At 44.9% G+C, this 141654-nt stretch overlaps 8 protein-coding genes across 15 annotated transcripts in view; 3 read left to right on the plus strand and 5 right to left on the minus strand.

Moving 5' to 3' along the window:
• Positions 1 to 21561, minus strand: part of GSE1 (Gse1 coiled-coil protein) — a 429515-nt gene extending 407954 nt beyond the window's left edge. The window contains exon 1 of the mRNA XM_081870144.1: positions 21444 to 21561. The gene's annotated coding sequence lies outside the window, so the exon portion shown is untranslated. The remainder of the gene's footprint in view (positions 1 to 21443) is intronic.
• CIBAR2 (CBY1 interacting BAR domain containing 2) lies at positions 7307 to 24749 on the plus strand. Its single transcript, XM_081871533.1, has 9 exons — positions 7307 to 7450; positions 10151 to 10385; positions 10821 to 10889; positions 11583 to 11684; positions 13537 to 13806; positions 18977 to 19081; positions 21588 to 21701; positions 22848 to 22949; positions 23583 to 24749. Exons 1-9 carry the CDS (start codon positions 7431 to 7433, stop codon positions 23709 to 23711), a joined length of 1146 nt encoding a protein of 381 aa, XP_081727659.1. The 5' UTR covers positions 7307 to 7430; the 3' UTR covers positions 23712 to 24749.
• Positions 24750 to 26880: 2131 nt separating this feature from the next.
• LOC309346435 (meckelin-like) lies at positions 26881 to 59464 on the minus strand. The gene is made up of 24 exons (XM_081870195.1): positions 59034 to 59464; positions 58748 to 58821; positions 58580 to 58645; positions 57194 to 57294; positions 56533 to 56611; positions 55846 to 55923; positions 55196 to 55261; positions 53883 to 54027; positions 51833 to 51938; positions 50774 to 50867; positions 48609 to 48665; positions 48119 to 48217; positions 47777 to 47875; positions 46622 to 46720; positions 38922 to 39024; positions 37130 to 37260; positions 35205 to 35345; positions 34330 to 34410; positions 33147 to 33263; positions 32209 to 32325; positions 31620 to 31715; positions 30502 to 30604; positions 29066 to 29208; positions 26881 to 27889 (listed from the first exon to the last, which is right to left on the minus strand). Exons 1-24 carry the CDS (start codon positions 59386 to 59388, stop codon positions 27809 to 27811), a joined length of 2631 nt encoding a protein of 876 aa, XP_081726321.1. The 5' UTR covers positions 59389 to 59464; the 3' UTR covers positions 26881 to 27808.
• Positions 59465 to 63116: 3652 nt separating this feature from the next.
• KIAA0513 lies at positions 63117 to 111983 on the minus strand. 4 transcript variants are annotated; one of them, XM_081870275.1, is made up of 13 exons: positions 111857 to 111983; positions 79760 to 80276; positions 77223 to 77322; positions 76515 to 76588; positions 75766 to 75836; positions 74654 to 74861; positions 74092 to 74132; positions 73802 to 73886; positions 73069 to 73146; positions 72465 to 72494; positions 68342 to 68422; positions 67366 to 67460; positions 63117 to 66762 (listed from the first exon to the last, which is right to left on the minus strand). In XM_081870275.1, the coding sequence occupies exons 2-13, from the start codon at positions 80110 to 80112 to the stop codon at positions 66713 to 66715; spliced, it is 1266 nt and encodes a 421-aa protein (XP_081726401.1). In that variant the 5' UTR covers positions 80113 to 80276; positions 111857 to 111983; the 3' UTR covers positions 63117 to 66712. The 4 variants fall into 4 exon arrangements, with proteins under 4 accessions (XP_081726401.1, XP_081726402.1, XP_081726403.1 ...); XM_081870276.1 differs by having other exon boundaries at positions 111846 to 111953; XM_081870277.1 differs by lacking the exon at positions 111857 to 111983 and adding an exon at positions 85116 to 85139.
• Positions 111984 to 115776: 3793 nt separating this feature from the next.
• On the plus strand, positions 115777 to 120849 carry SPATA2L (spermatogenesis associated 2 like). Of its 2 annotated transcripts, none has more exons than XM_081872263.1 (3): positions 115777 to 115865; positions 117404 to 117713; positions 118797 to 120849. In XM_081872263.1, exons 2-3 carry the CDS (start codon positions 117405 to 117407, stop codon positions 119868 to 119870), a joined length of 1383 nt encoding a protein of 460 aa, XP_081728389.1. In that variant the 5' UTR covers positions 115777 to 115865; position 117404; the 3' UTR covers positions 119871 to 120849. The 2 variants fall into 2 exon arrangements, with proteins under 2 accessions (XP_081728389.1, XP_081728388.1); XM_081872262.1 differs by lacking the exon at positions 115777 to 115865 and adding an exon at positions 115904 to 116085.
• A 1434-nt stretch (positions 120850 to 122283) lies between these two features.
• On the minus strand, positions 122284 to 130801 carry CDK10 (cyclin dependent kinase 10). The gene is made up of 14 exons (XM_081872264.1): positions 130646 to 130801; positions 129720 to 129792; positions 129176 to 129247; positions 128962 to 129064; positions 128087 to 128168; positions 127556 to 127623; positions 127326 to 127378; positions 127135 to 127204; positions 125972 to 126031; positions 125657 to 125780; positions 124851 to 124990; positions 124087 to 124139; positions 123896 to 124008; positions 122284 to 122590 (listed from the first exon to the last, which is right to left on the minus strand). The coding sequence occupies exons 1-13, from the start codon at positions 130748 to 130750 to the stop codon at positions 123914 to 123916; spliced, it is 1098 nt and encodes a 365-aa protein (XP_081728390.1). The 5' UTR covers positions 130751 to 130801; the 3' UTR covers positions 122284 to 122590; positions 123896 to 123913.
• A 2234-nt stretch (positions 130802 to 133035) lies between these two features.
• Positions 133036 to 137020, minus strand: SPATA33 (spermatogenesis associated 33). 4 transcript variants are annotated; one of them, XM_081870544.1, is made up of 3 exons: positions 136863 to 137020; positions 134742 to 134891; positions 133036 to 133343 (listed from the first exon to the last, which is right to left on the minus strand). In XM_081870544.1, the coding sequence occupies exons 1-3, from the start codon at positions 136882 to 136884 to the stop codon at positions 133141 to 133143; spliced, it is 375 nt and encodes a 124-aa protein (XP_081726670.1). In that variant the 5' UTR covers positions 136885 to 137020; the 3' UTR covers positions 133036 to 133140. The 4 variants fall into 4 exon arrangements, with proteins under 4 accessions (XP_081726670.1, XP_081726668.1, XP_081726667.1 ...); XM_081870542.1 differs by having other exon boundaries at positions 136852 to 136986; XM_081870541.1 differs by having other exon boundaries at positions 134742 to 134894; positions 136852 to 136982.
• A 355-nt stretch (positions 137021 to 137375) lies between these two features.
• CHMP1A (charged multivesicular body protein 1A) overlaps positions 137376 to 141654 on the plus strand; it is an 11718-nt gene continuing 7439 nt past the window's right edge. The window contains exons 1-3 of the mRNA XM_081870540.1: positions 137376 to 137497; positions 138807 to 139080; positions 141031 to 141050. Coding sequence (XP_081726666.1) covers positions 139074 to 139080; positions 141031 to 141050 — 27 coding nt within the window. The 5' untranslated portion in view covers positions 137376 to 137497; positions 138807 to 139073. The remainder of the gene's footprint in view (positions 137498 to 138806; positions 139081 to 141030; positions 141051 to 141654) is intronic.

Here is a 141654-nt window from a genome sequence, read left to right on the forward strand (position 1 = left end):
AAGCATAAAATAAGCAAAGGAATGACTATCAAGATAACAAGAGACATGGTCACCTGCATATCTCAAAATTTCAGCCACTTATCAATTTGAGAGACTTTTTGCCCCTCCCCCCACTCCGAAATACTGGGAGAGAAAAAAATATCCCCCCAAAATTCAATTCAATCCATGTATGTGGAGTTGGTTGGTTGAATTCTTTTATCTGTCAGATGCTGTGTGGTGGTTGCTCGTGAGTAACCAGGCAGGACTCCGAACTGTCTTTTACAGGTTTTATTGTGCAAAGTATTTACAGTGCAGATACACAAAGTTCATGTCTGTCTTAGTCACTTGCAGAATCCGGGAGTGGCCCCTTCCGGCTTTCCCCCCAACATAAGAACTTAGACACCCCAAGCCTCCACCTTCTTGCATTTCACTCCTCTGCGCAAGCTGGGCAACGAAAGTGGTGTGCGTCCCTCCTGGCCAGCCCAGCTAGGTGAGGTCCTGGGGCTCTCAGCAGCATCCTCGAGCCCTATCCCACCTTGGCTGGCCCCTTCCCTCTCTTCTCCATTGGACGTGTGGCTTTTCCCCTCGCTGGAAGAGGAACTGCTCCTCAGAAGCCTCGGAGGCTCTCTGTATCCCAAACGTCCCCCTGCCTCCCTCCCCTGTTCTGATGGCAGTCCCCTGACACTATCCAATGTAAAAGTGATCCAGTGAAGCTAATTGAAGTGCCCACAGAAAGCTTTGTTTCTGAAAATTAAAAAAAAAAAAAAAATCCCAAGAAATTCCCCATTGATTCCTGTATGGTGGTTCTTTTTTACCTTTTTTACCTTTCCAGTGGAAAGTACCCAAGTCCTAAATTCAGTAGGAGTTTTCAAACAAAAACCGATCCAGGAAAAGGTTTCCCTTTCTACTATCATATGGATAGCTGTGGTATATTTTACTTATCCCAAGATACACTGAAATTAGACTTGTAATAAAATGGCTTTTCAAAAAGGGCTGCAGGAAGGTCCATGTGAGTAGAGGTGTTGCCTAATTTGGAAGTATGGCAAACCACCTGAAAAAGCCACAGTATGGCACACCAACTGAAGTTGTGCAAAAACTGTCCTGGCCATAGCCTCTTCCTGTTTATTTAGTGGTAGGGCCAAATCATGGATCCTTTCCAAATTACAAGCTTGCTTCTAAGGAGGAGTGTGCACACTTCCAGAAGAGGCTGAATGCCTGTTTCTAGGTTGGCCATCTATCCAAGCAATGTTAACACCCAATATTGTCTGGATTAAGCTGCAGACGCCCAATGATCACAAATATTGCTGGTCATGAATCCATAAATCACCCTAAGGAAAGCCTTTTTCAGCCTTTCCAGGTTGGCCAGCTATCCAAGCAATGTTAGCACCCAATACTATCTGGATTAAGCTGCAGACCCCCAGTGATCACAAATATTGCTGGTCATGAATCCATAAATCACCACTAAGGAAAGCCTTTTTCAGCCTTCATCCTCACGTTATTGCAAAACTATATTTCCCATTGCAAACACATATAATAGATGCTGATTATATTTTATTACTGTAATATAACTGAAGAGCAATCATTTTGTAAACTCTAAAAGTTTTTTCTTTTACTACTGTTGAGTATTGTGACATGCATGTATGCACTCTTGTATAATACGGGGGGGGGGGGTAGCTCTAAACTGCAGAAGTGCAACTCAGCATATAACAAACAGGTGGCTCATTGTTTAGGCAGATAGTCAATACCTAATCTGAGGTTTGCCCTTTAGGCAGTTTCTCATTCATTTGGGAACATGGGTTTGATAAAGAGAAGAGCGAGGAAGATTGTGTTTGCTCCCTTTCCTATTACCCAGCAATTTGGAGAGATGCTGGCTGTAGAGAGAGACAGCCAGACAGCCACTGGGACCCTCTGAACAGGTCAATGGCAATAACAAGATCTCAGTCAAGCAACACAGCCCTAAAGCTGATAAGCTTCCAAGAGGCCAGGTTGTGTCCCTTAATATTAGTTCTTACAGAAGAAATGCTTGCAGCAACTTAGGCTACTGAGTTACTGGTCAAGAGGATAAAATGTTGAACTAATGAGGATTTGACCCAAAGGTTATGTGGGTCAAAGGCATCTCAGGACAGTGGCTTTTCTATGCCAGTTTATGTCCGAATGCAGATAATTGCACTATATGGAAGCTAACAGGTGAGTTGCAAACCACCAATACTTTCATTCAAATTTTGCCTCAACAGTGAACTCATTATGGGTCTTGGCTTAGGCAATGTAGCTGTTCTCTCAATCTTCTGCAATATGAGAACTGGTGAAAGGGCTGCTGTGCAGTGGTAGAACATATGCTTTGCATGTGGAAATTCCCAGGTGCAATCCCTGGCCTCTCCAGGCAGGACTGGGAATATTCCCTATCTGAAATCATGGAGAGCCTCTGCCAGTCAGACAACACTGAGCTAGGTGACTTATGAGCCTGATTCCAAATAAGGCAGCTTCCTTTCTTTCTAGTAAATGGGATCTACAACAAAATGTAGTAGTATAGTCTCCTCAACATAAGCAGGATTCCTGTTGGCCACGTCCTCCTCCATGAGTCTCTAAGTAGCTAGAGGCTCAAGCAGGGCATTCCACTCCCCATTTCAATTTTCAATTTTCTTTTCCCATTCAACAGTCAACATTCTGTGTTTACTGAACATGCCAAGTTTCTTAGATCTGAAAGCTTTTTTCATACTCCTGTAAATCTCAGGGTTCCTCACACTTGCTGATACCTGTGGTCTGTTTTGCTTCCACTAAACTGCCCTGTGATCATTGGATGAAGATCAGTATATAAATTTAATAAATAACACTAATCATCAGCCCAGTTCACTGTAAGAGGGAATGACAATATTGGCCTAGTCGCTTACAAGGTATATAAGAAATAAGAAGATAATGCACACAAAGCCCCTTGAATACCCAAAACATGCCACCTAATTGGCAAACATTATGACTGACAAAGCCTCAGGTTAAGTACTTAATTCGTTCCGGAGGTCCGTACTTAACCTGAAACTGTTCTTAACCTGAAGCAACACTTTAGCTAATGGGGCCTCCTGCTGCTGCCGTGCCGCCGGAGCACAATTTCTGTTATATAATAGTATAATAATTTATTATTTATACCCCGCCCATCTGGCTGAGTTTCCCCAGCCACTCTGGGCGGCTCCCAATCAAGTGTTAAAAACATTCTCATCCTGAAGCAAAGTTCTTAACCTGAAGCACTATTTCTGGGTTAGCGGAGTCTGTAACCTGAAGCATATGTAACCTGAAGCGTATGTAACCCGAGGTACCACTGTATTGAATGTGGGATCACATATAACAGTCCCAACACCATCCTGACAACAAATAATCATGAAGCACAAAAAGAAATCCGGAATGCAGAACATTATACCTCAAGAGTGTCTCTCATTGCCCCTCCTCATAGCTTCAGTAAGCTTGCGTCCAAAGCAGCAGTCAGTCATGGCCTCGGGTGTCTTGGTGCAGCCTTCACCAGCCAGTAGCTAAGAAAGTTCTGACCTCCTGCCCCTCATGGAGTTCTAGCCTTTGTCCTCCTCCTTCCCAGTACACCTCTCTCCAAAAACCCAAGCCTCCTATAAAACAACACCCACATTCACTTTGGCAATCCCTGTTTTGCACAGATCTGAAAACCTTCTCTGATGTCTGGCCATCATTTCATAATGATTTGCGTTCAAGGCAAGGTTGGGACCCAGGGATTCCTTGATTGGAACAATTCTATAGTTTGCATTTTCCCTTCCTATCCCCAAATATTAGCTAGATTCTGACATTCATCAATTTCTTGAGTTTATAGGGGGTCTCCTCCAAAAACTTGATCAATATTCTAAGTCAGTCATCCCCAACCTTGTGCTTTCCAGATGTTGTATGACTACACCTCCTATCATTCCTGATCATTAGTTGTGCTGGCTGGGGCTGAAGGGATCTGTAGTCCAAAACATCTGCACAGTACCAGGTTTGGAAGGCTGTGTTAAAATCCTGTTTTTACATAAGATACTTCCCTTTTATAGGAGCAGAAATAGACATCTGTAAATAGTCTCACTGTAGTAGAGAGTTTAGAAGACAATCTGAATCCACACTGTAGCTTCTAAGTTTTGTAGCTGCACTAGAGCTTAATTTAAAGCACAACCAATTCAAGGCTCACATATGCAAACACCCTTAGTAATAAAAATCAAAATGCTTGCAGAGAATTTTACCATTCTCAGTTACAGTGCCTCCCTGGAATTGCTGTTATTCAACAAGTCCAGAGCACAGGGCTGGAAAGATTATCCTGAATATAAAGCTTTTGGCTGCCCTCTTCTGGCTGCACAACTAAACGCATAGAAAGGACAAAATTTTGATTTCTCCACATTTTCTTAGAGTGCATACACCTGGCACACTATCCCACATTCAGACCTTTCTTGATGCAGAACCACAAAGGCAGGAAGGATCCTATTAAAGGCTAATTCACACTTTCACAACCACCATTCAATGAGTGCAATATTAAGAACTAACTTTTATGTATGAAACCATCCTCATAGATCAAGCACCACAAATGAAGTTTTTATACACCCTTGGAGCCTGCATGCAGTTGGGCCATCTGTAATAGGCTGCTTGGTTTGAGGTTTTGATGGAGTGTTGTAAAAATGTTTATCATTTGCTATCAACTGCCAGGCTTTATGAGCCTAGAAAGAGATTCCCCAGCTCTTTGCTTGGCACAAGAGAACAGTGTGACTCGAAACTATGTTCTCAGCTTGCTGGCCTCTGGGGCATGCAGAAACTCCTTTGGGAATTGTGCACTGGCTATGAGCTTGCAGTTGCATCCCTATCTTCGCAATCTATAAATAGCGTTTCCAAAAGACACAATAGATTTCGAGCACTAAGGAGGGATTTTGCAGGCGGGATTCAAACATACATCACAACTTTAGGATTGCAGAATTGAAGTGAATTAAAACATTCTGTCACCCTAGCACAACAAATCCCCTTTTTTAAAAAAATGACTTTTTAGGGTTGTGACAGGAAACTATGGTACATTGAAAAGTGGGGTGAACAAATGATTAACCGGAAGATATGTAAACAGCCTGCAAAGAAATAAGCGTGGATACAGAATGAATGCTCATTGTCATACAATCACCCCATTAACAATAAAAAGGCCAGACATAATCTAACCACTGCTTAAGTGCTGTACAAGCAAATCAGGATAAATGCTCAATAAACAGGTTGTCTGGAGGAGCCCATTGTCTTCCGCAAACAGCCATGCACAGACTAGCTTACCCACTTTAGAAAACCTGTCTCTATGTGTAAAAACAGCATATACGTGTGCATATATATAGGTCTTCCATTCAGTCTCCCTTCTTATCTTGCTACAGAATATATTGAATTTCGATTACACTTAATCCTCAGACATCCACTGAGCCTGGGGCACATCAACAGGCATTGCCTGCCCAGCTGCAACACAATGAAAACAAGACTTCCTGCTGACCTATCACATCTGGACAGATAGAAGAGATTCTTTATCCTCTTAACAGCTTTCTCCATGCCCTCAGGGAGCACCCTCTAACTCCAGACTATGAGAAGGCTGGAAGAAAAGAAAGCAATATCTAAAAGCAAGGAAAGCAAGTCATGGTAGTCTGAAAGGAAAGCAAGTCATGGTAGTCAGAGCAAGCGCTAATGCAGACCCAATACATTTCAACAATGCAGACCCAATACATTTTTGGCCCCTCCACTCATCTTTATCTTGGGCATTCGTGATTATTTTACTCATGATGGTATCAGGGTGGTTATTGTTGCATCAGGGTGCTTTCAGATGACTTGTTTATTGACTAAACAAAACAAATTCCTTCCAGTAGCACCTTAAAGACCAACTAAGTCAGTTCTTGGTATGAGCTTTCGTGTGAGAAGTGTGCATGCACACGAAAGCTCATACCAAGAACTGACTTAGTTGGTCTTTAAGGTGCTACTGGAAGGAATTTGTTTTGTTTTGACTATGGCAGACCAACACGGCTACCTATCTGTAACTTGTTTATTGACTTCTTCAGATACTGAAGAAGTGTGCATGCACACGAAAGCTCATACCAAGAACTGACTTAGTTGGTCTTTAAGGTGCTACTGGAAGGAATTTGTTTTGTTTTGACTATGGCAGACCAACACGGCTACCTATCTGTAACTTGTTTATTGACTTCTTCAGATACTGAAGAAGTGTGCATGCACACAAAAGCTCATACCAAGAACTGACTTAGTTGGTCTTTAAGGTGCTACTGGAAGGAATTTGTTTTGTTTTGACTATGGCAGACCAACACGGCTACCTATCTGTAACTTGTTTATTGACTATTCATCCTGATTTGTTTGCAGGGAGATTAGAGGAGGCTGGCTATTTAATGAGCATTCACCCTGATTTGTTTGTGAGAAGGTTAGATGATGTTGTGTCAAAGCAATTGTCACCCCACAGTTTCCACTGCACTTTCCCCGCCATCTTCTTTATCACAAAACATCCAATCTGCTGGGAAGCGGGTATGTTGCACAAGACCTCCCAGTCAGTCAATTGGTCTGAAAAGTTAAAGGACTTCAGCAGGAAGGTGCAAGACATGCACTGAATAGAAACAAAGCAGTATGTCTGTCCCAATAATTTTCCAGGTACAAGCTGTATTGAAAGTGGAATTACATATAAGCACCCTGGTACCATCATGAGCACAAATCGTTGTGAAAGCACAATAAAAAGGATGCTTGGAAGGGCCCGCCAACAGGCAGGGCCTTTTCAGTTGTAGCTCCAATTGTAGGGAATGCCTTCTCCATGGAAGCCTGCCTGGCAAAAGCACATTGCTTTTCAAGAAACCCTTTCTGAAAATCACAGGTACTGAATGCCAGTTAATGTTTTTCTGCTATTCTGCTGTTTTGGGTTTCTCTGAAGAAAAGCAGGGTATAGATTTAAAAACACAAACAAATACATTTTAGTGGGTTTATGCAACAAATCCAACTGAATTATAGAACTAATCCAACCATGCTCTTGGAGATGCATGGAAATCTGGTCCAAACCATTCATTTCCCTGATAATCTCATTATTTGGAAAAAGTCTCATCTGAACTGCTAAGTACACTGAATCAGAACCAAACCAGAACAGTATTTGCCATAATTAATAAAACAAATGACAATAATGGAACCAAAACAAACAAGTAATTTGATTCCCTAGGCAGTGTTACGTTGAGTACGTTAGTCTAAACAAATACTCAGCTGGGCTGGGCTCCAGAAATAACCCTACTCCAAGAAACAGTTACCCTTGGAGACCATCACCCATCCTGTTCCCCTGGGCAATGCCTCTGTTGGTGGGGTTACTATACCAACTAGGCCTGGAGTGCCACCTGAGCAGAGCCTGGTACAGCTGCTCCTTCAATTCCACCAGAGCCTGTTATTGCTGTAAATATTCTGAAGACCAGCTGATTCCTGCAAACATGAATATCATCCTCTCTCGGTAAGAAAGACTAGCTTGCTCTTTTTAGAAATGTTCCCATTTGCAGACTGATTTTAAACCTGCTCTTTGAGGTGCAGAACGTTCAGGAAATGATGAGTCAGGGTGGCATGGGTGGCACTGACTGGAGTTTTTGTGATTAACACAGCAGCAACTATAGCACATACCGTATGACACAATACAGAAAAACATAAATCAGAAAGACAAGCCTTGCCCCCAAGAAGATTACAAGCTAATTTTTGACAAAGAGGGAGGCAAAAGAAAAAGGGATGAATAGGACAAGTGACAGTTGCAAGGTATGAATGTAAGCCAATGCTGCTGTTGTGCTTTGGCTTAATTTCACAGGAGGGGAAATAATCATGCTCAGGGTATAAGAAGAAAAGCAAGAGTGTAGAAAAATATTTGAGGCTGATTAAGAATAAAGGTAGAGGGCCTAGAACAGGCATAGGCAAACTCCGAACCTCCAGATGTTTGGGACTACAATTCCCATCATCCCTAGCTAATAGGACCAGTGGTCAGGGATGATGGGAATTGTAGTCCCAAACATCTGGAGGTTCGGAGTTTGCCTATGCCTGACCTAGGAAAAATGCAAAGCACTCCCCTCCACCAGCAAGACATGCACAGGGGATGCATAGATTGTTAAGTATAAGGGATATAAGAAGATAAACATGGGATAACGTACAAGGCTTAGGTAAATATGTATGGGAGAGATAAGCTTCTATGGGGGGAGGATAAGCTACGTAGGCACAGTGACCCAAGACAATATGTACACAAGCATATGAAATATGCATGAGAGGTATAGCTAAGTATGCACTGGGGTAGGAAGATATACATCAGAGAGGTACCTATAGGTTCATGGATGGTAGTAACTAAACACAGAAGGCATGGGAAAATATGTACGGTACCAGAGGAAGTAGCCAGGCGTGCTTGGAAGAGGGCAGGTAGCTAAGAAAACATGGAGTAGCTAAGCATAGAAGGCACAGGAAGATACACATTAGAAGAGGTAGCTATGAATGTACAGGAGAGGTCAGCTTGTACAGGGGAAGACAAGGAGCTGCCATTTACCCTGATGACAAAGCTCCACCAATGGTAGACTGAATTGATGCTTTACAGAAGTTCTTCAATTAAAGCCAATCAGCCTTCCTGAGAACTTTGGAAGAATGATAGCGGAGTGGGGAAGTGGGGGAGAGAAAGAATGTCTAGGGGAGAAGTATTTAAGAATAAAAAGTCAGAGCAGAAGGAACTTAATTCTAATCTATCTCAAAACACCCCTGCTTTTGCAGCTCTAACTGCAGCCCAAAATCCAGCAGGTGAAGCTCTTTCTTGCATGCAGCTGTGGTGCTGAGGAAAACCTCACCTGCTTAGATTTTTGTGCCATGTTAGAAGAGGGATAGAAGATGACAAACCTAGAACTAGGGATTCAACAGAAGGAAAGAAATTTTTTTAAAAAGAGGCCTGGGGATTTTTTTAAAAAAAATGTTGCTGTGTGAAAAAGATGTAGGTGTCAGTGCCAAACAAGCCTCTCCCTTAGGAAAGAAGTCCATAGATATGATACCACAATACAAAAAGGGCTTTGCCTGACCTGGCTGCTACTCAACTCACCTGAGAGTGGAGAGCACCTGAAGGCCTGCTGCAAATAATAATCTCTGCACATAGGTAGGTAAATGTGAGAGGGGGTAGTCTTTGACATCTCCAGAAGAAGAAAAAATGAGGGAAGAAGAGAAACACAATGTCTACAGCTTACAGCACAACAAACTCATTTTCCCACACTGCACTTTAAGTCTCATTTGCACTTGCTGTGCACACCAGAGAGGGGGTGGTGATATTTTCACCCGATGCACATTACCTAATTTGTTTTTTCGGGCCTGCAACTTCCTAACCCCAAAACATTTAATGAAGCTGTCATCTTTGCAAGGGCTGTTATGGCTTGAGTCCAGGTTCTTGAAGGACTATATCTTCTTGCCCAAGTGCCAGGGGTGCCAACTTGAATAGAATATTGGGGGGAGGCAGGTGAACCCCACACTACATATATGATCACATGACATGGCACACACGCACCCATCAACTTTGGGGGCCCCTATGCTGGGTGCTAATATCCTCAGGGGAGTGAGTACCTTCTTTTGGTCCAATTAACATCAGAGGCAGAGCTGGTGGTGACATAAGAGACAGCCTTTTCTGCAGCTGCTCCTGTACTGTAGAATTGCCTCCCAAGAGAGGTTAGACTGGTTCCCTCTTTGTTATCATTCCACAGACAGGCTAATACTGCCCTGTTCAGACGATGTTGACAACTGGACCATTATCAGGACGATTGGTATTTTAATGTTGGTTATAAATGAGTTTTATTGTATTTTAACTATTTTTTTAACTGGTAGGTTTTTTTAGTTTGTATTTTAAAATGATTTTAGAAGGTCATAAGCTCCCTTGAACCCCAACTTGGGAGAAATGCAGGATATAAATATATTAAATAAAATGAATCTGCACATGTACAACAGCTGTCTCTCAAATGTACACATGCCAACTTAACTGTAGCTTACATTTTCAAACTGGATGGAAGCTGCAGGATATATGTGGATTATAACTAACATCATGTTTACTCAGCTTCAAATACCAGCAGTGGGAGCACACTGAAGATGAAGTAAACAGGGTAATTGTGTGCATAGCCTTAAATAAATAAAAAAGCAGGAACTTGTTTCCCTTTTCCAGAGACACCCAAGTGAAGATAATGGAGAATATAGTCACCAATGCAGAGAAATATTTTGGGAAATTCTGCATTCTGATGGCTGCTTACACACGCAAGACTGCAAAGCTTCGAGACAAGTCAGACCTGCTAGTCAAGCAGCTCATTGACTATGGAAACACAGAGAATCCTGAGCTGCGGACCACTGTGAAAAACTTTGCTGAGGAACTGGCAAAGGTGCAGGATTACAGGCAGGCAGAGGTGAAAAGCTGACCTTGACAACCTAAATCCAGAGCAGTGGGTGTGCACGGAGTAAGAGCAAGGGAATATCCATTCTGTATTAAGATCAGAGAAAAGATTCTTGTAGGACCCTGAAGACTCTTTGCTACAACAGACAAACAAGACATCCTCTCAAACTAATATTCTGGATGACTTGTTTTATTTTACCTTATGTGACAAAAGAACTGTGTTTTCATCAACTGCATAACTGTCAGGGATCAAAGAGGTGCAACCTGTTTATTATTGTTGTTATTATTATTACTTTATATACCACCCTTCATGTGAATAACACAAGGTAATATACAGCATAACAAAAACAAAAACAAATGAAAAAACCCCTAAAGGTGCACTATGGTTGTCAATGCAGCAATTCTTAAAATGCGTGTTTCCTTATGCTTGTCTTGCTTTCTCCATTAGGTGGAGAGACTGGAGGTTAAGGTTATTGCACCTCTGAAGATGTATGGGATGCTCATCAAGCAAACTAGGGTAAGCAAATAATTTATTTTAAAAGACAAGCCCACACCAAGTTCACTGTGGAATTGCAATGACTTTCTAAACTGGGACACAAGCTCATGCAGAAGCAGGTGTAGGAACATAGGAAGCTGCTTCTATTAGCTTTGACTGGTAAATGCTGCTGTGAGGTTGCTGCCTGGAGCTAACAGTCATTAACATGTTACACCTTTGTTGAAGCATCTGCACTGGCTGCCATAAGCTACCAAGCCAGGTTCAAGGTGTCTACTTGTTTACAAAGCTGTAAACAAATTGAGAGATAGCTACTTTAGACAATATCTCACCCCTTACACCCCATGGCACAGAACCACCCCTGGTGGTACCAAGGACTCCTATATTTGCCTTCTGTCCAGCAATAGTAGGGTTTCCAGAGTTGTGGCCTATTTAACATGAAATACATTATCACATGAGATGAGACAAGCTCCCACAATCAGTTCTTTCGGATGCCTACTTAAGACCTTATATTTCCCTAAGCTTTAGCTTAATGAAATTTTTAATTATGGTCAACTGAGCATTCTCTGGTGTTGAACTGTTAACTGTATTATTTTTGTTGTATATTTTATACTTAGTTTTGCTTTTTTGAACAATACTCTGATATTTTATAATGTGAGGGCTTTTTAAAATTTAAAATATACTAATAAAATTGTTGTATTTTGCTACATTAAACAGGCTGAGATTAAGAAATTCAACAAGGCCCGAAACAATGAAATAAAGCAGCTAGAGAAGTTGGAGAAGATCCGACAGAAGTCACCATCCGACCGACAGATGATTGTATCCTTGTTAGCATGTTGCCGCTTCAATCTCTTCCCTACTCCGGCAAAAACAGTCCTGGCTCCCCAGTACCGCAGAGTTCCGGCTTTCTTAATGCAGCTAGATCAGGAAGGCAAAGTTACAAGCCCTTGCTATGGGTGGCTATTATTACAGTGAGGTTTCCTTCTGAGCGTTCCACAAAGCAGTGGAATTCAATGAAACCTATTGGAAACAGACATACACACGGAAAACCATCTCCTTGAATAAGGAAAAGCAAAATAGATTGTTGCAGGCTCACAACTGGCTCTCTGGAGAGGGAACTGGGGCCCCGATGAGATGAAAATAATATGAATAATGCTCAGATAACAAGCATAGGTTTTGAAAGCACACACACCCTGCACTGCCCGCTTACTTCCTTGTCACAGAGCTGCAAACATGAAATTGGAGATAAAAACACATGACCCCTGGACATACATTTTAGTAAGGGCATGCAAAAATTTGTGCCTCGAGTCTGTTGCTATGCTAGGCTGCACCCTGGAATTTATTTACTTCACAAAGGTGAGAAAGCCCCCGCACATGTGCAGAGGGCCTGTCACCACTGAGTAATCTTAGAGCACCACTGAGTAATCTTAGAGCATCAAGCTTAGAGCATCAACTTCTTAGATTCTCCCCAAGCACCTTTTGATTTAGGCTATGTACACATCATACTTTTAAAGCACATTACTTCCCCCAGAGGATCCTGGGAACTGTCATTTGTTACCTTGCTTTGTTGTTGGCATCCATCTGTCTCAAGAGACCATGCAGTGAGGATCTGGGGGTCAAACTGCTGTGCTAGAAGCACTGAAGTGACCACTCTGATGCAAGCCTGGGCACTGTGTATGGAGGTCTTTGGCTGCCCAGACTACAAGACCCCCCTTGGCCTCACTGATGTAGTCCAAAGGAAAGCAGAGCAATATATCTGACACCAGCTTGGCTTGCCAGAGTTGCAGGAAGGAGACATACAAGGCACCATCCAACCATCTTAGAGACTCCGTTCTGGATTTGTGTAAGATTTACTCCTTAGCCTTTTCTTCTTCAGAAAAAATCCCACAAGGAAGCAGAGATTTAGGATCAGAGTTTTCCTTCTTCTAGAAGAGCTACTTTCCCAGTTTAACAAGCCCCTTCTTCCCCTCACTTCCATCTACAGCTTGTGCAGAAACTGCCCTCTTGACCACTGGACCCACCATTGGTCTCGTCCACTCAATCAGCTGGAGCCTGTCTTTGCATGCAGGAAGAAGTCTGCATGCTCACAGAGGGTTTGAGACCCATTGGCTACCCTCACCAGGTTTAGAAGGCCAGTTAAAGCTGTTTCCTTGGATGTGGCCACTGTCACATGCTGACAGCTTCCAGGAGCCACAGGAGAAAGCTTAGTGCAGGGTGGGAACCAAAGGTGGACAGAAAACCCTAGAAGGAGCATGACGTGTCTCCCACTAGAGGTACAACCCCTCCCCCATCACCGCACACACCCATAATTTGTTAAAAAATCTTAGAATTGTAGCTCTATGAGGAACAAACAAGAGTTCCCAGGTTTCTTTGGGAAAAGCCATGTACTTTAAATGTGTTTTAAATGTATGGTGTGTATGCAGCCTTAGATCTTGAGTGCAGGCACGCTGCAGCAAACCTAATTCACTAGACTTCATTATTCCCAGGGGCCCAGATTTGCCACCTAATTCCTTAAGGGTCTGATATTCTAATCTAAATATCCAAATAGCTTCCTAGCATCAGTATGTTTAAAATATCAGAGAGAAATGTGAGTCCTCTTATTTCATGAAACATTCACCCAAAGGGGAAATAAGTCCTGTGTTGGTGAAAGAAGCAAAACACCATAATCCAGGCAGCTCAAAAAAAGATTTCCCTCCTTTTTTTCCTCCTTCCCTTGGCAAAAGATATTTTAATCAGGAACTTCTTCAAAAACTATCCCTTTTCTTCCAAAGGGAGAAGCTCTCAGCAGCAAAATCCTCAGGAAGATTCTCAAGGGGAGGAGAGGAGGCTTGACATTCTCTTAATCCCTGCTGTGCTAAACTCAACTGCTGAGAGAGCAGCCATAAAACAAGGGAAAGACAGAAAGATGCCGGAGGCAGCTGTGGAGCAATCTTCCAGGGAGGTAGAAGAGCTTTCTCTTTTTTTTCTCTCTCTCTCTCTCTCTCTCCCTCCCTCCCTCCAAGAGGCACACAGAAGATTGTGTGGGGCAAAATGCTGTTTCTTCTAGGAGACAATCATGCACATTTGAACTGAAAAGATTAAACTGCATCCTCCTTCCCACCCTATTACCAAATTCTCAAACTTATGGACTCAAGGCCCACAGCCATTTAGAAGAGTCCAGCAGCTTATTGAACATTTGGCAGAATATTTTTATTTATTTGAAGCATTTTATCCCATTATTCGACTTAAAAGGGTCCCATCTCTTCCACTGATAGAGCTTGATAGAATGCAGAGCTGCCAGGCGACAGTTGAGGGTAGAGCCAAATGATGCTGGTGTCTCAGAAGAGCTGATGGAATAGCCCTGTTTCCCATCTCTCTAATAAGTGCTTGATGGAATGGCTGACACCAGAAGAAGGGAAGACCAAAAGGAGCTTGCATGTCCCCCCACCCCTTACTTGACTCATCTTTGCAGTGGTACCAATTAGCTGCCATATGTTGAGCTCCGTACCTAGACTAATTTCACCTATTCTGCCCCTCAGGGAGCTCTTTAGAAGGTTATATAGAAACTCACCAACTAGGTGTCTCTTGTCAGCAGAGATCTTCTAGAAAATGGGTGTGAACAACTATAATGCCTGATCCCCTGGGTCATGCCAAGAGTGTCACATGTGCAATATAGAGGCAGCATAGTCTGTGCACATCAGAGAGGAAGCAGGAGTATCTTCACTTGATGCACGTTACCTGATTTGTTTCCTCATGATTGTAACCCTGCCAAACTCTTATTCAGTAAAGCTGTCATCTGTGCATGCACTATAAACTGTGCATGCTCAATGGCTGTCTCTCAAACGTACACACTCAGCTTACCTCTAGCTAGCATATGTTTTGAAACTGGATGGAAGCTGGATTGAGGGGGGGGAAACACCAAACAGCAATATTCTCAAGAAACTACAGGATGCATACGGATTGTGGCTAATGCTACATATGTTCAGCTTCAAACACTGGAGCCAGAGTAAATTTTAATACATGCACAGTAGGTGATATTGATGTCTCACTCCCCACACCCTTTCCTTCCCCTCCTCAATGCCACAGTTTCTGTGATCTACTAATGGATTTGACTGCCCTCTGGTGCTGAAACTGAACATGGGCCTCTCTCACTACAAACCACTACCAAAATCTGTCTGTACAAAAACAAAGAGTCTTGTGGCACATTAAAGACTAAAAACTTAAACTGGAAGTCTTTAAGGTGCCATAAGACACTGCTGCTTTTGCTGCAACAGGCTAACAGGACTACCACTCCAGAAACCACTTTTATAACAAATATTATGATGGCTTAAAGAGGGACCAGAGGGTATCCAGGCAAGTCAAGGGCATCCAGCTTATAAAGACTGACACATGACCACACACATGCTCATCACCCCAGACCCAGAAGTGGCCCAAACATAGGGGCAGGGCGGGGGCCATGTGGGCTTATGCACGCTCCACTAACACATGGGGGTGGGGCAGGAACGCAAACCCCACGAAAATGGAGAGTTGCCTGTATGTGAAATTTATCCTCTTCAATAGCCTCTAGCTTGAGATCCTGCTCAGGATCCTGCTTCCTGTTTCCCATATGTCACAAAGTCTTGTCCTTTCTGTCACAAAATGCCTATCTGATGAACAGTCTGGGAATAACTGTTGCTAAAAACAGTCTGGTTTGTTTTTTTGAAGACTGAAGAAAGTGTCTGCTTGCAGGCTTCCCAATGGGGTATCTGGTTGGTCACTGTGAGAACAAAGTGCTGAACTAGATGAGCCTCTGGCCTGATCCAACAGCCTGACTCATCTTGTGCTCTTTCAGCAGTGCCTCAGTCAAGAAGGCACCAACAACTCAAACTGGTATTTCTTTGCTCCCCTTTTGATTTTTCCCCCTTGACTCTTATACTCAGTCACAGGTAAGGGATTAGATCACCACTGTGTGTAAGTTAACATGCAAGTATGAACACTGGCATCCACAGCTACCATTCCCCATTTGCTCTAGAAAAGTTGGCTACAAGTGCAACAGTAAGAGCATTCACACCATCAGTTTAAGCACTGGCATTCTGCTGGCACTACTTCTGGGTAAGTTCTTATACTATAGCATTTGCGCTTGACTTCAGTCTGTTCGAGAAGCACACTGGAGCAGAGTTTTACATTTCAGACTTCACATGTATTTGTAAAAAGTTCCATTGATTTCAGAGGGATTAGGGACTGACTTACAGACAAGATATATATTGTGACTCTCAGCACAATTACTGCAGCAGCACCAGCAAAAAGCATGGATCATGATCCAGCTTCATTTGCTCACAACTTATCGTGCACAGCAACAAATTGCAGAAGACAGAGAAATGAATCTCCATCCATATCAAGAAATGCACCCAGCCAGTTCAAAGGACTCAGGCCTAGCCCATACATGAAGCAGAATTACATTGACCAGAAATAACAGAGTGCACGGGACAACTTCAGACTTCACAATGGTAAATCACACTTTTAATCCTCTCCAATAAACAAAAAGCATTGTTGGGTTCTTCCCTGAAAAACTAGCTTTTCCCTGCCCCATACATGTGTGTATGTACATTTCCCCAGTAATCTTTACAAAAGCCTAATAAAGTAGGCACTATATTGTAGATAGGGTGGTAAACATGCTTAAGGGCCCCTAGTGAATTCATGGCTGCTGGAGTAATTTTGAAGGGACATCCTATTTTACATTTTACAGTGGTATCTATGATGTTGTACTAATTCTCATAGGCCAGGACTCGGAAATATTTATGCCACTGCAATCTTAAAATATTGGTGGAGCAGATTTCAGTTGTACTCCAACAGTAAATGAAATGCATTTGAGATGACATGCACAGATTCTCATGACCCGTGCAACCATAGCTGTCAACTTACAGATTTGAAAATAAGGGACCAGCAGCCAAAATAAGGGACCTGCAGCCTCACCTGTTCCAGGCACTCCAGTCTTCCTGTCCTCCTGCAGTCTAGTCAAACTCATGGCTCCCCGGCCTGGCTTTGCACTGCAAAGTTTGCAGCAGCACGTGCAACAAAATGGTGTCCAGCATTCAAAAAACCCCTCAGCTTGCATTAACTAGCCACACACAAGGCATGCAAGCTCCACCCCCCAGTTGTTCTTAGACTTCTTACTGGGTGAGCAACAGAGTCAAGCAACACAGTTGGAGCCTCCCTCTTCCCTGGCCGGCAGGGAGGGAGGGAGAGGAGCTGCTTCCTTTGAAATTTAAGGGACATCATTTAAGGGACATCTATCAATAAGGGACAGCAGTGGGACATGGCGCTGGAATAAGGGACTGTCCCTTCAAATAAGGGACACTTGACAGCTATGCGTGCAACACAAATTATTTCCCTATATTTATATTATGCTGCAATCAGTGAGACAGGGCCCTAAAATTATGCTCCGCCAAATCAGGCAAAACTCCAAAGCATTCACAGTAGAATATTTTATACACAAAGGTCAAGCTTCTATTCTCCCATAATCAGAGGAGGGAGGTTGCTTAAAAAGAGAGTGAATAACAATTACTTAAGCCCTTGCAAAACTTTGGCAGAATTACCACCTTGCAAATAAATGTACATAAGTGTCCATGGAGAGTGATACATTTATCCTGTCAGGCGTCGCTCATCTGAGTGAATGCCTTCCTGATAAGCAAGAGTGACTCACTGTGCTCTGCTGGTCCAGAAGTCACACACCACTTGTTTACAACTGTATCTTAAATAGCACTTCTTGTCGAAATCTACTTTGCTTAGTTGCATCCAACACTCATCAGGGTTCTAACAGCTCACAGCAAGGCAGTGCTGAGTGGAAGCTGATTTAGCTCATCAGCAACCTACAGCGTCTATTCTACACAAATACTTTGGGAAAGAGGAGTTGGTGCTACCAAAATCTGTTAGGACTGATCTTACCATGAAGCAACTTGAAGCAGATGCTTCCAGAAACAGATTTCACAGGAGGTGTATGTTCCTCAGGATAAGGCCGAAGGCTTGTTTTCCTACACTGGGAACAGTTCAGCATTAATCCTTTTTTCTTTCTTTTGGCCTACAAATCAACCTCTCCCTGCAATGCAAAGCTAAGCTCCTTATCTGTTCACTGCCTTCCAGTGTTACCTGCTAGAGGGATCTTTCACAGTGCAATCACACACATTCACACAACTTGCTGCAGCAATGTAAGTTTTGGATTTCCTAAAGCATAACCCAATGAGCATATAAATGAAGAATTAATTTACGCCCTTACTAAGTGAATGCCACCCAGGGCTCATCTGGGAGGAAGGCTAGGGTATAAATTTAAATAATAATGTGCTTCAAAGTTATTAACAGTGATGGCCATAAGGTTTGCAGAAAGCAACTTCTCCTTGGCAATTCCCACAATAGAACACATGGCCATGATTCCCCGTTTCACTAGCAGGGAGGGCAGATCACACAATACATATTAAGTATATCCAATGCACATTTAAAGCATTGGCTAAACTGATGGAAGCTGTCAAGACCAACTACAACAAAAGATACAATGAAATTCAGCATCACTGGGGCAGCAACATCCTGAGGCCAAAGAATCTGAGGAACCGTAGTTTGTTAAGAGTGCTGGGAATTGTAGCTTGGGGAAAACTATAGTTCACAGGATTGAGGGAAGTCATGTTTGTTGGGTATGCATGAAATGTATGATGTGCATCTGCCTAAAGATCCTCTGTCAGTGAGACAGGTAAAGGTAAAGGGACCCCTGACAGTTAGGTCCAGTTGTGGACGACTCTGGGGTTGCGGCGCTCATCTCGCTTTATTGGCCGAGGGAGCCGGCGTTTGTTGGCAGGCAGGTCTTCCGGGTCATGTGGCCAGCATGACTATGCCGCTTCTGTCAAAACCAGAGCAGCGCACGTAAACACTGTTTACCTTCCTGCTGGAGCAGTACCTATTTATCTACTTGTACTTCGACGTGCTTTCAAACTGCTACGTTGGCAGGAGCTGCGACCGAGCAATGGAAGCTCACCCTGTCGCAGGGATTCGAACCGCTGACCTTCCAATTGGCAATCCCTAGGCTCAATGAGATACTCAGGATTAAAAGGTAGGATACTTAAACCACAGCCTCAAAGCTTAACATTACGCCCCTGTCTTTGCCTTAGGCCGAGTCTCAAGTACATAAAGCCTCTGTCGATGCGAACCGAACTACACAACAGCTTGAAGAGACCATGGATGAGTTTCAGAAGCAAAAGCTAAAAGATATTCAGGTAATAAGGACTTCTTAGTGGGTAATCATAACATGAGGCTTAAGGTTGCAATCCTATGTCCATGTACTTGGGAGGAAGCCCAGCGAGATGGGCAGGGTATAAATAATAAATAAATTATTATTATTATCATCAAACTTAGTGGAAAATTTGCATGTCAGACATGAACTTTAACGTGTGGGTACCGCAGTTGTTGAGAGCAATAAAGATGATTATTTTGGGGGAAATGGGTTTTCTTTCAGAAAAGCCCTCCTAATTTTTCAAATTCTTTTCTCAAAAGCCCATAGGATTGTGACCACCACCTTTATCACCCAGGCTGGGAAGAACTATTTACTTCTACTCTGCTAATCAATCAAATTATGGAATTAAAAAGAATGAAACATAATATAGTGATGTGGAATGCAAATTACTCTGGTGTCACAGAAAAGGAGGGAAATCTATGATAACACATATTAAATGGAAAGTTTAAAACAGGAATAGAAAACCCGTGGACTCCCAACTCCTAGTCAGCATGGTAAATGATTATTATGGGAATTGTTCTCCTGCACCATTTGGAGGGCCAAAGGTTTGTCATTCTGGTTTAAAGGTAATGACAATGTTTTGAGTATGATTAAATTTTTGATCTGGCAAAATAAGCTTTGAAAACATAGAAGTGTGGCATAGTCTCTTTCACTCCCATTTTATAATCATCCCCAGGGGTTGCCAATAGCAAACCAGAGGTTTGCCCTGGTACCCACAAAATCCCTGAGCTGAACACAGACACACCCATTGCCTCCTTTGACGTAAGGTGACAAGTATGGTTACCCCTTTCCCTCCTTGAACAGTATATAGAGCTGAAGGAAAAAGTTGAAAGAGTGACAGCTCTATGAACTTTTCAAGGCTCAGCACCTGAGCAGATGACTAGAAAGCAGAGCAACTAAGAGAGGGTTGGAAGGAAAGGTAAGTGATCTGGGGGATAGGTGGAGGGAGGAGGAAAAATAAGCAGCCAGAGGGGAGAAAGTGGGGTGCCACAAAAATCAGGAAAGAGTGTCAGAGACAGACAGACAGACAGACAGACAGGGAGAGAGAGGGAGAGAGAGAGAGAGAGAGAGAGAGAGAGAAATGGTGCACACATGCATACACAAACATGCATGTTAGTTCCAGTAAAATGGATTCACTTGAAACGGCATACTTTTTTCACACACTTCCCATCAACCAACAAATCACATCTGTCTCCATTGACTAAACCATAAAAATCACAGAAGTTATGTTTTCCAGCATTGCTGTGGCACAAAAACATGGATCCTCATAATTATTTAAGGGATCCCTTCAAAACCACAATTAAATAACAAGGGTCTTTGCTGTCTATATATGTATTTTGTGATTTGTTAGTGGTTTTGCTGTGTCATCCTACGTAAAAAATCATGAAGATCTATAAGGATCTGTGCCTTAGATAAATGTTTCCATACTGCCAGTAAACACCCTGTCTGAGAGTTTTACTGTCCACCCTACCATTTTATGTTTAACTTTGATAGTGGGGTGGGGGAGGGATCCAGGTAAAATCATGCAAATTCAAGAGGATCCATTTTAAGTCTGCTTGATCCAACTTTTACCCAAACTCCATGGAAGATCAAATAAACTTTTCCAAGGAGTCTCAGTAATAATCAGATCCAGTAGAATCAATGCATGTGCACACATACACTTTCTCACTTCCTGTCTCCCTGGGAGTGAGAGGGTAAACCTGGCACTAGGAGAAAATAAGCAACTGGAGTGGGTCGTGCCCACAACAAACTCTCAAATTTCCAAATGTGCCCATGGGGTCCAAAAACCTTGGCAACCAAAATCAAGTCTCAGTTATTTTCACAGACAAAAAATTAGTGGGCTGCCAATTACCTTTCCCCTTTGCCAGAAATGAAGTTTTAAATCTTGCCAATGTTCAAGTTACACAAATTGAAAATGAATTGAAAAGCTAAACTGAAAATGGAATATGCATTACTCTCTCCAGAGAGTATTAGATCTATTAGATTGTTCCAGTAAGCTTGCAAATAAATGCATGAAATGGACAGAAGCAGTGCTTCTTTTTTTAAGGTGCTGGTACTCACCATGGGGTTGTTACAGTAAATGCCACACTTTTAACATTTGGAGGAAAAACAGTGCCGGTACTGCGTACCCTTGAGTACCCCCATTAAAAAAAAGAGCATCGGATAGAAGCTCTTACATCTTTTGCCATTCTGAAGTGGTTGTATCAACTCAAAGAATATGACTGCTTCAAGCAAGAATTAGTGTGTATTCCATTGTGATTTTTTTTTTACTTCCAATTTTCTGTTAAACAACGAGACTCAAACACCTTAAGAGGAGGGGAAAGTGCATTTATAAAATGGCTTACCCCAGCCTGTTCAAATGAAGAGAAAATCGGCACTTTCTGTGGTTGAGGTCTCAAGATTCCTCACCCAGCAAGGTCACTTTGTGGGGGGGCTTCACAAACCAAGTTGGGGGTAATGTCAAGATGTGCTGTCTCCTTTTATTACAGAAGATCTTCTTGGACTTTGTCACCATTGAGATGACCTTCCATGCAAAAGCCCTAGAGGTCTATTCCAATGCCTTCCAAACCCTTGACAGCTATGACGCAGAGAAAGATCTGGAGGTAGCTGAATCTGTGAAATAATACAAAAATGAAATTCACTCATAACAGAGTAAATTAAAAATTGCTAGCTATCTTTTGATTTAGAAAACACGAATCTAGGAGGGCCGATCTAGGAGGCCATAGGCCCTGCTCCCTCTGAAGAGGACCTGAGGCCTCTCCAAACCTGCTAGGCCTCTCTGAGAGGGCCAAGCCCCCCCCCCTCCCTCCCCATCACTATGAATATGCTCAGTGTCATAAGGAAGCAGAAGAAGCCTAGTTTTCACTGAGGGAAAGAAATAAATAAGCCTGTACCTGGCCTATATATACCTCTTCAGACTGCAGGTTGGGGTTTTGTGACTGAAAGTTTGTTCCTTAAGCTTTGGCAAACAGAAAGCTAAAATGTTACAGAAAGTTTGTACACACATGCCGTACTTACAAAGCACATTAAAAGCACATTCCCACAAGTGAGAGAATTCTAGGAACTGTCAATTGTTAGGGATTCTGGGACTTGTATGTTGGGACTTGTAGCTCTGTGAGGAGTAAACTACAATTTCCATGATCCTTTCCTTTGTGTGCCGGGGGGTTGCTTTGCAAAGGTATAGTTATAGTGTGTAAGCAGCCTATGCCAAGATTTAAAAACAAAATAAATTGCATGTATGCCTGGAGTATTCAGACATGAGAGCCCCATCAGCACTCATTTTGCACACAGGATTAGCCCCTCAGTGGCAAGTAGGCCACAGCACCTAGGACTGGAGTGACAGCCATCTTGTTACTGACACGTTGCAGTGGCATTCACTAGCCTGTTGCCCTCCAGATGTTTTGGTCCCCAAAACCGAAGCCCACATGGCAGGTGAGAATTATGGTTCAAAAAGGGGGGGGGGTACCTGGTTGGTGAAAGCTGCATTACACTTGTTCTCCTTACCAGGAAGTCAAAACAGACAGGCTCCAAGCAGCTTACTGTGACCAGATATCACCTTGGTTATCCAGTCACACAATTGTACTTTAATTAGTCAGTGTATTGGCAGAGGCCAGATCACTAATGCCTATTGATCATTGTAGCACCTTTGTTATATCACACATGCATGATTTTCAGGTCTCCAGGTAGGGATTGCTAACAAAATTTGGCTGTGTGATAATTGCCCTAAATAGGATTTCTTGCCTTGCTAGGATTTCAGAGCAAAAATACACATCGCTTCTGGAACCTTCCATGAGGCGAGACCAGACACTACGACAACAAGCCAATCTACTGCCCTCCCATGGTCCACACAGGTGAGAAAGCAGAGTTATTACTGTAATAAGTGATTCAAAAACCAGCTACTTTGCTGAGTAAACATGGTTAAGATTGCACGGGAAGTGAAAAATTTAACTCACCAGTCCTTGTACAGCACTCTGTCCACTATAACACACTGGTGGTAAACTACTTCAGACTGCTGGTACTCACATGACTCCGCATTCCCTGTATTACTAGTAATTTGCAGAAGGAAGTCCTGAAGCTTGGTCTATGGTATTCTACAGTCTACAATCTGTAGTAGTCTACTAAGGAAATGGCATACATGCAGCCATCACTTGGCACTATAGTCCAGGGGTCGCTAAACACCAGCCTGGGGGATTGTATCCAGACCCTGAAGTAATTTTTTTTTTGTCCCGACCCCACAAGACTACATGAGTCTGGTGCAGCTAAAATAATTTATTCTAAAAGTAGGTGACAGTGGAGTGGGCAGAGAGGTTTAAAGCTTTACTACCAGCCCAGTCCTCTGACATGGGTCACATCCACACCATGCAAATATCACCTATCAGCTCCTTAACAAGGACACAAGGGACCCTAGGCATGCCTCTGTTTGCAACATAATCATCATTAGACTGGCTGGAAGGATAACTATTGTCACACCTTTCCATTTCCAGAGCATCCGAAGCACTCTTCAGAAGCTGGAGCTAGTGGAGAGTGATAAGGAATCTGAAGGGGACCAGCTGCAAGATTTAAGGGATGCTGAATACACCCAGATTCAGTGGGTAACCAGCAGAACCACATGAGACCAACTATCTTGATTAATGAAGCTGTGCTGGATTTATTTATCTACTCCCTGGTTATGCTTTACATTTCCATGCAGGTTTCCTCTAGATCAGAAGTGGACACTGAGTCCAACAGCATCTGCCAGGTACTGTAAGCTCCCATCAGCCCCAACCATCACAGCCAATGATCAGGGATGATGTGAGCTGCAGTTCGGCAATATGCTTAAGTCACCATGCTGATTACCCAGATCAGCACCTACCACTCCTTCTTCAAACTGGAGATTTAAAATAAAATAGAACATTAACTTTCAATCTCTCATTCAATTTTTAAATGGCTTGGGCAGAAGATGGGAGCATAGTGCAATCCCACTTGCAAAGTTTCCTGTTTATTCAGGACTAGAAGCTTACGATTGTCACAAACCCACACATCATTTGTACATCAGATGTACAAGTACATCTCAGCAGACAAGTACATTTGCAGTTCAGGTGTCGTTATCAGGAGTGGCCACCCCATACTGCATTGCCCCTGCCTGAAGAGGTACAGCCCATTTCTTCTTTGAATTTTTTCCACCTCAAATCACTGGGCAAATCAAAGCAAATAATTAGGTTTAAATGCTCTCCTCCACAAGTTTATCTTCCATATGATAGTGACCATCACAACATCCTGCAGCAGTGAATTCCATAGTTTAATTGGTAGCTGTGTGCTGTGTGCTTTCCATTTCCAATCAGTTTCCCTGACCTTGCCTTTCCCAATTTCTAGTGTTTTTTAAAAAATAATGATATAATTTATCCTTTTTCGCTCTCCCTGTGGTCTGTAATTCACACTTGATGACATACTTTATCTGAGCAAAATAAAATGTGCCACACTGGATTGTGATTTGTCAGAATTCTGAGGCCAGTGTCTCAGATGAGCCATTAAGTGTCATTGAGTGGGTGGAGGATGCTGATGATTGCCTGTTATTGGGCACATTGTTAAGATGTTTTAGTAGAAGAGCTATATATTTTCAGTGCAAGTAAGAGAGAGTTCAGATAGAATAAAGAGTACTGTTGTTTTCTCTCTTTTTGTGGTAACTTGTTTTACTTCTGAACCTTCTCTTTGAATAAAGAAAAAGTTAATAAGGGCCAAATTAGATATGGTAAGTGCATTATCATAGAACACACCGGAGTTTGTTTGTTGTTTCAATAAAGGGGAAAATTTCTATCAGGACCACAATACAGCATTCAAAAAGAGAAGAGAAGGTTTCAACATCATCTAGAGATACTAGTGAGATATGACCCCTCCAGACCTATTTGCTTGCACAAAGCTTAAGCAAAGATTAGACCATATCCAATCTTTATTGAACATTCATTCCGATTTGTTTGTTGGGCTGTTAAATGACCATGAGCATTCATCCTGAATTACTTGTTGGGTGTTTACATGTCTTCGTGTTAATCATTCCTTCATCCCACACTTTTCAATGCATTTCCCTGAGACTTTCCAAATTGCAAAAAGTCCTCCCCACCCCAAAGTGGATTTATGGTGCTAGGGCAGCAGATCAATTTAACCCACTTTAAATGCACAAACCTACAGTTCTGGTTTACAATTGAATTGCTCCTGCAAAATGCTGACAAGCCTGGAGGTGCACTAAATCACATGGCCAAATTCAAAGACAACCACTCAGCTGTGTGTTTTTATTCTGTTCCCAGTTTGGGGTAAAGGCAGATTTTAAGCTATTTTCCCCGCAAAGCTCAGCAGCAAACTCTGTTCGAGAGACCTTTCCCCCCCCCCTGCGCCCCCAGTAACAGCCATTAAAACCGGCCCATTCATTCTGTGGCCTGCTGTGGTCAATAGTGCAGTAATTTAGAATCACTCTCAAGACAAAAGGAGATTACCGTAATTTTGTCTTTAGCAAATACCAACCTGTGATGTGCCATGAAGCACACACAGGGCCCTAATATACACACACACAGCAGTCCAATAAGTTACCATCATTATTAATTTATACGACTGAATCAAAGTAGCAGTCTTCCCCACCTCCTCTGGGAAATAAGACCCCAAACTTGCTATGCTGCACACGAGTAGCAAATGGGCTGTGACTCCACAAGGATTTCGTGTTCATTATTTTAAGGAGTGTCAAGGACACTGGGACTTGAACCAAGAACCTCAGGTCAGAGTTGTACTAAGTCAGACTATTTACCTATCTAGCCTGGTATTCTGTGGATCTCCAGTGTCTCAGGCAGAGTTATTTCCCCCTCAGCTGCTATGTGATTATTTTAACTGGAGATGCAAAGGGCAAAATCTAGGACCTTCTGTGTGCAACGCCCACCATGAGTTATGCTCCTTCCTACATTAGTATGTGCTCAGGTCCTATTCAGCAAAGGTGGATTCAGTAGCATGTGACCCAAACAAGCACCTGAACTCGTGTGTGTGTGTAAGGCTGAGAAGCTAACTATTACTCTAAATGTATCCATCAACTATCCAGCAGCTGAAACAAATAACACAAAAAGTTCACATTCACTTGTAAAGCTGATGACAGCATTACGTCATAATCTTTTTAATTTTTAAGAAAATGTACAACATCAATGCCCAGTAAACAAATGGTACGTGTGCCAGAGTGTCTGTAAGGGACTATGATCAGATCTATGTGCACAAATCAGCTCATACAAGTATAAATCATGAAATGCGCCACAAACGTGATTTTTAAAAACTCAATGTGTTGTTGTTGGCATCTGTCTATCTCAGGATACAATGGAGGAGTGTGCCTTTGAGGGTGAAGTCAAACCATTGGAAGGTTACATCGCCTGCTTTGGCTGTAGAGACTGATGTGGGAGAGTCATGTTTTGTTGCAGCCAGGACAACGCAATGTATTAAAACAATTACCGGTAATTGGAGGGGGAGAGCTGAAGATATTCCTTGCCTGGGACACCATTTTAGACACTGCCCTTTAGACACAGAAGAATCATAGAATCATAGAATCATAGAGTTGGAAGAGACCACAAGGGCCATCGAGTCCAACCCCCTGCCAAGCAGGAAACACCATCAGAGCACTCCTGACATATGGTTGTCAAGCCTCTGCTTAAAGACCTCCAAAGAAGGAGACTCCACCACACTCCATGGCAGCAAATTCCACTGTCGAACAGCTCTTACTGTCAGGAAGTTCTTCCTAATGTTTAGGTGGAATCTTCTTTCTTGTAGTTTGGAACCAAGAGAATGGTGTTGTGTAAAACCGGGCACCTGAGATTGGCTGGCTGGTAGGAGGCCTTTAGACTGGCCAGCCATATGTGCTTAGAAGTGTAATTTAATGCTCTCTCACACAAAAGAACAGTACCTCTTCCAGTTGTGGCTAAACTTTTTCATACCAAGGGCTGCATCAACACATGGTCAGTCCTTCAGGGGCTGAATGCCAGAATGTGTGACCAAAGTGTAAAAGTCAATATACTTCTAATACTACTACTAAGATGAAGAAGGAAAACATTGCAAAAACATTGCAGGGCGAGTAAGATAAGAAAAACAACTGTTAGCCTCATAGAATCAGAGCAAGGGATCCATGGGAGCAGTCATTTTTAAATATTTTGTTTTTAAATAATCAGTGTTGTGGGTATTGAGCCACAAAAAACTATTATATGCAGCCCATGAGTCATGTTTAAGCCTGCAGTCCAACCACTACCTTCTGTTCAGCAACTGACTGCAGAGCCCATGGTCTGTGATTGTTTTTGTCCTGTTGGAACATGCAGGAGCACAGTATTGGTGTTTTGTTTCATTTTGCTTTTTTACCAATTCACACCCACTAGTGCTGAAAATTTCAAGCCAAGAAGTGCTAAGGCCCATGTGTGCTGGGAAGCCATGCAACTTAAAATAGGTATGTGAAGATTTACTGTTACTTCATTGCTACTTTGGGAAAGATACATGGCCAATGCTCAAAGGCACTTATGCTACCTCACATGCTTTGGCACTGAACTTTGACAGCAAGAACAGATTCCCTGGGCAGAGTTCTGCAATTCATATGAAAGATGTGCATGCCACAGTTCTGGGGATAAACAGATAAGGTGTCCTAAATGTTTCACTACATCTTCAATTAGCAGCTGCAACCCCACAGCCAGGGAATGTAGATTCAAGATTAACAGCTTGTTGTTCAGTTCTAGATTAGGAATTGCTTCTCCACCAAGGTTTTCTCAGCCAGGTTCCTCCTTCCAAGTGTGTTGCGAAGCATCTTCACAAACTGAAAGTCAAAGTAGTGCAATAAAGACACATGTCTATTGCGAAGGTACCCAAACTGTGGCACATGGAGCACCAGTGGTCCACCAGCTGCATTCAGGTGGCCCATGGTGTGTTTGTGGACTTTTGGTTAAAATGGGAGGCAACACACCCATCACATTAAACATGTTCTTGGTTTTCTCCTGTGTCCAGGGGCGTCTTACCCATAGACGTTAGTGGCGTGGGGTGCCAGATTTTGGAGGGCGCCACAGGCTGAGTGTCCAGGAAGGAGAGTCAGGGAGTGCTCCCTTCCCTTCTCTGGGGTAATCCGCTGCTCTCCTCTCATCCGCCCATGGAGCGCACTGCATCCGGTCAGGGAAGCCCCTTTGTATCCCCTCCTGCTGGGGCTGACTGGGCACCTGGCGGGTGCCATCAGGAGCAGGTGCGGGACAGGGCGGGGGTGTCTCTCCCACCCCTCTCTGGCCGTGTCGCTGCCTGCGTACCTCCCTGTGGAGTCTGCGAGCAGAGCAGGGAAGCGCCCTGTGCAATCCTGGCACCGAGCAAGGATGGGACAGCCGCCGAGCCACCTGATCTGCTTGCTGGCCTTCCTGTCGCACAGACTTCCCTGGATGGGGGAAGGTAAGGGGCACTGGGCGCTTAGAGGGAGGCTTTGCAGGGGGGGGGGGCGCCGGAGAGATATTTGCACCACGGCGCCAGATATGCTTAAGACAGCCCTGCTTACGTCTACTGCCTGACAATTCCATTCCGTAACCCTCAGTTTTTACCCACTCTCACAATAAATGAGAGGGGCAGAACCCTCCACTGCTTTCTCCATTCCAAGCATATTTTTAAGAGAGTAAAATTAACATCTCATCCTCAATTTCATATTCTCTCACTTTCTCCAAACTTTAGTTCTGCATCAATTGGCATTTTTTTTTCTTTTTAAGGCCTCATGAAAATCTGTCACCATTTTAGTGGGTATTTCTCCCAATATATGTATTATTGTATGCATTGGTTGGAGAAGTCCATCACTAAATTGGGAGAACTGTGAATTTCAAAGCATAGCAGCATTTCAGTTTGTGTATTGATTGTTTTGCGAAGTGAGATGGGTACGTATGAAAATGTGAACTGACCTAAATCCCCACCCCAATCCCTACTCTTGAGAGATATATCATGCACCTGGTGTCACAAAACCATTTACCTTTTGCACGACAAAGGTCACAATTGTTGACAGTACAAAATCCTGTGCTGCCAAATCTACAGCAGAGAAGACAAGGATTTCAAAGAGCAGCAGCACCAGTTCGTGACTGTAGAAAAGTGTTCTGCTAAATAAAGCACGGTCATCTAGAGGAAGAGGAAAATAGTATCTTTTTCAGATTTCCACCCTTTTTACTCTCATAGCAATTACTGTACTCTGTTTCTGGGGGAAAAAAATTGCACCCCAAAATAGAATCTGTATTGCCACATCCAGACCACACACTTGAAACATACAGTGGAGGCTGGACCATTAGGGCAAATGGGTCACTGTCCCACTAGGGTTGCCATACGTCCAGAATTTCCCAGATATAGCTGGGTTTTGGCTATGTCGATTTTGGTGAATTTTGACATTGTGTGTATGGATTTTCACTTTTTGAAATATGGCAACCCTATGACCCTTACTTACAGTCAGCCAGGGGGTGGCTCTGCCTGTCCTGGCTCTGGCTCCACCTACTGGTGGACTCCCTGCTTCCTGCTTTACCAGTCTTAACAGACACCAGCCATCACTTAAAGCACTTTTACACCACTTTAACAGTCATGGAAAATCCTGGGAACTGTTATTTGTTAATGGTGCTGACCTCAGAGAACTACAATTTTCAACACCCTGAACAAACTACAGTTCCCAGGATGATCCATGACGGTTAAAGTGGCATAAGTGTTCTTTAAATGTATGGTGTGCATGTGATCTAAGCCTCTTTATAACCATAAAGTCTTGCAGGGTCAACTTTTGTTGTCCATCTGTTAGTCTCCATGCCACAGGAAAATAATTTAAGAGTGTGTGAACATCTACAAATATCAAGGAGCAGTATCCTAAATGTGGGCACGTCTCACAGACTGGTATAATGGTTAGTGACATACTTCAACCATCAGTGGTACAGTAAATGGCACATATCCATTCCTTGCATTTGATTGGTTTCTGTTTGAGCAGTCATGGGCTCATTCATCTCATTATGGAACTCAGCATCTCCCAGGATTGTTAAGAACTGGTAGCTCTGTGAAGTCAGCACCCTTAACGAAGTTAAATTCCTGTGGCAGCAAGTGTGGTATAGCAGCTAGAGTGTCATACTAGGACCAAGAAGACCAGGCTGAAATCCCCACTCAGACATGAATTTCAGTGGGGGACTTTGAGCACTCACTGTCTCTCACCCTAACCTTCTTTGCAGGGTTGTTCTGGGAATTAAATGAGGACAGGGAGAACCAACTATACTAACTTGAACTCCTTGGAGAAATCAGTGGGATATAAATGAAATAAACCAATAAATATATTGTTAAAGTAGCACAGTAGTTCTCTAAATGTATGGTGTGGATGTGAGCTAATAAAAGGCAATACCCAGTGCAGAAGCTTACAAACCAATTCCCACTGATAAGTGTTTGGAATACCATTATAGAGAGTGGAAATGTCCCCTGGTTCCTGGAACTCCATGTCCATGATCCGCTCCAGGAAAAATTTGTCCTTCACCATGTAGTCCATATCTTTGTATCTCTAAAGGGTGGAGAGAGTGAGGAGACAATTAAAAGTGAAAGAAATATGTCAGTACAAGATGACTCACTTATAATTCATTTCCAACACAGCTGGGCCTGCACGATGAAACTAAATGCACAAAGACAAGGGGGAAAACATTAACTAAGGGTACTTCCACATGGCAGTTTACTGTGGACTCATGTGTTCCTGCTCATGTAAAGAAGCTGTGGGCTGCATCCACATGACACCACCATCAAAATGCCTTCCTATATTATGTTACAAAAGCCTGGTACCTGCCCCCTCTCTCTGCCAAGCAGTGGCCAGAGCACATGGGATCACAGGTCTGTGCCCCTTTGGAGAATAGAAGACACTGTGGAAATGATCGTGCTTTAAGAAATAGGGTTTATTTGCCTATTTACACCCTCAGTCTGCATGGAGGGGGTCCAGATCTTACAGCATGCCCCAAAGCATTGCAGGCAGTCCTCCCTCGCGAAGATAGATCTCAGCCTTCCTCCTTCCCAGAAGCCCCTTGCCCTGCCCCAAAGCAGTTACCCTGGCAACCATCCAAATCTCCAGTCTCTGATCATACCTGGAGCAAGATGTTCCATTGTCTTGTTAACGACCACCATGACTCTCTTAACAGCCCTGGTTTGGCTAGGCTACCCTTCTATTATTATTTTAAGAAGACCTGATAGACCACCCAGGCAGTGGTCCATCTCTACCTTTCTCATCTGAGTTATCATTGGCTTGCTTGGCAGAAAGAGTCCCAGTGAGTAGGCAAGCAGTGACATGTTATGCTCCCCCTCACCATTGTCTGGGTCAGAATAAAAGGTGAGCGAGCAATGGTGGAAGAGCAGCTCCAAGAGGTTCTTGTCAGTGGTCCCTTGGTTAGATGCCTGACTATGTTGGTCCTTGACACTGGCCCCCATTGTTTGCATATAAAGCAAAACACTTTGTGTAGAACAAACTATGGATACAAATACCCAGTACAAAAAAAGGTGAATACAGTAGTAGATAGAGGAAGCCAAAGACTCACATGTTCAAAAAAGGAGACCAGAAAGCGGTTCAAGGCAAAGTAGCCATTTAGTCTCTGTTTGTGAAGGTCAGGTCGGATGTGGGCTCCTCTGGGAACCTGTCACAGAAAAAGTGCACAGACTTTTAAAGTTTGTTCCAGTTACTTGGCATTCCCAATTGAAGAGGTTTTTTTTTAAAATACATCTATTTGTTTTCACTCAGATCTTGCCTTTGGCAGCAGGGATCTTGGCTCAATTTTCACCTGCTGTTCTGGAGCGCTGGCTTCCATGCACAGAGTTTTAAATTAAAAAGTGGAGGGGGAAACGGGAGGCTTGGCTGTAGCCTAGCAGGCTGCTGCTCCTTAAAGGAGCTCAGCAAAAGAAAGCTCAACTAAGGTTAGCTTTTGAAGTGAAAACAACCAAGTTTTGTGGCACCCTGAAGACTGTGGGGAGCATCCCAAAGGCCAGACAGAGAGTCCCAGAGTCTGCATGTGGCCCCCGGGCCTGACAGCTTCCACCCTTGAAGGCATCATCATTTCTAAGTAATACTTTGCACAACTGACCAATATCTTTGTCTAACAATTACTGAGAAAATAGGATTAGGTACTGTACCTCCATGAAAGATAGAGTTATTCTGTCATAGAATGCTCGAGTCCTGTCTGTAAGAAGCACCTCAAATGTTTGCACATCAGAGTAGGCCTCCAGGCCTCTCAGAGCACAGAGGTTCTCCTGTGGAGAGAACCAATGGAAGGGGTGGAAAGAATAATAATTGGGAAGTACAAAGCATAAATATCAGAGATCTGACATCAGAGATCTCTTCTGGAGAGGGAGGGAGAGACGTGCCAGCCAAGGCTCAAACCATATTGGAGTTCACATTCCTTTGACTAAGGGTATGTTCACATTACCATCTTAAAGCGCAGTGAAGTTGTTCCCTGCCCCCTGCACATTTCACAGCTCTTTACCCCCTAGTTGTTCACATCAACAGGGCTTTATTTATGTCAGATTTGTTTCTGTAGACACTAGGCAGCGTTGACTGGGCAGGGGATGTCTTGACCCTCTGCCAAAATGTTCATACAAACAGCTTAAGGACTAGGCCTAAAGCGAATTTAAGAAACAACTCATGTAGCATTTTATAACAAAGTACAGGATACATATGCCTTTGAGATAACGTCAAGTAAACACGGATTAAAACCCAGCACCAGAAATGCAGCGAGTGCCCAGGAAATAGGAGTGTGAATAGAGCCATAGAAACCTTGCCCCATGCCTTATTTTTGCACAAGACCTAGTGGAATTGATAACAATGTTCCTATTATTGTGGGCAGGGTGATGGGGTGACTATAAAATCCACAAGTTCTACCTTTCAACTCCCTCCAGTTTCAGTTGAATCATGATCCCCATAGCCTTGTAAAAATAGTAGCTAATGGGGTTTAAATCCTGACAAGCTCACTTGAAAATGGGCAAATCCAACAGGGAGACATAGCCTTCCCAGGTGTGCAAAGTAATTGTCATAAAGAGAAAGGACAGACAGATAGACCAGTAGACACTATTACCTCCTCCTTCCTGATATAGGTGAGCATGGTGTCCATGCCCACATCTGCCTGTCCATGGACACTTCTCCCATGGATGTAGAAGCCATAACATCTGTGTGTCAAAATGAACACTGACACCTAGAGGGACAGGGAGAGGCAAATGAAGCATGCAACCATTTATCAAATGGGCAAATACAGTTTCAGAACATGTTTGAACACGATTGTAATCAAAGCTTGTTTACAGATTAACAATGGCACAATTAAGACTCCCCTCTAGAGTAATTCAACCACACCCAACATATCTGGGCCTTTTGGGGGCAGGTGCCCCAGTTAAGGAATGTCCTCTCCCCAGGCAGACGAAGACTTTAAAAAATCATCACTCAATCATTTTAGTATGGTTTTAATTTACCATCAGATGGCTTTCATACTGAATGCATTTCATCTACTGATTTTACCTGGTGTTGGTTTTTACTTTCCCCAGTGCTTTAATGCTGTTATTGTTTTAAGAATTTTTAAATTTGTTTTCCTACTATTACTACTGTCAACAAATACTACCATCAGCAGCAGCTTTGGAAATTCTATTCAAATTGAACAGCAGATTGTAAATACACTGAATAAACTAATCAGTTACGAGTCACTAGAAGGCCTGTATACTTAATTTGTTCTGATAATACCCTGCTTGCCCATCTTGGAGCAGGGTAGCTAACAAACTGGTCCTGTGGTGACTTTGGCTAATGGCGCATGGCCAAACGTTTATCTCTGTGCAACTGAGCCAATTGTTGCTCTGCACAGTTTTGTTATTGGCTTGTCTTATGATTGTAATTTTCATATTTATTTATTACATTTGTATGGTTCTCTTCTCCTGACATTTTATCCTCACAACAACCCTGTGAGGTAGGTTAGGCTGAGAGACAGTGACCAGCCCAGGGTCACCCAGTGAGCTTTATGGCCAAGTGAGAATTTGAACCCTGGTCTCCCAGATTGTCTTCTAACCACTATGCCACACGGGTTCTCATAGCATTCAAATAAAATAATAACATTTTATTATTTTAGTGAAGGTGTATTTTTTAAATTTGTGATATTTTTGTAATCCACACTGGGACCATTGGGTGAAGGAATACAGTAAATAAGTACATGAACATAAACTGCTTAGCAGTTTGAATGATTAAGCTGCACTGTGTTAAATAAATATAATGCGACTCACATTGCTCAGGGAACAAAGATCAACAAACTGGTGAATCTTGTCCTCTACAAACCGCTCATATAACCCAACAGAAAACAGCACCTGTTTAAAAAAAAGGCATGCTGCCTATAATCACCCTGTAATTATGGTAGGCAAGAGCACACAGTAGGTTCCTCATCAGCATCAATACTCAAAGGGTACCTCATTTTACAGAAGGGGTTCAAGCGCATACTGGAGAGTTAGATTTGCACAATTAAAGTGCTCTGTTAGGCTGCCAAGGATGGCTGCCTCTCTCATTTTTGTGTTATGCCATGCTCCCCGTGGCAACCATTTTGTGTTTTACCACAACCTCTCCATGGCACCCATTTTGTGACTGACACCCCAAGCCAGCACTCTTTCAAAATCCAAAATGTGTTCACTAGTCCGAAAGGTTGGCGGCCTTGGACTTATTTCTTAATATAGCAAATGAGGTCTTTGAGGGTGTCCTACAACATGCACACAATAAGATTGCTCACTTCTTTTGTCATGTTACCTACCTAAGGACCTTTCAAAAACGGTTAGCTATTGCTCTTGATTTTGCATTTGTTACATTTTTCCACACTAGCACTAAAGGAAGAGGAGATGTAGAATGACCAAGGTAGCCCTTTATTCTAGGGCTAGCATCAAGGATATATATATATATTCTTAGGCTGTGTACACACTATACCTTGGAAACACATTCTTTCCCTCAAACAATTTTGGGCACTGTCATTTACTCCTCACAGAGCACAATTCCCCAAAACCCTTAACAAACTACAATGCTGTAAATTCTGAGAGACAAAATGTGCTTCAAATATGCTTTTAAGCTATAGTGTGTACGCAGCTTTAGTTAAACCAAACTCAGTGAGAAAGATCACCTGTACAATCCCCACTGCCAGCCAAACAGAAGCAGCAATCCCAAACCGAAGAATTGGGCTCCAAGGAGCATGATAGGCATTTGGTCCCGGGTGCAGATTCACATTCAGGTCTCTTGATGTGAGATTCTTAAGCCCCACCACCTAGAAATTAAAAGAAGCCTGTTTGGTCCCCACTTCAACAGAACATAGTGGGATTTGGGCCTAAGTCTCTTCTCAACCTCACTGAGTGGCTCCCAGACCCCCCATAAAACTGGATTTGACCAAACTGCGGGAGGCAGTGGAAGACAGAAGTGCCTGGCGTGCTCTGGTCCATGGGGTCACGAAGAGTCGGACACGACTAAATGACTAAACAACAACAAGAGTTGAGAGGGCTGCTGAGTCAACCACATTGTAACTTGGAGAATTAAAAAGCTTTAGAAATGCCCAATTTATAAGTTACATGAAGACACTGTAAGGTCATAGGTTAGGCCCATGGTTTATTTTATTTTCCTTTCTTTAAATATTTTTAAACTGCACCGCCATGTTAAAAACGCTGCAAGGTCTTATAAAAACTAGAAGTACAGTAATTATTTTAAATTGTCTTTACTGTGTCAAACACTTCAGTAAAAACTGATGGGCAAAGGGTGATGTGGTGTTGGCCAATAGCTTAAATATCTTAACAAAGGGGATCAGACAAATTAATGTAAGCAGAGGGGCCTACCAAGGATTATTAGTCATGATGGCCCTATGTGGTGTAATGTTGGAAAATGTCAATCACTTCTCCTACCTAGGCAGTTATCTTTCCACAAGGGTCAACACTGATGCCGAAATCCAGCATCACCTGAGCTCTGCGAGTGCGTCTCTCTCCCGACTGAAGTACAGAGTGTCTGAGGACCGGCACATTCCCAGGGAAACCAAAATGCTTGTTTACAAAGCTATTGTACTACCAATCTTGCTGTATGCTTGTGAAACATGGACCACTTACAAACGCCATCTCCAACTTCTCGAAAGATTCCATTAACGGTATCTCCGAAAAATCTTACACATCACTTGGGAAGACAGGCGAACTATTATCGGTGTACTGGATGAAGCAAAAATCACCAGTGTTGAAGCAATGATTCTTCAACATCAACTTCGTTGGACTGGTCATGTTGTGCGGATGCCTTATTATCATCTTCCAAAGCAACTACTCTATTCTGAACTTTAAAATGGAAAGCATAATGCTGGTGGTCAACAAAAGAGGTTTAAAGACTGTCTCAAGGCAAATCTAAAAAAAAGTCGTATGAACACCGACAACTGGGAAACACTGGCCTGCGAGCACTCCAATTGGAGACAAGCCTTCACCATAGGTGTCATGGACTTTGAAGACACTCGAACTCAGAACGCAAGGGAGAAACGTGCTAAGAGTAACGCAAATCCACACCATGATCAAATCCCGCCCGGGAACCAATGTCCCCACTGTGGAAGGACGTGTGGGTCCAGAATTGGCCTCCATAGTCACTTACGGACTCATTGTTAAAACAACCTTACTCGGCTACAAGTCACCGCCAAAGAAGAAGGAAGAAGATGATGGCAACCTCCGTGTCCTGCCTTCTAGCTTCTTCCTCCATTAGTCTCAGTGTTGCCCTTGTGGAATTTAGCATGTTACCTCTGCCTGTCCTGGCTCTGGCTCCACTTACTGCTGGTCTCCCTGCCTTCTACCCTACCAGTCCAAATGGACACTTCCTCTCCTCCTGCCTCTGAGCTGGCCCTTAGAAAATCTAACTGTCTTCCAAGTTTGGCAGAAGTTTTTGCACCCCTGGTGATCTGTGCAGAAGGTTGTGCATGCTGTGGTCCTAAGTATATTATATCAGTGACCTTGAGAAAGAGGAAAGTTATCAGTAGCAGAGCACAGATAGCAGAGCACAGCAGATACTTTCTTTCCTTAATCTCTCTCTCTCTCTCACCTCCAGTAGCAGCAAGACGGCAAACAACTGGAGTGAAGGGTTCACTTTTCTGTGGGTCTGGATCTCGTTCCACTCATTAGCGATCAGAAAAGTTCTCCAGGCACTCACAGAGGAAGTAGCCTTCTGATATCCTGAAGCAGGGGAGGGAGGTTAAAACACACACACAATGAAACTGAAACAATTGGCTTTATTTGAAGACTCCACACGAGCTTATCGGATTCTTGGCAAAGTGCAAAGCTCAACGCCCTTGGGTTTCCTTGAGCCTTGCTTATGTTAATTTACCTCTCCTGATATGAAATCGTTACAATCTGAAGCAAGCTTGCTTCCTGGAACAGGCTCCTGCTGATTTCCCAGAAGAACCGAGGGCCTCAAAGTGATTTGCCAACACTAATTAAACAAGCAAGTATCACACAACAGCTGTGCGAATGTGCTGTAGGTAACATTGCCCTCATTTTCCTGGGAGTCAAAGCTTTAGATCTTCAAGAACATCCTCCGGTAGCAAGCACACGGTGTCAAACGTTTCATGCTCCATCCCAGAAAATGCTAGGAAGCCCCATGGCCACCCCTTTTTTCCTGAATAGGTGGCAGAATGTAGTAGGTGGCAGAATGAAAAGGCATGTGAAGGGATGCAAGATAAGATGGGGTTTTCTTTTGGCTGTGTTTTAAACTAAAATGGCTGAGCACAACCCTGGAACTGGAAGCAGTCACAGGAGACTGGAAGGGAAAGCCATCGGATGATTCTTCCTAGCTAATCAGAGATTTGTAGATGGAGCAATGATTGGCATGCTGCCCTAGCAGCTATCCTCCTTGGCTAGCCCTAGATCATGGGTAGCCAGTGAGGTGCTCTCCAAATACTGCTGGATGACAATCAGTCCCATCAAGTATGGCCATTGATCAGGGATAATGGTAGTTGCAGTATAGTCAACTTGAACCTTGTGTGGGGATTACACTTCAAGGATGGTACATATGCACAAAAACATGTACAGTCAAACCACCCCCTTAGAACCACCTCTACACAAACATCCTTACTTTTCTAGAGCCGGCATAGCAAACAGGTCTTACCCGTCAAGCAAGGCAGAGCTCTCTTAAGCTCCCTGCCTTGGTTACAGGGTTCTAGGAGGCTATTGAGAGATCTCGCAAGGCGCCCGAGTTCTCGCGAGATCTCCAAGAGCCCAGTGAGCAAGGCAGACAGCTTAAGAGCTCTTTCCACACCAGGAAAACCCTACAACACAAAAAGTTTTTAAGCTCTCCGCCCCCTGTATTTTTAATTTGTGCAATTTTAGCTGGCTGGCCACCAAGTGCATAAAGCAGAAATCATGCAAGTTAAACATATGCAAGATGTGAGTTGACTGTACAACCATGTCTAAAGAGCACCACTCTGTCTATACGTGCCCTGCACAGAGATGAAATGGAGAAAGTGGACAGAGACAAGTTTTGTACCCTCACTCCTAACATGACAATGTGTGGACACCCAATGAAGTTGAATGTTGGAGGATTCAGAACAGACAAAACAAAGTACTTCTTCAAATAGTGTATAGTTTAACCATGGAATTCACTCCCATAGGAGGCACTGATGGGCACAAACTTGGATGACTATTAAAATGGATTATACAAATCTATGGAGGTAAAGGCTATCAATGGCTACTAGCCATGATTAGCTATGTTCTGCTTCCATGGTTGGATGCTTTCTTTTGTCTGTTTTGAAATTTCCAACATTCAGTTGCTGCCTTCAAACCACTGCTTTCTTACAGCCCTATACACAACCTATCAGAAAACAAAGGCAAACTTTTACCCATAGATGCTTTTGCCGTTCCTCTCTCCTTTGGCTTCTCCCAGTCTATCAGGAAGATGGAAACTGTTAACTGGGTTATCAGAATATGTATGAGGTCCAAGCTCTGGAACAAAATCATCCACAGAGGGTTATTTCTCAGTGATGCAAATACAGGTTGTCCAGAGGTTTAGAGTGTGACGTTCCCAATAGCAGCTCTCAAACCACTGGCCCCAGTGCCTTAGGCAGAGGCATACTCCAAGCCTGAATGCCAACGGCCCCTTTAAATTCAGTACCCTATGGTAGGGTTCATGGCAGAATCAGACCTTTGTATCTGGCCCTTGGCACTCTCCCCAGAGTGTCTCCTAAAAATGTACCCAAGTGTCAAAGGCCACGGCAAAGAGGTGCCTCTCTACCCTGGAAACACGTGGCCTTCCATATGCTGTAGGACTAAACTCCCACTGTGCCCAGCCTGCATGGCCAATGGTCAGGAAGGATGGGAGTTGTAGTCCAGTAACATTTGGAGTGAGTCAGGTTTCCCTACTTGAAATTACAACAAAATAATGTAAGTTAAGCCATTCTGAACACTAACATGGTATATACCATATATTTCAGTGTATAACACGCCCCCATGTATAAGATGACCCCTATTTTGGGGGACCACAGCAAAAAAAAATTGGGGGGAAATTGTCCAAAGTTGTTGCGCTTTTTTGGGAGAGGGGCACAGCCACCAATCACTCTACAGCCTGCCCGCAAATGCAGACGGCACGCATCAACATGGCAAACAATTGTCTGCACACTCACCAAAGAAAACCCGACAGCACACTCAACGCAATCACAGCCGATTGCACACACGCCTCGCCACTACTGTTAATAGCCCGCCCAACTGTCAAAGCCGCAGCTAATCATCAGCATGCCTTTCCGCAGCAACCAATCACCACAGATAATTTCCTGTATAAGACAACCCACAATTTTATTTTATTTTTTTCATATAATATTTTATTAAGTTTTACACAGAAAAACATAAAAAAGCAAACATTACATAAAAATAAAAATAAAAAAGTACACAAATAAAAAGGGAAAAGAAAATTTTAACATATAAAAAAAAGAACTCACATTCCAGTTATATTATTCAAAACCTTATTTTCCTTACTTCCACCCGCCTCCCGGTCTTGTATTCTATGTAATAATTAGTTCAGCAAGATCATTCTTATTAATTTTCGTCCTTCGTCCCTCCCTTTGTACTCTTATTTAACTTAATCACTAGAACCCCTTCTTTTCATTTTCAATGTCCTCAACATTCAAAAATTTTACAATGTTTTTGTAAATAAAGTTTAAACTTCTTCCAGTTCTCTTCCACCTGCTCTTCTCCTTGATCTCGAATTCTGCCGGTCATTTCAGCCAGTTCCATATAGTCTATTACTTGCATCTGCCATTCTTCCAAGGTGGGTAGATCTTGCGTCTTCCAATGCTTTGCAATAAGTACTCTTGCTGCTGTTGTAGCATACATAAAAAAGGTTCTGTCCTTCTTTGGCACCAATTGGCCGACCATACCCAGGAGAAAGGCCTCTGGTTTCTTCAAGAAGGTATACTTAAATACCTTTTTCAGTTCATTATATATCATTTCCCAGAAAGCCTTAATCCTTGGGCACGTCCACCAAAGGTGAAAGAATGTCCCTTCAGTTTCTTTATTTATTATCGGGCAAGTGGTAGATTTTTGCAAGTTTGACTGGGGTCATGTACTACCTATATATCATTTTCATAATATTCTCTCTTAAGGCATTACATGCCGTGAATTTCATACCGGTGGTCCACAACTGTTCCCAGTCAACAAACATGATGTTATGACCAACATCTTGTGCCCATTTTATCATAGCCGATTTTACCGTTTCGTCCTCAGTATTCCACTTCAACAGCAGGTTATACATTCTCGACAATATCTTAGCATTGGGTTCTAACAATTCTGTTTCCAACTTTGATTTTTCCACCTGGAAACCAATTTTCCTATCCAAATAGTAGGCCTCTCTTACTTGAAAATAATGTAACCAGTCTCGCACCTTATCCTTAAGTTTCTCATAACTTTGCAATTTCACTTTGTCTCCCTCCTGCTCCAGAATTTCCCAGTATTTTGGCCAGTTAGATTCCATATTAAGCTTTTTCAGGGCCTTTGCTTCCATAGGTGAAAGCCACCTAGGAGTTTTATTTTCCAATAAATCTTTGTATTTCATCCAGACATTAAACAATGCTTTCCTGACAATATGGTTTTTAAATCCTTTATACACTTTAGCCTTACCGTACCACAAATATGCATGCCACCCAAAAACGTTATCATATCCTTCCAAGTCTAAAATGTCTGTGTTTTCAAGAAGTAGCCAATCCTTCAACCAGCAAAAAGCTGCTGCTTCATAATATAACTTAAAGTCCGGCAGGGCAAACCCCCCTCTTTCCTTTGCATCAGTAAGAATTTTGTATTTTATTCTGGGCTTTTTGCCCTGCCAGACAAATCTAGAAATTTCTTTTTGCCACTTCTCAAAACAGTCCATTTTGTCAATGATTTGTAACGTCTGAAACAAAAACAACATTCTTGGCAATACATTCATTTTGATAACAGCAATTCTACCCAGTAAGGAAAGTTTCAAGTTTGTCCAAATTTCAAGATCTTTTTTCACTTTTGACCAACACTTCTCATAATTATCTTTAAATAAATTTACATTCTTCGAAGTCAGGTTCACCCCTAGGTATTTCACTTTTTTCACCAATGTTAAACCTGTTTCTTCCTGAAACCTTTCCTTCTCTACTGTTGTCAAATTTTTCTCTAAAACCATAGTTTTAGATTTGTTCAATTTAAAACCTGCCACCTGACCAAATTCTTGTATTATTTCCAAAGCTCTTTTAGAACTAGGGATTGGCTCCTGTAATGTCAGTACTAGGTCATCTGCGAAGGCTTTAAGTTTGTAGTGTTTAACTCCGACCTGTATACCCTGGATCTGTTGGTCCCTTCTAATCATGTTCAGTAAGACCTCCAGGACTGAAATGAAAAGCAAAGGGGAAATTGGGCAGCCTTGTCGTGTCCCTTTCTCTATCTTAACTTCTTCTGTAACTGCATTATTCACTATTAATTTTGCCTTTTGTTCTGAATAAATCGCACCTATACCGTTTCCAAACCTTTCTCCAACCCCCATCCCTTGCAAATTTTTCCTCATAAAACTCCAAGAAATATTGTCAAAGGCTTTCTCCGCATCAATAAATATCAAAACAGCTTTTGTGTTTATGTTAACTTGTAGCTTTTCCAAAATGTCAATTAAATTTCTCGTATTATTTGACAGTTGCCTGCCTGGGAGAAAGCCAGCTTGGTCTTTGTGAATCATTGTTACTAAGACTTTTTTCAATCTTCTAGCCAAAATATCAGCAAAAATTTTGTAATCCACATTAAGTAGGGATATGGGGCGGTAGTTCTTAAGTTGTGTCTTTTCAGTCTCATATTTCGGTATAAGCGTGATGTAAGCTTCTTTCCACGACTCCGGCGCTCTTTTCCCTTCCATAATTTCATTGCAAACCTCCATTAGAGGTTGAATTAAGTAGTCTTTCATGTCCTTGTAATATTTGGAGGTTAACCCATCCGGGCCTGGAGACTTACCTAGTTGCAAATTCTTGATGGCACCTTCAACCTCCTGTTCAGAAATTTTATCATTCAGTGTTAATTTATTCTCTTGAGATATTTTTTGTAATCCATTTCTTTCCAAAAATTTCTCAATTTTAATTTCATTCTGTGGCCCTTGTGAATACAATTGTTTAAAGTATCTCTGGAAGCAGTCTTGAATCTCCTGTGGGTTTTGTATATTTCTTCCATTTACTTCAAGATTAGTAACAGTGTTTAATTTCTGTCTTTTCTTCAGCTGCCAAGCTAGCAGCTTTCCACACTTATTGGCCGATTCAAAGGTTTTTTGTCTCATTTGTTTAATTTTCCATTCTATGTCCTGATTGACCATTTTCAAATATTGTGCCTGGTGTAGTTTAATTTCTCGTAAGATATCTTATGACTTAGGTTTAATCCTTAATCTCTTCTCGCCTTCTCTAATTTTCTCTAAAATCTTTTCTTTCTTCTCCTCTTGAAGTTTCCTCCTTAAAGCATTTTGCTGTATCAAAAACCCCCTCATTACAGCTTTGCTTGCGTCCCAGATTACTCTTTTCTCCACAGTAGTCTTCAGGTTTATTTTGAAATAGTCTTTCAGTGTTTTTTGGGCCTTCCTCACAATTTCAGAGTCTCTAAACAAGGTGTCATTCATTCTCCATCTAAAGGAACCAGTCGGTGTTAGTTTCATATCCATCCTCACTGGGTTATGGTCGGAGCAAATTTTTGGGCAGATTTCCACCTTTCGAATCTTGGGTGCCATCCCTCTTGTAATCCAAATTTGGTCTATTCTAGTCCAAGTCAAATTGGCTTCAGAGAAGAAAGTCCCCTCTCTACCTAGGGGATTTTTAGTTCTCCAGATGTCAATCAAGTCCATATTGTCTGTCAGTTCAAAAAAGGTCTTTGGTAGTCTTCCATCTTTTGTAACTACCTGTCTTTCAGATTTATCCATATGTGTCGACACAACGCCATTCATGTCTCCCATCAAAATGATATTTTGATCTATAAAGTCCATTAACGTCTCATGCAGTTTCTTATAGAACTCTGATTTCCCCTTGTTGGGTGCATAGACTCCAATTATTACTAATTTCTCTCCTTGGAATTGTATTTCAATTGCCACAAATCGTCCATGTTCATCTTTAAGGAGAAACTTTGGTGATAGTTTCTCTTTTGCATAAATCACAACTCCTCTTTTTTTTACTTTGTCTGATGAGATGAAGTCTTGGCCTAACTTTTTATTTATCAATAATTTCCTTTGGAGTCTTGTTATATGTGTTTCTTGTAGGCAAATTAGGTCCAATTGTTCCTTTTTCAAAATATGAAAAATCCTCTTCCTTTTGCTAGGGGAGTTCAAACCTCGAATATTCCAAGTTAACATCTGCAGAGACATGTTGTTGTTATTCTGATGTTCCACCAGTTGCTCCTAGAAGTTGCTCTTGGTTTGTCAGCGGTGTCTCTTTCTCTAGTTGGTCCAGTCCCAAGGGGGCTCTTCCTAAGTCAAGTGGTCCCAGTCCTAATATTTCCGAATCTTTTGTTCTGGCCTCTCTTTGTAATTCTTCTCCAAAGTCTCTCAAAAAAACTCACTTTATCTTCCTCTGATCTTATCTTAATTTTCTTTCCTTTGAATGTAAACGAGAGACCTTGCGGAAATTCCCACCTGAACAAAATTCCGTTTCTTTTTAGCAGGTCCACCAAACTTCCGTAGTTGGCTCTGAGGTCAAGTAGGTATTTCGGAATATCTTTAAAGATCTCAATTCTCACCCCTTGGATGTCGAGTGCTTTCTGGTAGTGGAGACTCAGTATTTTATCTCTTTCCTCTTTTGACCTTAAGGCAATCAAGCAGTCTCTCGGTCTGTTTTTCCTTTTAACCCTTCCCAATTGAAAAGCACTCACTATCTTAAATTCTTCTTTATCCGGTTCCAGGTCCCAGCACTCCTCAAATTCCGATGTGAGCAGTTCTATCAAATCTCCTTCTTCTGTTTTTGGGACCGCCCTGATTCTCAAGTTGGTCTGTTTCTCTTTGAGTTCAATCAAAGAGAATTGTACCTTGTATTCATCCAATTTTTTATTTATTGGTGGTATCTTTTGTTCTACTGCCAGTACCCTCTCTTTAGCTTCCTCCGCTGTCTTCTTTGTCTCCTTGGACTCCTGCAGCAATCTGTCAATCGCCTGGGTGTTAGAATTCACGTTCGCCCCCAAGTCATTTACTTTTTGCCCCAAGTCCTTAATAGTTGAAGTATTTAGGTCAATCTTAGCTGTCAAATTTTGTAGGGCCGATAAGATCTTGTCTAATGTTGCAGAGTCTGATCCTGTTCCTTTTGATTCTTCCCTCTCTGTAACTTGTGGGACAGAAAGTCCTGCTGATGATGTTCTTCTATGCAGGAGTTGCTGCTGTGCCTGCAGCTGCTGCTGTTGTTTAATTTTGGCTCTTGTTGATACTTTATCTGTAGGCTTTTCTTGCAGCTTGTCTGGTTGTTTCTCATCCATTGGTTTGCCTCTAGAAATCAAGGTCACACACACAGTTCCCAAGCTTCCTTCTTAACCGTAAGCAGTAGCAGCTGCAGTGGAAAATCCCCAGCTATGACACAAAGTTCCTCTAGGGGAGCAGAATACCAGGTTGTTTCATCAATGGTTGTTAAACAGTAACTTCATCAGCCCCCCAGTTATCTTTCCAATTTGTTGCAAGAGTAAAACAGTTACAAACTTGGAAGCTCCCTTAATTGTTACCAGTCCTTCTCAACATTCAGCAGCAAAAGTTACAATGTCCATAAACGGTGCTTTCACAGTAGCCTTGCAATTGTTTAAGGCAGACCAGCAGATCAGTATCAAAAGTAAAGTGGTGGATTTTCTGTCCCCCCCTTCCCCACTTGGGGGGGTTTCTTTTGCTCTGACAGTGAAATTTAGCTCTATATAAAGGGCAAGTCAATGGTTCAAAGTTCCCTTGTCCCTTGCTTTCATTCTATTTACAAGAACGGCAAAGCGGACTTCCTGTTTGCACTTTGCCGATTTCAGGTCCGAATTTAAGTTCAAGTTCAAAGTCCCAATCAAAGTGCCAAGTTCAAATTCAAAGTCCAATTTTACTAGGTCTTAGCGTTGATCTTTCCAGATTCCAAATTCTTACTCACGGATAGCTGTTTTAATCCGACGTTTCACAGGAAAAAGGCCAGCGCTCTCCGGTAACTGCTATGCAGCTTCACTCCGCAGAAGTAGCGATCGGCTCCAGCACAGCGCTACACCCCCGCTCCGCTCCGGAGCTCTTTTCAGGGCTCCTTTGACAGTTCGGGGGGGCGCAAAACGTGCCCACTGAGCCCCACGGCCCCAGGCTTCTCCCGCCTGCAGGTTTTTTAAGGGTCCTCCGCTTCGCTGTAGCGGTGGACCCGATTTCTGCGGAGCTTCCCCCTCCGTTTCAGAGGGTATCCGCCATTACCGATGGCGCCGCCTCCGGAAGGACAACCCACAATTTTAGCTGATTATTTCTAAGGAAAATATATTGGCTTAAGCACAGAAAAATACGGTATTTGCAAGTGAGCTACAGACATCTTTTGAAAAAAGCATTAAGTGAAATAACAATAATAATAATAATACTATTGCAGGGGCTGGACTAGATGACTCTTGGGGTCCCTTCCAACTCTACCATTCTATAAATAAGCAGCAGTGGCAGAATGAAAACAACAGCAGCCTGAATTAGGAGGCTGGGGTAAATAAAAACTGCTGTTACCCAGGACCTAAGGTTTGTTTTCTTTTTAAACCTATCACTTTTTACCTGCTAGCAAAAGACTTACAGAGGCACAATTCCCAGGGCCGCTTGGAGGAAAGTGATGCCAGTTGAACTAAATTAGGTCTACAGCCTAGACATGCTCTCCAGGGAGCTGTGCCAGTCTGTCTCAGTCTTGCTAAAGCAACTGATGTTCTTCAAGTCCCTTGAATTACAGAGCAGCATGATATTTCCAACCAGGTTAGAGGAGCCCAAACAACCTTTCCCGTCAGTGTTTTTCGTTGTGGTTAAATATGCCATCTTTTAAAACTTTGACATTTCTCTGTGAGATGCAATGCCAGAGACATCTCAAACGCCCAGATCTCCCAATGTTCTTACCTTTAACACAAGAGCAGACAACAAGTAGATGATGAAATTGGTCTCTATTTGGCTCCCAGCAGTGGGCAGTGTCCTCTCAACTGCAGAAAATTGCTGACCCTGGGAAGAAGGACTGGAAATGAGTATGGAACAGAGAAGGCCTTTAAAAGGTAAAGGGACCCCAACCATTAGGTCCAGTTGTGGCTGACTCTGGGGTTGTGGCGCTCATCTCACTTTATTGGCTGAGGGAGCCAGCATTTGTCCACAGACAACTTCTGGGTCATGTGGCCAGCATGACTAAGCCGCTTCTGACGAACCAAAGCAGCACACGGAAACACCGTTTATCTTCCCGCTGGAGCGGTACCTATTTATCTACTTGCACTTTGATGTGCTTTCGAACTGCTAGGTTGGCAGGAGCAGGGACAGAGCAATGGGAGCTCACCCCATCGTGGGGATTCGAACCGCCGACCTTCTGATCGGCTCTGTGGTTTACCCACAGCGCCACCCGCGTCCCTATGAAGGCCTTTACCTACTGACAATTCTTCAGGGCTTAGAACTCATAATCGCTTTGCAATTAGGTAATGGCTGTTCCAGCACAGAACCTGCAACCTCATTAGGGGCACAAACTGAGAACCAAAACTCAGTAGTAGAGTGCATGCTTTGCATACCAAAAGGCCCCCAGTCCAATCCCTGCCATCTCCTGTAAGGCTGAGAGAGACTGGAGAACTGCTGTCAGCCATTCTTGATACTATTGAACCACTAGATGGACCAGCATGGGCGTAGCCAGGATTTTTGCTGGGGGAGGGGGCAGCTACACCCAGGTGGACCAGTAGTCTGACTCTTGAAAAGGTAGCCTCCTATGTTTCAAGTATACTGGCTATTAATGTTTCAAGTATACTGGCTATTACTGATTTGGCTGGAAAGAACACAGGAAGCTACCTTAAACTGAATATAGCTATTGGCCCGTCGTGCTCAGTATTGTCTACTGGAAATGACTTTCCAGGATTTCAGACAGGAATCTTTCCCCCTCTGCCTTGAGATACTGGGGACTGAACAGGAGACTTTCTACAAGAGCTACACCTCTTCCCCTCCAGTGGCATCTGACATCACCTCCAAGTGGAAGAAAGATGCAGTGCAGAAACCTGCAAGAATATTCTAGTTCCGAGAGTTACTTACCTTGAAAACTATGAGCCAATAAATGCCAATTCCAAGGCTGACCATGAAAAAGACATTTGCTAGAGATCCGCTGAAGTTGGCAAAGAATTTCACTATGACCTGCAAGAAAATATATTTTTTTTCAAGAGGGAAGAAAATCTTGAAGGAAAAGAGAAACTGCATTGCAAATGGAGCAAAGTGGAACCTGCACTATCATCTATAGCCAGGTTTCTGCTAGCAAAGTGTAAACAGGCAAAAAAATACCTGCCATGTCTGCCCAACAAAGGAAGAGGAAATCGAGCAACACACCATTCTTGGGACTGCAAGCATTTCCAGCAGCTCACCCATGAAAGGAAAACTTACCATAAAGCTTATATTTGGAAGTCGAGATCGCCGGGTCCAGGTGCTGGTCTCCAGTAAGGCATAGATGATTGCAAGGAATCCCAGGGCTCCAAATGCAATCTGTCAAGAGAGAGGGCGGGGGTGGAGGACAGAAGCAGGTGTGTCATCCATAGGGATGAGTGAACCGGTCTTGTTTTGGTTTTTTTCTGTTTCTCATTTTTCCATTCTTCAGTTATCCTCTCTACATTGGTTTGCAAATTCTTTCTTTTTTAAGTGCTCAATAAAATGCACCATCATTTTAGTGTGAATTTCTCCAAATATACACATTTTTGCTAAGCACTTTTTCCTAATATAATGCATTTTTTTGTATGTTATTTTCACTAGTCTGTCTATGGGCCCGTGAAAGCTTACGCTGCCCTAAACCTATGAGTCTGCACAGCAAACCCAGGAAGAGCGTCTTAAAGACTAAACACAGCTACCCTTCTGGAATCCTGCCATGAGAGTTACTCACATCTGCAGCTTGCTGAGCCGTTCCAGGATCCTGAATATAAGAGACTGAAAATGACACCTGAAAAGAAATAGCACAACAGGGAAGTAATAAAAAGGAAGAAAGCAGGCCTGTTAGCTGCAGGCTGTGGGCACAGCTTCAGCTGATGTCATTATTGTCAGAAGCTTTGGAAAACATCGTGCAAAGTTTGGGTAAGCTGGCAGAAGACATAATCTGAATTGCTTTGGGATCTTCGCACTCTTGAAACCCTGGAAGCTCTTGTAACCCATTTCAAAATGTTATTAAACAACCTGTCTGATTCTGCATGTGTTTTTCTTTTTGCAACATGCACGTGAGAACTGTGTGGAGTGCTACCGTTCAATGTTCCAGCCAGCAAGGCCCTTGCCCTGGATACTCCATTCCATTTCCCCATCCCAGTTTTCTTTCCCCTTGCCCCCAACAGCCAGTCACAATTCCATGCCCACAGAGCGTGCCCAGTTTTTCATTGGACTGTTGTTAACTTTTGGGGGTCATCCCTCTTAAGCATTCTTCCCCCTCCCCCACCACCCCAACAAGCTTAAAGTTCTTCTAAGCCTGCTAATACCTCTGGCTTGAGCATGATTGTTGCCATTTTGGCTAGGGAAGTATCCACACTCAGCATTAGTATATTTATACAGGATTTTCCTCTTCTGCATATGCAAGGAACAGCATCCCTGGCATGCTACGTTAACAGAAATAATGGTGGGCTCATTTCTCAGTGACTTTGTCCATCAGTGTTTCCCCTTGTTCAGCAAACCACACTGTCAGAGACAGCATTTCTCTCCTCTTGCTGAAAACCCATCACACCAAGTAAATCAATGAGACTGCAGAGTCGAGGCCAAGTAGCAAAGGGAATCCTCCTGTGCTGTGCATAACCAACTTGAGTTGTAGGGGAACAGCAATGTGTGCAAAAGGAAGGAGTGAGAGCACCGATTGTAGACAGTCAGGCAGGCAAGGAAAGGAAAAGAGGGATACTCAAGGGACAGAGAGCTGCATGCTGGATGAAGCTTAAAGGTTTTGGGTCTGATGGTGCTCCCAGACAACCAGTTTACTGAGAATGCATTCTGATTTTTTCTGCAGGGAGATTAGACAACATTGGCTTTTTAATGACCATTCATTCTAATTTTGTTGCAGGGGGTTGGATAGCATCAAAGCAAGTGTTATCCCACACTTACAAGTGCATTTCCCCTCACACTCCTTATTGCAAGAAGCCTTGGGAGGAAGCAGGTTTGTTGCACATGACTCCCAATCAACTTTAATTTGGACTAAAGGAAGCTGATTTATACTGCGTCACACCAGTGGTCCATGTAGCTGTTTTGTCTACTGGTAGGGTTTCAGGCAGGGAGTAGGAGTTAGAGTTATCCTCTGGACTGATTGGGGGCCTCCCCAGTGTGGATCTGATCTTAGTTTGCCCATTAGGATCAGAAGACATAAGAAGTGCTCTGGGGGATAGTCCAGCCTCCTGTTCTCACAGTAGCCAACCAAGTGCCTGCAGGAAGCCCACAAGCAGGATCTGAAGGCAACAGCTCTCTCCCCACTTGTGATTCTCATGCTGCCTCTAACAGTGAAGGCAGAACATGGCCATCACAGCTAGTATCCATTAAGTCTTATTTATCCTCCACAAATTTGTCTAAGCCTCCTTTAAAACTTTATCACCTGTACACTCTTAATCTACTATGAAGTGGCTCTTTGGGGTCCAGGGCAGAGAACTTTCCCATCACCTGCCAGCTTTCCCTGCCTCAAACTGAAGATCCCAGGGATTGAACCTGGGACCTTCTGCATGCAAAGCAGCTGCTCTATTGCTGAGCTACTACGGCAGACATGGCCTTGCCTCCACTTGCGCTGCCTGTTTCCTGGGTGACTTCTCATCTGACTGGCAGAGGCAGCTTCCTTGCAGGGGGAGAGGGAGGCCAGCATCCAGGCAGGTGGGCACCTTTGCTTTCAGCCCTGACAATCTCCCAGCACAAACCCGGTTCTAATTAACACCTGCTGAAGCAACAGCTGCTGGATGGAAGGGAAAAATGGAAGGGGGGGAAATGGAGCCAGCCTTATTGTTTCAGCTGCTGCCGCACACATGTATTTCTCTCCCTCCTGGAAGAGCAGCTGTGGGTGAAAGGGAGGACTTGAGCCCCCCTTTGCCCCCCCCTTGCCTGAGCGACTCCAGTGCTGCTTCGCGTTGCATATTTCACTGTCAGCAGGAAAGGGGGGTTGTCTCCTCCAGGAGTCCCGGTTGGCAGGTATACACTGTATAAGCCAGGAGAAAGGAAGAGGGAAAAGAAGGTTAACCGGAGGACAAAGCCAGCAATTAGAGGAAGGAGTGATGAATCGCTCTGCCTCTGCAGAGAAAACAAGTTGCAGTGGAGGAAAAAGGTGCTAATTGGGCAGAAGGGAGCCAAGGTCAATGTACTTAAAATGTGCAGAATCGGAGGATGCTGGTGGGTCCAGCACAGATGCCTTAGGACAACAGGGGTGGCGGGGGCTTATCCAGCCCAAAGGGTCATGGCTCGGTGGCAGAGTATCTGCTTTGCATGCAGAAGGTCCCAGGTTCAATCCCCACCATCTCAAGGCAGGGAAAGACTGCCTGCCTGAAACACTGCAGGACCACTGCCAGTCAGTGTAGACAATACAGAGATAGATGGAGATAATACAGAGATAGATGGAGCAGTGAGTCTGACTCAGCAAGCAGCGTCCTGAGTCACGCCAGGCAACCCAGCTCCTGCATTAGAGGCATTCTATGATGCTTAGGTGGGACTCTCTCCAGACAACCTGCTCCCCACCCCCAACATCCAGATCAATACCTCCCAGACCTCCAGGCCTTTCCCCAGGGTGCAACTCCACCCTCTCGTCCCAATCTGCCTCCCCTTGTAATTATAAGCAGATGAAGGTGTAAAGAGGGTCCAGTGAGGATGCCTGTAGGGCTGCATTTGGCCTGGGGGGGCGATCTGAGAAGTCAAATTAATTGCGTAAATGCAGCTTATCTGCATGTTTCTTGCTATGTAAATAGCATCCTTGAGGCTGGGGGAGGGAAAATTTAATAATCCACACAATCTCCTGATTAACCTACCCATCAAGACAAGACCTTCAAGGAAGATTAAAATGGGTAGGAGATTTGATTATTGAACTAACTGCAGGAATCCAAATCCCTGCCCCACACTCCGCACCCGCAATTGCAGCACACGTCTATGCTTTACTACTACTACTACTATTACCTGAGGATCAATTCTGCTGCAAATGTAACAGTCGCTGGGACATTTGTCAGGTTTACTTTTCTGCCAGAGAGCCCATCAACCAGAAAGAATCTTCGGAGATGGGATGCTGGAAAAATCATTGGGGGGGGGGGGGAGAGCAAAAGCCTTTATATGCTGAAGACTCAGCCCTTTGTACCATTGAGAGGAAAATAATGAAACACAGCATCTGACAAAGATGCACTGTATATTGTCTTCTATGTATTGTATGATGCAGTACACTGTATACTGAGTAGTCAATTCTATGTATTCTTTGTAATTAAAGAAAGCATTAAGCCAACACAATATCGAAATAGGGAAATGGCTCCCACAGGAGACAGTCATGGCCACCAGCTTAGCTGGCTTTAAAAGTGGTTTGCACAAATTCCTGGAGAGTAGGGCTATTGATGGGTAGGCTAGTTATCATGATGTCTATGCTCTTCCTCCACAGCTGGAAGCAGTAATGCTTCCAAATACCAGTTGCTGGAGATCACACAAGGGGACAGTGTTCACGTGCTCGGATCCTGCTTCAGGGTTTCCCATAGGCATCTGGCTGGCCACAGTGAAAACAAGATGCTGCACTAGATGGGCCATTGGCCTGATCCAGCAGGACTCTTCTAACGTTACTGACTACATCCACATTTCCAGCTCTGCCACACCCACTTCACCATGAAGAGCTGGCCGCGAGTCAATGAGGCCCTTAGCCCGAAGAAAATATTAGCTACCACTGTGGCAGTTTGCAAATGTTAAGCTAAATAGGATGTGTACACATTGCCAGCTTAGGATGCAGCTAGGCTCTTTTGAGGGGAGGGGAACATACATCTAAACTCAGTATTCCATAAGAAAGGTAAAGTTAAAGGGAACCCTGACCGTTTAAGTCCAGTCGTGACCGACTCTGGGGTTGCGGTGCTTATCTCGCTTTATTGGCCGAGGGAGCCTGTGTACAGCTTCCAGGTCATGTGGCCAGCATGACTAAGCTGCTTCTGGCAAACCAGAGCAACACACGAAAACATCGTTTATCTTCCCGCTGGAGCGGTACCTATTTATCTACTTGCACTTTGACGTGCTTTCGAACTGCTAGGTTGGCAGGAGCAGGGACTGAGCAACGGGAGCTCACCCCGTCACGGGGATTCAAACCGCTGACCTGATCGGCAAGCCCTAGGCTCTGTGGTTTAACCCACAGTGCCACCTGCGTCCCTATTTCATAAGAAACAACAGGATAAATACAGGATCAACATGGATTGGTGGCTAATGTTGTGTGATGCAGAGTAAACGGTAGCATGTATACAGTCATGGCTGTAGGGAAAACTGTTGTAATGTTACTGGACTCAAATCTGGTGAGTGTGTGTTGAAAAGGTGCGGCTGCAAGGTATGAGTCAAGTATCAGTCTTGTAAACAGCCCCACAAAATGTTACTAGCCTGCACAACTGTTTACTAGTCCTTTGGAGTTCTGTCCTGTGTACTGGGTGCAGAAAAGGGGTCTTTCCCTCATTTGGCAGCTGGCTTGCTTTCACAGAGTGGGAGAGCACTTCATTCCTCCTCCTCCTCCGCCAGCCTACTCGCTCACCTGCATGCAATGCTTCATTGCCCTTATGTACAGCCTGCTGCAAATACATTGCCAGAGGATGTGTGCTTCGAAAAGATCACTAAAGGTTGTAAAGACGGCACTAAAAGCTTTCCGCTTTGGAAGAGTGGGGTAAAAGAACTAAAGAAATTAGTTGTGCATCCAAAAGTCAGGAGCTCAAAGGCTAAGGGAAGAGAAGAGGGGAAGAGACTGAGGAGAGAGAGATGATGAAGGAGAAGTAAAGGCTTGTATGGGTGATAATACCCAAAGCTCCTAACTCTCTAACCCCATCCCTAACCCTCTGAAACATCGTCCTTCAAAGAATCCTCAGAACTCTAGTTTCTTAAGGGTGCTGGGAACTGCCACTCTATGATGGGCAAGCTGCAATTCCCAGGATTGTTGGGGGGAAGCTGAGTGCTTGAAATGTGCTCTAAATGTATGGTGTGTGTACACAGCCAAGGAAAGGCTCACCTTGGTTGTTTGTACGTATTGCTGGATTATCTACAGGGACCGGCCACAGTCGGACATGTCCTTCTTCATCCTCAAACTGTAAGAACATCTCATAAAAGACAGGTTCAGGGACACCTTGCAGTAGGGCCGAGACGTCAAGGGTACACTGTAAAATGGAAAATTATTAGATACTACCACATATCTCTTCACTGTGCCAAAAAAAGAGTCTGCAGGGGAGAGGGTGAATCCATTTACTCTTCTGAGTCGTCCTTATTTACTCAGTTAAAAAAAGAACAACATAGATTAGAAACACGAGCTGCCCCATGCAAAAATGAATTAAGCCTGCAGTTCTATACACAGCAGTCATCTGCACTGAAAAGAGTGTGATTTAGCTTTAAGGAGAGGGGATGCCACAACAGTCAGGGTTCTCTGCCATAACATATACATAAGTGAGATGAGTGTTGTAAAAACACTTTGCACAGACTCTGATTCAAATGAATTATTACAGCAATGGCTCAAGGCTGCAACAGATGCCAGTTTTATCACCCACTCATTTCCTTATGTTAAGATGCCGTTTTTCTTCCATATTGCAGAGTAGTGTTAAACCTATCATTGCCAAGGGTAGGGAATCCCAGGCCCTGGGGCCAGGCATCTCTCTCCAGCCCTCAGAACTTTCCCTGGGCCACACACCCTTCTCCCAGGCCCCGCTTCACACCCTCCTTTAGTGCTTTTGCCTGGCTAGAATGTGTCCTTGAATTCTGATCATGGCCCCTGTTTGTCTGGACGGAGGACAGAGAAGTGTGTGGCAGTAGAAACTAGCCTACTGTACAAAGGTAATATTCACATCTGTTGCCCTGCCCACTTTTGCCTCTGACTCCTCCCACCACTGGCATCTGGCCCTTGAAATGCTTTCCAGTAGTGGAATGAAGCCATTGGGCTGAAAAGGTGTGTCCCCCCCCCCCAATCTATGCCATAAAGCAGAGCTTTCCAAACTGTGTGTTAGTGTGTCGGCTGCAGTGTGTTGCACAAACACTTCCCACACTCCTCCCAGGGCTGGAAAGGGATTGGTTTAATCTCCGGTTTGCTAGCAAAACTGAATTACTGTGTCGCGAAATGATGCATGTCTAAAAAGTGTGTTGAGTGCTCAAGGCAGTCGCCTCACCTTGCCTCATGGGTGGGCCGGTCCTGGTGGGGGCCACACCCACTACTGGCATTCAGCCCCCAGAGAGGTTCCAATGAGGCAATGCAAACCTCAGGCTGAAAAAGGTTAGCCACCCCCCCCCCCCCGGGATCTTAGAAGGGGAAAGCTGTCTTGCACTAAAGCCAACACTTACAGACTGGCCGTATGATGTTCCAAACACAAAGGCAGCATCCATGACACTCTGTCTGTCTGGGCAGAGCTAAGAAGATGGAAAGAAAAGAAGAGGCAGAAATTGCACACAGCCTTGCACACATAGGTTTTCTTCCTGAATGCCCATGAAACATGCAAATCCTTCTAATTACACATGTTAAACTAGTATGCTTCACTGAGATAAGCTGAGACCTATATTAAATTTTAAATTATGCTATCCAGTCCTTCCTTCAAGGAGGGCAGAGAATACACACAGTATCATTTTATTCTCAGAACCATCCTGTGCAAGGAGGTTACCGTAGTTGCTGAGGAGCTGCTCCAGGGAACTTGCTGACCAAGATATGAAGGTGGCTGCTGGCTTAGACCTCTTTCAAACAGGGTTAGAGACATTGATGAAGTGGGGAAGGAGGATGGGGAGGAAGAGAGTAAGAGGTCTATCAGTGGCTGCTGGGCATGATGGTTAGATGGAACCTCCAGTTTCAGGGCAGTCTACTAATGAATAACAGTAGCTGAGAGATAAGCAGTGGGGGTGACTATATAAATTTTTTTCCCCACCTCTCTTCTAAGCTGACATTCCACTGGAACTGCAGCAAAAACAGCAATGTTACCGAGAACAGAAAGAAACTGACTCACTTGCAACGTTGCTCCTCTCACGTCTCCCCAGCCTAAGAACTTTCCAAGCACATTGTACTTTATGACCTTAAAGTCAATCTGTAGAGATGAGGGGAAAGACAGTAACTGGAGGCCAATGTTCTCAGCCAGCTTCTGTACACCTTAAAAGGCCCTTCTGCAAAGACAGTCCTATAGTCTATCCAGCTCAATTTTTTTTAAAAGCTAATAATGACTGGCAGCAGGCTGGACAACAGTAATTAATATCTACAAAGAGAATAAGACCTCAAGCTTGCCTGAGGCAACACATGTCATCCTGGAACATTTGCATCATAATCCTAGGTGCTTGGAAATGGGCTGAGGTTGTTCAGAAGTCAATGACACTCTGCACATGCTTAGAGACACCCCATATTGCTTCCAGCTTACTATTGCTGAGTCCCAGAGTTAAGAACAGGTTGCAGAGCTGAGCTTTCGTAGCAATTAATCCCCCAACAGTTCTTCCATCCAGGCCCTTTAAACTAAGCAATGTTTTCTCTTGTCACCCTAGTTATCCCATGTGTTACTGTAATGTGTACACAACCTTAATTTATTTTCTCTTGCTTGCTTTCTCTGTCTCTGTCTCTCTCTGTGTCACACACACACACACACACACACACACACACACACACACACACACAGCAAATGCCAGTGTTTGTGCATGCTTGGACTTGCCTTCGAAGTCTTCCCAAAAACCATCCGAGGGGAAGTTCCTCCATGACTACTGTACCACAGCTTTGGAAGATCCTGGCTTCTGAGAAGAAAATGCAGTGAGGATTTATCTGAGAAGCAGCAATGCTCTCATACAAATAGAAACTTTTAAGGTCAGGCTAAATGTGATGCCAGTTCACACACTACAGTCGTACCTCAGCTCCCAAACGCCTTGGGAGTCAAATGTTTCAGCTCCCGAACGATCGAAAACCAGAAGTGAGTGTTCCAGTTTTTGAATGTTCTTTTGGAAGCCAAATGTCCGACGGGGCTTCTGTGGCTTCCGACTGGCTGCAGGAAGCTCCAATCAGAAGCCGCGCTTTGGAAGTCAAACGTTTCAGAAGTCAAACGGACTTCCGGAATGGATACTGTTCGACTTCTGAGGTACAACTATATAGCCTTACAGCTGGTATATTTGCATTAGGAAAGAAGGTCCCACAAAATCACCAGCCATGGGGCTCCTCCAGACCAAGACTGCAGCACAGAAGGGGCGGGATTAAGGCCCCACGTGCCAACTCCCTATGTGGATCAGGCCCTCCAGATATGCAGTTTACTTTTTAAAAAGCCACACAATCTATTATGAGTGGGTTATAAATACCTCCTTGCACCAAGATTGATGGATACTTACTTGGTCTTCATATAGAGATCATAGGCCCGGTTTTGTAAAGAGAAGGCTTCCAAAATGACCATGTTTGTGAGAATTTGGCAGGCCGTCACATTGCAGGTGTTCTAGAGAAAAGTAAAACTGAAAAAAGGTGAAGACTTTCCGACGCAAGAGCTTGAAGGAGAGCAGGAGATAGATGAGCACCTAAATCCAGAGAAAAGGCCTTTGCAAGGCCTCCCGGGTCTTTCTGTTTGGCATTAAACATTAATGCAGATGTCAGATGCAGGAGGAGGAATCTCACAGAATAGACACGACAGCTGGGACAGCAGCTTGCAGAAGATGACATGTGTGTCAGTCGTGGGGTCGCTGACAGAGAATGTAAATCAGGGGGTGGGGAACCTGAGACCCAAATACAGGACTGTTTATCCAGGCCTCAGGAGTCTTCGTAGGCCGCATTCCCGCCTTGCCTGCCTCCAGTCAGTAGAGGTCAGGGCTGAGACTAACAGATAACTGTTAAACTTCACCCACTTTCTCTCCTGCAAGAAGCAGCCATGAGGACTAGTTCCCAGGTGGCTTAGACTCCAAAGCCATCTCTGTTAATATGAAGAAACTGTAAGTAAAGAACGTTTCTCTCTTTACTAATGGGACCTCTGTGTGTTTTATTTGCTCTCTTGTGATGTGGGCATGTGATAAGAACAGGTGGTGATGTCACTGGGTAGTTCCAGCTTCCAAGCTTTTTAACTCTGCTATAAACCTACCAATTTATTTATTATTTTTTAAAAACCCAAATTTTGTACCCTCAATGAGTTTTTTTGGCCCTGCTGAAAGGTCCCCTTCAACTCAGGCAGAAAGTTCTAGGTACAGTCCTCAGCATCATCCGTTCAAAGGATCAGGTTGCAGATGAGGGAAAATATTCTGTCTGCCAGAAAACCCTTTTATTACATTTTATAACCCGCTTTTCTTACAAGGTTCTCAGGTGGCATACATTATTCTCCCCTCTTCTCCGTTCAGTCCTCACAACTATGTAAAGCTAGGTTTAGGTGGCAAATTGGTGACTGGCCCTAGGTCACTCAGTGAGCTACTTAGCTGAGTGGGGATTTGAACCCTTATCTCCCAGATCCTAGTCTGACTCTCTAACCACTACTCTATACTCACTAGAGAGCTTCTAGGCTAAACAGACAGACAGCCTGACCTGCTTTATAACAGAATAATGCGATCTGACTAGTGAGTGCAGAGGCATTGTGAGAAGGCAACAGAGCTCTGATCCTGCCCAGAAGCTCATGGGATGGAGCAGGGGAGAGCATTCTTTGTTCCGGGGACATTCCCAGGATACCAACCAAAGCCACAAAATAGCATAAGTTGGCAATGCAAGGAGGAGGAAGTGGAGCAAAAAAACCCAACCCCACTTACGTTGCAACTCAGGAAACTGTCGTCAAGGAACATGGATTCCCAGAGTGTGTTGGGTGGCAGGTTACTCTGAAGGAGAGAAAGGGGCAGAGAGGGGGAGAGGGAAAGTCAACATCGAAAGAGCCTGCCTGCATATGAGAAAAAAGGAATGGTGAAGGAATGTGTTCTTACACAGCCACGGCAGTCGAGAGGTGATGGCTGCTTATTTGTCTCATTCAGTCCAGCTGCACAAACGCACTCCAAGCCTAGAAAGAGGAGGAACACTCAAAAACCTTGCATTGATTCCTTTAAGGTTCCTTCCTTAAGATCCTGATACATCAATTGCCTGCAGTTCAAAACTATATTTTTTTATATAAAAAAATCTCCCTCTTGCTTGGCTTCTTAGTTATGGGGATTATTCTTTCCACTGCCACCCTGCTCCCTGCAACTTATATTATTGCATCCATTTCGCACTCACCGTCAGGGCTCTGCATCTGTTTCTGAGCGCAGGAGCCACACTGGCCCGTCTCAATATTGAAGAATTCTTCGGTCCCACATTTCCTTGGTGGGCCTGACAAAACAGGAACACCCCCGATAATTTGAGGCATGGAGCCGTGAGGGAGGTAAAGCAAGCAGAGACAGAGGAGGAGGCAGGCCAAGTGAAGTGGCATTCTCAACTCAGGCTCCTTCTTCACCATGTTAGGTGTTAGTTTCTCTCCCATATTTATTCCCTCTGGAGAAAGGAGTTGTGGACTGGATAAGCCTGGCTGGCCGGAGAGTGTATACAGACAAGGCCATCCATGGTAACCAAAGCCAGGTGTGGCTTCTTCCATACAAAAGGGAAGTGGCTGAGATTCCTGGGGTTGAATGTAAGAAGGGCATCCTGGACCAGGCCTGTGGCCCGTCTAGTCCAGCATCCTGTTCTCACAGCAGCCAACCACAGGCAGGACCCAACGGGAAAACCACAGGCAGGACCCAACCACAAGAACACTCTCCCCTTCCGTGGCTTCTGGCAACTGTTATTCAGAAGTGTTACTGCCTTCAATCACAAAGAAATAACAAAGCCTTCATGGCTAGTAGCCTTCAATAGCCCTCTCCTCAATGAATTTGTCCAATCCTCTTTTAAAGCCATGTAGGTTGGTGGACAACACTGTCGCCTGTGGGAGTGAGTTCCACAGATTAATTATGCGCTGTGTGAAGAACTTTTTGTCTGTACTGTGCAACCAAACAGCAGAAAGAAGATACCTTTGGATACCTCCAAGGTCACTTCCAAGCACCCTGGTTTACTGAACATTCATCTTGAATGTTAGAGAATGTCACCTATTTACTGAGTATTCCTTCTGGCTTATTTTGCAGGCAGTTTAGAGGATATTGCAACAAAGGGCGAGTCCATACTTTTCAGTGCAATTCTGCATCACTTTCCTTATCGCAAAAAAAAAAAAATAAAAATAAAAAAAAAATTCCCAGAGCAGGGGGAAAATAGGCTTTTGCACAAGAGTGCCAAATCATTGTTAACTACACAACATTAATTTGCCGATATGTGATTGTTTCCAGACATTATTTTGGGGTTGGATCCAATGTCTTTAAGGCTATCTTAGGGTGCTTCCAGACAGCTATTTATTGTGTGTTGGGTGCTCCTCATGTAGTTGTTGTAGCTTAGCAATCCCTGCAATCTAAAATGCCATACTACAAAAATGCCACTGCAAAATAGCATGAAAATGCCAGCCCATTCTCCCTCCTTCCCCCCAAATTTAATCTGGATTCACTCTTTCCCTAGAAAATAAAGTAAGTAAAAACAAACTAACAAACCACATATTTCCATTTACTTACCTGCAATCTCTGTGATCTATTTGCACATTAAGTCTCCATCTGGAAACACTCTGGGGTGGGGAAAATAGCACTAAACAAAGAGGTGTACAATGCCTAAATTACATTTCCCATTTCAAACATTGCCAATGTTGTTGTTTTTTTAAATGACTATAATTTTTATTTTACTGTCTCTGTTAGCAGTTGTTCCAACTTGACAGAATGCTGGGAAAGGTCTGACAGAGCAATCCTGGTAACTCCATTGCATCTGTTGAACCAATGGCGATTTGGCACCTCTTCTCCTAGATCCTTTCTTGTTCAGTGGCCACTCCACCTGGTTATGATGTCAATTAGGTCATGGTAGGGCAGAAATTAGATCAGGATATACTGGTAGATCTCTGGGTGATTCGCAGCAGATCAGTCATGTTGGTTGATGCTGATGGGAGTTACGGAGTCCAAACATAATTGGTGTGTGTGTGTGTGTGTGTGTGTGTGTGTGTGTCATTTTGGCTAGTGTGATATAAGCACTCAGCTAGATGCAGCTCCTGTAGAAGGTACTAATGCCACCCCCAATTAGGTCATAATAAAACACACACACCTTTTCTACAAAAGAGGAGATTCTTAAGAGAGTGAAAAGAAATCCAATTGTTCATATTTTAATGTGAACTTACCTGCCTCACATTTCCCAAACCAAAATGCACACCACACATCTTTGAATTTTATGATGCAGTTCTCCCACAAAAAAAGGAAAAGTATGTACGGTATATTATGGGGAAATGTATATACTAGCAGAGATAGCGTACAAAGCAGCATTACACAAGAGGGAATTGCTTGGGAAAATGTACAGATTAGGTAAAACCGTGTAAAGAAATGTGTGTATCGGGAGAAACAGACATGAAAATGCATGCAAATTTTTGTGTGATTTTTTTTTAAAAAAATTGCAAACTGAGGACAGAAATGGTGTAAATTGAATTTAAGACCGAAGAAATGAAAGACAGAGAGAAGTGAACTTGACCTATTCCTCCTTCCCCAGCAAGCCAAAATAGATCTGGAATAAAATGCATGTGCTGGTTATGAAAAAGACAGAATTCAGTGTAGGGGTTTTAAAAAACAACAACAAGTTTTATTTCACTTCCCCAATCCATTCATAACCAGGACTTGAAATGCTTTCAATACATGAGTTTAAAAACAACAGTATTCCACAAAGGATACTAAATTGCACAATCGCAGTACAACATGTCAGTCAGTACAACAGTTGCACCCAACACATCAGAACATGGCAGCAACACATCAGAACATGTATACAAAACAAGAGAACTTGGGTGAATATATCACATCATATATATATGTATCTATATATATGTCAAACAAGTCAAATACAGAATTTTGAACTCCCAATGAATCTCACAATTAGATATATGGAAATGAGACACTGAAATGGTCTGTTTACATCGATATTATATGAGGCTTCTAGAGATTGCTTAACAAAAAGAGCCTACACAGCTAGATATTTCTAGCGTTGGATGAGAATCAGAGCTGTACTCGGGGTGGGAGCGGACAAGGCAAGAGACATACAAAGAGAGGAAAGGCACCCCCCTTGGAGTTACACATTATTAACGAAACTTCAGCAGCGGGGAAAAGGACAACAGGTCTGTTGTTGCTGAGATGTCCCTCTTTCAATGCCAGACAATAAAATCACTTCTCATTGGAAGTACAATGGAAAAACCCCTCAAGCCCTATCCCTTCACTTCCATAACAGCAAAAGCTGTTTTGACTCATAACAGCAAAAGCTGTTTTGACTCAGCTATCATCTCTAATCTGGCGGTCCATGCGGGAAATGCCCCAGCTTCATATACACAGCGTTCACACCAGTTACCCACCTTGGAACAAAGGTTGTGGTTCCAGTTTCCATCTAGCTCGGTGCTTCTCTCCCCTACACCCACAGAGTCCAAATTCAACAGCATAATGCGGGTGGGGGGGTTGGGGGTCTAAGATTCACAGTAGCACTTTTGTACAAGAGCCCTGAAGGATTGAAGTATAAATGCCACATGACGATATGCATAGAAAAAGATTAACATGGTTCTGCAGTCTTCACTAGGTGGGCAGATGAATAGTGTTTCCCTCAATGTGGCCCTAACGTCCGTTTAGGAGTCAAGAAGAAACCCAGGCAAAAGCCACTGTAAAACACAGGCCGATTGTCCAAGAGAGTCGATTCTCACTTGTCCTATCTGCAAAGGGAGAAAATTACACTACTGCGGGGTTTTGCTCATTGGGAAGCAACCAAGGTGAAGCAACAGGCAGCCACACCTGGAATGTTATTGCTCAACATGCTTCTTGAATGCTTTCAACTGTATCCACCAATCAGAAGCCAGCTTGTGGTGGAAGATCCACACCAACTTTTCACCATAGGCAGAACAGAGGAAAACTTTAACAAGCAAAAGGAGGAGGAGGAGGAAACAGCCTCACCGCAGGCATTGTGGACATTCAAGTCAGCAAGAGGCCCTTCCAGATGTGGGAATCTTTACTCACTGGATCAATACATTCAAAAACAAAGATGTGGCAGAATGAGTATACAGCAGACATATCCACTGAGGAGCCCTGCAGGTGTTGGGCTGCAACTCCCATAATTCTGGACCACTTGCCATGGTGACAGCTGACATGGATGAGAGCTGGAGTCCAACATTTGCAAAGCATCATGTTGGCTACCCGTTATCAAGGTGCATTTTTAGCTTTGAAGCCTACATTTTAAAAAAAAAAAAAAAAACCACCAAAGTTACTTAGGATGATATGGCAAAAGGACCGAATGCAGTTGGAATGTGATAATGTGGTATTTGCTAAATTAAGGTCATGTATCACTTACTGGATGCCTTCAAATACCATTGCATTAGAGAAGGCCCATCTGAGATATAGCAAGTGCAGGGTCAAAGCATAGTCCATCCCATTAGGCACTGGCATCAAAAGCCTTGTTTGGAACCCAAAAATGTTGGTTGCATCATGGGCCAGATGGCAGCAGAAGAGGCAGGAGGTGGACCACAGAAAATGTTGTCCTCTCTGCCAAACGCCGCTTTCTTCTTTTCAATGTTGCGAGTTAGAAAACACCACAATCCAAAAGGAAGAAAAGAGTATATTTTCCTTTCTTGGGTGTCAAATCTTTTAAATCTCATGTTTGGTGGGAAAGATTACACTGCAGACATAATAAACTGCAGTGTTAAGAAAGGTACACACGGAGTGGTTATACAGCTACATTTCATATGCCATCCTAGAAGTTCTGTATCTGCCCTTTAAGGTTCCATCAAGGGTAGCCAGCATGGAACTACAACTCCCATCAGCCCCTGGCAACATGGCCAATGGCAGAAGATGATGAGTATTTAAGTCCAAAACATCAGGGTATGTCATGCTGGCTAACCTTGGCTTTGGGGATGACATTGAAAAAGAACTACAGGCAGTTACTTTCACATGGCACAGAGTTGGCACACTCTGGTGGTTAGCAAGTGATAGTTCCTAGGCCAAACTGAGCCTCTTTCAGGGGGTACCACCTCCCCTCCCCAAATGTCAACTCTGTCCTGCCTCAGAAATTCCCAGAATGGCTTGAAATGATGGGGTGGCCTCCAAGGGAGATCAAGTAACCCACCCAATAAGCTTTGAGTGGGGATTTGAACTCAGATGTCCCTGGTCTAAGGCCAACCCAGCCTTCCCCAACATAAAGCCCTCCGGATATTGCTGGACTACAACACCCAACATCTCTGAACGTTGGCAATACTGGCTGGGGCTGATGGGAGTTGTAGTCCAACAAAAGGCTGACAGGGATAGACTTGAGAGTCTCAGAACCTGAAGTGGAGAGATGCCAAGGCTTAGATAAAATATTTGCACCTGACTCTGGAACACATTAAGGGTCTGAGGACACCCAGTCATTTTAAAGCTCACTCAACCCAAAAGGGCTGCATGTTATGCAAAAACGTGACCAGCTAAGATGTGAGAATTAAATAAACATTGCTTTGCAACAGGAAAAAAGGTGGCTCCCTGAGAGGCAGCATTAATCTTATTCTCTTGCAGAATGGCTTTTCTAGGGAGAAGTTCCTGACAAGTTCTCGTAAAGGTCCTGAGATGGGGACGAAGGGATTTTCCCTTCTTTGTCAAATCTAGAACGGCTGGTGCTTATCCTGGAAAGGTGCTCATGTGCCTTCAACAACAGCACAATGGGGAGAAATTTTGAGAAGCTGCTTCTCTCATAACTTCAAGGCGTGACAAGCAGTTTTGCTTCAGAACCTGCTGCAGCAGGGGGTGGTTAGCCACTGGAAATGCGGTGGGGCAAGATCCCTGTATCGGTTTTCATTTATTCTTTGCAGAAACTCACTCTGGCTAATCAAAGCTCATTGATTCAATCACACATTCTAACCAGAATCAAGCAAATGGCAAAGAATGAAACGAAACAAAACACGAAAAAGAAAGAAATCTATCCCAAAACCTGCTCCCTGGCACCCTCTCCTGGACTCAAAGGAAACTGCAGGGACTTGAAAACCAAATCTGCAGAAGTTTAGTTAAGTGACTTTTAGCTGCTGGAAAACACCAAAGCAATGCACTGCAATTTTCAACAAGGCAACCGAGGATGCATTGACACAAGAAACGTAAACCAATACAGGACTGTAGTCCTGTAAAAGGTGGTAGAGGTCTCTTAACAGAAAAGACTAAACTTTCTCAGTAGACCTTCAACTCCCAAAATTCTTCAGTGTAACCCAAAAGAGCAGAAATGGTTTACAAGTGAGTGATGTGGATGCACCCCAATAGCCATATAGAAACAACAGATTTACCAAGGTATAATAAGCTAGTGTTAGCTCAGGATTTTTACACTTCGGTGCACCAGTGCTCATAGCTGGCTCTTTGAAAATAGTGGAAGAGTACATCCGATGGCATGTTCACACAACCTAGCCACATCTGGGCTCATTCAACACCACAAACTGGTGTCAAGTAACCTTGTGAACGTTGGTCAAGTACTGAAAATGCAACTCACTTAATCCTCTGAACAATTGTTGCAACCCAGATATTTTGGTGAGATACAGAATCACAACCCCCAAGACCACATCACTGGCAAGAATCACACAAAGACATTGACTCATGGTTGGTGTTGTTTTAAAAAATGGCTAACAGGTTGCTGGAGTTCCATAAACGCTGCAACAGCTGGCTCCGAGCAATCTTCTCAAAATCAGAAGCTGAAGAGGCTTGCTACCCTGAAGATTTACCACCTCTGCTGATAATCTTTCATTTAACAAAAACTTGAGCAGCCGGAGAGAGTCTGCATTGGCAACTTCCTGCTGTGGGCTTCGCTTTGATCACACCTAGACTCCAAAAGGCTCACGCTCAAAGCCCAGCCAGATATGCTGCTGCGTACACCAGGATGTTCCCTCCCCTTGACCATTCAGGAAAGCAGATCTATCAGACCATTTGAAGTAGTGGGCTTTCAAATTGCTTTCCCTTGCCGGTCAAGCCTCGTGTATTATTTTAATCCGGGTCCAGTCCTTTCCTTTGGCCTCAGAACGCAACATTCAATTGCTTTCAAATGGAGCAGCTACCAGGGAAACAGAAAACACCTAGCAAAACGTTACTTGCTGGATCAGAGCAACCTGCATCAAAAGATACTGCAGGAAAGAACTTGTAAAAACTGTAAAGGTGGTGGGGATCTAGGCCTTCTGTTCCAGCCTAACACAGAATCACTGACCCAACCACCCATTTCCTGCCCATCTTCTTAAATACAACCCTCATCAGGAAGATTTGCCTCCCGGCCTACAGAACTCCTGGCATTCACTTTAGGGGTCTTCTAGAGTAATAATTGGAACTAGGGTGTCTATCTTCCCTCCCACCCACTCCTTTCTGCATCCCTTGCACACGCACACACCTTTATGCTCTGTAAACTTTTGATACTAAAAGAAAAAAATCATCAGCAGAAAGCAGAGAGGGGAGAGGCTATCCCCAAAGATCAGTCTTCCTCCTTTACGAGCACGCTAGACTCTCCTGTGCGGACTTGCACTCTGCCTCATACCCAGAAGATTCCCCCAAGAGGTCTCCATTCAGTCACAGTCCGGGTGAAAAAGGCATATGGGGAGGTGGCAGCAGAAGAGGGCGGGCAGCTTTGATTGCCGAGCTCCTACGTCTATAACGGGCTGCGCAATGCAGCTCTACGTGGTTAGAAGACGATCATGCAGGTTTAATGCTGTGTCAGTTGGGTATAGTTTTTGCTTTTTAGAAAAGCCCATCTTTTATGTTGCAGGTAGTCTCAGAGACAGGCTTTTTTCCACCCTTGCATCCCCACTGGCTTCTTCTCTATTAGTTCCTGAATGTAGGAGGCAGGTCGCGGTGCTATTCTGCAGCCATTTGTTCAATGTGATCGCTAAGCAGCTTGTACTGCTCTGTAAGCAAGAGAAACAAATTATGCAATATACACACGCAGATACACACACGTACATGTATGCAAAATTAGCTCGGCATATAATCAAAATACAAAAGACAAACAACTGTATGCAAACATCTTTTGGCAGAGCATCCCCAAGAAAGATACACTCTTCATTTTCCTTGTGGGTTTAAGACCCATGTGCAACTGAAGCAAATAACAATGAGGGTGTGATTCAGGTGGCATTCACAACGCAGCTTATTCCCTTTTTCCAGTATTTCCCTTGTTTGTTAATTTCCACATTATATTTTAGCTTCCACACAATGTAAGAGCTACTTCTGGAAATGTAGCACAAATTTAGAGTTCATTTCTGTGTTATTTGCAAATTGATGTTTTGGGGTGACGTCTATAGCCTATTTCTGTTTTGCAAAGAATCCCTCGCATTTTGCAGCCCTTCTAGGTCATCTTCTCCCCGCAACCCCCACCCTGCTCAAGTCTAAGGCAGAGCAAGTGGCCTGAACTTGGAGTTGCTCTCATTTTCTTCCACCACCACCCATTTGACCCCTGGGAGGTGATCCTTGCAGAAGGAATCCCACCAGCAATTTTACACCCATAGTCCTACCTTCATCCAGGTTGCCAATCACTGCCTGCTTCTTCAAGAAGTCGTTGCAAAGCTTCTTGTTCAGCCCAAAAGCCAACATGTTGTGAGTGAAAGTACTGCAGCAGGGAGACGAAATGGGGTGGGGGAGAAAGGGGTATGGCCTTTTGTTAGGACACGTGCTTTGTCCACAGAAGGTCCCTGTTGCAATTCCTGGCAGCATCTCCAGTTACAAAGTTCAGGTCACAGAAGGTGATGGAAAAGACTCTCTCTCTGAGGCCCTTGCAGAGCTGCGGCTGCCAATCAGAGACTTGATGGATAAATAGCCCAACTTTGTATGAAGCAGCTTCCTATGTGTCTGCTAAGTTTCCTTGGGCATAAGCTGCCTATTCCTTTTAAAACTGATTAAATAACAACAACAACAACAACAATACTGAAGCCCCCTTCATGCACACTTTGTATGCAGGTAGGGCCATCACAAGCGAAAAGCAGCTGTGGAGGTGTGCTGCCCCCCCCTTGCAAAAGCTGCATGGCTCCTTCTCTGCCTCCCCCCACCATCCAGATATCCACACATTAGGCTTGTGGTTTGTATTGCTGCTTCCTTGTTTGTATGATAGTTTTCCATGACTGCTAATTATGCTTTGAAGGTTTCTATCAATCTTGCCCTAGGACTCACGGATGAAGAGGCTGCAAATTACTGGATATAAATAAATGTAATTGATATGTTATACAAAAATCTCTCTCTCTCGTGCATCATGCAGTATAGATTTCTAAAGATCATCTATTGTGATCACCATTGTAATTTACATTTTTATTTTAAGCATAGTAAGTAGTAAAAGCTTTTATCATGTGTTGTTTGCTGCTCTGAACTCCTTTGGGAGGAAGGCAAACAAACAAAACAAAACAAAACAAAACAAAACAAAACAAAACAAACAAACAAACAAACAAACAAACAAACAGAAGCTCTTTTGCAGAAGCAGGCCAGTTTCATTCTGCTTACCCCAACTGTCCAAAGGTGATATTCTCATTAAACCGCAGACTATCATCTCGCTCCTCTTGGGTCATGTGACACCATTTCTCCCTGCAAACATATGGACAGATCCTGTAACCAGGAAAATGAACACACACACACACACACACACACACACACACACACACACAACCTGCCAAAACCTTAGGGATTGATGGGAGCAGGGAAGGATGCAGGGAATGTCAGTAACACGCTCTTGACGCACTCCCTGTTCCATACTGGTTAGTGTGATGAAGTGAAGGAGTGGGCCATATGCCAGATGTTGGTATGCCAGTTTTGTTATATGGGCCGCCTGTTGCCAACTTCAGATTATATATTAGAGCAGCTTTTATCATGGAAGCTGGGCCAAAGATGGAATCATTCCGAAGTTTCCATTTTGCTTATGTGCTTACATTTCTGTTTCATTTAGGTTCTTCTTCTTCCAAAGGGTTGTATGTAACATCCATCTTACTCAGTGTAGATCCACTGAAATTAATGGACATAACTAACTTAATCAATTTCAATGGGTCTATTCTTAGTAGAATGTACTTGGATACAACCTAAAATCTCCAAATGCACGCCTTTCTCTTGGTCGTTAAATCTGTGACCATCATTGCCGCTCTACATCCAACTTTAGAATCTACATTCAATTTGGTCAGTATCTCCAAAGGAGGTAGGCAAACATATAGCAAGGGATGTGAAGTGGGTGGGGGGCAGAAGGTAAACATGTAAAACCTGAATGTTTTCCTAAAACCTGTTCGAACGCCACCTGTATTTCTAATAACCTGACCAAAAAATTGAGCTATCATCTAAGTTTTGCACCCTTCTTATGGGTTACTGTTCATTACAGACCTACAAGGCAGACTATCCCAGCCCCATTTCACAGAGGAGGCAACTGAGGCTTTGAAAAAGCATCAAAGGCCGCAAAACAGGAGCAGAGCAAGGACTGGATTCAGAAAAAGGTAACCCAGGCTTAAATTCCGCCACACTGGTATACCATTTTCAGACAAGAATAAAATTGTTTAGAAACAGAGAAACATGGAACAGCCACACAACACAAAACTAAGGTGTTCTGAGCCAATTTCATTATATTCACAAAGCAAGCAATTTTGCTTAACACGGGCGCACTGTTTGGTGAACTTTCCAACAATGCAATAACAGAGGGTTCTTAACTTTGCAATCATCTGCTTCCCAGCCTCTACAATGTATAGTTATCAGTAATATGCTAAGGAAGTGCTGGAGATGTACCTAGCAGCACATTTACAATGATCCATGGGTTTTTCTAACCCTTGAAACTCAGTAATATTCTAAGTCACTACTATTTCTGGTAGCAGGCAGTTCTAGAGGACTGAGAAGATAAGGCCCTGGAGTTTGTTTTATACATGTGAGTGTCTCATTTTTAGGGTATGGCCCTCCCTGCCCAGTTCAGTAAAGGCACACAGATGTCTCCTCTCCTGCCCACCATCTGCTTGCAACGCTAAATTAGTGCAATTATTTATCTTTATAGTCGGGCAGTCCTCACGGCACCTTCTCTGATCTTTTCCCTTCTGTCAATACTTTGCTTTGGAGATGCAGCAGTCAGAACTCTATGTGTCCTTAATTTATTTGCTTTTATTGTATTTATATCTCACCCTTAAGGCTGCAAAGCAGTGACTGTCTGAAGGTCACCTAGCAGGCTTCATGGCCGAGTGGGGATTTGAACCCTGGTACCCCAGGTGCTAGTCCAACACGCTAACCAATATGCCACACCGGCTCTCTTGCATGTCTCTCCCTAAATGAAAGTTTCCTGCTGGTTTGGTCCTAGTAGGTCTATTCATGCACACTTAAACCAACACGGCTCCTTAAGCTCTGGGTGCACAGCTAATGTGGGAGTTTCAAACATGGCAACCTTTCTTATGTAACTGCTGACCTTTCATTCTAGATTTCCACTTATGCATCCTTAAAAAGAATCAAGGGAATGCATGCCTCCAGGTTAATGCAAAAATTCTCACTGAACCCTATGGGGTAGGTATGTGTTAAGAGTGATCAAGAATGGGGGATGCTGAAAGTTGAGCTACATTTTCAGCAAAATCACATGGTAAACTTTTTGGGGGGTGTTGGGGGGGGGAGGAGTGGCATTTCTTAACACCCCCAATCAAAACATAAAAATAAAAAAGTGGTCTGGAGAAAACTAGTCCATCAAGCCTATTCTGGTCTAGAATCGCATTCTAAATGCAGGGATTCTTTTTGAGCAGGGAAGTGTTAGAAAACACCATCTCCTCCACCTGACAAGGGTGCAATATAAGGAGGATTCTGCCACTTGATTTCACCACATATCAGCCCTCAGATGCTTGTCCTTTTAGGGAAAATAGGATGTTGGCTGAAGCCGACCATATGTCAAGAGGAGGAAAAGGGGAGGCAGGGAAATACAGGAAGAAGGAAGTCAATGGGAGGAGAAGCAGCAGCAGCAGCAGCAAATAAAAGGAAAACAAGAGAAATTAAAAATGTGGAGTCATGCTGGATATGAAGACAGAGTGGCAGAGGGATTTCTTGGCAGGCAATTCAAGAGTGTATCCCTGACTCAGTCCTCACAGGAAACAGGTGTGCCAAGGGTCAAGGTTGAGGCAAGGCAAATGCAGAGGACATTCTTTGGCTTAGCCAAGGCAAGTCTCCTAGCTGGTCATCCATTCACAGGGGTCAAGGAGTATCAGCTGACTCACAGGGGTCTTTCAGGGCACAGTGGCTTCTTTGGTTGCTCCTTCACCTTGCAATTCCCAAGATTGTTTGCCAGAGCGAGGCAGAGGTGCACAGGAGAAATCCCTGCCTGTCATCTCTCAGGCCAACAGTTCAAGGACCACTTTCAGATGACCCATTGACTGAGCATTTGTCCTAATTTGCTTGCAGGGCATTTACATGTGACATGTCTTCCTTTTAATCGTTTTTTTAAAGAGGATTTGTCATGCTAGGGCATGTCTAAGGACCCTTTGGCCTTCCAAATGTTTCTGAACTCCAACTGGCCACTCTTGCTGGGGCTGATGGGAGTCGTCGTTCAGCAACATCTGGAAGGCTGTAGGTTCCCCAAAATAGGGACAGCCTGGAGGCACCCAAGAAGAACAAATCCAGAGGCGCTGTTCTCTGAGACCATGGCAAGTGTGTATATGCACAGTGACCATTTACCATTTGGAACAGCTGCTCCAGATGCATGTAAAGCAACCCCCCACCCCCACCTCAATCAGGCTCTGCACAAAAAACCACCAACTGGTATGGTATGAAACGGGCAAAATTAAGCATGACAATAACAAATGAGAGAGGGGCAGAAACAACACAGAAAGCAGGTACTTAAATCCAGATGGTCAAAGAGGAATGGACAGGGAAGGAAAGAGAAGAGATTCTCAAGCAGCAGCAGCATTCCACAGAGGCATCGAAAGCAGGAGGAAATCAAAGCAAGGGGGAAGGTCAAAGTAGAACATTTACATCTAGAACAACTCAGAGACTGGAAGGGGCCCCTGTGTCCAAAAACTTACCACAGCTGCTTACACAGAAAATGGCGAGAGAAAAACAGACTCACTTAAGCAGTTCACCGTGCCCAGAGGCTTTTCTCAAGCTGCTTTACACGGCATTGATACAGAAGCTGTGCATCATAATCAAGCAATGTATAAGATATTGGCAGCATGGTAAACTCTGGCTGGGAGACAGAAAGGAGACTGATTATTTTTTATTTTTAAAGAGACTCAAAAAGTGGTTTGTGGTAGGCTCCCACTGCTTCTGAATCAGTTCAGCATCCATATTAGATTTTGTCCTGCTGTTGCAGGCACTGAAACGAACAAGGATCACTCCTTTCAAAACCGCTTTGATGTGGTTTGAGATATACCTTGGAAAGCAGGCTTTCCCCAACCTGTGGCCCTCCAGATGTGTCTGAACTATAACTCCCAGCAAGCGCAGCAGGGATGGTCAATGGTGAAGGAGGATGAAAGCAATAGTCCAACAATATCTTGGAGGGCACCAGGTTGGGGAAGGGTACACTAGTGGGATTTGCAGCACTGGGCTGAATACTGTGCAACCACGGTGGCAAGTTTTGGACCCAAAATGAGCCTTTGGCATAAAAAGGTAAGAAAGGAAATGCGGACAGACACACCTCGTTTCCTCTTCCTCTCCAGCATTCCCTCTGGAGTGGCAGCAGAAAGGGTCAACAGAAGGTTACATGTTAAGATCATGCAAGAAGTATGGATGGAGAGAGAGAGGAAGTGTGAAAGAATTGACCAGAAAAAGAAAAGAAAAGAAAAGATTAAAGACGTCAAGAAAGAGAAAGAGAGAAATTAGTTGTTTTCAACCTCCCCAACCCAACAAAGCAACATGAGAGCAGGAAGGGGGGAAAGGGAGTACTCTGCCCTTTCCTTAAGCTCTTGCCTAGCAGACTCCCCCTTGGATGTTGTTATCAAACTGCATTTGCTGGGTGGTTTCTGCTTCTCTAAAACCCTGGGGATGACTTCCAAGGGCCGGGGAAGAAAAGCTTCCTCCCTACAGAATATAAACCCAGTCCTGCATCAAATTAGCAGAACCTAAAAAGCTCCATTGGCCTGCTTGACAAGTGGGAGAACAGCAGAAAAATAAACCATTTGTGTACCAAAAAGGCAGTCCTTTTCAGCACTATGACCTATTCTCCTCCACCCCTCGTGTCCCCCACTTCCTTTCTCCTGTGAAAAAAAAAAAAGAAAGAAGAAGAAGCTGCGAAGTCCTACCTAGTGGTGGGAGACCGTTTCCGCCTCTCACAGTGAACCGCGTCGAAGAAAGCCGCATTCCAAAACCTCAGGGTATGCCTAGGGAACAGGGGAGGAAATGATGTGCGTGCGTGTGTTGAGCCTGTATCAACTGCAGGGTATGTTTTTGTGAATGTGGCTAGGAAGTGGGAAGGAATGGGGTGGTTTCTACCAGAGAGGGCTGTGGCTGGGCCCGCTAGATGACTCCCCTGTTTCAATGCCCTGCTCAGGAGTGCAGCTGGCTCAGGATAATAAGGTTATACCAGTGGTGGCTGGTGCTCACTGAGACAGGTGAGGCGGAAGGCAGGGAGGCCAACAGTAGGTGGCACCAGAGCCAGTGAAAGGCAGAGACAACTCATTCTAGTTTAGGCCCTATCCTCCTCCTCCCTGCTGGGTTCTACAACTCCTAGGGGTTGAGGTCCCTTTGCCCACCATAAAATATTTGAGGATGCTGGCCCTCCCCCAAAAAATCATGGGCATTGCTACTCAAATGGTGTGCATGCACCGCATCTTTTGATTATGTGGGGCGGGGCTTACCCAATATTTTATTCAGGTTAGCACCCCTGACTAAGACTAACAAATGGGGGAGCTGACAGGCTGCACCAGGTTGGCTGTAAGTAAGAAGGCAGGCAGGTGGGGGTTGGCTGAGGACAGGCTGAGGTTGGTGGGGCAGTGTCCCAGTTATCCTATTGAACCAGTCTCCACTTGCTCTTACCAGATGGGCTGTTGCTTCAGGTGCATGTACAGGTAGATCTTCTCTCCTGTTTTTTCTTCCTCCTCCTCAGGACTGTAGAGGGAAACTGCAAAGGGGAGATATTTGATATTTAGGGGGGGGGTGTCGATTTGTGCATACACATATACACAATCTTCAGATAAAGACCAGACAGTGCCTTAGATTCCTGCCAGGTATCCCAGTTCTCCAGAACCTGAAACACCTGTTTTCTATGAGCATTATAAACAGCTTTTAAACAACAACAGCATAGACCTATTATTATTGCTGCTTACCTGATTTGTGGATTCTCTCTCTTGGTTTGCCTTCATCATCCCTAGAAGCAAACACACAGGTACTATTCGGTTAAATGTAACATCATTTTTTTGGGGGGGGGGGAGTTTGGAAGCACTGCAAGTAGTTTGTTCTATGAATTGCTCAGAAGTATAGTCTCACTACTACATAGATGAAGACGAGTTAGCCTGCTATGCAAGCCTTGCCCTAAAAGTGGGTGGGGTGGGTGACTTTAAATCAACCAGTTAATTAATAAAGCAGGAAAGGGCCGTAGCTCAGTGGCAGAGCATCTGCTCTGCGTGCACAAGGTCCCAGGTTCAATCCCCAGCCTCTCCAGGTAGGACTAGGGGAGACACACAAACGCTGCAGTCTAAAATCCTGGACAGCCACTGCCAATACGGCACAAGGCAGCTTCCTATGTTCCTGGGACGACCAAGACCGATAGCGGCATATAAACAAGATTATCTTCAGTAGAGCAGAGGTGGTGGTGCTCAGGGGTACTTAAGCCAGGTCTGGTGTTGTGCTTCCACTAAAGGTGCTGTGGATGGTCTCAACTGGACTCACTCAGCTTTTTTGGGCCCTGGCCCCTTTAGCTTGCTTTCAAAGCTCCCAAAGAAGCCTTTCACGTTCTCCGTCTTTGCTGATGTATTCTTCAGGAGCCGCTCCGCAATGTCCTTCTTCTCGGCCAGCCAGCTGTTTGCGGACTTCAGGTAGGAGTCAATGCTGCCAGTGGGCTTCTCCTTGGACTCGATGGGCAGCGCTTGGGGCTTACCTACCAAAATGCAACCAGGGAGCGGGAAAGAGAAACAGAGGGAGTAAGGCAGGGGACCTGAGGCCCGCGGGTCGAATGTGGCCCTCCAGCCCTCTTGATCTGGCCCTCAGAACTCACCGCTCCCGGGCCCTGCTCCGGGCTCTCCTCAAGAGCATTTTCCTGACTGGAATGTGTTCTTGAATTGTAACAATGTCCATTGCTTGCCCAGATGGAAGACAGGTATTTGGGTTTATGCAGAGACCTCAGACTTTTCAATGCAGCAAGGTAAGAATCATACCTGATGCTCCACCCACTTTAGCCTCTGGCCCCCCACACTTCTGGCATAGGGCCCCCTTAAGGTTGCTCATAAGTGAATGTGGCCCTTGAGCTAAAAAAAGTGGTCCCCACCCCTGACTTAAAGGACCACCACTCCTCCTAAAGATCAATGCTCAAGAGAGACTGGTTTGTTCTCTTTCTCCCACCCTAAGTTTTTGCTTTTTAACTAAAAAGCAAGATACTAGCCCTCAGTGATTAGTGTCACACTTAAAAATGGATGTCGAAAACCAGGACACATGGTTGGTAACATGGAAGCAACCAACAAGAAGCTAAAAATCATTATGCTTCCTGGCTCTCATCTATTTCTGAAACCTCATAGTAAGCCTGCAACTTATGCAGGTGTTACGTTCTGGGGATTGTGCCCAAAGCCAAAATTGTGTGTAGTCAAAACACATTGGGTGCAATGGCGGGTCAAATGCAAAGGATTAGTTCACTATTCCGAGGTTCTCACAAACGACTCCCAGGATGCTATTCCTATAGAGATGCTTCTTGCAAGGTACTCTTGCTCCTTTGCTGAAGATGAACAAATTGCCCCAGCACATTTTCTCACTCCACAGAGAAATTTCAGCAAGAAGGAACTGCCCCTTACCAATATAGTAATAAGTAAAGCACATGGTCATCAGGTTCTTAGCAGGGCTGAAATCATCCATCTGGTAACACCTGAAAAAAAGGAAAGAATAAAGTTGCTGAAATGTGAAGAAGAAACAGAGTAACACTCAGTGGTGATTAGTGTCCATGGGGCTGAATGCAGGGAGTCCAACAGTGGGCAGAGCCAACTACCGGTAATTCCAGTTTTCCCCCATTCTCTTCTGTGCTGCGTTCTACAAGGGCAACACTGAGACTAAGGAGGAGGAAGCAGACTACCAGGGCCACCCCCTGGATATACTGTAAACAGGAAGGCAGGCCAATGGATGCTGGCTGAGGGCAGACGGAATTCAGTGGGGCAGTGCCCATTCTCCCTAATATTTATTCATTTCATTTATGTATCATCTCTATCTTCCAAGGATCTCAAGATGGTGTACACAGACCAGCCTTCGCTGCCAGCACTGAAGAACAGCCATGCAAGGCTTTTTTGGAGAGCTGCATGGATCACAGCCATGTGCAATTCATCTCCAGTTGCCCAAGTGGTGCAGTGGTTAAAGCAACCATCACCACCATGATGCCCTCCAGATGTTTTGAGCTACACCTCTCATCAGCCCCACCCAACTGTCCAAGATGGCCTGCGGGGAGAGGTGGAGGAAGGAAGAATCCCACCCACCAGCTGGATTCAGTTCCCCACCCCCTGCTGTAAAGGCTGAAGACCCTGTAGCCTCCATGCCGATGCCTGCTGTTACTCACTCAAAGAGGACCACAGCAAAGGACTGCACCAGTCGATAGAAAGTCTGCTCCGAGACACACTTGGAATTGCAGCGCTGTGAGGAAACAGGGAAAGCCAACAGTGTTAAGACTGGGTACAGATGTACCTAGAAACAGATGTAGGGCTGACGTTCTACTTTTTTTTTTGGCTACGGAGGAAACAGCTCTGCTCCTCTGTTGTTGCACATACAGCCCCTGGATCAACAGCCGTCTCCAGCCTAAGCTTTAAGGCAGGCCATCTGCTTTGCTTTCCATTTTTTCTTCCCTCTGAGTGCTTGTCATGGTTCGAAAGCTATTCTCAGAAGCTGGCCAATCAGCCTGGTGGCACAGCCTTGCTCTAAGAAGGGAGGAGGTAGCTTTGCTACTGATATAAGGTCTAGCCAATCAGGAAGCTGTGCAAATCCGGCTTCTGTTTGACCTGGAAAAAGTTTCACCCTATGCAGGTTTTTTAAAATGATGGTATGCAGAGGTGAGCAGATGAGACTCTTCCATGTAGGAATACAGCAATGCAATAAAGCAAAAGGTGACTCTGAAATGGCCTGGAATGCCCTGTGCATTCCACTAGGAATAGGGCCCACTATTTTGAATGTGTGAACAGCTGTCAAGAGGCACACGCAAGCACAAAAAGCAAAGGGCCTCAAGAGCGCACAATCCACACCAGCCAGAGTTGCGTCCTGAACATCTCCTTACCTGAGCGCTCACGTATCTGGCAAACCATTCCCTGCCTTTTGCATTCTCCCCACTGCAGAGTTCTCCGAACTTGGCTTTCTCCTCTTGGTCAAATTCCTCTCTGGAATCACAAAGATACAAAATAAAGCAAGTTGGCACTAAGTGTGATGCAGAGGGCTGAGACTATAAGCTGGCAAGTCCCCAAAGCAAATCTCACTGCAGGCAAGAATTGTCAGGGGGCCCTGGGCAAATCCTTGCCTGCTCTCAAGTGTCACCACTCTGCAATGTAGTGATAATAGTAATAAGCACAAAAACTAGGTGTTGTACTATAAGCCTTGACCAATGAGCTTACTTTCCAATTTAGGAGCTTAGTGTCATTACTAGCCTACCTTGCAAGGTTGTCACAAGGAATACAGAAATATTTCATTTTTCACTTTCATTTTACTTTCATTTAAAAGTGCAATAGTTTCTACCTGGAGATGCTAGGGATTCAAGCAGGGATATTGTGTATGCAAAAAAGATGCTTAGGTGTGCCTCACAATGATGGCAAATCAACATGCACAAGAAAAAGGACCGTTGAATTCTTTATGCTTGCAAATCTGCTATTGTCCCTCATTCTTGATTGGGTTTGCGGCTGCCTATGAAATCCATCCTCCACACAAATTTTATCTGATTTTGTATGTGCAGAGCATCACTGTCCTTTTTTTTTTTTTGCTGTTGCCGTTTGCTCTTTTTCTTCTGGTTTCTCCTTTATGTTACGACTTGCAACAAAACTGGGAGAAACACAGCAGTTTCTTGTTGAATTGTGGTTTTGCTTTCAGTCACCAGGTGGCATTAAACTCGTTTGGCTCAATGTACTAAATGGAGGGGGAGGCAGAACTTTAAAGGAGGAAGAAAAAAGTACATAATGAAAAGTGAACTTGGGGTAGGGGAAATAAATTCAAGTAAACTGCTTCAGCTCTTACCAGTCCGAAAGGGCACCAATATTCTTTATCAGGAGCCAACAGGGAATTAACACATGTCAATAAATCATCCTTTTGAGCAGGATTAGGGGACCCCTCAAAGTTTCCCTAGGCCACACGACTTCTCCCCTCACTGGCTCTGCTTTGCACCTTCCCTGAGTGTTTTTGCTAGGCTGGATTTTGTCCTTGAACACTGCTGATGCCTCTTGCTTCCATGGATGGTGGGTAGGGAGGGGTGCATGAATTTGTGCAGAGACTAACTTAGTACACAAAAGTGACTTTGACATTCATTGCCCTGCCCACTTTTACCCTCCAGTCACGCCCGCCACTGGCACGCAACCCCCCAGAAGATTGCCTAGAAGGGAATATGACCCTCGGGTTGAAAAGGGTTATGCATCCCCAAGTTTATTTATTTATTTTTATTAAACGTGTAGCAAGACTAACAAAGAATTTGAGGTTTTTGATTTTGAGCATTGCCATTCTTCTCTTTTTGCATGCGGGGGCAGGCCACCTCACCAAGCGGCAACTGTGAACAGAGATTATGCAAGCTGTCAATGTCAGTTTTGCACAAGAACATTCCTTCTGGGGTCTGATCCCCAAACTGGCCACGCAGCAGAGCAGGGAGGGAGCAAATGGAAAGGCACTTCCCCCCAGTGTTGACATTCAAATCGTTTTAATTTGGGCCATGGTGAGTCACGGCAGATTTGCTAAATTGCTTAAATTAAGTGGAATTGTTTAAAAGCACACACACAGAGAGAGTCAACATCATCAGCAGCAGCTGAAGCCTCCACTCTGCATCTGGGTGATGCAGCCCCAAAGTCCCCAGGCAGCAATTGTTAAGTCGAGAGAGAAGCATGACTCAGTGGGAGAGATGTGTCACAGCCAGCCAACATTTCTTTTCAACGGGAACACAGAGGGGGGAAGGGGGCTTGCTGCACCCCGGGGGGGGGGCGGGAGTGAAGGATCCAGCAGCAAGCTGTCTTCCCCCTCTTTCTGCAAAGCCAATGCAAAGAAAGAAATTCAGGTTCCTGGCCTCACTACAAAACATTTGCCCACCAGCACCCTCTGGGGTGCATTGGCTTGTACCCTGAGTTAGTCCTAAACAGAGGAGAGCCATTAAAAAATAGGAGACACAACTAACATTGATTGATTGATTGATTGATTGATTGATTGATTTAAGTAGGTCTACTCCGACTGGATATAATACTGGCTGTTTATTTCCATCTTACAAGTTGGAAACTGGTGTCATCGTAGAAAAACCTGGTACTTTAGCCAGCAAATGAAGTCTTTGAGGGGGTGAATCTGGGGAAATTGGGAATGGTTGCCTAGATTACATTTAAGGTTGCTCTGGATTAGTCTGAGTAACGTAAAGCCAGCTCAAAGAAACTCTACGGCAGCCTTCCCCAACATGGTGCCTCTCAAGATGTTTTGGACTGCAGTTCCCAGCATCCCTGAACAATTGTCACGCTGGCTGGGGCTGATGGGAGTTGCAGTGTAAAAAAAGAACTGGGAACCTCCTGCAGGGAGAGAGTTGGCCAACGATCCCACAACCCCAGCATGCACCTGCTCACAGCATCCTGCTGCTCAAACACTCACCCTCCCGTGAAGATCTTCTCCACGTATTGCCTGATGAACTCCCGTTGCTCTGCTGTCACTTCGTCCTTGGCGGACTCTGTGCTCTGGTTAGATGAGTAGGACTCCGAGGAGGAGCGGCGGTGGTTGTTCCAGCTGTGATGGGTGGGCGAGTCCGTTGTGTCATTCTCACTGTCGGCAGATTCCGTCGCGTCGCTCTCTTCTGCCACTGCGGCCGTGTCGCCCGCCAGGTGATCCAGCAGCCCATTGCCATTGGTGGAGGGAGGAGCAGCAGGGACGGATTCAGAGGTGTCGGTGGTGGAAGGTTCGGAGTCAAAGTCAATGAGGTTCCCCACAGGGACATCCATGGCCTCCATGGCTCAAGGGGCCTAATACCATGGATTGGGTGCGGAGGGTGTGGCTCAATTTCCCTATCAGGAAAATGTGAAGGCCATTGGGAGATGAGCAGAAAAATACAGAGCCTGTGATTGGTCCACTTCCAACCAAAGCCTACTCCTTATCCTAGGCTCTTTCAAGGCATCTGAAAAAAGCAAACAGAGCAACTCTTTATCAATAATTATTAAACTCTGCTTATCAACAATAATCTCAGCAGCAAGAGCCACGCGTTGTAATTGCACAGCAAAATTTGGCAACCCCTGCCACGTATTTTGACTTACTATTCCAGACAAGGACTTCCAAGGCGGCCCAGGGAAAGAATGAATAGGGCATTTGGCTACTTGGTGAACACTTAAATTATGAGTTAAGTTTAATGCAGATTGAAACTTCCCTCCCAGGGCTGGCAAATGTCATTTGTTTAATGCAATTAAGTATGGAGACAGAACGAACTTTTATGGAGTGCTTAGGAGCAAAGCAGCCTCTTTAAAACAGTCTCTCTTGATTAGAATCCATTGAACCACTTATAGGCATATGCTTTTTTTTAAAAAAGGAGGGGGATGACTGCAGTTATACAGAAATACTTTTTTGTTTTTTGTTTCTGAAGGCACGCATCCAAGATTGCGTTGCACTTACTAAAACAGCATTTCCCCGCATAAGCTGCAGTCTGAGCTTGCAAAAGCTTTCCCATCTCCCCAGACCCAATAGTCTTGATCAATAGGCTCCTGAGTAGATCCCATTTCCTAAACTATGTAAAATTCTGCAGGCTTTAAAGTCCTGCACATGCTTTCCTTTGTCAAACATTCTGAAGGCCAAGCTTTGCAGCAATTCAAGGCCTGAGACCATTTTTGCGTGGAGCTCTGTGTGATTAAAAATGCAGAGGTTCTGAGTCAAGGTCAAAACACTAGAGTTGGGGTGGTCATCCTCTGGCCCAAGGCCCAGCAGGGTTTACAACTTAGCCCATGAGTCCTTTTTCTTAAAACCATGCCCACCTCTGAATCAGCCGATGCCACTCCAATGGGCATGTGGGTGGCATTCAATTCTGCACTGGCTCTGCACAGTTCCCCCATTAGCTAATGTTTAAGGTTTGTGTGATTTTAAGGTTAATTCCTGCTCAGTTTTGCAGGATTCAGAGCAAATTCCTTCCTGATGAGGAAGGGCTTTTGCAAGCTTAAAAAAGGGCTTTTCCTCTGTTTCAGCAAGCAGTCTAGGACTCAAAGTGCCAAATCACCTGACGCCCTTGTGACACCAGGTGAATGACATGTGAGCAACCCCACCCTCCTGTCAAATTTGGCCCCTGAGGCCCATCCTAATAAGGAACTGCTCCACGGAGCCAAAATGTCCCCCATCCCAACACCACTACCTCATGCTGGCTCTATAGAGACACATAAATAAAATGCCATATTATTTTCATCAAATGACTAGAAGATGCAAAAATGAAACCGTCTTACTTCATAAATCCCGTTTCAAGTTGTCCTTCATAGCTGCTCCCCCTCCTCCCCTTGCAAACTGCACTTAGTTAATTAGGGTGCAACTGAATCAGTTCAGTGCTTATAAGAAGGTTTAAAGAATGAGTCTGCAAGACTGCAGGAGAAGTGCCAAGTTTAGTTCCAGGATCTAAGAAAGACAAAGTTCTGCTCTGGATGCATCCAAATTGTAGCACAGTGAGCCTTCTGTCTTTCAGCACTCAGGCCACGTAGCTGAGAGGGGTTCTTGGTGGCTCCTCCAGCAGATTGGCCAGACCTTAAGCTTCAACACCTTGAGCTAAGAGTTGACAGGTTGGACTGTATTTTAGATGGAGTCAACTTTATTCCTATGCTAAGGGGAGAGAGAGAGAGAGAGAGAGAGAGAGAGAGAGAGAGAGAGAGAGAGAGACCTTTTACTTATTACTTGGACTTTGTTATGCTTGGAACAAACACTGCCAAACAAAAATAAATACTGCAGGAGCTGTCCAGAGTGCTGTTAAGGCTCTCCAATTCTCCAATTATTTTAATATACTCTGGCTTTCCACTCTTGTGCCAAGGATCTTAGAGAAGATGTGGAGAACTAGGTGCAGAACAAAGAGACGAATGTGTACATTTGTGGGGGGGAGTGTTGAAATCTCTGGCTTTTACATAGCAAGAACGCAGCCTATTTTAGTTTATTTTTACATTTACATCCCACCTTTGCTCCAAGGAGCTCAAGGCGGCATACATGGTTCTCCTCCATCTCCATTTCATCCTCTCAACAACCCTGTGAGGTAGATTAGTCCAAGAAACTGATTGGCCCAAGGCACATTTCACTGTTGAATGGGGATCTGAGCCCTGGTCACCCAGTTCCTAGTCTAACACACTAACTACTACACCGCACTGGCAGAGGTAAGTGTCACACCCATTACTCTGCTCATATATACCTCAGGGCCCTGCCCACCCCTGGCATATGCCCCCACTCCCCCAAAAGGAAGCCCCCAAGGGAATGTGTCCCTCTCCATCCCTGTTATATTGGCTCAGCAGCAATCCTGGCCCACACCCATTGCAAAACCAACCCCCTGTATGCCTGATCTCCCAAACTGCATCAGCTGATCCCAAGACTTCAAACAACAGTGAGATGTTTCCACATTTTCCCAACAAATGGTCTGATTTATTTTATTTCACAAAATTTATATGCATATAATTTTTTTTGTAATCAAATTAGATTACAAAAAGGATAAAACAAAGAAATTATACGTAAAAACAAATTAAAGACAACTATTTTAAACATGCAAAAGTAATTAAAACAAACAATAAGCTAAGAACTTGATTAAAACACATGTAAACATCTTACATATCTGGACAGACTTGCCTAAATGCAGGCACTGAAAAGTAGTGAAATAGTAGTGAAATAGTGAAGATGCCTGCCTGATATCAATAGGCAGGGAGTTCCAAAGTGTAGGTGCAGCCACATTAAAACATTGGTTTTTTTAACAAATGAGGAACAAGTATTATGTGGCATTGTGCTAGTTCTGCAGATCAAAGAGGTTCAGGTGAGAATATCTATGGGGTTAGATGACCTGGCAGGCGAGTCTTAAAATGTATCTTATACCTAAGGTAGCAAAGCAATTTATAACGAAATCCAGAGTCACACATTTCTTCATTACAGCAACAGCAGCTTTCCAAAATGGTAACCGGAAGACAGCTTTGAGCAGCTGAAATAATTAAAACAGGCGGCCCCCTCTGTAATCAGCTAATTGGCTGCATATCTGGGGTTAAGGACACAAAGCCCAACCAAGACTGACACCGAATTAGCCCAGATAGTTATGGAAAATACCAGCTGAAGCTCTGGATGTTTTCCAGGAAAGGGCAGAAGCTGGAGTCACCCCCATTAGTAGTACACCTGATCAATGCCTGCAAGGAAGCTGCATCTTCTTAACAGAGCAATGAGAACCTGCCACCCACGCCAGAGTTTCTTAAAATCAAACACAGTGTGAAAAAACCGCAATGGCTCCAACCACTACCAGTTTCTGTACTAAGGATTTGAAAACTTGCTGACCCAGCTGCAGGGTTCCAGAGTGATCAGCCATGGCATTAAGCGTGACGCCAAACCAACAGAAACACAATCTTTATGGAGACATCAAGGGATTAGTAAAGGAATTCAATAAACCTTTTTAAACCAGGACTTAAAACACAAAAATTCCTCCTCTCAAGTCTAAATTCTGCAATCTGCAAAAAAATATTCAAATTAACAAGCAAGCATGTTTTGCATAATTTATTTTGCAGATCATTAGGCCGTGGCAGCTGCCTCCTTCCTCCCCCTTGCAAGATTCCAGCAAATTTTGCTCATACACTTTGAAGCTGGATTCTGCAGCCTTAAGAACTAAATACTTGATTTGCTTTTGTGCACGGGGTGTTAAAATAAAGGCTGTACATCTCTGAATGATGAATTCAGGGGTCCAGTTCAGAATACCATTTTTCACAGGGTAACCCCAAAATGAATACAGCTTTGTCAATGTCGCATGACAGCCTCACCAGTTTGCCAAAAATATGCATGTCAGAGGGAAAGGGATATGCTAGAACCTTTGCTCCTGATGAGTTACCTTTCTATGTGCAGGAAATATTTATTTATGAAGATCAGCATTCAACCAAATGCGATTCTGCCTGCAGTCTAAAGTCGAATGCCCAAACACAACCATTCATATATTGCCTGTGAGACCCAAAAGCTACACCACGCTTGCTTACCGTCTGCCTCACTTCTTCTCCCCGCTACAGTAAAATCAATAAAAGTATAGGAAGAGCCTACTGGATCAGGCCAATGGGCCCATCTGGTCCAGCATCCTGATCTCATAATGGCCAGCCAGTATGTAGACACTAAATTTTCCTTGTAAATTTTGGACTTGTACCATAGTCACTCCCTTGGTCGCCTGTAGTGAATCAAAACTGCTTGTAGATGAGGAAGCTTTACAGAAATGGGTGGTCCTTGTTTTACTTAGCCCCACAATGACTCACACAGGCATGCATGAGAAGGCAGGCCAGCAACTCTTAGTCTTTATGTACAGTGGCCTTCCCCACCCTGCAGTGCTGGCGGGTTGATAGGAGCTGTATCTCAAAACCCCTGGAGGGTGCCAGGTTGGAAAGGCGGCTTCTTTTTTGGGTAGAATGTTTCATAATAAAATGCCACTGTTCAACTTCAACAAACCCTGTAGGGTGTTACATGCATACACCTGTCTCATATGAGAAAGAAAACAAAGCGGGGACACTGTCAAATAACTACATCATTGAATGCACGTTTAAAGCTTTAACTGTCTGTGACACAGCCTCTCCCTGTATGAGCGGCTGGAGGCCTGACATAGCATAGCACCTGTTTATATAGAAAATGCTTGTGTTCAGTTTGGCCTGTAACAACCTTTCTGTGTTGCATTAGATTCTTGGAAAGACCCATATCCCAAACTTTGCTGGTCCCATAAGGGGCAGAACAAGATTTGAGTTCAGTGAATGACCAAGATTAGAGATAACACCAAAAAGGTTTTTCCAACCTGCAGAGCTGGCTGGGGCTGATGGGAGTTCAAGTTCAGAACTCCCGGAGGGTCCAAGGTTGCGAAGTGTTCTTTAGAGCAGTGTTTCCCAACCTTTGGTCTCCAGCTGTTTTTGGACTACAACTCCCATCATCCCTAGCTAGCAAGACCAGTGGTCAGGGATGATGGGAATTGTAGTCCAAAAACAGCTGGAGGCCAAAGGTTGGGAAACACTGCTTTAGAGGCTCCCCATCTCGGTCCCTGGCTTGTGCAGTGACTCTTGTATTGATTCTCCTGGCTGCAGGATTTTTCCTCTTTCTTTCTCCCCAGCTTTGTTAAACCTTGAGTTACAGAAGACCCTGCTGCAAGGAGGGAAGGCAACAGGGCAGAAAAGAGTGAGATGGGACTCTGTATCACAAGCACAACAGCTGCAATTTAAGCTGTCTCTCTTCCTTCACAACCTGTATTTAAATGGGTCTTTTCTCCCATCCTCTTTCCCCAAGATGGCAACTTCAAAAAGAATGCCAGGCATCCTAAGCAGAACGAATGGCCTCCGTTCAGCTCAGGCTGTGCGCGCAATGTGCATAATTATGCTGTCAAAAACCCGGAAGCACATTTGTGCCCTACATGGCGATAAAAAGGGAGCCCAAGCTAACCGACTGGTGCATGCAGGCAGAAGTGGGAATCTCAATGTTGGAAGATTCAGGACTGCTAACAGAAAGTACACAGTTGCATGGTAAAAGCATGGAATTTGCTCCCATTAGAGGTAGTGATGTCCACCAACTTGGATGACTTTAAAAGAGAATTAGAATAATTCATGGAGGAGGAGGAGGATTTCAGTGGCTACTGGCATGATGGCTATGTTCTATCTCCATTGTTGAAAGCAGCTGCTGGGAATCACAAGAATGCTGTTGCACAACTGAGTCCTATGAGAACAGGATGCTGGACTGGATGGGGCTTTGACCTGATCCAGCTGCCAGACTCTTCTTATGTTCTTAGCATTCTTCAGAATGAGCTGGCTGATTGGCTGACAGTGGACAGAGGGACCTCTGCAAAAGAAAGTGTCCCCAAATAATCCTTGCTATGACTTTATCCACCCTGTTACACCCTGCTAAGTTCATGGGGGGGACGGGACTTTGCCCTGGAAAGCTTCTAACTTTAAACTTCTCACGTTCACAGCTCTGTCATCAGCAGATGCTCAATATAGACGGGTGCCAAATGAAAGCTGAAACACTGCAGGATGAAGAGCAGCTTTAAGAATGATCTAATCCAAAAGGGTGGCTGATATGCCCAAGTCGGAAATGTACATAATGTGCAGCTGAGAGGCTTGGATTTGGGTCTTGCCTCTCCGACAGGCCAATTTACTCACTAGGTGCTTACACACCATGTATTTCACATTCTCTTCCCCACCCCTAGAATCCAGTGAAGTGTAGTTTTAAGGGTGCTGGGAATTGTAGCTCCATGAAGGGCAAACTATAATTCCCATGACTCTGGGTGGGTTTGGGGAATGTGCCTTAAACATATGGTGTGTGCACAACCTATGACTCAAAGACAGGGAATCCGTAGCTCTGAAGATGTTATTGGACTGCAGCTCCCATCGTTCCTTACCTTCACCCATGCTGGCCAAGGTATGATGAGAGTTGTAGTTCAACAACATCTGGGAAGATCACAGATCCTTAATGTCAGCCCAGGAGGGAAATGGAGAAAAAGCATTTGTTTCCAGAATCCAGGAGTGAAAAGCAAGATCTGATTTCCACAAGGTCTAACAAGCCTGCACTTCACCGTCTCTTAGATATATGGAGAAGTGCCCAAAGACCCAAACTATTCCCTTCCTAACGCCCACCCTTCCCTTCTACCTATTTTTTTGCTGCTCACCTGTGGTTTTGCCGCAGGTGCTCCTGCTGCTGTGGCACTTGCAGCTGCTTGCTGTAAAAAGAGCAAGCCTGCTTTAAGAACCAAAAATTATTCCCTCCCAAGTCAACTGCAATATATTATTTTCCCAGCTGGGCTCCGGCCTCTCACCTCCCTCCACTTGGCAGGCCCCATATTACCACCAGCACCCTCCCTTTCTCTGTGATGTGTCCTCATTACATATAATTGCACCCCTTCCTGTGGAACAAGGGGCCGAACAGCAGCAGCACTGCAAAGACTCAACACAGCAGCTGCTAGCTCCAGGGAACCTGTTATTTGCTTCTGACAGGATGTGAGCCCTCCTTCAACTTGAAAAGCCATGAAGATGAATCCAGCAATTTCAGCAGGTGATGAACCAAGCATCTTGAAACGGCACTTTCTCCCACAGCCCTAAGAAGCACCCCATGCAAATCACTTGCACCCTGAAACTCCATTCTCTCGTACAACCAGTGTGTTTTTGATTAACTGGTATTAATAGCTTTCGTTGCATCTCCCAAAAAGAAACAAAAACAAATATATTCAAACGATAATACAGTCAGCATGCTTGACTGAACAGGGCGTGGAGGAAAAGGAGAATGAAGTGCAATTAAGACACATCCGTCAAGGAATTTCAGTTCCTAAAAAACCCCAAAATAACATCCAAGCCCCCCACAATTCTCCAGAAAACACAGGCCATCTCAAAGACCCTGGAAAGTGAACCAGCCAGTGGAAATCAATCCCCGCACCATGAATTACGGTGGCAAAATAGACAATAAACTCAAATAAAAACACAGTAAGTATTTGCAAAGAAGGTAAAAGTGAGGGTGATATATAATACAGAATAACTGGGGAAGAAAGAAAGGGAAGAATAATAAAAGGGTAAATAAAACCTGAAGCAGATTTGGGAGAAGTTCACACAAATTCTGTACATCATCAGTGGAATACATTAGTTTGCATAAAACACTTTCATTTGGTCTATAATCCCAGAGCTTTAGATACGAAGGTGCTGATAAGGAATGCAAGAGTTACTGAGGCACAATTTCTTCAACTGGCAAAAACAGGACGAAGCCTGTGAAGGAGACCTCTGCATACAGAGCACTGCAAGTATTGCAGAAAGCTAGTCATCTTCCATTTAATCAGCTTTCCATAATAACTGCAGGCACAGCCGCCTTGCGCATCTCTGAAATCTCCAACACCTACGAAAGGCAGCAGGAATGAAATTCACACAGCCTGAAGGCCAAGACATGTGTCCTGAATTAAGCACCCCTTGCAGCTTTACGAGAACTTAAAAAGCACAGCACAAACCTCCCGTTATCTTGCACTACACAGTAAAGACCGACAAGATTACCTGCTCATCCACTTGCTGTCAGAAAAAGAAAGACTCAGAAGATGTGTGTTCATGCACACACACAAATAAAAGTCACTTGAACTGAGACAAGGAAGGAGGGAAAGAGGAGGAGAATTTCAGTGCAGCTCGCTGAGAAACTCAACCATCACCATCCATTTGTCGCTGGAGTGTGCCGCACATCGCAGTCCTTGTGCACCTTATTGCCAAGGGAGCCACACGCACACCCACACACGCCCTCCCCGGTCCCAATAGGTCAGCTGTTTCCCCCGCCTCTTATGATCTCCAATGAGCCAGCAGTGCATGGCCAATGGACTGCCTGGGGTTTGCAGGAGACAGTGCTCAGCCTCTCTTTAGTGGCAAGATCAATGCTCAGGGGTTTCTCCCAACCACTACCTCCACAACCCCCCCTTTTTTTTTTTTGCAGGAGATGCTTTACAGCAGTTCCTCTGAATGCACTAAGTTGTGTTGCCGGCAAATACATCTCTATCTTCCTTTGGAGCAGAGGACCACTTTGCAAGAGTCTCCAGGCAGTTTGCTCCCGCGCAGATCAATGGAGCGAGGCAGATGCATTGCTAACTCGAAAATAAGCCAGTGGGTGAGCTGCCTTTCCTGGCATTTGGCTCCACGGCCCATTTCTGCCACATGACTCTAAAACATAAAAGGGCTATCCTCAAGAGGCAAGTCTTTTTATGGTGAAGGGAAAGGGGGAGTAATATAAACACTTATGTTCCTGCAATACGGTGAACAAATTCAGATATGGGAGACCTCGACCAGTCTTCATTGTGGCCAAGGACTCAACATGTGAGGTTGGGCAAGTCTCAGCCTCAGTTTCCCATCTGCAAAATGGATGAATCGGTCCAATTTCAAATCCTCACAGTTTTTCATTTTTCACAGTCTTAGGTTAAACCCATCACATTTCCACATCAATTTGCATTTTTTCTGGGGAGGGCGGGGGGTAGTCCTAAAAAAAAAAAATATGCCAGCATTTTAGTGCTCATTTGTTCTAATAACTGTCAGGGGTCCTTTACCTCTACCCTTTTAAGACATTTGTATATGAAATTTTTCCTAATAGGCACAATATTGCAAGTAATTTCCACTAATACAGTACAATACATTTTTGTACAGTATTTTAAAATATGTATATATCATATTCTATTCAGACTTTCCCCATAAAGACACATTTCTTTACACACCTGTTTGGCTGGAAAACGGCATGCACTGCAAAATTTGGAGAAATGCAATGTTTGAAAGACAGGTGCCTTTCAGTTCACGTATTATTGTTAGAAATGCAAATTAGGTAGACTTAGCAAAATGTGAACTAAACTGAATTTCTCCCTATTCCCTAGAGAATAGTGGCCTACCATACAGGAATGTTATGAGCTGAACATGAGAAATACAGGGTGAGTCTTTTAAAAGAGGCCCCGTGAAACATGTGTACTCTGTATCCACGGGGCCTCTTTTAAAGGACTCACCCTGTATTAATGTGTACGCCAGAACATATGACCACATGTGCAATACTGAAATGCCAGCCAAGACAGAAAGCACGCCTACCCTTAGGGGTTTAGTGATTTCTGTCCTGTCCTGTCTTTGCTGCAACCAGTGGTGTTTCCATTCCGCTACAGTTCAGCTTCTGCCAAAACCTATGTGATTCACTATGCTATCTGCTACGGTTGAAATGAAAGTAGTTAATTACGTAATTAGTTACAACTTAATTTCATGAAAGTGAAACGTCCAAACAATGCAGAAAATATTGCTTATGGAGCACTAATCAAATCAGCAGTAGGGATAGCTGGGATAGCAAACTGGCAGCTGGGATAGCTCGGTCAGTAGAGCATGAGACTCCTAATCTCAGGGTCATGGGTTGGAGCCTCACGCTGGGCAAAGGATTCCTGCATTGCAAGGGGTTGGACTAGATGAGCATTGTGGTCCCTTCCAATTCTACCATTCTATGAAATACCACTCATATTCACTTGCAAGATTGCCATTCCTGACCTTTAATGAACATGAAAACTTCAGCAATGTCTGCTAACATTTCCGTTTCTGACGGAATATTCTGACATTCCTAGCACCTTACACAATTGCTTAGGGAACAAGGAGGGCAACTATTGGATTCTCTGCTCTGCAAGACTTATGTGAGGTTTTTCTGAATTGAAGTCTCCACCTTGGATGCCTTTATAGGAAGCTGATCCAATTGCTGGAAAACCACCACGGGGGGGGGGGGCGGGGACCACAGCTGCTGTAATTGTGGGAATGAGGGAACCTGAACACACACTCACCCACCCACACCCACACAGTTGGTGAGCTTGGAGGGGGCAGGTTCTCCCCAGCAGACCTGCCCCCTCATGAGATAAACAGGTTGGGGGCAGCCCCTACATACAAAGCAGGCTGCAAGCACTGTTGATCCTCCTGCAGTCTGTTCAGCCCAGCTGGCCCAAAATTACACACACACACAAACACACCTGCCAGCTTTCAACTTACAAGGAGGAAAGGCATCTCCATGCTAAGCCCAGGGGATCAACACAGCATGAGCATACAGCTCTGAATGCAAACACAGCAGCCTCTCATTTTGCAGGAGGGAGATTCTGCAGAGAAATCTGCTGCATCTACGTCAGAAAAGGAAAATTATACTCCTGGTGACTCATATTCAGTGACATTTAACAAAGGAGAAGAATAAAATCCTATCACTACCTGCTTCCTTCTTGTGGGTGAAATTCAAGAGCTGGCTTGATTTATCTCGCCTGCAGCCTTGTGACCAGAGAGAGACCCCTTTCTCCCCTCCATGCTTCCAGAGTTCCGCTGGGAAGGGGGAGATTGATGAAACACTCTTGAGAACTGCAGCTCCATGAAGGGAACGGGGCTCTCCTAAAACAACTCTCAGCATCCTTTGGTGGGGGGAGGGGAAGCCATGAATGTTAAAGTGGTATAATAGTGCTTTAAACATATGATGTGAAAGTAGAAAGTGGGAAGGAGAAGAATAGGAGCTGAGGAATCTTAAAACAAACAAACAAACAAACAAACAAACACCGAAGGAGACTTAAGTCACATCTGCAATTTACATTAGAGGCTGAGAGTTGTTAAGAGAACTCTATTCCCCTTACAGAGCTACAATTCCAGAGTGATTTAACTGTCAACCCTCTTCCCAGGGAATTCTGGGGCTTGTCCCAGGGTGGGTGGGCCACAACAATTTAAAATACAACATTAAAACAAATTACAATCCTAAGAATAGGGTGAGTCCTGAAAATATACCTCTTAAGTGTCAAAGGCATTTGGCGAAAACTGTACAGTGAAGGTGCCAGGCGCATCCCAGTGGGGAAAGAGTTCCACAACTTTGGGGCTGCCCCAGAGAATGCACCCTCCTGGGCCATCACCACAACCCAGCTTCACAGGAACTACCAAGAGGGCCCCCTCTGCGGATCTAGCGCCTGAGAGGGTGAGAAGGGAGATATTTGGGTCAGCCACTGTGGGAACAGGTTGCTGGCCTAAGATGGGCCACTGGCCAGATCCAGCAAGCTCTTCTTATGTTCACCTCTGTCTTCTACACGGAATCTGAAATACCTCTGAGCCCCATACAGAACAATTTCTCCAGCACTTACTCCCGATATCCCTCAACATAAACAGGAGAAGAATCCACCTTCCTCATTTATATTTATTCTGCGATGCTCCGCTAGCTGCCTTCTATACTTACACGCATCATGCCTTTTCTTCCTCTGGGAAATTAATAAAAGCTGCAGCTGTGGAAGAAGAAAAGCGAGGCAGGCATCATGCTTCCCATTTCTATCTGTCCATGGAACTTTATAGGCTAATAAAAATAATTAGTTGCCATCAGGGCAGGAAATGAAGAGGCAGCCGGTCAATTCTTAACTTCATTTGGGCATGGCATGATGCAATCTAACACGGTCCCCCGAACACATTGGGAAATGAAGCTTGTCATTTCCCCCACACAGATCCAGGCTCTGGGCTGAAGGCGAAATGCCCCCTGCCCTAAATCCAAGAGGCAGCAGTACCCCCAGACCCAGCAACTGAGGCGTGGCTGTTTTGCTGCTCTCTGCTGGAATACCCCCTTCCTTTACGAATACCTTCGTTCCCCAACATTTTAGCTGTTAAGTGCACAAATATTCCATTTTATCTTTGGAAAGTTTTCTCATGTGTCTTAAGATATATGTGGGTCAGATTCCAGGTTTCCAAGTAGCCTGGAAGTACTTTATTCATTTATTAATCATACTTACAGTGTGCCTTTCCACAAAGGGCTCAAGTCGGCTGGCATATATAGATTCTTCCTTCCCTGTTTTCCCCCCATAAATTTGCAGAACAACCCTGAAGGGAAGGTTAGGCTCCGAGATAATGACTAACTCAAAGTCACACAGCGAGCTTCATGGGTAAATAAAGGGGGAAATGATATTTCAGAAACCTTAGATTTGGTCAGGCTAACAGTTCATCAAGCCTCCTCCAAACTGCAGCATCTTCCCAGGCTCTCAGGAAGAGAAGGGTGTTTTCCAACACCAGATCCTTCAAACAGGAGAGGCCATGGATTGAACCTGGGTCCTTCTGCATGCTAAGCAAGTACTCTACCACTGAGCTGTGGAAGCCATGCTAGAAGCATCCCATCCCTACTAGGCTTGGATGCTGAGCAAAGATCTGCCCAGCTCTATAAGAGAGTCAGACCTCCACAGAGGCCACTCACTCATTAGTCAGCAGCCAAAAAGGAATATTTGATATTTGACACTAAGGCAGTTTAACTTCGCCAGGGAAAGATTAGATTTCTGATTTTATGTTTGCTGTCATTCAGTTTCTATCTCTCACACACATTCACACTCACATTCTCTCTCTCTCTCTCTCTCTCTCTTTCACACACCCACACCCCAATACTGAAGCAGCCTTGGAAATAAAAAGATAGCCCATAGCTAACATGATGAAAGACTCTGGGAGTGTTTTCAACCCCTCCCCCTCCAACGTGCCAAAATAAAGAGCCAGGCAGATGTGCGTCAGCCTCCTAGTAGCAGCCCTTGGAGAGGGATAAAGACTCAAGGAGAGGTGAAGGATTTTCTGCTGAAGAGAGAATGCATCTGTTCGCCTAGTTCCCTTCAAAGAAAAAAGCAGAGCTGGTGCTGGCACCCAGCATCCGTGGGGAGTTGCTGGGCCGCCAACAAGGCCCACCACTGAGGGGCCCTTTAAAATTAGTTCTGCTCTAGGGCCACTATTTCCCATAATGCCCTGCAGTGCCACCACGCTGGGAACCATTATTGGAAATGAAAACGAAGGCTAGACTCAGCTGCTTGGTACTGCTCAAAGCGCTACCTCACTGCTGCCACCAAATAAAACCAACAAATACAGCTCACTGATTGAAGAAAAACATCAGAGGGGTCCTTGTTTAGAGAACCTTCAAACCTGAAGCCACCCATGAAAGAAAGGTACACTACTCAGTGTTTGGAGCATAGGATGTAAGATTTTAAAATCTACCTTGTAAAGGAGGTACTAAACGGCTTGATTTAATTATTTCTAACCTTCATGGCCCCACATTCCTTGAGAAGATCAGTGAGAACTATACAGTGTTTCCAGGCAGCCCTGCTAAGCAGGGACCCACTTAGATTCAGCAAAGCTTCTACATTTGCTGCTTCAGGCCATGGCTGTTGAAGAGGATGGAAGCTAAAAAAAATAAATGGTTTCCTTTTTTCTTTTGCATGTGGTGGAAATATCCATTTATTGTGAAAGCTATAAAATTACACAAATTAGGACACGATGCTTTACTTTGCTTTGCTTTTATTATTGTGTTGCTCATTCAGTTTGGAAGGAGAAATATGAACCAGCAATTTTAATAATGTTGTTTCTAGACTTTGGAGATGTAAAGTATCATGACTCCTGAACAACTGAAACCACGTACTGCTCCCTCTCTGGCTTCTACGTCACCATAATTCTTTCCCACATACTGTCATTTGCTTCCAGGGATTTTTCTTAACAGCTGGAAGCTCAGGGCAGTATCTAGGGGACCCATTCTGTCAGTGCAATGATTTCTGTTTTGCACAATAGGACTCCATCTTCCCCATGTCTCCTCCCCCTATACTTCCCCCAATCTAGTCCAGAGGGTTGGGGGAACCACTAGAACAAATTTAGGGGGTGAAGGAAGGGAAGCCCTCTTGCACAAGCCAAAATCCTTGCTCTTGCAGGAGATGTTACTTAGTGTTAGTTACCACACTTACTCTTTAAATGTAATAACCTAGGGTGGTGGGTTTTTTCAGGGGGAAGCCAAATCTGTAGCCCAAAACTAAATCCTGCCCTTCTTTCTGTATTTGTGTAGAATTATGAACACCATATAGTAGGGGCCCTCCAAGTGTTGCTGAACTACATGTTTCAGGATAGCCACCCTTGCCCTACAGATCTCTACCAAAGACAGCAACTGCACCTTACCTAAGGCTGCTTGCCTCCAGCACAGCCAGTTATGCAGAGTACAGATGCTAAGTGGGGACTCTGCCAGATTATACTAGTGTCCACAAAAAACAAGAATACGTGGGAAACCCTTTCCCTAACATAACACAGAGATTAAGCCATGCTGGATCAGGCCAGCATCCTGTTCTCACAGTGGCCAACCAGGTACTTGTGAGAAACTCACAAGCAGAATCCAAGCACAAAAGCACTCTTCCCCTCCTGTAGTTTCCAGCCACTGGCATTCAGAAGCATTGTTGCCTCCAACCTTGGAGGCAGAGCATAGCCATCTTTGCTAGTAGCCATCATTTAAAGCCTTATCCTTCATGAATTTGCCTATTCCTCTTTCATCTAGGTTGATGGCCATTACTGCCATGTGTGGGAGCAAGTTCCCTATCGCATCACGACTCTTAGAATTGTCTCTAGATCCAAAGCAACCAGGGGGGAGTAATCTTGTGGTATCTGGGTTAGGAAAATCTCTTGTTGTCTTCTTTTGACATCTGCCAGGAATGCGGATGCCACGGCTTGTGGTCTTGGGTGCGTCGGGCATATTTGTTTTGCAAGCATTAAGTGGAAAACACTTAAAACCTCAGACCAGGAAGCGTATCATGACCATCACACTAGAGGTTCTAAAGAATTAAAACATTTTCGCAACCATCACACCACCAGAGATTATTGCAATGCCACTTGGGGCATGGAAGTGTCAATGGCTGTGGGAGCAACCAAAGGACATGATTTTCATCCCTTTGGCTCTTCTGGGATGAGGAGGCATAGAAGTTACCAGGACATTTTGTTTGTTTACTTTTGCTTGCCCCATGAATAGAAACAACTGTGGTTGCACTGCTGGACTAGAACCAGGGAGATCAGGGCTATGTGCACATTAGTGGCTTAAAACAACAAGGTCGTTCCCCCCTGCTGCATTTCAAGTAGGTGATTTTTTTATGCTGCTGTACACACAAGAGAAGGTGTGGGCTTGTCTTCGCCTGGTATGCAAAACTTGGTTTGCTTCCTGCACTAACAGCCCTCCCCCAATTCCTAGCCAATGAAGCTGGTCATCTGGGCATGTGCTGTCATCTGCCCAGCACTTTGACTGATGGGAGAGATACAACACTCACTGAGCAGAAAGGAAGTGGATGTCTGCTAGAAGGCACAATACTGAAGCTGCTCTCCATCCACGGCGAGGTGTGTTTTGCCTCCGGTGTGGCATGCATGACACAGGCCAGAGGCAGAACAGCCGTGGGATATGTGCAGATTGCAAGATTCCAGAATAGCAACAAACACTGAGATGCGTTTGGCAAAGGTGGAGGCACAGCACGCTCTCTCTCTCTCTCTCTGTGTGTGTATGTATGTATGTTTTCCAGGAAAAGGAAGGAGCCTTATTTTTTCTGGCCAGGGAAACAACATTGAATGCAGAGCAAGGAAACCAGGGCAGGAGAGCAAACAGACAGTAAACACTATACTTTAGGGATCTTGCACAACAAGAGGACAGGAAATGATATTTACGCAAGTGCAATCTGATAAGAGGCAGCAGCAGCTCTCATGAAAATATGAAGGACAGGTCTGTTGACAGGAAGTAGCCACAAGAGCTAAATAAAAACATCCAGGTGAATGCCAACTGCTGGGGGGAACCAACTGAAGGCAAGGATGGTCTACTGCAGGCACGTCCAACTCCTAAGAGATTGTGATCTACTCACAGTATAAAAATACTGGATGTGATCTACCCATTGTCATTGCCGGGCAAATTTGCTGAGCCTTTTTTGCAGGGGGGAGGATCTTGGGGGCACCTGACGGGCCAATCATCCAATAATCCAAGAGACTGGATTAGATGGAACCAGTTTGGTCTGATCCAGCAGTGCTTTTCTAACTTGCAAATGCATGGCTTCATTTGTTCAGAAAGGTGTGAGTTGATAATCCTTCAGTTTTTGGGACTAGGCAACACCTTAAACACAGTGCCCTCCAGATGTTGCTTCATTGGGTGTCTTCTATTTAACCTGCTCCCATCAGATCCCAACTCCCATCAGTCCAGCCAGAGTGGCCAGAAAGGGCACAACATTGGCTACCTCTGGCCTAGAGGGAGAACAAAGGGTGAAAGAGGATTGGTTTCCAGAAAGCACTCGCTGAAGAAATGGGCTGAGGACATGCTGTTAGAGCAGGAACCACGTTGCGCACGTGTGCATAATCAACGAAAGCTCTGCATACCCAGGTGCACACGGTTCCAAGAGATAAGCTGCAACACCTCCAGAGAGGCAAGCCAACTTATCTTTTATTGCTTAGATGTCACAAAGACACAGCAGTAAAAACGTGGCAGTAAATCATTCCTATCTCGTGACACCCTGCCAAAAGCTTGCCTGCCTGCCTCCATGCGATCGCCTAGCTACAGCAACTCATCAGAACAGCGGGTGGTATATTTCAAGCAAGTGAAATCCTTTGAACACTTGTGCCTTCACATGGTGATTCCCAAGCTATGTACTGGAGCACAGAACTGGGTGCAGAAAAGGAGTTGTCCTTGAGGAAGAAAACACGCTCTTCCATTATACATTTGTATTTGCACCCCATCTTTCCACCAAATGGTGCTCAAAGGCAACTGAAACAAAGGGCCTGTCACCAGAATGCAAGAGCAGCTCTGAAGGGCCAGTCCGGCATCCTGTTCTCACTGTACCCGACCAGAAGCCTGCATTTGTGAATCTCACCAGCTAACACTCCAAATACACACCACCCCTGACAGTGGAGGCAGAATACAGCCATCAGGGTTAGTAGCCATTGATAGCCTTACTCCCCCATGATTTTTTCTACTCCTTCTTTAAAGTCGTGCAAGTTGCTGGCCATCACTAGACCTTGGAGGAGAGAATTTCAGTGTGCTGCATGAAGTAGTACTTTCTTTGGCTTGTCCTGAATTTCCCAAGACTTGGCTTCATTGGATGTCCCCCTTCTCTCTCTGCCACCCCCCCCCCCGAGTTCACATACAAAAGAATTTTACAGGTGAATCTCACTGATAATGCAACAACTTCATCCATCGTACTAAGGACACAAGGCTAAGCTAGGAAAGCCAGAGAAAACTAGCTTACCTCACTCTGCCCAATGGTAGGGCTGGCACTGCTGCCACCCCATGGAAAACCTCATAATCCCAAGCAAAGGCAAGAGTGAGAGTGCCATTTAGGTTTCTAGATGAATTCAGCTGAGAAGGAGGATCCAGGAAGCATCACTGTTACCCAGAACACAGAGTGGCTAGGCTCACTTGTGCTACCAGAGTACTGCTACCCTGAACCCCAAGTTGCTAGGCTCATCTTTTGTTAAAGAAGCTTATTGAGAAAATAGGAAAGGATACCACAAGACATTGAAGTTGGAGTGAGCATATGTTGCAATTTAAAATGCTGCAACCCCCCCCCCCCCGCCCTCTGGCAATAAGCTAAAAAAATACCTATTAAGCAGACTGAAGGCTACATGCCAAATCTCTTCCTTTTCAAAAATTCAAAATCATTAAAAAAATCTGTATGTGAATAATTCACCCAGAATACAAAAGGATCTATCACTGTCTCTTTTACTGTTCCAAGAGACGACATAGGAAGTCCCATGTTACCTAAGAGTGGTTTGCAACATTTACCGGTACTTGTGTGCTTTGAAATGACATGAATTATTAAGACTACAGCTGTCAAAATGACAGACCAACAGAGGGAACCTGGGGCATTCTCTCCATCACACCTCCCATTCACCTTGCTGGTTCACTTCCCAAATCAGGAACCTGGCAGTCAACTCCTTACTCAGGTTACATCTTAGGCGATTTTTAAGAGCAAAAGAAGAGAGGATAGTAATTTAATCCAGCTGGGCAAACACATTTAAGTTCTGCATTGACTGATACAAGATGGGGAAGCTGTGGCCCTCCAGCTGTTGTTGGACTCCAACACCCATCAGCCTCAGGGAGCATGGCCAATGGCTAGGGATGATGGGAGTTGTAGTTCAGCAACATCTGCAAGACCACAGGTTTCCCATCCCTACTTTAAACCAAAGTCAAATCCTACCATCCTGTCCTCTCATCCTTCCTCTCTCCTTCAATAGCTTACTTTAAGCCAAGCAGTAGAATATCTTTATTTAGCGTGGTCAGGTGCTGCAATTAGCAATAAGCAAAAGAGGCTGGGATAGCACTCCACTGATTAGCAAGGTGTGAAATAAACAGAAGAGTCTCCAACAGTCCAAACATCATGAAGCAAACAAAGGAAAACACCTGTGTACATGTGATGAAAAGCAAGCATGTAGAGTTTTGGGGATCACCTAATCACACAAGACAAGTCCAAACAGTCCATCAGCTACCTATGCGCTTTTTGGGGGTATTATTTTTAAGGACGTGAATCAATTTATAGGAATAAGAGCGCATTCATCGTGTAAACAACCTACACCTGTGCAATAACCGCACACTCCTGTCAACATCAGCAATAAGGAACCAGCTATGTCAGCTGCCTGGCCTGCAACTGCTTCTCCCATGCTGGCACATCGAAGCAGCTGGGTGTTTGATCCTGTAAGCTTACCTCTGAGGCCAAAGCTTGTGTATTTTGCCTCTTTAGCCTATCCTGGTTCTGAGCTCTCCCACAAGTGTACCGAACAAGAGGGCAATCAATCAAAATATGAGTTGCAAACTTATCGTCAAAAGACACAGATGGCAATGCATCTCTAAAAACCAGAAACATCAGTTGTGTCCAGAGTTAATGCAGACCACAGCACATTATGGCATTTTTATTGTGCATTCATGACAATTTGTGTTCATTAAAGTAATGGGGCAGTTATACACAATCCCACTTTCAGTCTCATTTACACCTGCAAAGGTTTTGGTGAGGACATACTGTTTTGTTTCCAATAAGTACATATCTTGTAACTTCCTGCTGAAATCCTGGAACCATGCCACAAATGTTCCACATTTGTGGGTTTTTTGTCCCACTTTTGTTATTCTGCAGCACAAGTTATTCTATATCACAAGTGTGCCCCTCTGCAAGGCAATGATGTATTAACCTTGGGGAAGCACTACAGAGTAAACTAATAAAGCATAATGATGTACATGTGGGTGGTCCACTATAAATCCACCACTAACTCACTATTGCAGAAGATATGTACTTGCAAATGTCCAGAGCTGTCCATGCTCCATACATGGTACACCACTGCCACATTCAAGCAGCTTCTCGTACAGGATAGACTCAAATCACTTACAGAACCGCAAGCTAGCAAGAAAGTTTTATTTCATCATCTGCTTACTGCCTCAGGCAGGATCCCATGCAAAGATCTTTTGAAAGAGCTTATCTAATGAAACAGCCAGGGACTTTTACTTCCCCCTGACTTTCAGTGACCTTAGTGAACAAACTGCAGCTTGGCATTCCAGACTGCCAGCAGAAACACAGGAAGCTGCCTTGTACCAAGTCAGACTGTCAGTCTACCATGGGTAGGCAAACTAAGGCCTGGGGGCTGGATGCGGCCCAGTCGCCTTCTCAATCTGGCCCACGGACGGTCTGGGAATCAGCGTGTTTTTACATGAGTAGAATGTGTTCTTTTATGTAAAATGCATCTCTGGGTTATTTGTGAGGCACAGGAATTTGTTCATATATTTTTTTCAAAATATAGTCCAGCCCCCCACAAGGTCTAAAGGACAGTGGAACAGTCCCCTGCTGAAAAAGTTTGCTGGCCGCTGCAGTCTATACTGACTGGCAGTGGATCTCCAAGGGATCCCCCCGCCCAAGCAGCCAGGAAATGGCCCTGGGACCTTTTGGGTGAAAAGCAGATGCTCCACCAATGACCCATGAGCAAAACAGCATTAACAACAACAGCAATAGCAATGGAGAATTAAGACTTAGGCAGAGCCTTCTAATTTGTATTGGGTTTTGATGCTAAGGGTGAAAGCTGCTGGAGGAGAGGGCAGTTCTAGTGGCAGTGATGCTTTGTCTTTCTCTTAATGACTTTCTTGGCTGTATGCTTCTGTGCTAAGCTTGTTAGATGGTTCTAACATGGGCCAGTGTCACAATTTAAACAGTATTTCTAAAGGGAAAGAAAAGCAACACAAACCACAGCAATGCAGTTATCTAGCGTGAGCTATCCGAGTCCTGGAGCACACCGCCAAAGCCGCTGGCATCAAGTCCACGCTGTGCACCGGCTGTTAACACTGCCCTCCAGCGCCCCATGTGCTGCCCCAGTTTTCTCCAATCCTGCAACACACGCTCAGCTCAAGCTTAAACGATGAGAAGCTGCAGCAACGCATTCTGTAACCATTGGACAGTTCAGTTACTAGGCTAGCATCTGAACCAGCGGCAGCAGAGCAAAGGGATATTTTTTTAAGAGAAGGGTGATGCTATCCCAACAACCTCCCTCGCTTTAAAAAGCAAAGATGGAAATTTAATTAATTCATGCACCTCAGCCCTAGAGTTTAATATAATAATTGGCTAGATGGAAGATGCATAAAGAGCTCTTCAAAACAGTCCCCCCACCCCTTCTCCTTGCAGTGAAAGAGAATTAAGCAGATGGAAAAGCTTTTGTCAGCTGCGCCGCCGTCGCAGGACAGAGAAGGAAAACAACACATGCGGAAAGGGCACAGCGCAGTACACAGTTGGAAGGACGGCAAAGACAATCCTGGCAGCATCATTGCAAATTGCAGACCGTGTTAACAAGCTTAGCCAGTGCTCTAAGTATCATAATACCATTATACAAATCTACGGTTACACCGCACTTAGAATATACTGTGTTCAGCTCTGGTTGCCTCACCTCAAAAGGGGATATTGTAGATCTGGGAAAAGGTTCAGAAAAGGGAAACCAAAATGATCAAGGGGGGAAACAGAGAAACTCTGTCATCTCTCCCCACCCTTACTTGCCATTTCTCTAAACTAAAAAGCTCCAAAATTTATAACCTTTCGTTATAACTTTTGGAGCTTTTTAGTTTAGAGAAATGGCAAGTAAGGGTGGGGAGAGATGACAGAGGTGAACAAAATGATGCATGGTGCAGAGAAAGTTAATACAGTGGTACCTCGGGTTACATACTTAATTCGTTCCGCAGGTCCGTTCTTAACCTGAAACTGTTCTTAACCTGAAGCACCACTTTAGCTAATGGGGCCTCCCACTGCCACCACACGATTTCTGTTCTTATCCTGAAGCAAAGTTCTTAACCCAAGGTACTATTTCTGGGTTAGAAGAGTCTGTAACCTGAAGCGTATGTAACCTGAAGTGTCTGTAACCTGAGGTACCACTGTAGAGGAAAGTTTCTTTTCTTCTCTCATAATACTAGAACTCGAGGACATACAGTGGAGCTGAATGTTCCAAGATTCAGGACAGACAAAAGTGCATAGCTAAAATGTGGATTGTGCTCCTACAGGAGGTAGTGATGGTCACCAACTTAGTAAAGGTAAAGGGACCCCTGACCTTAGGTCCAGTCGTGGCCGATTCTGGGGTTGCGGCGCTCATCTCGCTTTATTGACCAAGGGAGCCGGCGTACAGCTTCCAGGTCATGTGGCGAGCATGACTAAGCCACTTCTGGTGAACCAGAGCAGCGCACGGAAACGCCGTTTACCTTCCCACCGGAGCGGTACCTATTTATCTACTTGCACTTTGATGTGCTTTCGAACTGCTAGGTTGGCAGGAGCTGGGACCGAGCAACGGGAGCTCACCCCATTGCGGGGATTCGAACCACTGATATTCAGATCGGCAAGTCCTAGGCTCTGTGGTTTAACCCACAGCGCCACCCGCATCCCTGGTCACCAACTTAGATGGGTGTAAGAGAGGATTGGACAAATGCTGTTCTATGATGGGCTTTTGGTCTGATGCAGCTGGACTCTTCCTAAATTGTTAGGTTATGTTCCAAGCCCACCAGCATGGAATACTTGCGAGTAGCAAATAACTCCTAAGCAAGTCCTTCCATTGCTCACAGGCCCCAAGAGATGATTTGTACAGCTCAGAGCAAAGTCATATTGCAGCTACATCCTACACAGTGATTCAGGTATAACAAGCATTTTAAAACAAAGGGGGAAAGGATGTAATGCATTTAAATTCATTAACTTTTTAATATAAAAAAATAACTACTCCACAAAATGAATCTATAGCTTTATACAGAATTGATATTGTGTGTATCTCTCACATTTAAATGTTTCAGTTTTTGTCTCCATATCCATGTGTAAAAAAGGATATACTTAAAATGCATTAAATGCATGGGCTTCCCAAAGATATCTGGTTGGCCAATGCGAGAACAGGATGCTGGGACTAGATGGGCCTTTGGCCTGATCTAGCAGGGCTACACTTACATTTTTATTAGGAAACGTGTATTATTCAACTCTTTACTCACATACTTCAACAACGCACTGTATGTCATTCCTGCAAAGCAGCTCTCCTTTGCAACCGCAAAGCACAGATAGCATACAAGAATTAGGGATGGGAAACTTATGGCTGATAGCCTTCCAAATGCTGCTGGACTTCAACTTACATCAGGGCTTCATTGAAACCCGGGAGGGCCAAAGAATTCCCCAGCCCTTTGGTAAATGATACATCAAACCCATTCATTATGAGAACAGGAGAGACAAAACAGCATTCCTTCAGTGTGGTCCCCTTGCCTTAATATCTCAAAAGCTCCGGCTCTTCCTCCTCCTGCTGAGTAACATGAGTAACAAAAGCAGAATAAGGCCTTGTTTGCTCACTGATATACTGCACTGTGTATTTTACAACTTCCCCCTTTCTTTCCTGATTGCTTTACAAATACATTAAGGTTGTTTTAAAGATGTTACTTACCTCTTTGTTTATATGCACATGGTGGGCAAGCATGCTAGCCCTTTAAATTCTCTCTCAGATTCAGAGCAGCTGATACTATTAAATCAGCACCCCGAAGTGGTGTACATTTGTAAGAAAATGATCTTTTGATGTGGCAGCACTATAGACATCAGGCAGGCCCCTACACAGTACTGTTTTTGGCGTCTGCTAAAAACATTTTTGTTTAGTCAAGCCTACCTAGACACGTAGAATGTTGATGTGTTTTAATCTGGTTTTTAGCTTATTGTTTAATTATTTCTGAATGTTTTAAATAGGTTTCTTTTCTTACCAATAATTTTATCATTTTATTATTTTTGTAAACCGCTGTGAGGTTTTATTACAATCAATTTCATGCTCGTGGTATTATCATCAGCTGCTTTGAGCTCAACATTTGCTGTTGGAAAAGCAGCACAAGAATATCAAATAAACCCACAACAGATGCTTGATGCTTAAGAAGGACTGGGCAGGAGGCAAATCACACTGGCAAAACAAAGGAAAAAAATATTTTTATGCCAACACCTAAAAAACTGTCTGCTTTATTGGGATATCTGAAACACACAGTAAACAAGAAAGATCTGGAACCTGCAACAGCTGAGATTACTGCAGACAGACTAGTCACAGCAAGAAACTGGATATCAGATAAACCGGTTAACATTTTGCAATGGTATTAAAAAAAATGTGATATATGATATAGCGTTGTCGCAACATTTATACATTATAAAAGAGATATTGAAAGATGTGCACCAAACAAATTTATTGAAGAATGGAGTTTGTTAATTATGAGGAATATAAAATTCCAATACAACGTTCAACCTCCTACATTATATTCACTTGTATAATTTGACATTCTTCTCGTATAATTTGACAGTCTGCTTAAAAAATCACAGTAACCAAGGACACACACACAAATATGTACAGTATAATGTTCCTTAAACCATAATTGACTTTTTGTATATGGATGAAAGATTATGAAATTTTGGGTTGTATTCCTCCAACAGAAGACAGAGTCACCCATAGGAAAGTACAGATACCCTCGGGGAGTTGAAAAACAGGACACAAGGACATAAGAAGAGCCCTGCCAGATCAGGCCCGTCAAATCCAACACTCTCTTATCACAGGGGCCAACAAGATGCCTACGGGCCACCTGCAAGCATGATGCAAGTGCAACAGCACTCTTCCCCACCTGTGATTCCCAGCAACTGATAGCCAGCAGCACACTGCCTCTGACAGTGGAGGGAGAACATAGCCACTGTGGCTAGAAGCCTTGATAGGCTTGCGCTCCATGAATTTCTCTAATAAATACCTGTTGTTACTATTTTAGCTTTTTGTACATTTTAAACCGCTCTTGCAATTTTTTCTTGATAATTTTATTGTTTTATCTTTTTGTAAACCGCTCTTGAGGTTTTTCTTCTACAACCAATTAGTGTATAAATGTTATGAAATAAAATAAATAACCCCCTTTTAAAGCCATATGAGTTGGTGGCACTCACTACCTCTTGCAGGAATGAATCCCATAGTTTGTAACTATGCGCTGAGTGAAGGAGGAACTGCTTTTGTCTGACCTGAATCTTCCTTGGTTTTCCCTGAGTTCTAGTATTATGAGGGACAGAGAAAAACTTACCCACTTTCTGAGCACCATGCATCATTTTTATACATTCTATTGTATCTCCTCTTAGTCACTTTTTTGCTGAACTAAAAGCCCCCCAATGTTGTAATCTTTCTTCACAGGGGAGCTGCTCTACCCCCGTGATCATTTTGTATCTGTTCCCAACACCTGGCCTGCACATCTCTTAACTGTAGAGCTTCCACTTTTAGCTGTACAGTTTAAAAGCTGCTGGCAAGAACAATTACCGTATTTTCCCCTCTATAGGACGTACTTTTCCCCTTCCAAAAATTAGGAGGAAATGTGTGTGTGTCCTATGGAGCAAATGCAGGCTCCTCGGCTTCAGCGATAGCAACATGAAGCCTCCGAAGCACAGAGGGAGAGCTCCCCCTGCGCTCCAGAGGCTTTGCGTTGCTTTCGCTGAAGCCGCCCGAAGCCCCCGGAGAACAGCGCGAACTTCGGGCAGCTATCCGCAAGTCTTCGGAGCGCAGCAGGAGTTCCCGCTGCGCCCCAAAGGCTTGTGGATAGCCGCATGAAGCCTGGAGAGCGAGAGGGGTTGGTGCACACCGATCCCTCTTGCTCTTCAGGCTTCGCTTCGCTGGAGAGGCGCTGCACAGTTTTCCCTCTCTGCGCAGCGCCCCTTCAGCGAAGTGGGAGGAGAAATGGAAGGGGCTTGGTTTGGCGCTGAGCAGAGAGGGGGAGAATTTTTCCCCCTGTTCTCCCCCTCCTATGGTCCGGTGCGTCCTATGGTCCAGTGCGTCCTATGGTCCGATGCGTCCTATAGAGCGAAAAATACGGTGACACCATACCTGTCTGACGTATTATATTGGACTGTTGTTTCTTCAGCTTGTAAACGGCCTTGTGTATAGTAATATAGTAAGGCAGCATACAAATTAAAAGGGAAATGAAGTGAAATGTCCAATCCATTTAGCTGCAACCTTTTCAGACCGAAGATACAATTTTAAGTTTTAACCCAAACATGCCTAGGGGACCCATTTCTTAATCTTTTATCATATATTTGCATGGTGGTAGTGCTCCTGCTGTGAGCCACCTTGGATCAGGCCAAATCCCCCAAGCTGAAGAACAGTGGTCTTATCCATTTACACCGTTAGAACTGTCAGCACATCATGTGCAACTAGATTCATTACGCATTGCATAAAGACGCCTACCTTTTTGTCTGTCCTGAACATCAACATAGCACCCCAAACCAAATCTGACACTTGCTCCTGAAATAAATGGAAGAAAGAATCACCTGGCACTTTAAATATGGGAAATATTTTTCCTGGACATGGAAGGAGATTATTCAGCTTCATGTAGGAGGCCTCTCAAAGGTCCCCACAGCCTTCCAACAGTTAAAAGTGCTTCTTCCTATCCTATCCTATCAGGATACTGCAATCCCTTGGGTTTCACACTTGTAAATGATTTGGCTCAAGAACAAAAAAGCAGTGGTGGTAGGAGGCTCCTCCAGGCCTTTCTCCAAAGTACACGTCCTTCCAGATTTATAACCAGGACTTGACAGGGTGAATTGCGTTATCGTTTTAATCTAACCTGGGCTTTTTGCTAAATTTGTGCGGAGAGTGCCAGCTGTTTTGTGATCAGAGAGGAACCTCAGAACACGCTGTCTCTTGGGAAATGCCGCCTTGAAAAATGAAGTCGGTTGTCCCAGACGTGGCCAGGAGGATACTGGCCAAGGCTGGCTTGGAAAAAAAGAAAGGAAGAAAAAGCAAAGGGAACACTCAGGACCACAGGCACGGTAGAAGTACTGGCACAAGTCCCATTTGCAAGGTATTCATATTCCTAGCTTTAATTTAATGCCAGGATGGAGAACCTGTGGTCCTCCAGGTATCACTGGACTGGGACTCCCATAATTCCTGACATGCTGGCAGGGGCTGATCTGAAGGGCCACAGGTTCCCCCGCCCCTAGTCCAACCTAACCCCAATCTAATGGATCCATTTTAACGCAAAGGTGAAGTTGGAACCTTAGCTATTCTCGACAGTGAGCACCTGCTCATCCCACTCCATAGCAAATGATGAATTCCCTTTGGCACCAGCTTAAAACCTTTCATTTGCACAGGCATCTTAAGTTATTGTATTTTAAGCTGGTAAGGTATTTTCATTCCTCTCAGATTTATCATACTGCTGTTTAACACTTTCTGTTGTTTTAATTTTGCACTGGAGGTGGCTCAGTTGGTTAAAGTGGGGTGCTGATAACACCAAGGTTGCAGGTTCGATCCCCGTAAGGAACAGCTGCATATTCCTGCATTGAGGGAGGTTGATGATCCTCGGGTCCCATCCAACTCTATAATTCTGTGGCTTCAGATTCTTATGTATATTGCCCTGAAATCCATTTTTGGATGAAGGTCCAGTTTATACATTTTTAATATGCACCTGCTCATCTAGCGGCAGAGGAAGCTGCTTGGGCGCCTGGGGAGGCGTGCCCAGGGGCGGGACGCACTGTGGGACCTCCTACAGCTGGGGGGGGAGGCAGTGGGTAGTCCATTTGGGGCAGCGCTGAGCCTGCGGGCGTCCAAGCCACCACGTCTCTCTCAGGAGAGATGCGTGGCTCGAGTGCGCTGTAGGCCCCACGGTGAGTGCCACCCGGCATTTTGTCACCTCCCTTCAGTGATGACACCCGGGGCGGCCGGCACCAATCGCACCCCCCTTCCTCCGCTCATCCTATTTTAAAGGTTTGCCTCCGGTGGCCTGAAGATTATAATCTTATGAAACATTTCAAATTTTAAAAGGGAGGAGAAGGAAGAGTCATGCAGGACTCATATGAAGGAACTAGATATAGCCGCTGTAAGTGGGGGTGTTCTGTGGTTTGCCTGGAGCATCAACAGGCATTGGAAGCAAAGGAGTAGATTAATGTTTGTGCTGATAGACTGCATCCATGTAAGCAAATACAATTGTACATAGTTGCCCCTATTCATGCAGTGTGAGACGATCCTGCCTATGTACACAGATCATGCTGCATCTAGACAGACCCAGTGAACAGTTTGAAAGAAAGGGCCTGATGCTGTGATGTTGTATAAAGTGGGCAGGTGTGGACCTCTGAGCAGACTTTTCCTTGGAAGTTCATTTTCTTGTTTCTGAGTTTTCCAGAAGCACCTGACTGGCCACTGGGGAGAACAAGATGTCGCACTAAAACAGGACTTTGGTGAAATCCAGCAAAGAACTTCTTATACCCCTATGTCCTACTGTAAAAACTTATATATGTTTTAAAATCTATTGTCTCAATGCAGGTACCATCCCACCCCCTCCGGCTTTTTACACCTTGGCAAAAGAGCCCCCATTTCCCAGAAATCTATAACTTCATACTGTTTAAGAATACAAGAAGAGCCCTTCTGGATCAGGCTAAAGGACCATCATCCTGTTCTCACAGTGGCCAACCAGGTTCCCCAATGGATCCCGCCCCCCCAGGACCTGAGTGCAACAGCAAGTCTCCCCGCTTGGGATTCCCAGCAACTGGCATTCAAAAGCAGGCTGCTTCTGAGAGTGCAAGGAATACATATCCATCCTGACTAGTAGCCATTGATAGCCTTATCCTCCAGAAATCTGTGTAATCCTCTTTTAAAGCCATCCAAGTTGGCAGCCATCACTGCCTCTTCTGGGAGCAAATTCCACAGTTTAATTATGTGCTGCATGACAAAGTACTTTTTGTCTATCCTGAATCTTCCAACCTTCAACTTGATCAGATGGCCCCAGGTTCTTGCATTAAGCGAGGGGGGGAAACTTGTCTCTGTCCATTTTCACTCATCCCAGCTCACCTCAGCACCATGCAGCAAAGCATCCTCTGCTCCATGAGACCATAGTCTGCTGCAAAAGGACTTTTGCCCTGCTTTCTCTCTCCTCCAGAAAATATATTGCAAACAACTTTTCTCTTCCCTTTGCAGGAATATCTGAGCCTCAGAAGCATCCCAAAGGTTTTTAATTAACTATTGTATAGAAACAGCACCTTGCTTGCCAAAGCTTTGCCAAAATTCAAAGAAAGTTTCTTCTTGCTTTGTTGTTTTTAGAACAGCTTTTCTTAGGATCTTTCTACATACCATGTCACAACTGGGATCCCTCCCCACACTCCTTTTCCAAAAACCCTACTGCCTAGCCAAGGCAAACACCAGCCATAGCAGATAAAAGATCTTAAAAGGATCAAAGGCAATTTGCACCTATTAAGAGTAATCAGGAGTGAAAGGTGAAGAAGAGAACAAAGCTACAGTCAGCCAGTGGAAACCATTTTAATCCAAGAGAGACTTCACAGAAAGGAGACATTTATTCCAGAATCGGTTGAACCTGAAATTCTACTGAATCAACGCTGAGGATACAGGCCAATTACAATAAACAAAGCCTCCATGTTCAGAGGCAGCCTATCTGAAAAGTAAGGTAAAGGTAAAGGGACCCCTGACCGTTAGGTCCAGTTGTGGATGACTCTCGGGTTGCGGCGTTCATCTCGCTTTACTGGCTGAGGGAGCCAGCATACACCTTCCGAGTCATGTGGCCAGCATGACTAAGCCATTTCTGGCGAACCAGAGCAGCGCACGGATACGCTGTTTACCTTCCCACTGGAGCGGTACCTATTAATCTACTTGCACTGCGTGCTTTTGAACTGCTAGGTTGGCAGCAGCAGGGACCAAGCAACAGGAGCTCACCCCATCACGGGGATTCGAACCGCCAACCTTCCGATTGGCAAGCCCTAGGATCTGTGGTTTAACCTACAATGCCACAATAAACAAAGCCTCCATGTTCAGAGACAGCCTATCTCAAAAGTACTAAATGCTGAATCCAGGGAAATAAGGTGCCTTAATGAGCTCTCCAGAGGCCTGACAGGCTTAACATAAGAGCTCTGCAGCTGGATCAGGCCACTGGCCCATCTAGTCCACATCCTGTTCTCACAGTGGCCTGCCAGAAGTCTAAGGAGGCCCACAAGTAAGAATAGCAATAATTCAACAGCTGAAGCCAACGGTTTAACCAGCCCCTGCAGACTATATCTATGCCCGGAGAAGACTCACAATTATACAGACAGAGAGAATAAGCATTTAGGGAGGCTTCAGAATAACTGGACTGTCTAGAATGGTAGCTACTGCAATTCAAAGTTCTCACAGCTCAGATAGACTGCTCCTCTTCAGGAGCTAGTGTGAAGAACTTGCTGGCAGAGACTGCCTAATGTCACGTGCCTCCAATTCAACGCCCCCCATCCCCATCAATCACCCCATGCCGTCAGACCCTTTACTTAGCAAGGACGAAGGCACAGGCTATCTACACACCATACATTGCTTCCCCCAAGAATCCTGGGAACTGTAGTTTACCCCTCCCAGCACCCTTAAACTACAATTCTTTGGGTGGGTGGAGACATGCTTTACATGTATAGTGTGCACACAGCTGGCTAGTGAGAAACTGCAGTCATGCTATGATGCCTGTCCTACTGGCCACACTAAGCCTGTCAGCAGGTGGATAGGATACCTGGCTTGTCAGCTGCTGTCTTGAAAATTATACCAAGTGGAGAGGAAAACAGTATTTTAATAGCTGTCAGTGGATTTTACACATCTGTGCTGCCAGGTAGCACCATATCCCACTAAAGCCAATGTGGTGTGTCAAATCTCCACTCGGCAGTGAAGCTCATTGGGGGATCTTGGGTCAGTCACCAACTCTCGGCCTAACGTACCTCATCGGGCTGCAATGATATGAAGGGAGTGGGGAAGCCATCTACAATACCTTCAGCTTGCTGGAGGAAAGGTGAAATATAAACGCAATCCACTATATAATTTGGAAAGTGGTTTGTCTGTCCCTTTGGTCTCTATAGGTTTGAGTGCCTCTGAAGATATCACCGCCAAACTTGGTCGCAAGGGTTCCCAAGGTGGGGGCGGGGTCTTCGTTGACGTTTGGAAGCCAGGCGCCATTTTGAATCAAGACTTCACTCCATTTTTTGTGTGATGGCTCCAAATTCACAAATGACACTACCCATTCCCAAAAACAAAACAAAAAAACACACACAATATTTTTCGGTTTCTAAAAAATTTTGGCCAGTGCCATTTATTCCCTGCTGTTAATAAATAATATAAATAAATAAACTGCACTTACAGGGAATCTGAGGCACTCTTCACATGCTTAGAAGCGCTCTCTTGCCCAGCCAGCTAGCCAATGCAATTTGAAGGGCTGGATCAATGGATCAAACAAATAAAAAACACCGCGATGGAATGAGATGCCTCAGACCACTGGTCCAGCTAGCTCTGTACTGGCTACACAGCTGAGTGGCAGCAGCTCTACAGAATTTCACACAAGAGCCTAAGAGGAGGCTGCTGGATCAGGCCAAACGCAAATCCAGCCCAGCATCCTCTTCTCCCAGGATGTATCTGGGAAGCCCAACACTAGAGGAAGACAAACATACACCAGAGGGCTGACACCCATCTCCAGAAGCTAAGCAGAAGGGAATCCATGCAACGCGTCACCAAAAATTGCTCTCTAACGGTAGGCAGGGGGGCTAGGCTTTTCCAGAAGCGCGCTCCGCCTCTCTGTGGAGTCCCCAACCCCCAGGCTCTTCAGCTTTACCTGCTCCCCTGTTTAAATCGGAGAGGGGACCACGACGCCTCGCACCTCTCTACTCCACGGAATGCAAGCAAAGGCACTCTGCATATGCCCCGTAGTGGTCTGTACGCTGCAGCGCCCGATTTGCAAAGGGAGTTCTCCCAGCTTGAATCCCTGTTTCAGCTTGCGCCCCACCCCCCAGAAAGTCGGTTGCGCCCACCTGCGCCTCACCTCCTGCTACAGCGCCCTCCGTGCGTCCGGCTGCGCGTCTTCTCCCTCCTCTTGCGAACTGAGCGAGCGGAAGGGCGCAGACTCGGAGCCGCGGCCGGGGAAGGAGGCGGCACAGTGGCTGCCACGTGAGAAGGTTCAGAGGAGGGGCCGGGGAAGCCTGAGCGGGAGGCGGGCGGGGAGCTCGGCAAAGGTTGCAGCCGCGCCGCCGGGGGAGGTGAGCGGACTGCTGCAGTCCCTCCCGCGTTAATAAGGTCTTAGCCACGATCATTCAGGTAGAACACTTTCAAAGCACATGGTCCCCCGGAAAGAAGAACCCTGGGAACTGTAGTTTGCCCCTCGCTGCGCTACAGTTCGCAGCACTCTTAACAAACTACAGTTCCCAGGATTCGGGGGGGGGGGCAACGTGCTTTCAATGGGCATTAAATGCATGGTGTGGGTGTAGCCTTAGACCTCTGGAGGTCAGAGAGTCTTGTTGTGGGGTCAGTCTGCAGTGGACTGAGCACACATCCTTGAGTCCAGTTGTCCCCACCTGAACATAAAACGGGTCTGCTGGTTCAGGCCATCTAGCCCCAGCATCTTATTCTCGCAGTGGCCGACCAGATGCCGATGGGAAATCCTCAAGCAGAACCCCAACAGCTGGTATTCAGAAGCATTACTGCCCCTGACATTGGAGGTGGAGCATACCCATTATGGCTAGCAGCCATTGATAGCCTTGTCCATGTAATTGTCCAGTCCTCTTTTAAAGCCATCAAAGTCGGTGGCTGTCACTGCCTCTTGTGGCAGCGAGTTCCATAGCTTAGCTGCATGAAGAAGTCTTTTATCCATCCTGAATCTGCCAACACTCAGCTTCAATGGATCTCCACGGGTTCTAGTGTTGTGAGAGTTGGAATAAATATTTCCTCTATCCACCTTCTCCATGCCATGCATAGTTGCATAAACCTGCCTGTCTTCTTTCTTACAACATCCTGAGGGTAGCCCTGTCTGTCAGCTTCCTCCTCCTCCTAATGTTGCCTCCTCCCCGTCTTCCACCCTACTAGTTCCAATGAGCCACCATGGACACTCCAACAGGGATTTACTTTTGGAGACATTGGCATAAACTTGCTCCACACTGGCTGTACACACGCCTACTTAGGAGTAAGCACCATTGAACTCTGCACTTATGAGAAGACATGCACCAGATTTATTCATTCGATTTTCATTTATCCTGGCTTACTTACTTGCTTACACACACACACACACACACACACACACACCACATTCTCCCCGTTTTATTCTCACAACAACCTTGTGAGGTATGTTTAGGCTGAGAGACCGTGACTGGCCCAGGGTAACCCAGTGACTTTAATGGCTGAGCAGGAATTTGAATCCTGGCATCCCAGGTCCTAGTCCTACACTTGAACTATTATACCACACTAGCTCTTACAACAAGACCTGCAAGACAGCTCATGACAATTTTTGTTTTAAGCACTGTACAATAAAAGCATAGCAATTGAATACAAATCAGGCTTAGCAATTCTAAAATCCATTTACCTAGGAAATAAATATTTGTAATAAAAAGTACCGTAAAGGTAATAAAGGCAGGATTTCTAGCAGAACCCTGTAAGACAGAAGAACTGTCCTGTTCCTCAGCATTGTTCCTCCCCCCCCCCCCCCCGCCTTCACAGCTTGGAGGTTTCCAGTTGCATCAGGATAAAGAGCTTATTTCTCAATGCAAATGCGCCCTCTGCTGCGGGTCTTTTGATTTACAAACAAAAGCTGTCTTTTGCTAGAAGCCAGTGATAGAAAGGCAGGTAGGAACATAGGAAGCTGCCTTTATACAGACTCCAGACCCATTGGACCATCTAGCTCAGTATTGCCTACACTGACTGGCAGCAACTCCCCAAGATTCCAGACTGGAGAACCTTTCCCTCCTCTACCTGGATATGCTGGGGTTGGAACTTGGGACCTTTGGCATGCAAGGCAGATGTTCTGCTAAGGGGTTGAGGTTTTATTCGGAGCTGCTGCTGGATTTCTAGAACTGCATGGGTTTAAATGCACACTTTTTAGGGAACTACCCTGCCTAACCGAACACAGCAAGCTTTTCTTCCAAGTAAGTGTGCATAGGATCAGGCTGCACCATACCAGCCACTATGTTTTGTTATGATGTTAGCTATGACCTGGAAACGATGCCTTATGAGGAATGACTAAGGGAGCTGGGCATGTTTAGCCTGGAGAAGAGGTGGTTAAGGGGTGATATGATAGCCATGTTCAAATATATAAAAGGATGTCACATAGAGGAGGGAGAAAGGTTGTTTTCTGCTGCTCCAGAGAAGCGGACACGGAGCAATGGTTCCAAACTACAAGAAAGAAGATTCCACCTAAACATTAGGAAGAACTTCCTGACAGCAAGAGCTGTTCGACAGTGGAATTTGCTGCCAAGGAGTGTGGTGGAGTCTCCTTCTTTGGAGGTCTTTAAGCAGAGGCTTGACAACCATATGTCAGGAGTGCTCTGATGGTGTTTCCTGCTTGGCAGGGGGTTGGACTCGATGGCCCTTGTGGTCTCTTCCAACTCTATGATTCTATGATTCTATGATTCTATGATATTCTTCAAGACTGAAGAAGCCTTGGGGCATGCATTGGCCTCTATCAGTGGTTTTCAACCAGTGTGCCATAGCACCCTGGGGTGCCTTGAATGATGGTCAGGGGTGTCGCGGTCAACACTGGCCCTTTATTCTGATGCCCTCTCACATATCTGCCTCCCAGACTCTTGCACAACTGTTTGTTGCAGCAGCTCTGGCTTCAAGCTCCCCAGGTGAATGGTGCCTCTGGGGCTGGCCAGGGGGTGCTTCCCAGGCCCCTGTGGGGCATTGTGAGGAGGCACCTCTCTTTGGGATGGGGGGCAGCTCAGAGACCGGGGTGGCAGCTGCAGCTGTGCAGAGGACTCCAAGGACAGGGGAGAAGAGAGGAGGCTGAGGGAACCCTCCTCAAGGGAGGGGTGAGGGGCTGCCAGCTCTGCAGGCAACGGATGACATAACTGGTCTCCTGAGCCCCACAGGGGTGCCACTGATAGACTGTAGTTGGTCAAGGGAGCAGTGGACCCAAAAGGTTGAAAAGCTCTGGCTTATATACACCATCCAGTACTCCAAAAGTCCCTCCTTGCAGGGGCTTGCTCCATGTTTTCATGCCATAGTGGCATCATGAAGTATGGGATTTGTGACATTTGTGGTTCAGTTCATGGGCTACCAATGTTATGTGCATTTTTATGGTGACTTTAGGAAGACTTAATGTAGAAATCATGAGGATCCCCCACTTTGGCTCTATGCCTGATTTTTACAGATTAGTCTGTGTGATAGATGTAATCTGCAATTTGATAGCAGTTTGGGGTGTATCCCATGCAACAATCATGCTAAGTTACCAGGATCTGTTTTTTATTCCCTAGATGTGACTGTTACCCAGGCATGGTCTGATCGTGCAACACTTCTGACCAATTGCTCTGGCTACCAGTGTGTTTCTAGGTCCAGTTCAAAATGCTGGTTTTAATCTTTGGGTCCCTAAACTGTTTGGGGTGGGTTACCTAAATGCACCTTTCCACCTTTGTGCCATGCCTTCTTAGACTGTAAACCTGAAGGTAATGAGCTCTCTTTTTTAAAAAATGATTTAGCCCTCCTCTTGAAAGGGACAGCAATAAACAAATTAAATATAACTGGGACATTTGTCTGAAATTCACAAACATTGACTTGCAATACCTGCCAATGATATTATAACATTCTTTTTTGTGTTCTATTATAATTATGATTTTAAAAAGTTTTTTTTAACCCGTTCCTTTAAGATATTTTTTTAAAAACAAAACACAAATCCTTCAGTGCAGCAAGGAAAAGGTTAACGGCCGGCTCCTGAGACTTGACGTAATCTCCTCTCGGGAAGGGCGGGGCAAAGAAGAACCGGAAGTGACAGGAGCGAGCCCAAAAGGGAAAGAGAGCGAGAGACCGAAAGAAAGGGGGCCAAGGAGCTAGCGAGCGAGCGCTGGCAGGTGAGCGGGACGCGAGTTCGAATCCCAACCGGCCGGATTTGCGGGGGCGTGCGGGGGAAACTTGTGAGGCGGGGGTGTTTGACTCAGCCCCCAATGACGTTCCAGCGGGACGAAGAGGCGCTCCCTTCATCGCCTTGCGAGCAGGGAGAGGGGGCTCTTTCAGGCTCTGCAGACCCCCACCCTCCAAATACGAGCCCTTTACCTGGGATCCCCCCATGTGGTAGGCATACTGCCGCCCCCGGCTCCAAATCTCCTTGTCTAGTGCAGCAGCAGCAGCGACCAACAGCCCTGTGGCACCTGAAAGTCTGCCAGGGTGAATGTGACTGAAGTGAAGAAGCAAATATTTCCTAACTCTATTCCTAATCGGAACAGTCTTGGCATACTATTCAGTGTGTATATTTTGATATAGATATTCTCACAAGGACTTGCTTTCGCTTTAGTGGTGGAGAATGTAAAGACATATTTAAAAGGCAATGTGGTGAAATTGGCAAGACTTCGCCCCTCCTTCCCCCACCACCCCCAGCCATGCACCTTGTCAGTTTCTCCAGAGTAAGCATCCTCTGGAGGACAGCAGATCTTTTGGACCACAGCTCCCATCAGCCAACATGGTCAGTGGCAAGGCATATGGGGAGTCCCAAAAATATGGAGGACATCAGGTTGCAGGATGCTGGAGTAGAGATGGTGGAGAGAGTGAAGATAAAAATCGAACAAGTAACACAGAAGATGGGGGGAGTTCCATTGTCAGTGGCATCCTAACCAAAATGATCACTTGTCATTCTTCTGCAATACCAGCTGTCAGTTTGTACACCAGAGCTCTGTGCAGCAACTCTGCTGGAAACTTAATCAGTGCTTGAAAAAAGCAGGAGGACAATCGGGGAAGTGTGTGAGTGCCAACAGTTTGGGATGGATGAGAGAAAGGGAATAGCCAAATTCTCATTGATGAGCCAGTAATGATCTTGAGAACACTTTTTTTCTGCCAAATCTTCAGCTGCCAAAATCTCCAGATGGTAGCATTCCTCTGTACACCAGGGCATCATCCTATAAAAACCATGAGGGTTTAACCTCTAAAAGGCAGGTTAGAAATGACTGAAATAAATCAATACACTTAAATTCCCTTTCCCATCACTTGGCCATTATCACCACCTCCTGCTTGCGGTTACATTACCCTTTGCATGCATGCGCATATATATATATATGGCATTGAAAAGAAAACATGAGAAGTGAGAATGCACATGCAAATGAAGAATATCTGCCCATACTGCATCAGCCCATTTATGGAATGCAGCTTATGTTAAAGGGCTTCTGGGGGCGGAATTTTATATATATATTTGGCATGGGTATTTTATTTGCAGCGGGAAAATGCATCCATGGCTTCTGTAAATCAAAACAACAACCATCCTGTGCAGTATACAAGGCTCTGTTTTATGGGCTTGATGGCTGAATTCATTTGCTTGGCAATCCCACTCCTCATAGGCTGATTTGATTGACGGAATTTCAAATGGGACCAGGTTCAGGGCTTTGTTCTTATCCTGCTGCAGGATGTCTCCTGGAGCGGCGCTGCAGGAGAAGTATCGTCAGTGCTTGGAGAACAATTTCCACCAGGGCCACACTGGCATCTGCACCGACTCGTCCCTGAAGGAGCGGATGTGGCGGCAACTGCTGGAGGATCCAGAAGTTCACAGTGCCCTGAGAGGGGAGGACACCTTCGCCATGCTTGCCTCGGCCCTGCGAGGACAGCTGGATCTGGGACTGGCACTCCAGAATCTTGGCCGGGCCTTTGAGGTGCTGGAACTGGCAGCCGTCAATCTTTACTTCTTCCCCTGGCGCAAGGAATTTGGAACCATAAAAGTGAGCAATGTGGGGGGAAGTCAGGCATTGTGGGGGTAGAGGGAGGAGGCCACACAGGACTCTGCTATATTGCAGACAGAAACAGTTGTTTATTTTACTTATTTGAATTCCTTCCTTCCAAATCATGCAAAGAGCAGCTCACCTCACATACAGATGTGCAATGTATAAAAATAAAGCCAACCACCTTCCATTCATTGGTGTGCAGAGGTTTACTTAGCCTCTCAGCACCTTTTCCTCAGTTTCCTGATTGTTTCCTGTCTCGGTCAGAGTAGTAATATTTACAGCTGAAATCCTGAGTCTGCTTCTCTTCCAGAGAACTGAAGGAATCATTATTCTTTATTAAATTTCTGTCCTGCCTTTCCTCCTAAAGGAGCCCAGGGCAGCAAATAGCAAAATGGCAGAAACAATACAATTAAATCTAAAATAAAAACAAATTTAAACTTCCTTTTTTTTAAAAAAAAAAAAATAGAAGCTGTCACATACTCCCACAGCTGCTAATTTCATGGCATGGATAAATTTCATACTCGTTTTCAGTAACTGTATCTTTAAGCCATCAGATGCCAGGGTAAACAGGAATGTTCTTAAGTTCCTCCTGAAAGTTAATAACCAGAGAGAGAAATGTGCTTCACCCCGGGAGAGCATTCTGCAAACAGGGAGCCACCACAGAGAAGGCCCTATTAACCGGTCAATGACAGCTGGGCAGCATGTATAACCTCATGCATAATACAAAGATAATATTAGTGCTGTGTACCATGCCTAGTCACTGAACAAACAAACAAACAAACTTGTGGTTTTTGTGTGCTTGAAACACTGTGAGTTGTATCCAAAACTAGTCATATTCACAGAAGGGCTACTGAAATTAATGAACTTAAGGTAGTCATGTTCATTTACTTCAGTGGGTCTGCTCTGAGTAAGACTAGCATTGGCTACAACCTTGTATTATTTTGAACACAGGATTGTTTTATCGATGGCTGTGTAAATTGCTTTGTAACCAAGCGGTCAGCAAATGCTATAAATAAGTAACAGTATTAAATTTGTGTGTCGAGCAATGCAGGGCACTAACTGCTGTGTCTTTCTCTACAGACCTTCTCAGGTGTTTACGTGCACGTCCTCCAGGGAGTCCTGCCTGAGGCCGACATCACCAGGAGTTTCCGCCGGCTGGGCTACATCCCAAGAGACAGCCTCCACCTGGTCATCGCCCAGCTGCCCCCAAGTGCCAGCCTCCTCGCTGCAGCCTGCTGCTTTTTTGCAGCCAGGGTCGAGTGCGAGATCCTGGGGAAGATCGTGCGGGAGCTGGAGCCGTACGCCGCTTCACCTGAAGACCTTCTCCAGGCCCGCAGGGAAGCCAAAGGCAGCCTAGAGAACTGTGTGGCCAAGTTGCAGAGCCTGGTGCGGTGGCCTAGGGGCAGAGATTTCCGTGTGGAGCCAGCTGATGCGATAGACCTGTACAGGGAGAGTCCGGAAGGGCAGGGCCCGTATGGCGACCTTTTGGGACCTAGGTTGCCATTGTCATCGCAGCAGCACCCCATCCCCCTCTGCGAGCGCAGCAGCCCCCGCTTGCGGAGCAGAGAGCAGCACTTCCAGACTCCGCAGGGGCTTGTGGAGAACAGGAGCAAGATGTGGGTGCTGGGCCCGGAGGAGCCCCCATACGGCAACGGGATCCCAGCCTCGGAGGGCCCTGATCTGGAGACCTCCTTCTCCTTTATCTCCCTGCGGCGGGAGCTCAGCAGAACTACGGAAGCGGACTACCCCACGCCTCCGGGAAGCCGCTTCTTGTCTCCCAGCCCTCACTACGACAGCCCTGGTGGCCCCCAGCTCCACCGGGGCAGCAGCCCAGCCTCTCCCTCAGCAAGGCAGCCAAGGAGCCCCCAGCTGAGCCCCACGGGGATGCACCGAGCTCTGGTGCCGGGCGCAGGGATGTCCCCGACAGAGCCGCCGCGCTATCACCTGCATTCGTGCATGCGCCCGGGCAGCCTCCCGGCCTCCTGCTGCAACACCTGCAGATTGCTGCATGGCGGCAGCTGCGATGGAGCGCAGGTCTGCCGGAGCAGCCACCACATGGAAGAGCTGCAAAGCGAGAAGCAGCAGCGCCTCTGGCTGCAGAGGACAGAGGTGGACAAGCTGCTGCACGAGGGGCTGCCGGGAGTCTGGCAATAGCGAGCGCTGGGAGAACCCACCAGGGCATCAACCGGACTTTGGACAGAAAAGCTGTTTCCTCTGCAGTTCTGAGGCTTCATCTAGAACCGCACACACAGTCGGCTTTTCGTCCCCCCCTCTCCCAGGCCTTCCCTCTCGGTTTTCTGAAAAACACTTTCCCTTATTTTTGTTTCAGAGGAAAAAACAGCCAGACTCTCACTTTTCAGCATACATTCTCTTTCCCCTGACAACAGGACTTTTCTCAAATCCTAAATATTTTGAGGATTTAGGTGAACAAATTTGTTGGGGGCTGGGGTGGGGATCCAGTCCTAAACAGTCTCCCGCAGTAGTGTTTGCTGGACAGGTGAGATTCTCCCCCCTCCGCTTCCCTCATCCTTTCCACTGAGCATTTGAGGGGGCACTACTTCATCTGAAAGTGGTTCCAGCTGGCTGACAAGAAATGGCAAGTCAATTGACGTTAGAAGGACACGCACACCCCTCTGCCAGAATCCATCTTTTGTAATATCAGGTCACAATGACGTTTTACATGATGCTCATCTGCTCCCTCTGTGTGTATTCCAAAGGATGTAGGGCAGCCTTTCCCCAACTGGGTGCTATCCAGTTGTTTTGCACTACAGTTCCCACCATCTGCAGCCAGCAGAGCATTAGTATGCTGGGGCTGGTGGGAACTGTAGTGGAAGACATCTGGAGGGCACCAAGGTTGGGGGGGGGGGGGAAGCTACTATAGGGAGCTGCCATGGGAGAAGATGGGCTGAGATTACAGGAGGGGGTGAAGGTTGCTTCTTCTTGTTTATACCTTTTCCTGAATCCTTGTGGCTCTCCTTTGGAAGCTGAGACAGCGCCGGAAAAGCCTTAATGCTGGGTTTGAGTCTCCTGCTACTAGGCAGGGGCAGAGCTGTTCTCAAGCCCTCAGAGGCACTCAGCATCTCCCTGGTGGCTTAAAGAAGCAGAGGTGCAAAATAAACAGAAGTGTAATCTCCTTTGTTCTCTGGATTTCTTTTCTCCCTTCCCCCACCTCCCAGTAGTGTGGGTAGTTGAGTTCCAGAGTTTGAATCCTCACTGGAAGGAACCCAGTTGGGGACTACGTAGCACGCAGGGGGTCTGAGCAGCAATGATTTAAAAGGACTGGGTAGCAACTTCTCTCTGCCAGAGACCCTGGCAAATAGACAATATTAGGCTAGATCATTGGTCTTCAGCTGGTAGGCTGGAATCCAATAGCATAGGGCTTTGGAACCTCTGGCTCTTTGGTCAAATTTGGCCTGGACTAGGTCTCTGTTTGGCTCAGGGTTTCCATTTTTCTCAAACCATGCCCACCTGCCGTCATATGTTATGTCATATATGGGGCAGGTACACAGCTGCACAACCAAGTTTTCTGTGGGCAACTGGACTGAGCAGCTACTCCCTGTTGAAAGCATGACATTAGATGATTGACAGGTGATTTGTCCCATGGGGGTGGGGATATCATGCTACCACCATAGAAATATATGGGGAAATATTAAGAATTCCATCTCCGAAAGCATGCTTAGGTTAAAGTTGGCTGCCAGGTCTGGAAAAGTTGAAACTACTGCTAGCTGTTTGGCTTAGTATAAAGCAGCTGCATATGTATCATGGAGTTAACCAATCAGAATTTTCTGATCATTAAAGACAAGCACTTCCAGAAGTAAAAGATGCACTTATCTATTACAGTAGTTGTTTTCAAGGCTGTTCTGAAAACTTCCCTCCCACACTTTCCTCCTTGGCCACCTAGTCTTCCCAGTGTCACTTTGGCTCTTGCACAAAAGTCAGGAGGCAGGTGTAACTGGTCAGTTCTCTTTTTGATGCTTCTGGCATAACTTTGGCCTCCTAAAGGTGCTTCAAGCACTATTTTCTGTTTCCCTACACAAAGCAAAGCAATATCACAGCTCTAGCAAAATGATTCTGCTTGAGCCCTCGTTTGCTGCTGCTGCTGCTGCTGCTGCTGCTGCTACTTGACTGTCCACTGTCAGCAGTGGAGAAGAGCTTGAATATGCTGCTGTGCTCCAGAGCCACTACCATTTTCACCTCTGAATCAGAAAGGAAGGCCTTCAAAAGCTCACTGGACCAAGAAGGGATATATACTTATGTGTTTGCTACAATAGAGATGCAAAGAGGTTGAAGTCCCTGATCTTCCAACCCCACCCACGATAAGTTGCTAAGCAGAGCTTGACGCACAGAACAAGCAGTGCATGCAGGCAGGGATGCAAAACAGTGTGGGAGTTAAAGGCGCCTGGGCACCTCTAAATGCAGAGATGCTGCTGTTGCTGCCTAGGAACTTCCCTCCACTATATATAAGGCTGCCTCCTAGGGAACTGGCATCTCCCTCCCCACCCTCCCAGTCCTTCTAAGGCTCACAGCAGCTTTAGTATTCACCCTCCAGGCACACTACTCAAAGACAGCAGCGGCAAAAGACTTTATTGAGACACAGTCCTGGTTCAGTCTTGGGTTTTGCCCGCAAATAAGGGGCGGGATAAGGGGCTACTATTCGGCCCTGCGCTTTCCATCATGGGAGAGTCGAGCTGATAATTCAGGAGCTTCAGTGCAGCTTGGCAAACCAGCTCCCAGTTGGTAATCAGTGTCTACCAGCAGGGGCAGCTGATTCCTATGAAGAACATGGGACCTGTCACGACACCCTCTGTAGGCTCCTGGCTCTTTGCCCCGACGCCGCTGGCAGCGCCCAGCACTGCCTCTCTTCAAGCTCTGCCCTTTGAAAGAGAAACAGAAGTACCACAGTGCCACAATTGTTTCAGATTTATTTTTTGTTTTTTGCACTCAGGCAATGGCAATCCTGCAACCATGGAGTTGGGAGGGGCTGGAAAGGTTATCTAGTCCCAGTGCAGGAAACCCCCTTGTAGGGCATCGGTGGTCTCTGCTTAAAAACCTCCCTGAACCTTCCCTAAGCATCATTTGCTGCTGCTTTCAGGATCCAGTATTTCAAAGGTGTTTTCAAAGACTTCATGCTTTTCATATGCCCCTTTTGTTTTAGCAAGGGCTTCAGTGCAACCTGCTTCCTGATCCCAGTGCATGTCATACTCCTACCATTCATCAGCTAATGGGTGGCTGGAGCACACCTTGCTTCAGCAAAGGAACAATCAGTAGCTTCTTTTAACACCCTATTGTTCCTTTGAAGCCATATTGGCAGCTGCTTCAGGTGTGGAGCAAGTGGGCATGGTTTGCTAAGAGCAGCACGGAAGGCCAAAGTTGGCCCATGGGCCACAACTTCCGCACCCTGCTTCCAGCTTCCTGTGGTCATAGCTGTGTGAAAGAACATGGGAGACATAAACAGCAGAGAATAGTGGAGCAGCTTCAGCTTAATGAGACTCCTAGCTGGCTACATTTCTAGGTGAGTGGTGGGGAACCCACAGTCCACGGGTCTAATTAGGCCAAGCCTCCACACTTGACGAAGCCACAGTCACCTGCATTGCACCTGACATCATATATCACATCTGGTGTCAGGTACGTACAGACATGGCCAGGCTGAAATGGGGTTTGCAGGCAGTGTTGACTAGCTGATTGGTAGCCCCTGCAAAGTTGTGCAAAGACCCATGCATCTGTCAAACGTGGCCACCTACCTGTCAATCACCTCACATAACAATGGCATTATTATAAGGTTGAAGTGACCTCTGCTTCAGAGTACGGTATCTGACAAAGTGTGTATTACACACAAAAGCTCATACCTTGAAAGCTTATATTTAGTTGATCTTAACGGTGCCACTGGAACTATTTAAAAAGATTTTTTCATCTTTTTATTTATTATGATCAGGAGACCAGTAAGCCATCTACTCAACTAAGGGGAGGACCATACCTGAGTGGTAGAAAATGCCCCAGGTTCAATTCCTGGTGTCTGGGGGTAGAGCTGGGAGACAGCTCTGCCTGAAATCTCTGGAAAGCTGCTGCCAATCAGTGTAGAGTAGACAACACTGAGCTAGATGGACCAATGGTGTGGCTTGGTGTAAGACAGCTTCCACTGTTGTTAAGTGCACTTTGCTCCAGCCCTCGCCCGTCCTTACCAGGAGCAGTGTGCATCCTCAGGGCCGACTGCGCTTGCCTGTGCACTCTACACTGGGGGCGGCCCTCTTGTTGCGATGGTGCGGGAAGGTTGGCATGAGCTCTGGCTCGCAGGCTGGAAAAAGAGGGAGAAGATGAATCAGGTTGTGGCGGCAGCCCTGAGTGTGGGGAAAGGAAGCCACAAGAGACTTACGCAAAGGCTTCTCCTTGAAGTAGGAGCTCTCCAGGCAGTCGCCAGCTGTCGCTCTGAAGAGGAAGAGACATGAAAGCAAGGGATGAATTCACCTTTCACTTGTTTATCCCTCTATTCCACCCCAAATTTCTGGCTTGGGAAAGCTGTTCTCCTGCAGCGGCTCCACTCTTCCTTCCTGAATGTGCCTCTGCCAAGCCAAGGGCTCTGGCCAGAGGATATCACAGGAGCAATCGAAGACAAGCGAGCAGGTGCCCACCTTACAGCTAGCTCATTTATTCAGGGATGCAGCTAGTCTCTCCCGGGCAAGGAAGGGCTCACATCCAGGAACCTGTGCCTTGTACAGTTGCAGTAAAATTACACGCAGGGTCCAATCCATCCTGCGCAGGATTTCGATTTCCTGCTGTGACTACCTGCTGTAGGTCATCCCCCTATGCTGTCTCTGAACCTGCATGTTCTGCTTTCAACTGCTCTGTCCTCCACCAAGTTAATTCATTCCTTTGGAAAGCTGCAGGAGCACTCCACTGCATGTAAAGCTGCTGCTTTTGTCTCTCTCATAACCTTGCTGCTGATTGGTTTAGATGGATGACCCTGAGAGCTTCTGTATTTTGACCGGGGATGGAGAAAACACTTCTGCCATGGCTAAATTTTAGTTGCCCTTTTCTAACTCTACCTGTCTGGGCGCCGATCAGAATGGCGAAACAGAATTCCAAAAGGCAGGAGCATCGCAACAACGTCGGCCTCTTTCCCAGCCTGGGTCCAGTTACCTTTTCTTGGGATCGTACATGAAGAGGAAGTTGAGGAGGCGAAGGCCAGCCTCCGACAGCCACGGGAACTTGTGCTTCAGGTTATTGTACGGCTGTTTGCGCAGGGTGTACTGGCTCACCAGTGGCAGCTTGGAGAAGCCCTGGAGGTGAGAGGGACACAAAGAAAGGCACTAAATAAAGTGTTTGCCTCTAACATACGGCTTAACTTGCTTGCTGGAGCCATCTAAAGAAGGGATAACCGGAGATGTGTGGGGGAGGGGGGAAGAGGCACATGCTAAGACCACCAAATGTTGATTTTACCATTACATTGTACTGTAAGCTAGGTCCTTCATACACGCACACTACTTTCTATCCATCCAGGCAGGAAGGCATCATCAGAGTTCAAGGACCCATTTCAGCCAGCTAAAATTCATGGAAGGTGCAAAGCAGAGCTGGTGAAGGGTGTGACTTGGGGAAAGTGGGTGTGGCTGGGGAAAATCTTAAGGCCAGATAGAGAGATTTGGAGGAGCATATTTGATCCTCAGGGCCTGATGCCCCCCATCCCTGATCTAATGTTACAGCCTCTCAACAGTGCACCTGATCTCCTCGTATCTTACTGCAGCCTGCATTGCATGGGTTGATGGGGGTCAGACTGCGGGTTAGCAGCCATGCCTTTGCATATGATATTGGGTCAGAGGACCTTTCCGCCACCTGCAGTGCTGCAGCACTAAGGAAAGGCTACATAAGAAGAGGCACAAAGGGGCAAAACCCAAGCAGGAGGGGGGAGCAGCAAAGCAGAGGTGGGATGAGGTGTGGGGACTACTCACTGGCCAGATGGTCTCGTTGGGTGTGCCCAGAAGCTGTACAATCATGTCTATCTGCTGGATCTCAGAGCTCCCAGGTAGTAACGGTTTATGAGCCAGCAGCTCTGCCAGGATGCAACCCACCGCCCTGCAGGGAAGACTCACAGTTAACACAAAGAGGCTAGCAGCTATTCCCTCCACCCTCTCAGGCCTAGGAAAAACCATTTTGTCCACAGAGCCATGAATCCAGGCCTCAAATGATACATTTTTCCTTTCTGTCCTCCTAATCCCCACATTAGGCGTGGGGGATGGAGGAAAGGAGACGTCTTCTTCCCTCACCACATATCTATGGCGGTGGTCTGTGTTATTGTCCCCAGAAGCAGCTCAGGGGCTCGGTACCTGGAAAAGAGGGAAGAAAGTGTTCCAGGGAAGGTCGATGTCAGCTCACAATGGCTGGTGCATTGAGGGGCTGGCATTCTGTAATTTGAATTCAGCAGACAATGGGCATTTCCTTAATCGGAAAAAGAGGGGTCTTTTCCTGTTGCAATAGCCCACCTTTTTGTCCCTGAGGGCTGCACTTGGTATTGGGGTGGCGGCGGGGGAGGGGAAATGACACACACGCACACAACCTCCCTCCTCTTTCTCACACAAGAGGCAGAAGATGCACAAACAGAATCTCATTGATCCCCTTTGCACATGTTCCTCTTCCCTGCTTCCAAGCATAAGGACAGTCAATCTCCCTTCAGCCTGTCACAGGCAGCCAAGTGATAACGAGGGCCCTGAGCAACCAACGGTGGGACACAGGGAAAGACTGCACATCCTGCAGGTTGCCCACCTGCTTCCTTCGTCACATTAAACCTTAGTTAAAAGAAACCTCTTGTTAACGTGCTGCTGCTCTAAAGTGCTGCTTTGTTCCTCGTCTGCTGCTGGCAGCTCTCGGAGCAACAAGCCCTAAGCCTTGGCTTGCTGTTGTCTGAACCAAGGCTTGTGATTTGTTTCTCTCCAAACAAACCACAAGTCGAAGCCAAAGTTTGTGCCTGACCCATGAGTCCAAGTCTGCACACAATGGCAAGCCAGATGCTGTTTTTTCCTTCCACAGTGCTACGGGAGATGTGGAGGAGAAAAGTGCATAATTCTGAGCAGTGGGCACCAGCACACTGCTTATTCACCTTAAACCATTGCTTATTTTTAACCAGGGTTTTAACGCTGGCTGAATCAGGCCCCTATATGTGTCAAGAGCAGAAACTCTTGTCTTGCTTTGGCTCTGGTCTGACTCACATTTCCTAAGTACACATGTCAGGAAGGTGTGGAGTCTTCTTTCTATGAGCTCCATTCCCATGCCTTCCCCAGGCAATTATTTTGAGTTGGTTGGGTATCAAAACCATAAGGAAGCAGCCTATCAGTGAAAGCAAAGCTCCTTTCCTTCTTAGCTACCCTCTGGCCCAAAGGTAGTGATTGTGCAGGAGTGTTGATTAGTCAAGGGATGCTCAAAGTCTACTCACCAGAGTGTGACAACTTTGGGAGTCATGGGCTTCAGGGGGACCCTGTAAGCACGAGCCAACCCAAAGTCCGCTGCAAGAAGAGGAGACACTCAAGGTCAAAGGGCAGGTCCAACTGCATTACAAACCAATCAGGTATGTGTCTGTGATGGTGGAAGTCATCAAGGGAGGCCAGATGTTGGCCAAACACTCACCCGTCTTTACGCAACCTTTGTCAGTCATGAGCAAGTTGGATACCTTCAGGTCCCTGTTGTTGGAGGAAAGAGAGGTTCATCAGGAGACAGACAAAACCAAGTGCAGCCCTTCCCCAAATCCTGCTCCCTTAAGCAGCCTCTCTCCCACACTGACACAGATAGTAGCAGGCCTGCAAGCTACATATTGATCCTATCTCCAGTCAAATGCCCAGTCCTTGCTCTTCTCTCACCTATGGATTATGAAGTTTTCATGCAGGTACTGAAGGCCCTTGAGAACCTGGAGAATGATACACTTCACCTGCAATGGGTTGGAGTAAATGAATAGGGCATCATTAAGGAGCCATCTCTCTTGCGTAAAACACACGTTACTTTGTCTTGTGCCATATTCTGCTCTGGGGTTCAAAGTTCCACAGAAAGGCAACACAAGAAGCTGAAAGGATTAGTCTTATTGAACTGACCTAAAGCATACTTTACCTTATGGGCCAATGATCTGTCTCAATATACGGCAGCTTCCTATGATATGGATGATGCCCAAATAAACCAACCAGGCTACTCCTGCTCTGTTTGAACACCTACATACTTTGATTCTTTTGTTCATGCTTTCCTTTTAAAAAGTGCCTTCTTGTCTTTCTTCCATCTCAAATTTGGTCACAACCATGCCTTGGGTTCAACCAACTGCACCTTTTTATGACATCTCTTTCATTCTGATGAAGACAGTGATCCGAACAATCAACACAAGGCTGTTACTTTCCCCATCTCACCTGAGCTTCAGAGAAGGGAGCCTGCATGTTCTCCAGGAGGCTGGCGAGGTCCTGCTCACAGTAACCCATCACAAGGAAAATGCTGCAGGACAAACACACACATTTTCTTTTCTGTAGTTGGAGATATATCTACCCAAGAGGCCAGAGCTGAGCAGAAAGAAGTGGCTTAAAAGACAGGCTCTTGACTGCTTGAGTCATATTCTGGAGGCCACAATGCCTTGGAAACCATGCTTTGCTTTCAGAAACAAAGCAACCCCCCACCCCCAGCTTCCTTTATTCCTGCTAACCTCCATCCTGCTTTGTGTGCAAAGTTTTGTATTTTTAAAGTTTGTATTTTTTATTTTTAAAAAAGATTATATAAGCTAGCCTTAGCATTCAAGAATAGCTGATGTAACTGCAGTGGGGAACCTCTGACATGCAGGTTGAATAAGACTCGCCCCACAACGCCAACTGGGGCAGCCACCTGCAGGGCAGGTAAAGATACAATTTGCACCAAAGTCCTGTGCCTTTGCAACTTCTGCGAATCATCTTATGGTCAATGCCTACAAAGTCCTGTGTTTTTCAAGTGCCACCTATCAGCTGACTGCCAGAACTTGCAAAGTGCTGTGCCTTTGCCTGTGCAATTTTAATTTCAAACAGCATGAGTAAAGGAAGATGGGTCATCCAATGCTATTACTGTGTCAGGTGTTTTGACAGGTCCAGTTGTCAAACTTGGCCCATGGGAGCAGTGAGGGAGGTAAAACTCTTGCCCAATGGCAAGATCCAGCCCCCCACTCTTGGGTGACATAAAATGGCAGCTTTGGGGGACAGGAACGAAAAGCCTCCTGCTTGAGGTAGAGGAAAGGTTATGGGGACAGGAAGGGCCTGGTCAGTACCTCTCCAAGTGATTCCCCACCACCACCTCTTTCAGTTCCACAATGTTGGGGTGCTGGAGCTTCAGTAACAAGGTGATCTCTCGTAGGCTGCTGATGGGAATCCCTATAGGGAGAAGTAGCACATTAAGATGACAGTGGGCAAGACTAAACACAAAGTATATTTCATTGAGCCAAGACCAGCAGGGATGCCTCAGAGCTCTCCCATTCTGCTCACCATCTTTCTCTTTGTCCATCCGCACCTTCTTCAGTGCCACAATCTCATCTGTTTGGGTGTCCCGGGCACGATCTGGAACGGCAATGCAATCAGAGTTCTGTGCCTGGGGAAGCCACTCTCCACCTTCCACTCCCACAGACAAGCTAACGTAGAGCTGGGAGTGCTCCTGGACTCAAGTGCCAACTCAAAAGTTGCCTCTCATCAAAGTGGCTTTACACAAGCCACTTTCCCACCTCCTTTCTTGCTTTTCCACCTGGGATTATCATTGTCCTAAATCATATAGTGTGAAAATGTCATCAATGATATTTATGCCTGAAAAATATACATCTATTATCACTGGAGAGATTTCAAAGAGAGCTGGAGAGGGTGTGTGCATGGCCAAGATCAGGGAGCTGAGATTTTGAATTCCAACTACACCTGCTTAAGTCATAACATCAAGGAACAGACAGGACCTTAACCAGCTCTGGGGCCACCCCCTGTGTTCCAGATTGTCTTGGGTCACACACAGCACCAGTTCTTGACTGGTTCATGTGGCAGCACTCACACACAATGCCGTAGGTCCCTTCTCCAATACGATTGAGTTTCTCGAATTCCTTCACACTCCGACATCTTCCCAGCTGAAACAACAGATGGGTCACAGAACTAAGTCCCTGCTTGATTCCTGAGGAGATGCTGCTGAGGATCCTGGTCATATAAACAAAGATCATTACACCATTCCCAGGCATCTCCTTACAACTGGAAGATGGTGAATAATATTATTTCTGCTTCTTTGCACAACTTTTTATTGTTAAATAACGTAAAATGGTAGAAATTTTTTAACCTGCTTTTCAATTAAAAAATTCCCAAGAGTGAGAAGAAAATAACAATAATAGCACAACTGAATAATACTTTTCAGTGTTATGCAGTAACTGCACATATAACTGACATATATATAGCCATGCAGAGCAACCTCATACACATACACTTGGAAGTAAATTGGAATCACACCTTACCCACTTATCCCTCCTGGGTAAGTAAGCATAGGATTTAGCAATGTCTTCAATGCCAAGGTTGCAGGTTCGATCCCTGTATGGGACAGCTGCATATTCCTGCATTGCATTGGACTAGTTGATCCTCAGGGTCTCTTCCAACTCTACAACTCTATAATTCTATGAAAATTATGTCTACGTGGAATGAAAGTTGCACATGGTTTCAGTATCGATAAAATACGCTCGGGGCAAATAATCTCACCATCCACAGTCAGCCCCATCAGTATGTGCCAAGGCCACATTTGCACAAGCAGTATTTGCACGTTCAGGGCTTAATACACGCACAATCCGCAGCTCTTCTGCGGACGTTTCACTGTAGGATTTGCAAGCGCCAGAGAATAAAAACCCTGCACACCCCCAGCCCCGTCCGCCTTGCAAACACGCAAGAGGGGCGGGGCAACTCTTCCACGCAAATTCTCCTGGGAGTTGTAGTTCCACTTACCCTGTGTCCTTGAGGTACCGTGAAGAAGCCGCCGCCGCCGCCGCCTCGGAGCCGCTTCAGCCGCAAACTCTCTGACTCCGGCTCAGCCGAACCCGCCTCCGTCATGGCCGAAGCAGAGCGCACTTCTACTTTCCTCACAGCCACTGCGCATGCTCAAGCCACTTCCGTACAGTTATAGTATGAACTTCCGCACAGAGCCCTTAGCAACGGTTGCTACGCGAGCCCTTTGCCCTGAGCGGGAGAAACTGGGGTACTAAAATCGGGCGAGGGGGAGAGAAAGGAAGGATCCAGTCCTCCTAGATTAGACTGAAGAGTGGGGAACACACCTTTTCTAAATTATCATTTTTTTTGCATAGCATTCTAAGTGGCTTACAGAACATAAATACCAAGTTCCAAAATTATTATTATTATTATTATTATTATTAGCCTTCTAAAAAGCACCCCAAAACTTTAATACTAAAGCTGTACATAAGGTAATATACAGCAAAATATAGAGGCTGAGTTTAGATGCTTTGCAATTGGTAGAGGGCATTTGGAAGAATGTGATGCTTTAGCCCACCTGGGCTTTCATTCTCCTCCAACCATCCAATGTCTACAAGGAGAGATGCACCTGTCAGAAAGATGCACCAGTCAGGATCGAGACTACAGTCACTGTGGCGATAGTCATCTAGGCCATGCAAGGAGTTGCAGTGGAACATTACGCATTGCGATCTTAAGTGACTACTCTCTGCTCCATTTGACCAAGCCTGTGATCCTGGCAGGGCAAGAGGGCCCAGGAAGCATTTCACCAGAAATAGCAATTGCTGAAGCGGAGTAGTTGCCATTCACAGAGTGTACTCCCCAGTGTTGCTTTCACTGGTGCAACAGGCACTTTTCTGTGTGTTGGGTTTCATAGCCACACCCACAGTACATGCTTACTCTGTATGATGTTGGCCTGAATATATTTTGTAGCATTTATTATAATATCTTAAATTGCAAACTGTCTTTGCCGAAAGATTGTACATAAAAGTGATAAAATAAATAAATGAATAGTTCCTCCCTACACATAGGGTGCCTTACTCTTGCATCTGCAGTTAGAGAAGTGAAGGTTCCTTTTGCACCATTGTGTCTTTCAGACATAATGTGTGTGAGGAGAACCTGAGCTTACAGGGTTACACAGCTCAGAGCGTGCGTCCTGCCTACTGTGGGGAGGAGAGACTCTGCGTCACTTCCGAGGGTCTCAGTCCTTTGTTCTATTCTGCTTTTGGTTCTTGTCCGGGACAGACATGCTTGCACAATGTTCCGTGACTGTGGATAATTCTGCTGTATTAAAGTGCTTTTAGCTTTTAGTAACTCTGCATGAAACTCTGATTTATGCACACTGACGCACAGGAGACAGAGGCTTATTTTTCTGACCGCTGCTGGATTCTGCTGTTTTGCTCAGAGCTTTAGAATGCGTTTGAAGGCCTGCTGCCATGGAAGCTCTCTGAGCTATAAATCACTTCAGAATGTGTTCCCTTTTTGTGCCAAATGCCCCTTCATCAAAGCTCTCCCTTCTGTGCTTCACCTTCACATGAGAGCAGGGTGATGCTGCTCACACCTTATCTGATGAGTTGTGGGTGCGGTGATAGGATTTCATATATGGTGGTCAGTGTGCAGTGTGAAGGTTCTATCACAGATACAATTTTCATAGTAGTTTAAGATAAGAATTTAAGAGCCTTCTGGATCAGGCCAATGGCCCCTCTAGTCCAGCATCCTGGTCACCCACCTGCTTTTGGGGAAACCCAACAGCCAATCCCTCTTTCCAGAGAACTATTGTAGCTTTGGGAGGGAAATAGGGATCTCCTAATGATTCTCAGCACCCTTAACAAACTACAGTTTTCAGGATTATTTGGAGGAAGCCATGACAGTTTGAAGTGATATGATACTGCTTTTAATGTATAGTACAAATGGAGCCTATGTGATTATAGCAGTTACAAGGAGTTAAGCTAGTTGCAGGAGAATGTGGGGGATTTAACAAAAGCTTCAGCAACTTCGACAGAATATGCTCAGGGTGGATTGCACCTTATAACTACACCACACCCTCTTCCAGGTGTAATCCAATGGATCTCCCAAACCCTTCACGACATATTTTGCCTGGACCTTCCTTTCTAGGAGTGCAGGTATGGCTGAGATGTTCCCTCTGCTCCAACAATACTAATCACTCATGCAGATACTGGTCCATTATTGACTGGGAATCTTAAAACATTTACCAAACATATTTATTTGGAAATGAACATCCATCATCAACCTCATTTATATTTGGCTAAGCTTTGCCCTTCCTCCTCCTCCTCCTCTTCCTCCTCCTCCTCCTCCTCTTCCTCCACCTCCAAATGTGGGAGGTGGGGAAAGTGAAACCATGAAAGGATTCATTGTGGTGGGATTCCCATTTATTGAGAGGGGGATCCAGGACTGGGCTGCTAGCTTCCCTAGATGGTATCCATCACACTGAGTGCTGTTGATTCTCCACTGTGCACTCACTGATCTCTGCTGGTTCTATAAGCGTCTACAGTGCTGGGCTTCGTGTGCACACTATATGCGCCAAAGTCTTCAGTGTCCCGGATGGTTTTTGTTTCAGGGATTTCATCAGTATAACTGTTCAACAGCACTTCCTCCGAGGGCCCAGTCACAATGATCTTAGGAATAAGCCTTTTCTTCTTGGCAAGTTTATCAGTAGATACTGCAAGGAAAGAAGGAAATATCAAAGTGCTGCATACTGGGCTGGGGTATGGACCTTCCTAATATCAAAGGGATGCAGCAATTGTCTAAGACAGAACTTAGTATTTCATTTTCAAAAAGAGCTGCCAAGGCCAAAATCTGCAGGAAGACTCAGCTTCTGACATGAAACCTCCTATCGGATCCTAAGTGTGATAAGTCTAGTTGTGGACACTCAAGACCTGCTGTGTTTGTTCCCTCCAAGGCAGGAGCAGGTTAACTTGGTATGATCCCACTCTCACCTGGCTTACTCCTGATCACTCTCAGTGTAGGTCAATGAGGAAGTCAGAGAATGAGGAACATAATCAAAAGGCTGGAAACACATTTCTTTGATGGTGTTCTGACTTCATGCTAGCAGTTTAAACAGCAATACTTCTTGGCCCTTCCTTGGACAGCCTTGGGGCTGTCATGATGAGCTCTAGTTCTTCAAAATGTACCACTGCTACCAAGGCCTCAAGAAATTTAGTTTGCTTCATTTCCAGCTGAAGAGTGACATTGACAACCCATATAACTGGAAGTGAGGTGATGCCCTAATGATGAAGAATAATAGTTGCACCAGGACTGCAGAGCTGAAGGGAAATATGCTTTTGTCTCTGCCATCGGCCAGGGAACAAAGGGGAAGTGGCAGGCTGCACCTCTGCCCTCCCAGGAAGATTGCCCCAGTAAGGTGAAGACTGGGCCAGAGAAGGAGCAGCTGCAGAGTATCTTTGTGCTTCACCCCTCCCTCCTTCCCAGGAGGCTCCAACTGCATTTGCCCTTGGAATTAAGTGGGTAGCACTCTGGCCAAGGGACAAAGTGCTGCTGGGTTGATGGGGGGGAGGGCTGGGAATTATTGCACTCTACTGCAAACCGCCTTGAGAATCTTTCAGTAAAAAGCAGGGTATAAATCTTTTAAAGAAATAGTAACCATTTCTCATGGTTTTGTTTTGTTTTTTTGTTTTGTTTAAATACTGTTGCAGACTCCAAACCCTCGAGATAAGGTGGATTAGAAAAAATACCCTTATAGCCTATGTTGCTAGATGCATGGCTTCACTAAGTACATGTACACAGTGGTACCTCGGGTTACATACATTTCAGGTTACATATGCTTCAAGTTACACACTCTGCTAACCCAGAAATAGTGCTTCAGGTTAAGAACTTTGCTTCAGGATAAGAATAGAAATCGGGCTCCGGCGGCACGGCAGCAGCAGGAGGCCCCATTAACTAAAGTGGTGCTTCAAGTTAAGAACAGTTTAAGAACGGACCTCCAGAACGAATTAAGTACTTAACCTGAGGTACCACTGTATCTACAAAGGACTACTGAGAACATGCGAATGAGATATGCCATTGCTGTCACTATGACCCACTGTTCTCCCTTCCTCACCTTCTACTTGCATAGGATGTGGCACAGGCTTCTTTGTTGGTTTACCCGATGTTGAAGGTTGAATGTTTCCATACATATGCTGGCTCTGTTCTTGGAAGCTGGGCTTGGGTTCTTTGACCTTGCTACCATCTATATTTTTATGAACATGAGCTGCTAAGGAAAAATACAAATATTAAGAATGGAAAAGGAGACAGGTGTAGCTCAAGGGTAGAGCATAAGCTTTGCATGCAGAAGGTCCCAGGTTCGGTTCCCGGCATCGCTAGGGAAATGTCCCCTGCCTGAAATCTTGGATTGTTGCTGACAGTTATAGACAATGCTGAGATAAAGCACGTTCCTACGAAATTTTTAAAATCCCACCTAAATAGAACAAGCAATCTTTTACCTTGCCATTTGCTAGCTCTTTGCCAAAGACCAGCAGCCAATCAGAACATGAACACCTTATAAGATCAGACTGAGGGCCATCAGTGATGATGGGAGTTGTAGTCCAGCAGCATCTAAAGGGTCACAGGTTCCCTGCTCTAACAATTGCACTGCCAGGCACTGGCTTAGCTACTTCAAGGAACCCATAAGCAATCCATGAAGGGAACAGCCTTCCTCCCTTGTTGCTTCCCCCAAGGAAGACTCTCTCTGAATGTGGACACTCCATTTAGCTGTTGTGACTAATAGCCATTGATTGACTTCTCTTCCCCCACAGATTTATTTTAAATCTAATTGTCATTCATTTCCAGCAGATCTGCTCTGAAATCAAAGTAAGTTGTACACTTATTCCCCACCCCCTACAGTGTTTCAAGAGGGTTCTTTGTGCTACAGATATTATAGAGGGCTTACCCAATTGATGAAGAAGACAGAGAGAGATCCAGAACAGGTTAAGGATCAATAACATGGGTGCTTCCAGGCTAAAGCCTCCCCCAAATAACTGTGATGCTAAACAGGTACAGAGGGATGCTACAAATCTGCATGTGCTGATTTATGCATATATATGCAAATATAGGAATTACTAGAATTTCACAGAAGCCATGCTAATTAGTTTCCCATTCAGAAAACAAACCTATCAAGCAAGACCTGCTGATCTGGTTCTACGAACATGACATTCTAATTGTCCTCATTGAACTTTAGCTTTGTTTGTTTTATGATAGTGCTGTTAATTTGTTTCCTATTTATTGGCCTTGTTTTTATGGATTCTGTAATTTGTGTATATTGATATCTTTTTTCTGTAGATTTGAATTATTAGTTATTTAATTGTCTCACACTCTGATACTGAAATATCCAATGAAGAACAGAATGTATAAATGCTTAGGTCATGTCCACACCATACATTTAAAGCGGCCTCCCCCAACAAATCCTGGGAACTGTAGTGTTTCCCTCACAGAGCAATAATTCATAGCAACCTTTACAAATTACAGTTCCCAGGATTCTTTGGAGAAAAGCTTGTGCTGTAAATGTAGGGTGTGTTAGAAATAAAAAATAAAAATGAGAACTTGTGGGATGTTGGACTTTTTATCCAACCCAGATAGTGGATGGGATTAGGGACAGAGAAATGAGGGTGGGGAAGAGGCAGGCATTATCTGACTGACTGTTCTTTTGAACTAAGTGCCTGATTCTTGGCATATTTTCTGAGAAGAAATTCCACCAATTTCTGCAGTACTTGCTTCCAGGACCGAAGCCTGAAGATGATTGTAAATGTGCAGCAGAATGAAGTGGTAATGGGGTAATAGAAGGGAATGTGCTACGTTTTGCTGCAGGTAGGGAAATCACATTTCTGAATGGTCCCTGACATTAAAAAAACCCTGTCCCTGCATATAAAAAATTGGCAGATCAGGAAGGAGATTGGGATAGAACCTTTCTCCTTGATGTGCTTGTGTTCTTACTTGCAGAGGGGCTTTCACAAATCTCCTACTTGCAGCCTGAAGTGGTACCATTCATTCTACCACCTCAGGATCCTACCACCACATCCTGCTGCCTGTGTAGTGTCCAGGCTGCCTCAATCTCTCATCCAAAATGGCATCTCTCAAAACAAAAGGAGTAGCAACTCTCCTCCCCCAACCCACTTCATTTACAAGCCAAAGCCATTAGGCTGGCTTGACCTCATTCTGCTCATGCCAACTGTTACCTGGCACTAACCTGAACCCTTCTTGGACATCATTCTGTAAAGAGGAACAAGAACATTTTACCTCCTCCCACATCTTCATGTTTGCTGTGAGACCCCCCCATAGATGAGCCTACAGTCCTTGCTCCCCCAACATTGACACTACTCCATCCTTGATTGCATTGTCTGGGTCCTTTTGTGACTCAGCACCAACCAGCGCCATCATCATCAAAGAAGCAGCACACCAGATGCACAGCAGGAGGGGGCTGATTCAGCTCAGGAAACGACTCCTGTGATATCCTCCTCAGGACCCTTTACCTGTGGCAATGTATGGGTGCTGTAAGAAAGTACAGGTTTCCCTCTTTTTTTCTGCCCTCTTTTTCTCTTGGGCTAATTAATGTTTGGCATGTTTTCTCCCACCACCATTTTATATTTATTATATCCTTCTCACCATATTCAAATGATTTTTTCCCCTTACATCCTCAGACAAAACCATCTCAGGAGAAGTTAGAGTGAAGAGTAATAGATATTGAGCCACTCTCATCATGGTAGGCAAAACCTAAATCCCCTTCACTGCACTACACTGGCTCTAACTTTTCTAAAGTGCTCTGACTTTTTTGGAATTTGCACTAGGATGGTTTGGATGTTGCAAGATTCTTCGTGATGATAGGTAAGTGCTATTGGGACAGAGTAAGGGAGCTCCCCTATTTTCCCATTGTGGGTGACCCTGAAGAACCCTCCAAAACTGTTTGTACCATCAACAGGTCATTCTGCCAAGAAACTTTTTCTAATATTTAGCTACAGTGATGGAAAACAAAGATGCTCCATCATCTATGTGCTAGCCCATGGGTAGGCAAACTAAGGTCCAATCACCTTCTCAATCCGGCCCGCAGACGGTCCAGGAATCAGCGTGTTTTTACATGAGTAGAATGTGTCCTTTTATTTAAAATGCATCTCTGGTGTATTTGTGGGGCATAGGAGTTCGTTCACCCCCCCCAACAAAAATATAGTCCGCCCCCCCCCACAAGGTCTGAAGGACAGTGGACCAGCCCCCTGCTGAAAAGGTTTGCTGACCCCTGTGCTAGCCCTTCAAAAATTTGAAGATGGCCTCTGCATATTGCCTCTTAACCGTCTCTTCTCCAAGTTAAACATAACTAACTCAACCTTTTCTCATCAGACTGGTTCTCCAGACACCTCACCATCTTTATCTCCTTCTCTGGAAATGTACCAGTTTATAAATATCCTTCCTCCAAGAGAAAGTTGGCCATATTCTTCTTAAAAAGAAAGATGGTCTTTAAATTTTAATAGTAGTAGTTGTAAATTTGCATGGTGGCAGACAGCCCTGCAGTTTGGGTCAAGCTGTCACACAGTAGAGGAACCCACCCAACCTCACCTGTTGAAGACCAGTGCTCTAGACAACACAACCTCATCTTCACCAGTCAGTAGAATGGGGATAATTTTGCTGCCGCTCACTTATGCTCCAAAGTTATGCTGCAGTTAGTGTCATACAACCAGCAGAAACATTTTCAAGAGGCAGTCCAAGCACAATGTGCATGTTGCCGTGCTATGAACTGGCTCTATCCATGGCCAAGGTCTATTTATTTGGAAAGCAATGGTGCCTGAACACTGAATTCGCTTTCTTTCTTCTCCCCTTCATTGTCTCTTCCTTTTGTATGTGTCAAATATTTGTTAGTTTGAAAGCCATTCTGGAGTAGGAACCAGTCTATTTTTTGTCCAGCCCTAAATACACTATTTTTATCCTAATTATTCTATATACAGCCCTAAATACTTGATGATGATGGGAATCATCATCACCGTCAAATAATACTCAACAATAACAACAGCAATATGTTAAAAAAAAAAATCGATATGCAAATAAGATTTATATCTGCTTCGTGCTTAAATTACTCCCAAGCTGTGCACAAGCGCTTTCCCCCGCATCTCATCATCTTCGTTTTCTTTCTCCCTCGTTGCCATAGGAACCGCCACCTACGAGCCTTGTCATGCAGGTCGTGCCCACGAGTGAATTTTTGTAAAGTCTACGCATGCGCCGGCACGGATCCGGTGAGCGAGACTGCGGCGCGGTGAGAAAGATGATGGCGGTCATGATAGACGGTCGTCTCGCGAGGCGTGGCTGAGATCGCGTTCGAGGCGACGCGGAAGAGGCTGGGGAGAGAACCCGGAAGTGGGCGAGGAGGGAGCCCGGAAGTTTTGGTCAGGGGAGTAGACAGAGGACTCAATTCAGAATGGACGGTAAGGCAGCTCTTTCCCCTTCTTCCTCGGGTGGGTGGGGGATGGAGCGACTTCACATTCAACCCTGATCCAGGCTGTGGGGACTTTGGGACTGGAGCCTTTCCTACAACGTAGTGGGGATAACTGGGAAGGTGAAAGCGGGGTGGGGTTCCTGGGGGTGGGGAAGTGTATAACAATGAAGCCATCAAGACACGACTTTAGCATTCTCATACCCAACCCCCTGCCTTCACTCCCATAAAGTAAGTGTGTGTGTGTTTATATGCATATATATTTATACATATAAGCACACACCCCTTGTGCATGTGAGCTGGAGGTAAATTCTCTCGAGTTGTTTAGAATGGATCTGGGTTGGGGATATCTCTCCAGGCTGCCTTCCTGCCTGCCTGTTAGAGTTGTTGACTTTTTCTCTCCCCTCCGCCCCCAGGCTCCTGCCTCATGCACATTTGTCAGGCAAAGGTTCACCTGTTCAGTTTCTGGCACAAGTGCCTTCCTAGAAAAGGAAGCTGGCAACCTTATTGCCCCCCAAGACAAGGCAGTCAAGGAGGAGGAGGAGGGGAGGGGAGTTTATTTTTCTTCTTCTTCCTTCAACTAAAGGCAAGTTGGCTACTTGACACGCAGGCAAAAATCTATCTGCTGTGTTTGGCATTTTGAAGGAATGCTTCCCCTTCCCCATCAAATTGTTCTGATTAAATGTCTGGGGTGTTTGTTTTGCCTGCAGAGTGTGTTTAGGCTAACTTAATTTTAGTCATTTAGTACAACTTAGTACAATTCATGGATTGCATAGGTTGTCAAGTCTGACCACCTTGTCGTATGTCACAGGGTTGGACTAAATAGTGTATTGGATATGCCTTGTGATTTTGTGGGAGACAGAGTCAGATGTTTGGCTTTGATCTTTGATATAGCCCACTTTCATTACTCCTGCACTTCACTCACAAATGACTAGGTAATCTGGATTGTGTGGTTTGTTTTAAATATGTGGCACAGAGGTTCCTGCCTAAGGGCAGGGGGTCAGGCAGTGGTTTTCTAACCCATACTAGAAAATATCTATTGGTATTATGATATGCCCTAGGGATGGAGCCCTGTGGACAGAAATGTATGCCTGTGAGAGGCATGTTTGCATTGGCCAGAAACTGATTTTTCCATAATAATAATTTTAATAATATTTTTATTATATGTACCCTGCCCACCTGACTGGGTTGTTCTAGCCACTCATCTGGCTGGCAGTCCTTTCAAGAGAATCATTTCTGCGAGCCAAATAAGACTGTATGTTTAGAGTCTTCAAAAGGGGATCCTTTAACAAGCAGTAACGTATTTTCCTCATTTCTTGTATGCCACTTCCTGTTCCTGGATGCCAGACAGGTGACACAGTGTATGAGCCAGTTACCTGGGTGGCCTGGTGTTTGATCGATTTCCCCTCACCACAGAGGTAGAACAGGAGTCTCCAGCTAGCAGTTATCCTCCAGGCAGCTTGAGAGGCCAGAGTACAAAGGAAAATGATTGCCTTGGTTAAAGTTGAGTGTTGAATTCTGGAGAGAGAAAGTGATGTGGTACTTTGAAAGACTGGCTTACTAGTATATTGTCACATGATTAGTATATAGGCTATAAATGCATGACAGGTCAAGAAGTTGGGCTCCAAGGTGCAACGATTCCTCCTGTGAAACTGGGGGACTGGAAAAATAGAATGATTTTTAGCAGCAAATGTAAAAAATGTAGGAGCTAGTTCATTGTATAGAGATGAATGTATTTCATATTCCTCATGTAAAGTTGCTAGACACAAGGTGCTTAGCACAAAGGATTTTTGTTGCTCTATGGGAAGGGTGTATTTAATGTACCCAGTTTGGACCTCTTTGGGCTAGAAGGAATGCTTGGGTTGGTGGAAATTTCAGCCAGTACCCTTCATTCTGAGATCTTTTTTCTGAAACCCAACTATTGTTATATTTCTCTTCACAGATACACTCTTCCAGTTAAAGGTGAGTGCTGGACACTATGAAATGCTGTTTCTTGTTGCCAGCTAGGGCTTCACTATTAACTATTCTGCAGCAAAGTATAGAAAAGGATGTAAATTTCTTTTTAAAAAATATACTGTACACTGTGCAAATGCTGAATTATTGAGAGAGAAATTAATTATTTTGAAGATTAGTACCCTGCCTTTCAAATGGATGGTCTGCAAGGAGGGTAACAATCCTCAAGACAGCTGTATGTGCATTATTATTATTTTTTAAATCACCATTTAAAAATGCACTTTTTCATGATGAACTTATGTAGGTAGCACCTAGGTTTCTGTCTGGAAGTATTGTCTTCTTTGGACAGAGAAAGCATCTACTTTCTGGAATGGCAGGTTATTAGTTTGTAGTTGTGTATGAGACTCTGGGATGGGCAGCTCCTGGGGACCACTCTTAAGTAGTGGGAAGTTTCACTGACTCAGACTAGCTTTTCCCACAGCTCTCCATGGTGCATTCAGTGCAGGTGGCTTCTATTCTGTCCTGTAAAATTTATTGATACTCTACAGTATGCCAACCCCTTGGTATTGCTTCTTTGTAGACTCTGAATATGCGCACAACTTAAAAATTACTC

This window comes from Podarcis erhardii (genome assembly GCF_964252035.2).
Source record: "Podarcis erhardii genome assembly, chromosome: 7".
In the NCBI taxonomy this organism is placed as follows: domain Eukaryota; kingdom Metazoa; phylum Chordata; class Lepidosauria; order Squamata; family Lacertidae; genus Podarcis; species Podarcis erhardii.

Coding starts and splice junctions, on each gene's coding strand:
- LOC309346435 (XM_081870195.1), bottom strand. CDS start 59,388: ATGGAAGAAGCCACACCTGGCTTTGGTTACCATGGATGGCCTTGTCTG. Junction 58,646..58,747: donor CTCTCGACTGCCGTGGCTGT/GTAAGAACACAT, acceptor TCTCTCCTTCAG/AGTAACCTGCCACCCAACAC. Junction 34,411..35,204: donor TGGCAGTGGGGATTGTACAG/GTGATCTTTCTC, acceptor TTTTTTAAACAG/GTGCTGTTTTCTGTTGGGTT.
- CIBAR2 (XM_081871533.1), top strand. CDS start 7,431: ATGAATATCATCCTCTCTCG. Junction 10,386..10,820: donor AGGATTACAGGCAGGCAGAG/GTGAAAAGCTGA, acceptor TTTCTCCATTAG/GTGGAGAGACTGGAGGTTAA. Junction 10,890..11,582: donor TGCTCATCAAGCAAACTAGG/GTAAGCAAATAA, acceptor TACATTAAACAG/GCTGAGATTAAGAAATTCAA.
- SPATA33 (XM_081870541.1), bottom strand. CDS start 136,930: ATGAAGATGTGGGAGGAGGTAAAATGTTCTTGTTCCTCTTTACAGAAT. Junction 134,895..136,851: donor AGGGTTCAGGTTAGTGCCAG/GTAACAGTTGGC, acceptor ATTTTTCCTTAG/CAGCTCATGTTCATAAAAAT. Junction 133,344..134,741: donor ACATCCTATGCAAGTAGAAG/GTGAGGAAGGGA, acceptor CTTTCCTTGCAG/TATCTACTGATAAACTTGCC.
- CDK10 (XM_081872264.1), bottom strand. CDS start 130,750: ATGACGGAGGCGGGTTCGGCTGAGCCGGAGTCAGAGAGTTTGCGGCTG. Junction 127,379..127,555: donor GAAAACTTCATAATCCATAG/GTGAGAGAAGAG, acceptor CTCCAACAACAG/GGACCTGAAGGTATCCAACT. Junction 124,140..124,850: donor ATGTACGATCCCAAGAAAAG/GTAACTGGACCC, acceptor CTTCCTCTTCAG/AGCGACAGCTGGCGACTGCC.
- KIAA0513 (XM_081870275.1), bottom strand. CDS start 80,112: ATGGAGGCCATGGATGTCCCTGTGGGGAACCTCATTGACTTTGACTCC. Junction 73,147..73,801: donor CTGAAGCAACAGCCCATCTG/GTAAGAGCAAGT, acceptor CCTGTTCCCTAG/GCATACCCTGAGGTTTTGGA. Junction 67,461..68,341: donor ATCACCTTTGGACAGTTGGG/GTAAGCAGAATG, acceptor TCCCTGCTGCAG/TACTTTCACTCACAACATGT.
- SPATA2L (XM_081872262.1), top strand. Junction 117,714..118,796: donor AGGAATTTGGAACCATAAAA/GTGAGCAATGTG, acceptor CTTTCTCTACAG/ACCTTCTCAGGTGTTTACGT.